Genomic DNA, 143,601 nt, shown 5'->3' on the forward strand with positions numbered 1-143,601 from the left:
AAAGTGGCCCCTCTAGTGACTAAAGCTAGACCTTGAATATGTATGCTTATATTGTAATAGCTTATGTAATTATGTAATAATTGCTTATATAATTATATGATCAAACATAATCAGAATAGGATATTGTATATTTCACAATTTTATGAACATAAATTGGAAAAATATACCTGGGTTCATTTAAAATGAGACCATAACAATAGTCCACTGGCTACATTAAATTTACTTTATAGCCATACAATAGTCCTGCCGAAGGATTTAAAGTTACAAGATATTTAGTCACGAGAAAAATACAAAATCTTTGAAGACGCTTAAATTAAATTTTCTTCTTTTAATTACATTGTCTACTTTGTATTTAAATTAAAATTACACTGTCGAAAAAGTAATTGCATTACCGATAACTAAATACTTCTTAAAAGCCGTTTTAACATTGACCACATGTTCAATACAAACATTTATAAATTTCAACAAAATAAATATTATGTCTAACATAAGTCTTTAACACAAACGTGCTTACACTTTATCAGACTTATTATAGATACTGTAAAAAGTATCTACTGTATATCAAGCAATTACATACAACTATTTAAAATAGCCTACTTAAAAACGAAGAGAAATAACTTTTTAATAAAAAAAGATTTATGTTTACACTAATATCTCACAGTAGGTTTCTGTAGGTTGCGTCAACACACTTAACATATCCACCCCAAATCACACGTTTCGTTTGCTATTTTTTTTAGCTATTTAAAAGAGGGCATTTTATAGTATATTGGTTTTATACACATATAAATACTATAACCTAACCCTAAGAAAAAAATAAAAATATGTAGGGCCTACTATTACTGAAGATCTCTTTATAAATATTTACGTTCATGCACGCACGTATATCGTTTGTTTGAAATTAATATAAAAGCTATGTATTTATTGTACGTTATTATATAAAATATATCTGTAATTTCTATCTTATAAGAATATTTAAAATGTTCTGTTGGAACTGAGTTTTCAACTACATATCCCATGAGCCTGCACGGAACTTGTTGTTGAGAGCAGGCGCGTGTCATTGTGGTAAGTGTGTGAATTTGTCTTTCCGCGTAAGTTGTTGGTATTTCTATTTGCTCTTTTTTGACGTTAATACATTTAACGTCAGTTTCAACGATTTATAATCGTGTCGTTTGTTAGCGGCTCAAAACTGACACACAGCAAAACTGCGCGTTCCTGGACTATATTAGCATGTATGTTAGCGGCTAAAAGTAGCATTTGCTGCAGTGGTTGTTTCATTGCATTGGTACCTTAAAAATCGTGTGAATGTATGTGAAACTAAACTATGCTGTTGGGTAATTCATATATCAGTACATTGGTTGGATCTGACTGTCAATGTTATTTTAGTTCATAAACTCAACATCATCATCTGTTAACTGGTAACGTCAGGCGGGTGATGTAAGGATGCTGCGCAGAAAACCCACGCGCCTCGAGCTGAAACTGGATGACACGGAGGAGTTCGAAAGTGTAAAGAAAGAACTAGAGGTACATACACTTATATCACTATTAACTTTTGTATTTTTGTTGTTATGTTCAAAACTATATATTAATATGTAAAACAACTGCATATACGAATGTTTAAAGAATTGATGGTTTAACATTGGATAAACATCCCTGTTAAAAAAAAACTACATAATATGCTGGTTTGGAATGTTTTGATGCTGGTTTGTGCTGGTTTAAGCTGGTCAAACCAGCAATAAAACATACCTAACTCAGCATATGCTGTTTTTATCAACAGGGATGTCATATTGGAGCTATGTTTTACTGAAAATTGAATAACAATCATACAAAGGATAATTGGTTTAACAAAAACGTGGTTACTATAATAAATCCCTAGATCAATTTTAATCATCTTGTGTTTAATCGACATGTTTTTTCTGTGTTAATTCAGAGTCGGAAGAAACAAAGAGAAGAGGTAGATGTAGTCGGTGTAGCAACATCAAGCGAGATGAGTGGAGCATCAGGTGCAGTCACGGACGGGAAAACCAGAGAGCAGATGATCCACGAACGAATTGGATACAAACCACATCCGAAGCCCAACACATTACCATCACTTTTTGGGAACCTTCAGTTTTGACAATTAAAAATTTAAAAACGGACACTAAGAAAATGTGATCTTCATTGCCCGAAACGGGCCAAAATCACAGGCATTGTTGTTTTGCTATCTGTGTTAAGGTTGTTTGTGACAAACATCTTCCACAAAGGACTATTTTTCTACCTGGTTAATAAAGTAAATATGGGAAATCTTTTTACATTACTTTACAACTCTACAAAGACAATTTACAGTGTATTCCAGTCATACGTTAGGTCTATATTTTTATATGCATGTTCCCATAACATTTGAACTGCTAACGCAATATTCTACTAGATGTTGAAACAAATGAGTTTGACCAAGCAAGTTCTGCTTCCAATCATACAATATTTATTTCTCTTTTACTCTAAATGATTGTTTTTTGAAACATCTACAGACATGACAGAACTGTAAACAGTCTAGAAAATGTTAACACTGCATTACAGGGCGTACATGTTTTTCCACAATAGAGAAAATTATGATCCGCAACTCCAGTACTACAGAGTGTAACTGGCAATTTGTACAAACACATGATGTGGATGTTCTAAGATAATACAACTCTATTTTAACTAAAACTAAACAACTGTAGGAAATTATAAACATCTACAAAGAAAGAAATTAACCGGCTTTCTTAAAATATGTGACCCTGGACAACAAAACCAGTCTTATTTTTACATCATCTGAAAATTAAGCTTACAATTGATAAATGGGTTAGGATAAGAAGATTGCTGGCGGATATACAACCGTTTAAAGCTGTAATATGAGGGTACAAAGAATCAAAATATTGAGAAAATTGCTATTGAAGTTGTTAATCTGAGGCACTGTAGCAGGGCATCCACTCATAAGGGTAGGAAATTGACAAAATATCTTCATGGAAAATGATCTTTACTTAATATCTTAATGATTTTGGGCATAAAAGAAAAATATTATTTTGACCCGTACAAAATTACTAAAAATGTTCCCTTGCTACTTAAGACTGGTTTTGTGATCCAGGGTCACATACTGTATTAGTTTCTTAGTGTAGTTATTTAGTTTCTTTCACATCAAGAAAGCATTTGGTTCTAGCCATTTGTTTTAACAAACAATTAATACACTCCTTATGCAAATGAACACTTAAAATGGAGATAACTGGTCCCCGGATGCAAAACGCACACCCCTTTAACTGAAGGAGCACAAATTACATGAAAAACATCCACATAATGAGATCTGGGAACTGACTGAATAGAGACCATGATGTTTTTATTAGCTCATGGTTTGCTTTAGATCACAACAATTATGTCATTTAAAAGATAAAAAAGGATTTACATACACAGCCGAAAAACACATAGATAAGTACAATGTGTAGTTTAAGTAGTAGCGTGTTTCAAATATAAATTATAAAAGAAATCTAACGGAGGACACTGGCATCAGATATAATTTATTTTTTAAACCGACCCCCCTATATTTACTTAAAAGCACTCCAAAAGGGAGCAAGGTTCAACTTACTCTGTAAACTCAAGAGTCCCACAACAGATCAGAAGATCTCACTATCTCTCAGCAAATATGACAATGATTTCAATTCAGCATTCATATCTAAACAAAGGACCTTGATTATTATGGACATTTTAATAATTTCCAGCAGCTGTGATGCTCATATAAAGAAACTCTTGGTTAAGAATTATAATCCATTCACAACCTCATGACACTTTTTTCTGGGTTTACCAGACTCAGGTTGGCATTTAGAATCTACAGTCGCCCTTTTATGTGTGTGTGTGTGTGTGTGTGTATGTGTGTGTTCCTTCATTTAAGGCAAAGGGTTCAGTAAGGCCCAAAAGCACCTTCATGAACTTGTGAATGGCAGATGTGAACACACTCAACAGGGTGATCCGAAGTGACCTTTCATTCAGATAGTGTACTATGACCGTGGAGGTAGACTGTTAGGCTGTGTACACGTATCTAAAGGTCATGGATGACAACAAACTGTAGATCAAGTTGGAGTCGACATGACCGAGATGAGGGCAACTAGGTTGACATATGAGCCTTTTTACTAAGTATATCAAAATAGAGCCAAACTTTAAAATAAACTGAAAATAAGCAGATATTTCTTATTCAGAGTTGTGTGTTTGAATTAAATAGTGGGTTTTCTTAAAGGTTTTATACATCGGTGATCATCTGTGGGGTTGTTGAGAGATTAATGACAGTGTTCTGTAATGTCCACCACTACTGCCTTCTTCCAGCTGAACAGGAAGTAGCCGAAACCTGCGCCCGCTGCCACGGCGATGCACAGGTAACCATTGTAGGTCATGAACACCAGCATGAGGAAGTAACTGACTACAACTTGGATGATGTGCAGAACCGTCTGGAGTAAATGTGAAAGACTTAGCATTCGCTGGCTAGATGACAAACAAGGGAACAGATTCAAACGTATTACAGGATTGTAATCAGCACATCAACACTATGGAGAAAATGCAGATAATGCTTATTGCCTCACTGCTTGAGGTCGACATTGTGACAATGATTATAGATATATTCTACTGTATGATTCAATCATTAGATGATTGAGGATGTTTCAGTTTATTCATAGACGTTATTGCCTAAACATAAAAAATAAAAACTATTAAAGATCATATTTAAAGATCGTTGATAACCACACAACTTTTGATTCCAATTGATTTCTATTGTATGAAAACAAAATTCTTAAAATATTTTCTCCTATGCACAGACGAAAGAGTCATAAACAGGTTTAAAATGACATAAGGGTGAACAAAGATCACATGATGATTTGATTTTTGGGTGCACTATCGCTTTAAAGGGTCAGTTTACCCAAAAATTCTAATTATTTTATCATGCACTCATCCTCGGGGATAAAAGTATAAAATCGAGAAAGATATTTAGAAGAATGCTTGTAACCAAACCGTTCTCGGCCACCATTGAATACCATAGTAGGAAAAATGACAATGGTAGTCAATAGTGCCCTAGAACTGTTTGCTGTCCTACATTCTTCAAAATATCGTTGTTTGTGTTAAGCAGAACAAAGAAATCTATATTGATTTGGAACCACTTGATTTTTGGGTGAACTATCCCTTTAATGTCCTGGCTTGGGCATTTAATTGGACCTTGATTCCTGAAGAACATGCAAACTGTATTCACTGACCCAACTGTTTTGTGGGTCTCCATGAGTACGGTGCCATCAGATCCAGGGATGGGCATGGAGTTGTAACGCACGTTCACCTGATTTCTTCTCAAGAGGATCTCACGGCTGATTTTAAGCCCCTCGTAGAACATAGCCAGCAAGAAAACGCCAATGCAGGCACCTACCATCTCTGAGGACAAAGAATGAAAGGAGGTCAAACAACAGTCTAAACAACTTTGTTCCCCAAATACTAACCTACATGTGCCAGCTTGATTAAACAAGCTTCAAGGTCTCGCATAACTTGGAAAACCTGTAAACCGGAAATCTTGCTCTTTACAGTAATTGGGTATCTTATTACAGTAAACAAATGTTTTAGAAAAGAACATATCCTGACAACTGTTGTCATTGGTTGCTAGTGGAAGTTCCTACTCGAATCAGGTGGCCGATCTCATTCATCGTCTTAACTAGTAACCACTCTTGTTGACAGTCATTTTCATAAAGTCAAACTGGTTTCTATCTGCATATGTCAGCAATTTATACATATGTAACTGAGTGATCTTACCTCCTGGTGTGTTGATAAGTAATCCAGCGAACAGCAGCTCAACATTTTTGTAGCCAAAAAAGAAGGTCATTTGCTGCATAAAATAATATCATTTTAGTTTTGTTGGACCGTGCTTTACACTTGCTTTAGAGAGTCAAAGAGTACACAATGCTTCATCACCAAGGTGGCTTTTTACCTAGTGGTGAATGTTTTAATACTGACACACAAGATGATCTCAAGGCTTACCATCATCATAACATGATTTCCACCGCCTGAGCCGGGATGCGTCACATGGTCCCCATGAGGGTCTGTGATTGGAGGTGACATGGTTGCGTCCAAATGTTGACTGTGATGTTCATGCGACATATCTGTCATACTGCTATGGGTGCTCTGGAGGGATTGCAGCAAAAATGAAAATAAGTTGTTAGAAAGCTACGTGCGAGTTAAAAACATTCTTCAAAATATCTTCTTTTGTGTTTTGATGAAGAAAGAAAGTCATGCAGGTTTCAAATGACATGAGGATGGGGTTTTGGGGGGAACAATCTCTTGAACATACATCTGAATTAAAAGATACAGAGAAGAACACGATGAAATTAAACTCCAAGGTAACTTTCAAATATATATTTGTGTCACGGCCTTGACATTATTTGTTTCCTGGAAACAATACTATGAACTTGTACTATGAACTCATGATTTCTAGCTGAGGTTACACAATGATTACCACAGACATGTCCTCATAAACTAGATGAATACTGGTTGTCATGAAAAAGTATTACTCCCCTTTACTCCCAATTCAGGTTTAAAGTGTAAAACTGATTTGAACTATCATCCTTAATGTCACTGAATGAAAAAAAATCTAACCAAGTGGCCTTGAGAACAAGAGACAATTCTTTACAACTAACTCATCTTTCTTAGTAGTTTATTAAATGATTACTTTATGTTCAACCAACTAAACTCATTTTAGTGCATTTATTATATCAGTTCTCCTCAAGTTCATGCAGATGTACTAACTTCGTAATCACTAACATATATTGGTTACTTAGTTTATAAACCAACCAGAATCCAAATGCATAGTCGAAATGTGAATGATATGTATTGTTTTGCTATCTTTAAGGGTGGTTCACCTATAAATCAAATTTCTGTCATTATTTATTCACCCTCACGTCATTCAAAACCTGTATATCGGTGCGGTTCTTCTGAATTATCTGAATTATTATCTGAATTATTATCTGAATTCTGAATTATCTCCGTATTTCCTGATTTTTTTTCATAAATCATTATCATTATTAGTCAACCTTTTTGTTTGATACTGGGTTCTGCAAATATATAACCAATTAAAAGTAATAAAAAGTGTGTCTCAACATTGACAACACAGTATGAAATAGGGCTGGGCAAAAAAAAAATGTATGCGGTCAATTCGTTATCGATTCTCAAAAGCCGCAAATCGATTTTTTTTCTTTCAAATTTTAACAAGCACATTAACATGAGTGTAATTGCTACTACTTTCCATTAGATGTTACTTTTCTCCGACAACGGGTGGATGTTGTCAAATTTTACATCACCTTCACATAAAAGGCATCAGTTCACATGATTGCAGCCTCTTTTTACAGCTAATTTTGAAAAATTTAGTTGTTTACTGTATCTTAAAGGTTTTTCTCTGTCTTTGGTGTGTTATAAGTTACACATGCACGTATTAGATTAAGTGTCGGAACAAAAGATGCATTCTATCCAAGGGGCAATCTTCCAGTCTCTATCGTGAAACCAACAGGGAAGTGACTAAAACTCCATTCATCGACTGACAGCTAGAGGCTGGCTACAAAACAGAGCAAAATGTTAAAATGGCCAATTTTACAGCACAAAAAAGACATGTTTACAGCCTGGTACAAACAATTATTGATATATATATATATATATATACAGTATATATATATATATATATATAGGTAATTTTGCACTTCATGACAACTGCGAGGGGGGTGAATTTTTTTATACCTCATCCGTTTAGATTATATTAAACCTTACAATTCTGCAAATTAGGTGCATGGCCACTTGAGTGACAAGTGGTTTCAGCAACCAGGTGCCTCAGCTCCGACCGTGTCCCGCCTCTTTGCCCATTTTCAATTATCCGGGAGTGACGAGCTGCTAAGATGTCGACAGCCGGCTCCTCCTACTTTAGGCTTCGTTTTTACTCTTCACAGACCTTCGGGTGACGTCACGGACTATACAGTCTATGATTTAATCTCAAAGCAAATGCTCACACAGACCTGCCCCGTGTAACCACACCCACACAAATCTACATCAGTTCGTGGTATGATTTGACTAAGACCGCCCAAATGTATATGCAAGTAAGGTGGGCATACCTGTCAGTACAATTGCTTCGGAACCTGATGTTCAAAATATGGTAAGAGGCGTTACATTTCCATCATAGGCTTGCTGTTTTCGACCAATCACTACGCACTGGATAACTGGCCAATCATAGCACATCTCGCTTTTCAGAGCAATGAGTTTTGTAAAAATTCTGTGCGTTTCAGAGAGGTGTGGCAAAGAGGAGATACAACATGTATGGTATGTGGAAAATACATCAGAATCGACACCCAGCCCTAGTATGTAATCACTTAAAAAGTAAAATGTTTTTCCATTTCCTGAAAAACAGCCTATTTGGAAATCCAAGGTTTCAGAAGGACACAAATAAGATGTTTTGAGAAATGGTTTTGTGTAAAATGCGATGTTGTTTACTTACAACTAGGGGTGCACGATAAATAAACGGCCATACCGTAATACAATTTAGGCCGATAAATTATGGTCAATAAATGATGAATAATTTTCTCTGGTTAAACCACTTCAACTGCACGCTACTGACAGTTCAAATCTAATACAGTACTGTCGTCATGATTATTCACTTACTGCTATTAGCAAAACATTGTTAATGAAGGTACAGACTAGTGTGTAGATAGTTATAAATGTGTTAACTATAGGAACAAAAGCCTTTTTTAAAGCCGATTACTGTCTGAATGCTTTCTCTCTTGACACCTTAGAAATGCTGCTATTAAGAAAACTTTTCTGGGTTGCTCTGGAAGAAAATCTTTAATTAGTTTTAGAGTTAAAGAATCTTTAACTAGCGAAAAGTAGGCTTGGTACATGATTTTCAGGGATAAAAAGAGAACTAATGGCAACTTTGTTTTTTGTCTTTTGTTTCGGTCTCAGAAAATGTTATATTAATATTTAGCTACTGTATATCGGCCAATATATTGATTATTGGCTTCTTCCAGTATTAAATAATTATCGGTTATCGGCCCAAAATTGACATATCGGTGCATACCTAGTTTCAAAAGTTCTGAAGAAGAAAATCATATGGGTTTGGAATGACACAAGGGTGAGTAAATGATGAAAAAATTTTTTTGGGGTTAACTATAACTTTTAACATAAAGAGCAGGTATTAATGCTTTAATCCAATAACAGCCATATATTTATTTGTGGTGTAATCTTTTGGGGCCAGTTTTAATGAGACATGAACCAAAGTCCCAAACATTGTGATCTGATGTTCTTAAAAATCTATCAAATTTAAAAAGGACCAAAATGAGACCTTCTCTAACTGAATGCCCTGACCACCCCAGGCTGTTCACTTAAAGAACACTGTCCGGCTAATTGAATAAATAACCCCATAAAACAATTATTTCCTTCATTTAAGAGGCAAATCTGTTTTCCTAAAGGTACGGAACAGCCTTAGGGTCGAAGTAGCATTGGTAATGGCTCTATATAACACAGAGAAAGTAATGATTAGAGTCCAGACACACATAATGAAGGTGCAATGATGATGAATTTGCAACTGTACTAAGCAATGGTGAACAAGTTGTGTTTGACAAACACAATAAAATATTGGGGCAGATCTTTTTGACAGAATAAAATATTCTCTCATATTCAGATTCATAACATCAAACTAGGTCAACTGAGCACTTCAAACTGAGAGCAAATGTCTACTCATGTCCACCACATACCGTAGTCTACACAATGTGTTCACTGTTGTAACAAAGTAAAACATCACGTGACTGTTCAACAACAGATATTAAACTAATCACCTCACAAGAGAAGCACATGTTGCATCGGATGTCCTATATGGCATATATTAAAATGTACAGTTTTCAAGTCTATATCTAATGGGCAGGTTTAGGACTTTCAAATCTTGATTATTAATAGTCTTTTATAGAAGATTTTATATTATTTTTACTACAGGGTATAGTTTACCAGATAAACATTTAATACAGGTTGTATATGTATATAAATATATGTGACTTTTGATGTTACCGCTTAGACAAAACACAGAAACGTGCCACAGTTTACCACTTTATTATTTGAATGTATTTGAATGGAATTATCTCCTATAGCTCAATTAGTATAGAGTATTCAAAGGTCAGGGCTTCAATCCTCAAGGAGCACAATGATTTAAAAAAAAAAGTCATAAAAAAGTTTTTGAATTCTCATAATCATTAGGTACAACCATAGTACCATTTTTTTTAGGAGATTACCTTTACATGAAGCTTGGTTAGCTAAATTCTACGTTTTATTCAATCTACAATTAAACAATTTGGTACAAACAACTGGACTTTGCATTCTAAGAACAATAAACTAAAAGAGAAACCAAAATTTCTCAGAAAAAATCGGTTCCAACTCACCCTTACAAAAGCTGTCACTTCTTTCGGTTGGTTTCTTTCCTAAAGGAAGTTGCTTTCTGAATGGTGACCAAACAACATGCATGTAATTCCTCTCCGTTCTATCGTACTATATTTACCATTCAGGTTAAATCAGAGCGTAATCTAAACAGACAGGAACAGCAGTGTTGGGGAAATAAAACGCGTGGATGGTTGCTCAGAAATGGCTTCTCATGTGACCTGTAGCCTGACATTTATTTCCCTCTCCTGCCATTAATCCAATCACATGGCTTTAGCCCCACCCACTAGAAAACTTACTGCCTAAAGAAATGTCCTTTATATTTGCTCACTATACACTATGAATGGAAATATAAACGTTATTATTCACTCTTAAAAATCAAAGTGCTTAAAAGATTCTTAATAGAGATGCCATAGACAAACCATTTTTGGGTTCCACAAAAAAACATGCAGTCAAAGGTTCTTAACAGAAACACCTCTTCTTACTTTTCATAATCTGAAGAAACCTTTGTTCACCACAAAGAACCTTTTTCTGAAACAGAAAACTTCTTTAAAGAGTTTTCTTCTCTTTTTTTCTATAATCTTACATTATGTAGCTATGATGTCATTAAAACAATGAAACATCACAAATGGTAGTACAGAAATTATAACCAAATCTGATTTTATAACCTTGAGAAAAGAATTTTTGGTTAGAAAATATTGTATAGTTGTATGACTATTGGCTAAAATATAGTTTTCAGCTAAAAATTACTAAAAACGTTATTTAATTATAAGAGTTAATTAAACCAATGTTGAATAATTTATAATAATATATCGGTTAAATAACAATAATATTTTTTATATAATTTAAATAAATATAAAAGAAAATGGACTTGAAACTAAATTGCTTTGGAAATCTGTTCACATAAAAAACCTTTATGTATCTACATATATGGGTGTCTGATATCTGCTCTGCTGTATAATAACTTTATGACTGCGTATTCAGCATTTAAAAGTTCAGACAGACATGGAGTGCATGACACAACTGGTAGTATGGAAATTATAACCAAATCTAATTTTTTAACCTTGAGAAAAATAAATCTAGTTAGAATTTTTACAGTTCTACAAAACTTCTATGCATATTGGCTAGAATATGGTTTTGAGATGAAAATGACATAAATTATTATTAAATATTAAAAGTTGATTAAGCCAATATGTATAATAATATAAATTGTTTAAATAATGATATATTTTTTTATAAATATAAAAGACAATGGTTAAATTGATTGCATATCTATTCACATTGAACACCTTTACGTATTTTCATATATGGGTGACTTTTATCTGTTCTGCTGTATAATGGCTTTACGACTGTGTTTCAGCATTAAACCATTCAGACAGACACGGAGTGCACGTATGATACAAAGTTTAAATTGTTTAGGATTTCGTAAATTATTACTGATTATTATGATGTTCAGACTATGATCAGTTGGTCATAAAACAGGAATATAAGCAAAAGAACATCAGCAAGGTTACGTGCGGTTTTGTGAGCCACGTTCAACAGAACTAGTGGTGTGATCTGACTTTAGTCAAGTCGAGATGAAGTACAAAGTGCAGCTCTTCAAGAAAATGTCATCCAAAATTTCACAACAGCAAACAACTAACCAACTTTTTTTTGTCCACATAACAATTATTCAGCCTCATGTCTGGAAGCTACTAAACCGTGAATGTTCGAACATTATAGCAATTATGGCTTTTTTGGTTAAGAACAAACAAAACTAAAAAATAACAAGTCCATAAAAAGATTTGAGTTGGAAGCGGTCTCCATTCTCCGATTCACTTAGGAAGGCTAAGGCTAAAATGATTTGTTAGCTGAGCTGTTAGGTCAGACTTTTCAGCAAATGTCAGTTTGACGTCAATGCACTGACATAACTTTAACACAATTTTGTGCTTCATACAGAGATGCTGACATAGAGGAAAACGTTACGAATTGCAGCTGTAACTAAATCTACACATTTTAAGAAAAAGAGTGGCTGTTATGCAATGTGGTGTTGCTATGAGAACGCTGATTTTGGGTATGTTTCTTTGTAATGCTAGTAGGGTGTACAGAGTGGTTGCTAAAGGCTAACTTTAATGTCTATTATACTCTAACTTCCAGACATGGTGGCTCATGTACCTTCTTTAAATCTGTTGGGTTGTTATGGGATTACAGTCGGTGTAATCTCACACCAAATGGATATCAAAAACAACTTTCCATGAAAAACATTTCCAAGAGTAAGCCTCTTACCCAAAGGATAAGCAATAATTATAGTTGTTCCTAACAACTGAAGCATTTGAACTGGTTTGAACCATTATTTAGATTTTTGTAGAAGTATTACTAAAAGCCATCACTCAATGGCAGAGTGAAATGAAACTTTAAGGAACAGCTTTAAATGGGTTGTGCAACATTGTTTCATACGTTTTGACTTCTTTACAATGTAAACGAGTTTTCATGCTTGTCAAAAAACGAGTTGGATGTATGAAATACTATTTCTGCGTTCGATACACTCCCCCAAGGTTTCGGAAAGTTTTTTTCGAACATGAAATTCCCTTACGTAACAACTTTTCTTAGTCCCTTATTGGACAATTCTCCCCAAAAACGCACGCCGACGTGTCAATCACTGAGAGCGGGAGAAAGAGCACGCCCACACGTCAACTAGGGAGAGTTGGAGAAAGAGTACGCCCATCAATGTGCTCCTTCGTTCAACTGTGTTTTTTTGTTCACTGCATTGTGGTGATGAATGTTGGTTATATAAACGGTGGATATAACACTGGATTTGCAGATTGTTTCAAGAAGATGGTCATGAGCCGCAAGTGGTAAGTTAACCTGACATTCTACCAGAAACGTACACTTACTGTGACAGGGCCTGACACTTTTGCTTGTCGACATCGAAAAACATACAAAAACAAGCTTAAATTCCTACAATTCAATGACAGAAATCATCCTTGATCAGTGTCAGCTTCACCTATAATTATAGAATTTCCTCTTGAGTCAAACCAAAGGCATATTGCACATATTTTATGATGAGTTTTATGTTATCGTGGTAGGACTGATCAAACATGGGGACAGTTGTAGAATAGTATTTATTTTTAGAATGTATGTATAATTTCACGTTTTTAATTAATTTTTAATGAATGATAACAACTTAAACTTGCTGAAGATTTATTTTTATAGGATATCCGATTCCAAACTCAAAAGTGTTTTTAATAAAGAAAAACATCTCTGAAAACCTCATGAATGATATTCCTTTAAAGAACAACTCACAGAAATAATCAAACATCAGGCAGTTTTAGACATTTCTTGGATGAAATACTTTTTGGATTAAATATTCAAAGTAACAGTTCAAGGACAGACAATGCAGATGTGTTTTGTTGGCAATTGCAAAGTAAGTGCATAAGGTTACCCACATGAAATTATTGTGAATCAACAGTAATGCAGAGATAATGCGATGATGTGTTTTGTGCTCGTGCTTTAGTTACGCCCCCTGCACACCTTCAGCAGGTCTTCTGTTTTCGGAAATAATAGTACAGCTGTATCTGTCTTTTATAAATGTGATGAAACTAAAGACTCTTTGAAGACACAAAGTATGTAATAATACTCCATAGGTACTCAAGATTAATATGAGATTGGCAGAAATGTGTGTTACATCCGCTTCAAGAACTTACAGTATATATGGCTGAAAAGGTATGCCGCAGCAAGGATAACCAAAGTACTACTAGTAGGGTAAACGTCTAGACAATACAACTAAAAACATGACCTCTTGCAACTCGGTTGATGTCTGTTTTTCTAGTACAGCAACACATCCCCTAATAAACACTACACTGAATGAGAACACATGTGAGAAGTATCCTGGTTGTCTGACCACATAATTATGCATCTCAATATTTTACTATCCAACACAAGCAAGGATAATAGATGCCTTCCTGGAGGACTGGATGAATATTTGAATATAAAGTTAAAGGATAAGTGTAATGTTGAAGCAATATTGTACAATTAAAAAAGTACAATTTTGTGTTATTTCAAACTTGTATGACTTTCTCCTATTAAGATTTTCTAACTATATAGAACTATTGACCTTTTTTGCTAGTTCTGTTTTGTTTTTTCTTTTGGCCTGACCCTTTCCTGAAACTTTACTTTGATCCACGTATGGTTTAAATATGTTTATTAAACATCTTGTGTGAGCAGAAGACAGAAAACGCATTGAGAATGACACGATGAACTCTGAGCTTCAAGATTAAATGATCAATGGTACAGATAAGATGAGTTCATCTTAATTTCTCAGCACAGTTATCTTCACCTGTATCACTAGCCTGAACCCCTATTTTGACAAAATAATAGTTTCAGAAGTCGATTTTTGAGACCGGTGATATCAATCATCTGCTGTTCATCACAAAAACATGTTAATAATCATTACCCTTTGTCGTTTGAAATGACCAAAAAGATCTGAAGATTTTAGTTAATGAACTGTACAATGTCTGCTCAGAGGTCAAAGCAGAAAAAAATACATTTAAAAGTAGTAAATCTGCTTTCGGGATGTTTAAACTCTTACCCTGACAGCATGCGTAAAGTATGTCCTCGGGGTTTGCTTGCTTTCTTTAATTATAATTGCAGAACATCCGTTTCAGGAAAAGAGTATCAATTGAGTCTGATCTTTGCGCTGCTTCTACTGACCAGCAGAGAAAAGCTACAACGACGTGACGTAACGATTGTGAAGTGAAGTCATCGTCAACACAAAAGGCAAACACACAAAAAGTCCACAATAAAAGTCTCTCCAACTCTGACTGACCGGATTAACTGTGCTGTTTAAACAAGATATAAACAGAAAATGTGTTATGCCATGTTTCAATCATAGTCATTTCAAAATAAATAAGACACGCAGTCACTTTAATATTTTTTTTATATGAAAGAGAACTTAAAATAATCAAATAATCTGTTCATCCGCATTTTACAAATGTTTCATAACCCGCAAGCAAGATAGACAATTGCATGTTTTAAGGCGTGATGGAAGATCGTTCGTTCTGTTAAATTCCGGTTTCTCTCGCTGTGGTAAAGAATATAGATTCTGATTTTAATATCACAAAATACAATCGATTGACGAAACTACTATTTTGAAGAAGATTCCAGTTTCCGGCGCTTTTTGTGGCTTCTTTCACATCACGTGATATGACGCAATTAAAGCTTCCTTTGCCACATGGCATTCAGACGAATTTTTATTTTTAATCTTTAATCTTTTGGTGACGTTTAATGTTTTACAAAAATATATATATTTGAAACATATTTAGAACTATGTAATTTGTTTATTGCTGTATACATTCAGGCAGTCTTTCTGTAATGATGCACTTTAACTATACTGGATTAAGTAATATTTAAAAAAATAGTTCAAGATTAAATGTATTAACTTTTTTTAAATCTAAATCACTGTTTAGCAACGTTAGTTTACGTTTTTCGAAAACTTTTCAGAAAAAGGATTTTTAATTGCAAGGGCCAGAGGAGCTAACTTGCGACATCTAGCGTTGCTCGTCGCTGCAGTCATGCACTTATTCACTTATTTACTTTATTGCTGACAGCTTATGAGAAAGACTACACAGCAAACTATAGTTGGATCTAAAATATATAAAGAGTGGAAAATATCTACAGTAAGTGCACTTTATTGAGCGCTGCTAAATTAAAATAAACAGTGCAATTGAATCATTTATACACCAAGACTTTTATTACATTTTCACAGCAGGTTTAAATGCAGGAATGTCGTCTACATATACAGAACAAGAACGCATGAAGAAATTGAAGCCATTTACTATGTTGTGATGTCAATTATAGGCTGTCACAAAAGAGCCACTGGGGGGGATTCAATATATGCATCAATAAGATAAAACCATAACATCTGATTTCTCATAAATTAACTACACAGCATCAAGATACAGGCACTCACACAACATTTAAAGGTATCATTCACGACAAAAAAGTTACTCACTTTGATAAACTGGACAACACTACTGTTTACTGAGAGAACAGAGACAAAGACTTGTAGTGGATCAACCAACGATATATACGCAAACAATAATGAAATATTACTTAATTTTGTATGTAGAATACCAAGACAAGGATTCCTCAAACTAGCTTGCATTAAATGATATCAACTGCATTTTATACCATTAAACCGGAATTACATTTCAATGTATATATTTGGACACTGTAGGAAATGTGAGTTGATTTTTGTTGTTAACCAGATTTGGATTAGATTATCATTTTTAAGCAGCGGGGAGTGTAACATATGATATGTCCATGGGCAGTCTTTGTCTCAGTGCTGTGTGGGTCTTTAGGAATTGTAATGGATGTGATGGTCGGACAGGGGTGTTTATCCAGCAACACGGTAATTGGCGTGGATCTCTGGCTTAATGTCGCAAACCATCTTCAGCAGGTTGGCAAGCACAGCCTCCCTGTTTTGTTGATAACTCTTCTGGATGTGGCTCATCTTATCCACAGTCTCCTTATCCACCTCTACAGCAGAGTTTCCATGGGATCCCAGTGCCTAAAGGAAAATGCCAGAAAACATAAGATTTAAGGCATAACATTTTACCTCTTCTCCAAAAGATGCTTAGAAACAGATACTACTGCTAGGATGCTTAAAAGTGGATACCATTGCTAATGTATGTCTACATTACACAAATTTGACTTTTGTACGGGTTTTGTGAATGAACTTCCGAAGGTTTATGAGATTGTGATAAAATCTTCAAACTTGAAGCATGTGCACCATAGCAAAGGCAAAATCCACCAGAAGAAAACTCACCGCAGCCTCCTTAGTCTTAAACTCTTTCTCTCGCTGCAGACGGTACTGTTCAATCTCAGCCTGTGCCTCCTCTTTAGCCTGCTTCAGACGTCGATTCTTCCCTATTTAATAAGAAAGAAAATGAACCACACAATGTTTATAGTATACATGATATACAGCACAGATAAGCACTCTGCCAAGGAAAATTCTGTCTTGCATACAGGAAATGAAAGCTGGACACTCTAATGTGTCTTTTTAAAAAAGGAACTAAATGAATGTATCATGAGTCAATGTCACGGTGACTTTTAGCAAAAGAGGTATTTAAAGTATTACAAAATTTGTACATAAAGAATAATAAACAAACACATTTGACAACGTTGAATCTCTTTCTTGATGTTATTGTCATATATGAAAACAAACAATTATTAGTTATTAAAATAGCATTATTTTAAACAATATTTATCATCAGTCCTTTTAATGCATTCAGTAAGCCTTGCTAGCAAGATAATATAACAAAAACAAATCGCCATAAATATGTGCATTCAACGACAACAGAAAACATATTATCGGAAAATGTAACAAGCTAATACAATAATTCATTTGGAAAAGACACATATCGCCAGCAGAATGGTTTAAAGCTTGATGTTTTCCAGATAGCCTGCTAACGTTAGCTGAGTCTGTACGTTAACGGAGACAAGCATCACGATAACTTACTTTTACGAGCTTCAGCGACCTTTTCCGCGGCTCGTTTCTCGGCCTGCAATAACTGTTGGATACCCTGAGACTGGCTCGCCATGATCTACCAAGATCTGTTTTAAATTACAGTGGATGATGCTGTTTCGATGCCTGTATCTCCCGCAGTGGAGAAGGTCGACTGATCGTCAGCTGACCGAGCAGTGACGAAACTGCTGATGACAATCACGTGACTGCACGAGACCAACGCTCACACCACGGATAGAGGGCGTGCCAGTAACAAAAATCTGTCATCATTTCTGTCATATTTTTATTCATTTGAATACAACAACTGTACATAAATAAAGACTTTAACATACCATACCATCTTACAGGGGTTAACCCTCCATCGAACCAGTATTTAAGATATATTTTGTTGCCAGTCAAGTATGTAATTTGACATATAACAACAATTAACATATGTGACCGTGGATCACATAACCAGTCTTAAATTGCACGGGAACATTTTTAGTAAAAGACAAAAATACATTGTATGGGTCAAAATGATCGATTTTTCTTTTATGCCAATAATCATTATGAAATTAAGTAGAGATCGTGTTCCATGAAGATATTTTGTACATTTTCTACCTTAAATATATAAAACCTTTATTTGTATGTGGATGGCCTGCCACAGAGCCCCTGATTAACAACTTCAATGGCAATTGTCTCAATATTTATATTTTTTGCACGCTCATATTGCTGAGTTTTTAACGATTGTATCTCAGCCAGATATTGTCCTATTCTAACAACTCATACAGAAATCTTATTTATTCATCTTTCAGACTACGTAAAAATCTTAATTTCGAAAAATTGACCCATAACACTGGTTTTGTTGTCGAGGGTCACATATTATACCAAAATGTAAGTTACTCAGTCATCCTGAAGTTTTTTGTTCGCGTTATGAAAGTTGTTATCAGTAAGGAATTATAAGGGATAAGCGCGCGCCCTAGCGTCCAGCCACGCCTGTTGCGCTCGCGAAACATCATCATCTCGTGGCCGTTGTGTATATTTTGATGATAGACAACTGCTGACAGCTGACTCTCCATTTAATCTGAACACGCCGAGGCTGAATATCACGGTGCGTCCATCTCTGTCTTAAACCAAAGCGGTGTGCAAGTGGTGTTTTAACGTTAAGTCCCTTCAGCAGAGATTGAAGAATAGAGCTCTTCCCGACAGACTTGTTTTATCTCTCAACCCATAATAAACACCGGTCTAACATATAAACATTGAATTATAGGCGACGCCATGGTATTCGTTCTTGACCAAACACACACACACGTCGCACACACAGACAGTTGGAGGGTCGTGCGGTGCGCGTCATAAGCCTGTGGCAGCAGTGTAGCTGAGCGGAAACCCCTCCCGAATCCCAACTCAACTCCTCCAGCCCCAGTCAAAGAAAGAGGAATACCGAAGAATCAGGAAACACGGATAAATACCACAATACTCCATTACAGTAAGTGCACAAGGTCTTCCATTTTATAGGCTGTTATATTTATTCGGGAAATCACGCGACGTGTAACGTTAGCGTATGTCTTGGCCGTGTCCATATTTATTCCAGTTTTTTGCTGTTTTTACAAAGGAAAAGGCCCGGCAGCATTAGCAGGGCAGCGCTAGCAGCAGCTAACGTTCTACCAACACAGGAAAGCCAATGTACATGTTCGGTGGGCTTTTAAAATCCGTTTAGCAGTTTTTCGACTGTCCGTAAAAGGGTATTCGAGGTGGTCATGGATGTCAGTGTTTGAGGTTTTCCTAAAAGCAAAGAAAGAGTCGCCTGTTAGTTTCCTAAACTTTTGACAACAGCGGTGTGTGCTTAACCAGAGAAACTGCTGTTCCCTCACCTTGAATTGCTAAGAAATATTCGTGTATTACGTTTTTTTCAGACAATATTTTGCAGAGATGAGGAATACTATGAATTTTGAGTATTTTATGTGCACAAAGAAACGAGTTGTCATACATATTGCTTCCCACCTAACTTACACGAGGAAAAGTTAATACCACAAATAAACAATTCCGTTTTTTCTTTTCGTATGTATATGCACTTCATCAATGTTGTTAAGCAAACTTATTTAAAAATACTCGAATACAGTGATATATCGGAGAGAAATAATATTATCATACTGAATTATTAACATTCATGTTTGTGGCATTGTATTTTTACACTCATTTACTTAAAGAAGACAGTGGTGGTGCCATAATGCATGTCTAAAAGACAAGACATTAAACTGTATGAATGTCATGGGATTAACATATCAAACAATGTCATTTTATAGAGATGAATGATATAATTCATCCCACATTCCGTTTTAAATTACTATGAAGTCAGTTCCCTCAAGTTCACACAGGTGCTTAAGAAGAGGAACCACTAAACTACCAATTTTGTTTCACTTATGTTTCATAACCATCACACCTTTTTCATTTCAAGATATTCTAAATATGAAAACTTTACTGGATATTTCTTAAAATGCATTTTCATTTATGCATTTTTGCATGACTCTTAAAGGAACAGTTCACCTTTAAAATGAACATTCTGTTATCATTTACTCACCCTGTTGTCATTTTAAACCTGTGTTTTAGTCTTTCTTCTGCAAAACACAAAAGTTGGTCACTAAAAACTCGTTCCCATCGTTTGGACACAAAAAGTAAAGGGGACCATTGGTTTACTGTTACCAACATTTTACAAAATAACTTATTTGTTGTTCTGCAGAATCAATTCATAATGTGTAAATAATGAAATCATTTCCGTTTTGAATGTGGACTGTTCTTTTTAATCAGAAGTCCCTATATATTTTTGTTGCCACTAAAAATACGCATTAAATGTGGTGTTTTTTTTAATTGAATAATTTTGCGTTGATTCCCAATTTATACTGGCACATTTTGTACTGAGTTTTGGATTTTATCTGTCAAATTGTATAAAAGGTCTGTCAGAACCACTGGGCTAAGATACAAGCGAGTAGGGATGGGTATTGTTAAGATTTTATCGTTATCGATACAGACATCGATACTACTTATCGATACCGGTGTTAAAAACTATGTAATAACTTGTTCTCAAATAAAGGACTTATTTTGACGGGTTGGCGCAAAGGGGTGTTTGACGGAAGCTTCCTCATTGTGAAACTTGAACGCTGAAAGCTCCACAAGCGCAACCATGCCACTCTTTCACTCATAAACACGCAAAGCAAGCAGATTACAAATACATAGCGGAAATCATATGGCCTAGATATCACACATACGTCGAGCAAACTTCGGCCATTCAGACTTCATTCATAGATGGAAATGACAGGCAGCAGCATCTAATTTGCCATTTAACGCCCGAATACACAGAGATAACACAACGCAAGTATGGATAACATTATTGTTTGTCATGAAGCTTATCGATACTCTGGTATGGACACAACTATGTACCGGTTCAAAAAAGTACCGGTTCTCGGTAGCCATCCCTACCAGCGAGTATCCCATATTGTAAAGCAGAAATTGAGCAACAATCCTTATGTCTTTTGGATTAGAATAGCATACAGTCTGTCTCTTAAAACACTATTACATTAAGCAAATAAACCATCAACAAAGCACACAGTGACGGTGGTCACAAGCATCTGACTCTGTGTACATGTTTTATTTGGTGTCCCATTCCTTAGAAGCCTGTGTAAGACGCGCATTCCTCAGCCAGTGTGTTCAGAAGTGCTATTCAAGCTGTTGTGCCCCCACAGAGCTGTTCTGTAACACACAGCAAATCCTTGTTGAGTTAAACTCCCACTGAAATGGGCCTGGCCAACCTAATTGTGTCGGATTATACAGCAGCATGCTCTAGTGATCAGATGTTTATGGCTCTGATATCTCATCTAGGGTGACCTGGATTTTTTCCTTGTAGCTGTCATAGAGAAAATAGTCATGTACTTTGAGAAGCCACCAACAATTTCTGAAAGTTGTATATGTTTTTCCTATGAAAATGAAATTGTGTTCATTAAAATGTCATTGAGAGGATTTTAATTTTTGACTTTTTGATTGTTTCCACCTTTGAATGATTGACAGCCAAGAAGCGCCCATGTATTCACATCAGACATAGCTAAAACATTATGGGTGTGTATAAATATCAACAGGTTCGAGGTAGGTGGTTTCGTTTAAGTAATAGTTGCATTAATACGTACCACAATCTTCATGTAATGATCTGGTAAGGAGTGGCATGGGAGATTTTTGTGGTTTGTTACATGATCTACGTCAACCATCACACCAGAAATTACAGACACTTTCTTTCTCCTTACTGCCACGCAAAGATTTCAAGGTACAGAACTTAACCAATATTCGTCAGCACACCAAATCTTGTGAACTGCATCTATCACTGTTGCTTTACCAGAGTTTTCTCTGCACAGTAAATGATCACAGGAAACCACATGTGGCCAGTTCTCCCATGAACTGAAGTCAATGGTTTATTGAGCTTTCTAACGAAACCTCCCCACCACCTTTTGCAGTTTGTAGTTAGCGTATTCAATCGAACCGTGAACAATCAGGATTGTATATCTATCCAATGCAAGGTTTGACATCCTCAATATTCTTGCTCACTTTTAAACTTTGTACTTCCAGTGTGTTCTAAAAGTTGTTTGGTTGTTCTAAAGCTAATTTTATTTACGTCAATGCCATTGAATCAAGTACCTGATGTAATGAGGGGTTGCGAGTTGTGTCTTTTTTAGTTGAACACAATAGTTCAACTCCTGTAACACCACTGCTGGTGAGGAAAATGGATAACAGAGTTGCCTTCCTGTAAGCTACTTAATGAATCAGTGGTCCAGTTCCTTTTGGTGAAACGAGAAGAGCAGAAGGCATGTACCCAAGATAAATAGGTTTTTAGGGGCTTTGGGAAGTATTAAACTTAACTACTAATCTCTGTAACCTCCTGTTAAGTCTAGACTACAAACCATTCAAACCAGTTCACCATTTTTGGATAAAGAAATCATTTTGAGTTATTTGATATAGTTGTAATTTTAACATAACAAAACTAATTGTTAATGCATTGGTGTCGGATTTTACTCCCAAGGTAGAAACGGAAGTTTTTGCTTGGTTGGTCAGCAGAAAGAAACTGTGGGTGTCAAAAATGCAATTACACCGGTGTTGAAAATGTGTTGCATATCTTTCTTTATATCCGGTTGAAGACTATTTGAAGATGACCTGATATTTCAAGTGCGAGTTGGAGTCGTGCTTCTTAAACTAATGGTAAATTTCTCAGGTGGTTTTAGCGGCTGATCACACAGGAAGTCTGTTTTCACTTGACTTGCACTTCTATTTAAACAGCGTTCTTTGTCTTTTAACCTGTCGCCGTTTAAAGGTCTCTAATTTATGGGATATTCCTCAGTTTTGCTCGAGTGTTCCGGTTGGGTGAGGTTATTAAGTGGAATGTAAACCTGCTGGTAACAAGGTAAGAATGTGTTGTGGTTAATTCAGGACAGGGGCTTTGTGGGGTAAAAACATGCTATGCCTAAGTTTCTCATGGATGCTTGTTGTCTTCCACAGACTGTTTTTTTTCTTGGCAAATAATTGTTTTCTACTTAAATTAGTAGTCCATACTTTTACACTGGTTGAGGACAATTTTTTCTAACCCTGGATTAACACCTTAAATTGGTCATATATGTGTCAAAAACGAAAAAGGGTTCAAGCATAAAAACGATAAGTGTAATATTGCTTTAAAATGTTGTTGTTCAAAAAAAAGAAAACGTCTTCTTGTTTACATTTATATGCATTTGGCAGATGCTTTTATCCAACGCGACTTACATTGCATTTTCCTATACATTTGTTTCTAAGTATGTGCAATCCCCTCGGATGGAACCCACTACCTTGTGTTGTTAATGCAATGCTCTTACCACTGAGCTGCAGGAAAGCTTTTGTTTAATGCTATTGCATTTTTGTTTGATTTACAGAAGACGGCCACTAAAATATCATTCAGTGTAACAATCTTGTTAGGCATATTTACAACAAAAATCTATTTATGACAATTTCTTTTGTTTGCCTCTATCTAGTTATGCTGATTTGCCAATTCGATTTTTTTAAACATTTAAAGCACAGTAAATTGTAATAGGCTGTCTTATTCTTTTATACATTTTAAGATGTACGAGGCAGAATAAGCATGTTGTTTGAATTTGTTCATGAATATTGAAGTAGACATTTTACTTGCATTGAATATGCTTTTTATCGACTTAAAATCACTTTTGTAAATTATATTTTTTCTCCCTCTGCAGTTTTGAATCACTGCAACTAACTTTTCTCTCCCACCAGCAGTAACAATGCAGACCTGAGTGATACTCCCCATTGAGTAAGAGAGAGAGAGACCGCGTGCATTGCAAGTAAGATGGGGTTCGGTCGGGACTTGCGGAACTCACATGAGGGTCTGATGAAGCTGCAGGACTGGGAGCTGAAGCTACTGGAGACGGTTAAGCGCTTTATGACCCTGCGGGTAAAGAGCGATAAGGAATATGCCTCGCTCCTGCTCAACATCAGCCAGCAGGTGGACAAACATGACAACTCCTCTCAAATCCACTATGTCAGCAGTGTCTCCAAGGTACCATTTTTCGGTCCTTTCCTTTTTTAAATATTATGGTATATCAAAATAATTCTCTATCATAATGTAAAACAAAATATTATCATGCAGTCACATAAGTTTGAGTCAGGTTTGTGATTCTCACCACTTCAGTGCCTTTTCTGATCTCTTTAAACATGCATATCTTGACATATGTGTGTATGGGTTTATTATCAGTCGTGGACTCACATGGTGCAGCAGACAGAGCACTTAAGCAAGATCATGAAGTCCCATGCGGAGGAACTCAACTCAGGACCACTGCATCGCCTCACCATGATGATCAAAGACAAGCAGCAGGTGAAGAAGAGTTACCAAAGCCTCCATCAGCAGATAGAGTCTGAGATGAACAAGGTGAGTAAGGTGGTCATGATGGAGATCAGCTTAACCCATTGGTGCATTTCTCTGGCTTAAGATCCGTCTTCTGCAGGTGACCAAAAGTGATCTGGAAAAGTTGAAATACACCTACAGGCAGTTAACAAAGGACGCTGTTTTCGCACGAGAGAAATACAAAGAGGCTGTGGTTAAAGGTATGGAGTTGTTTTTATTAAAGGCGACATCATACGAAAGCCCCACTTTTTCTGTGATTAAGTGATATAATTGGGTCACAGCTTACAAGTTATGCTTTCACGTTGTGTGTATAACGTTATATGCGCTTAAATACACATTATTCCGCTGAGATCTTCAGGTGCGCAATCCGTGGATTTTAGGCAAGCATACACGCACAACGTGAGCGCTGTTTGCTGTGACGGATTTTTTTTGTCTCCAGACGAATGATTTGAGACTCAAGACGAAACTAACCGCAGAGGAATTGTGGAAATATAATTTATCTAAACCATTGCCATGGCAGTAGACTACATGGGTGTTGTTTGTTGACATGCTGGACGGAAGGGGGGTGGGGTTCGCTGTAACTCATTATCATTTAAAGAGACATACACCAAAACGGGTTTCTGTGAGCAGAGCTGTTTTTGACGAGACAAGAAGGGTTTTGTTTACACAGCCATTGAGGGTTTTTAAACAAAATATGTTCCAGACATTTCATGAAGACCCAAATAAATCATACCAACTTGTTGAAAGTGCTGATCTGAGGATACCTTTAAGACAGTATTTTAACGGTCAAAAATTTGTATTTGACCATTTCGTTTGATGTCTATTCTGGGTTTGTTATACATAAATACATTATAGCATTAAACAATGATTATAAATTGCACACGTTCACTTGTACAGCCACAAATCAATTCTAACCCTACCAACCGATTATTCATTAGTCCACGAATAATAGATTTTATCACTAAATCTTTTTGAGGAATTTTGAAAAACTGTTTATGATTATATGTATTGCTCTCTAAATATTGAAAATCGATGTTTAGCAAACCTCTATGGTGGTTGAACTCTGATTAAAAGCTTTCATATTGCAACATTACAAATGTGAAACTCTGTAAAACCTGTAGAGAATCCTTAGAGCGCTGTGACCAAAGAACAAAGATTCACCGAATAAAGCATGCGTTTCATTTCAGCCAACTGCTTTTCTTTGCCCTCCAGGAAAAGAGACAGACAAAGCCCGCGAGCGTTACGACAAAGCCACCATGAAGCTACATAATCTGCACAACCAGTACGTGCTGGCGGTGAGGAGCGCGCAGCTACATCAGGAGCATCACCACGAGACCGCCCTGCCACTGCTGCTGGACTCCCTGCAGAAGATGCAGGAGGAGATGATCAGTGCACTGTGAGTGCAGGAACTTCAGAGAGCATTCTAGGATATTTCTTATGTTCTGCCTGTGATATTCATGTGCCATGTAATCTTTACTTATTTTAAGCATTCTTTCATGAAACTACCTGCTAGTTCTCTATTGACAGTAAACACATTTCTCAGTTGTTTATTCAACTCTCCAGCAGAAGGTTCACTGCTTGGCGCTGTAGCTAGTGTAGGTCAGAGGATTAACAGAGAACAGAAGTCTGCGTTTTTGTCTTAAACAGTTTTTTAATCACAGTGTTTTCTGTAATCTGAATTGGAGGTCAATCTACGTAAAGGAAACAATAGCAAGAGCCTTATGGGATTGCTACCACAGATTCATATACAGTATGACCATTCACTGCAGGTCAAACAAGCAGTGTGGGACAGACAATTGTTATATTTAGGGTCACTGACCAAGATATCAGTTAGTAGTCTGTTCATTTAAGAAGGTTTTTATCAGTTTTACACTTGAATGTGGGTGGTACTGCTTATAACACACCAACATTGTGTTTCAAAAGTGTTTTTAGCCCATCCCCTCTTAAGGTCTATTGATCTCATGATGTATGTGTTTGGAATATTATTCCAGTAAGTGGATTCTGGAGGAGTACAGTGACATCACCAGCCTGTTAACAGACGAAATCGTAAAGGTTCACAAGGAAATCCACACCTCCATTGACCAAATCGATCCACTGTCAGAGTATGACAACTTTATTGAACTTAATAGGTATGTAAAATTCTCTTGTTTTAAAAGATAGTTTTAAATGTTTTCAAAATTGATACGTAGGTAATTTTAACTTACTTTTGTTCAGATCACCAGAAACCAAAGAACCAAATGTAGAATTTGACGTAACGCTGTTAGAGGAAACGGAGAATCTTCAAGCACATGAAATTCTGTGGAATAATTTGACAGCAGAGAGTTTACAAGCAATGTGAGTAAAACAGATTATATATTAGCTAGCTCAAATAAAGATTTGCATCAATGTTTAAACCTTATATTGTGTTACTGTGTAACTGATTATAAAGGGATATTTTAGAGGCAAAAAAGATTTCCCCATGTTTGCTCACCCTCAAGGCATCCTAACTGAGTATGACTTTCAGCTGCAAGTGAACCAGAGGCTTGTTTTCCCGGAAAATGACGGTGAAAAAGGAGACGGAATCCTATTAGAACAAAATGAAAAATGGGAAAAGGGGAGAACTGAAGATAGACATTAACGTTAATAACGATGTCAATATGGATATTGCTCTTAAACAAACGCATCGATTCGCTTCAGAAGACCTTTGTTAAGACCGCAGAGCCATGTCGAGCAGTTCTTTGATCAATGGATGAACATTTTAGAGCTTCAAAAAATTTCCTCCCATTCTACAGCTTGGAAGACAAACGATACGTGGTATTATAACTCCGACTGCGTTATTCTAAAAGAAGAATGTCATTGTCAGGATGCCTCGAGGGTCAGTAAAACATGGGGAAATTTAGTTTTGCCTCTAAAATAAGTCTTTACCACAGTACCTATATTTAGCTGTCAGCAGAGCACTTTTTACACTAGGTTCGGACACATCTCCGTGTACTGCATCATTGCAATTATCATGAAGTCATCAAAACTCATTTGGGAGATACTGTTATTATATAAAAACTAAACAATAATCAATCAAAAGTGTCTTGTTTAAAGTGCCATTTTACTTTTACTGTCTGGTTAGGCTACATTTACTGCTTTAATAAAAAGGCCTCATTGTGGCAGATTATGATGGCAGTGAGAACAGAATAACACCTTTACACTTAACAGTTCATCAGAAATGCCCAAGCTGGTATATTTAAAACCAGGAAATTTGTATTTGTTAAAAACTTTCAGGTATTTATCAAGCATGAGGTTCTAGATCAAAGGTCTTTACGATCATAAGAAGCAGGTCCATTGATGATTCCTGTTGAATGCTGAAGGCTTAATCTGACGATTCTAGTTCTGACAGATCTCTGTTCATGCTGAAGTGTAATTATTAATGTAACTATATTAAGTGAAGATGCTTGTTGTGATCTCGGGACAGGCTGAAATCCACCTCCGAGGACCTGCTCCTAACCCAGCAAAGTCTACGCAGCAAAGAGGACCTCATGCTGGACCTGGAGGCCAAAATAGAGGAATCTGCCAAAACCTATGACAAGAAATCAGAGTAAGTGAGGGTAACTGTGATAAAATCATTCAACACCGGTGCTCATACCAGGCCTAAACAATGTCTTTTAGTTTTGTCTTAAAAGATCCACAGGGTAATAAGTTCATTTGTGACCCTGGACCACAAAACCAGTCATGAGGGTCATTTTTTTATTCAGATTTACTGAAAGCTGAATAAATAAGTTTTAATTTGATGTATGTTTTGATAATACTATATTTGATCAAGATACAACTATTAAAACTCTGAGGGTGCAGAAAAATCTAAATATTGAGAAATCACCTTTGAAGTCGCCCTTCAGTGGGGTTGTAGCTGGTTGTTGCTAAGAAGAAACTGGTTTGTTTCAACGCTCTCTATTGGCTTACTGCTGTAATGATGTTGGTGGGAGTAGATGAACCTGAATACGTATATTCTAAGCTTTACAGATACCAAATTTGAGTGGCTAATTCTCAAAGAGCAGGAAGCAGTGAGTGTATTTTGACATCTCACAAAAATCTAGTTTTGATATATTTTCGTTAGAAAATTTACAAAATATCTTTATGGAACATAATCTTAATTTAATAACATAATGATTTTTGGCATAAATATTTTTTTTTGATTTTGACCCATACAATGTATTTTTGGCTATAGATACGATTATACCCGTACTACTTATGACTGTTTTTTTGGTCCAGGCTCACATTTATATGATTTTTTATTTATGTTGATTTGTATTGAGTGGTGCAGAAACACAAAGCAGGAGAACTCTAGACATAAAGTTAAAATGTTATTAAGGGATATTGTAAGGAACAACACTACATAGAGTTTGTATTCTACAGTTTCTAAGCAACATCACTACTTAATAAAGCATATTATAATATAATGCGTGAGTATTAAACTCGATTTTGGTTCAGTTTTATTGTTTTCACCTAACATTGTATAATGTAAATCAGCTGCACGCAAACCACAAAGTCGTTAGATTTCCATTTTTGGTCGTTGTGAACTGAAAGTGAATGCAGAAGTGAAGCGTGGAGAACAGCTCAAGTGTTTCTATAGAGATGTTGAGCAGACTGAGTCTCTGTGAAGATAAAAGGGCCCAGACTGATTCACTGAACTGTAATGTTTCACCGGCTGGATGGAGATTGTCCGGCTTTACCACATTCTTTAAGGTCTACCGGGTAATCCCGACAAGCGATGCTGAAATAATCTTCCACTAGTCACAGATGAACTACAGTGCTCAACTCCACACCTGAACTCATCTGTTTGTCGGATTAATACTTGCTTGTTCATCTTGCAACAAGTACCATTTAAATCAGATGTCCTAATTTACAGCAATGTTTTGTTTATGCTACATGCTTTACATTTAATATTGACCAGGACTTCCTGGTGGAAGAGAGATTGTGTCTCAATGGGACCTTTCTGGTTAAATATATATATTTTTTGGTTGAGAGAAATCAGCCTACAAACTTAAGTTCCTTCTGCATTAACATTAACATTAAAAGTTAAAAGTATTTTACTGAATCCGAATTCACACGTTTGTTATATTACATTAAATTATTTTCATTCAATGTAACAATTAAATGTGTTAGCCTTGATCCTATTAAATAAAGGCTTTTTACTGTTTTTACCACATTTTAGTAAGATTTACTCTTGTTTCGAGTAAACTTTTTAAAAAGAGATTAATCCATGACGTGATCTCATCTCCGTCTCTCTGTGTTTTCAGTGTGGTGTTGTTACTCAGTCAGAAACAATCACTGGAGGAGTTAAGACAGACGGTCCAGCTGCTGCGCTGCTCGGAGGCCAAACTCACGGGGCAGAGAGATTTGCTGGAAAAGAAGATGCAGGAAAACGAGGGCAAAGAACCTCCACCAGTGGTCAATTACGAGGAGGACGCTCGCTCCGTCAACTCAATGGTAAAGTGTTTTATGTTTTTTAATTCATCCTCCAGTTACCTAAAGGTCTCTTCCGTGGATCGGACAGAAATGTGCAAAACGAGTCATCAGTATATTTGGACTGTTTCCATGAAAGAGAGATGCTTGATTTTCTAGGGTGTTTTTTATTTTCAGTATTCCAATTTGGACGTCACAAGTTGTTTTTCACCCCACAGACTATGTTTAGATTTGAATGTAGTTCTGTATGTTCATCCACCATCCCATGTAATCCATCAGTGCTGTAGATTAAGAATACTGTGGCACAGAGATTTAATGAGAATGTTGATGGTTTATCCCCTCAGAAACACATGGAAACTAGATCATCATGTGTTCTGTGATTTGATTTATGTTGTGTAACATGTATTGGTTGCTGTGATTTGACATGCTGCTGGTGTTAAAGGAGGCTGAAGAGGGCAGTGTGTTCTTACTTATCACGGTTTCTTCACACCAGCACATTTGTGTGCAGTATGTAAATAGGAATAGATCAACCAGTGATGCACATCCTCAGGTCCTGGAATCTTATTGGACGAATGTAGCAACTCATAATGTAACAACTCCACATAATGTAAAAACTGCACATAATGTAAATAATTATAAATGTAAGTATTACATTATTACTATGATGAAATGCTCCTAATGTAAACATTTTTATGTAACATAATACAATCTTGAGCTCATAATGTAATAATGGTTTTATAATGGAAGAACAATTTTTCTCATAATGTAAGGGGTTATTACTGTATATGAGAAATTTATCACATTATGAAGACACTGTGGCAGCTTATAATGTAATCACAGTTCATACGGTTCATACCAGCACATCATTTAAAACAATATTTACAATATAATAATAATTTTCTATATAATAAACAAATGTTACATCGCAACCATGCTTTTGGATTCATGCTGTTGAAGACCGTACATTTAAAGCTTTGTATTCTCTATTGCTGGTTGGTCACAAATTTCCACAAACTAAATAAAACTTTAGTTTCTGTTCCGAAATCTTCACAGTCTCACCCTTTAATTTCGCTGGTTTCTTTTATTGTTTTCGCATTTCTTACTGTGGTATGCGGATGGAAAAGAAAAGATTTCGTGGCCATGAATGAAAAATTCATTCCTCATTTTTTCTTCGTTCCTCATTTTATGAATTAATAAATTACTAAATCGTAGTAACAAGTTGTGGGAATGAATTATCTCCTGCTCGTGTCCCACAGCTCTGTCAAAGCGCAGCGCACTGTTTGAAAAATTATGTGGGAAATTATAATTAATCATGGCTTAGTTACTAAATTTCTATTACTTTCCATTTTGAATAACATGGTTCTGTTTCTGTTTTAATGTTCTTTTAAAGTTTGTATCCTACTAAAAGCTTCTTAAATTCATCAAATTAAAATTGCTTAATCAACCATTGGTGGCTTTAATTGATGACATCTTTTATCAACAATTAATCCATCATTGATTAATGGTTGACATCCCTAATATAGACACGTTCTCTTTCTGAGCTAAACATCGTTGCTCACAAGTTTTTCTTTGGCTGTTATACTGACGATTGCCCTGATTGAAACACAATCAGGCATTATTCCTGTGCCTTTAAATTAAGTTGTACTTTATTTTTCAACATATCATGTGATGTAGCTCCAGGTTATAACTTCTAATAAAGTGAAGAAATGTTCATTTCTTAACGCGATAACTCGATCTATCCCAAAGTAGACTTTGGAAACTTATTTGTTTTTTATACACATTTGTTCATAAAAATGCAATTCAAGGACGTAGAGTTTAGTAGGTGCACAACTGAATTGTTCCTAGCAATAATTTTGATCAAACATTTAAAATATCTTGACATTTAACCAGGCTCGGTGCCACAAGGGGGCAAAAGGGTGCATTGCACCCTCAGATCTGATTTGTGCCCCATCAGATTCTCTTTAGTATTATGGCAGTTAAAAAAGAAAAAAAAGCCTTTACAAAAAATGGGAGAAAAACTCAGTTCATTTGACTAATAGGATGTAGGTACTCAGGTAACAGGATGATGGTATGCACCTATGTTTGCCAATAATAAAGTTGAGATGAGTAATAGCACCAAAATATGAATGGACAGGTTAGGGTAAATGGGTTGTAGGCTACTATTGGCTGGTTATCCCTCTGTACTGTATGCGTGCATCCCCTGAGTCCCAGATTCTAGCTCCATTCAGTTATTTGTAATTCGTTGTCATTAACATTTGTTTAAATCATATGCAACATGTGTATTCAATATTGATAGAAAGTGTTGGATAATAGCAAAGATTGCATAAAAACGTGTTATTTTATTGCTACCCTGAGTGCAATTTTTTTTGCTGAATATACTCGCTACATACTATTATTATTATTACATGAATATTTAATTCTGGTGCATCTAGTAGTTTGTTTAAAAAGCCTATTACTGATATGATGATGTGACACTTTTATAATGTAAAACAATTCTCATGATTTAATAATTATAATTACATTATGAGGTCAAGATTTTATTACAATTTGAGAAAATAATTACATCATGAGCATTTCATTACAGTAATAATGTAATAATTATTACATTATGTGCAATTTTAACATTATGTGGAGTTATTAAGTTATGAGTTGCAACAGACGAAGCATTTCAAGAGAGCAGATCCAACTCAAAAACAGCACTGGATGTTTTAATGTTGTTATTATGTCCTACTGTCATTTCTTAAATGAATAAGTTCAAGTGTTGCTAAAGTTCAGTTATCATTTTCTGCTAATTTTAGTGCCAATCATTGCATTCAAAAACTTTTCATTTTTCAGGATAAAAGCAAAGACAGGATATCAAAGTTTGATACTCTCAGACACTCCATCGCTGGAATCATCCGCTCACCGAAGTCTGTACTGGGCTCCTCATCCGTGAGTTTAACAGATGCCTCAACATCTCTTCATTTCTGTATTCTGACTTTCTGATTTCTCCTGATATTGTTTTCTCCTCCTCAGTTTTTTGACGTGATCCCCACCAGTGAGAAACCGCTGGGCGAGCAGGAGTGGTATCACGGTGCCATTCCCAGGACGGAGGCTCAGGAGTTGCTGAAGCAGCAGGGAGACTTCCTGGTGCGCGAGAGCCACGGCAAACCAGGAGAATACGTGCTGTCGGTGTTCTCAGATGGACAGCGCAGACATTTCATCATTCAGTTTGCTGATGTGAGTGTATGATGGAGAGATTGGTTCATTCAGAATAATATAGACGTCAATTTCAATTTGTTTTTTAAAGCTCTTTTTAGATGTTAATTTATATTATGCCTACTCACGACACATACTACTAAAATTATAATTATTAAAACTTGTGGGACTGGGTTTAAAAATATAATAGTTTTGCTTGCATTGTTCATATTTTAAATTAGCTTTTATTTTTGTATATATTTTAAATGTTAATTTGAGTTTAATTATTAGCCATTTTTAAAGCAATTTGTTTTGTCATTTTATTGTCTACTTTTTAATTTGCTATATAATATATAATTAATTTACTTATTTGGTGAGTTTGTTTTTTGTTATTTAGTTTCAATTTAGTTTAGTTTTCAAATTATATTTGAGCCGGTATTTTACATGTTTGGATTCAAACAAAATCTTACTTCATGCTGTTTTGGGGTGAAATAAAATCATATATAAGATAACGAAATAACAGAATTTCATTCTTTTATATATTTCATTCATATAAAAAAAAAAGTTTTATGTTTGTCACTGTCTGTGTCCACAGAACCAGTACAGATTTGAAGGCACTGGCTTCCCCACCATCCCACAGCTCATAGATCATCACTACACAACCAAACAAGTCATAACCAAGAAATCTGGCGTTGTGCTTTTGAACCCTGTCGTAAAGGTAACACATTCATTTTAGCAATTTATTTGTCATTCTTCATACATTTGATATTTTTTGAATAAGCCTATGAATACAGAGCCGTAAAGTTCCTTATTACAGAGAGGTTCAGACTGAGTGTAGATTGCTCATTTTGACTGACGGATGCGACTGCATTAAACATGAAATTGAATGCTGTGCAGTGCAGTTGGCAAAGCAACCTGTCTTAAAGTCCCGTGCGGTGCAGTTTGATGTATGTGGCTGGGCAAAAAAGATGTGCCGCTTTAGATGTCAGTTTAGACCCTTTCCTTGAGGGTGGTCCGCACTGTCTGGATTCCCCGTGGAGCGTGCGTGCCAGTGTGGATCCGTCAGGTCGGATGATTGCCTGCCGCGCCGATGGCTTTTTGATGACGGGGTAAAAAGCACACGGGCCTGTCTGATATCATAATAGCGCTGATGTTTCTGCTGCAGCTTGCAAGATGAAGACTAGAAACACCATCAGAGACCAGTTAAAGTTATAGCAAACCTATTTGAAAAGCAGTTAGTTCAGATGTGGAGATGTGTTTGACATGTTTAGTGTTGGAATTCATTCAGTGTGTTGAATGTATTGCGCTACTGTGCCAGTTAATGACTACAGTGCCAGTCACTTGTCTTCATGATATTTAGCATAATGCTTCTATAATCGAGCCATTATGAGTGTAATATTTAATGTGTATTTTCATTGGAAATGTCGTGAATGTATTGAGTGTTCTTCATTCCTCTAAAATCCTCCCTAACCCACCCCAAAACATAACAGATTCTGGGATGAAAGCAGATTGTATGAAAACGTACGAATTAGCCACGAATCGCTTAAACATAAAATAATTGTGATCGTGCTGCCTTAAGCTTTCATTTGGTATCCCGACAAGGACCGCAGGACCTGTAGAGGACCTGACAGCGTAAATTCTGTAAAGGCGATATCTCTAGATTCATTGAAACGGTTCAGAGGGAATGAGCTAATGGACTGAGCTCTCGCTTTCAGAGGTCTTCAATAGATTTGACTGTATATCTCCATCCATCCATCACAGAATGAAGTTATAATTGCATCATTATCATTTAGCAGACCATTAGCATGCTGACCGACCCACACAGCGCTTAGCAGCTCTTTCTGTGTTTGTCTCCGCACGAGTCATTAGTTCATTAATGAACACGTGTCTGAATGCTAATTCGCTTTTGTTTGTTTGTTCGCGCAGGATAAGAAATGGATCCTCAATCACGAAGATGTCATTCTTGGAGAGCTCCTTGGCAAAGTAAGCCCTTTGTGCTCATGTTCAGGAATGTTTATGGGAAACATCAGCTATAGGTGATGGTATTAGACGGTAAAACTGCCTTTATAACATGATAATGCACATAATGTACCTTGGTGTTTTTTTTGCTTCTCTTAAATAAATTTGGACCTCATTACAAAATTGTTAATACCAAGTTGGTAGAAAGGGGCACATTTTAAAAATGGCACTTTTTGGTTTATACTGTGTCCATGAAAGCATATTGACACAACGAATGACGTTTTAGGGAAACTTTGGTGAGGTTTTCAAAGGAACATTGCGAGATAAAACCCCAGTGGCAGTAAAAACCTGTAAGGAAGATCTACCACAAGACCTCAAGATAAAGTTCCTCTCAGAAGCCAGGTGAGCCACTGTTCATTTGTAACTTTAAAGGGAAAGTTCAGCCAAAAAGGAAAGAAATGAACAGCCCTCCAGTTGTTCTAAACTTTATTCAGTTTTTGGTTCTTCTGAACAGAAAGTAAGACGTTTGGAAGAATGCTTGTAACAAACTGTTCTGTCTCACCATTGACTTCCATAACATAGAAAAAAAACTGCTTTGGTAGTCAATAGTGCCCCAGAACAGTTTAGTTACAAACATTCTTCCAACTATCTTCTTTCGTGTACAACAGAACAAAGATGTATTCAAGTTTGGAACAACTCAAAGGTGTCTTAACAATGACAGATTTTTCATTTTTGGGTGATTTATCCCTTTAAAACTCAAACATCAAGGAATAAGGATGCGCCTATTCACGTTGGCTTAAAAATAGAGATAAAAGAATGCAACAGCCAAGCCTATATTCATACATGGTTCCATCATTTCTAGGATCCTGAAGCAGTATGATCACCCCAACATTGTGAAGTTAATAGGCGTCTGTACCCAACGGCAGCCCATTTACATAGTAATGGAACTCGTACCAGGTCAGTAAACCGGATCCGGTGTCAGTCATTAGCCATTGAATGAACTTCCTCATTAAAAGTTGTCATCTACTTTGTTTTAGATGTCAGCGTCTGTTTTAATGTATGGCACGTTCGAAGCTCATACATCATGCTGTTTTGTAAACAGGTGGGGACTTTTTATCATTCTTGCGAAAGAAGAAGGAGGATCTCAAGACGAAACAGCTGGTGAAATTCGCATTGGATGCCGCTGGAGGAATGGCATACCTGGAGCTCAAGAACTGCATACACAGGTAAGAACTGTAGACACGATACGTAGGTGGGGGCATGAGAAGGATTCCCATCTTGTGCGGTCCTTTGCCAATCCTGCTGTCCACGTTGCATTGGATTCAGGATTTATATTAAAGTGACACAAAAAATAAAATTCTGTGATCATTTACTCACCCTCTTGTCATTTCGAACCTTTATGACTTCATTCTTCAGCAGTACACAAAAGAAGATATTTTGAAAAATGTTGGTAACAGCACAGCACTGGCTCCCATTCGCTTCTATTGCATGGACACAAAACCAATGCAAGTGAATGGGGGCCGGTTAACAACATTCTTCAAAATATCTTATTTTGTGTTCTGCAGAGGAAATAAAGTCATACAGGTTTGAAATGACAGGAGGATGATTAAATGATGACAGAAGTTTTTGGTGAACTGTTACTTCAAAGGTAAATAGCAAGTCTCATTGGTTCTAGAAGCATCACCAGCATTCCAACCGTTGTTGTTCAGGTGTGAAATGTGCTTTAGTGCATTGAGTCCAGTGTCGGCCTGATGAGAGGACTGAATAGAGTCTCAGCTCAGAAATGAGCATTCACCTCTCACAGCACCCGCCTCTCACAGTACCCCGCTAAAAATGTTTTACTAACAGACATGATGATGTTAAGGATTTGAACACCTTTCTGTCAGATCAGCTCTCTCTTCCACTATCCCCCACTGTCTTTTCCCATCTCGTGTCAGCAAGGCAAGTTTTAGGATGTGACCGCGTGGCATGGTTCTGTGGTTCAGGATGTAAACTCAGCAAGAATGCCATTGAATGACACACGCTGCGTCTGAAATCGCCTGCTTCCATACTGTATTGCAGGGGTATTCAATTAAAGTTCAAAGCGGTACGGTCTTATTATTTTCTTCCAAATGGAGGACCGGACAATATGTTTTTTGAAAATAAAAAAATATTAAATCAATTTTGCCCAGTTGGATATACTGTATAAAAGATCTTTCAATGATCAGGCCATTTATTTTATATTTTGATATATGTATGTATAGGCTCTGTGGCTTTAGAGGAATGCCCTCTTAATAGAAGTCTGATAATTCATATTTGTAAATAAAAAATCTACTGACAACATGCAAACAGCAAATGTAATGTAACAATTAAAATGCTATATAACAATTAAAATCATAAAACAGAAAACAAAGTTTCTAACTAAATTAGACTTTACATGACATTTTCACCTATTCACTTTCATACCAGAACTACTTCTATCTTAAAATAATTTCTTAATTTTTCAAACCCAGCAAATGTCCTTCATAAAATCATCCTACAGAATATTCTGTGAAAAAATAACAATGTCTTCAATATTGACTGAATAATACCAAAATCTTAGTGAAATGAATGCTTGAAATGATTCTTTGATGCTTGTTGTCTAATAATCAATTTGTTTATGAGTCTTTAGCCTGGGTTGTCATAGGGTCACAAATGTTTACATGCTGACCAATAATGCCAATGCTTAATGTAGATAAAAACGTTCTGGTTAATAAAATACCTGGTTGAAAGGTTGGAGACATATAGCAAACAGTAAACAGACTAAGAGATACAAATGCTTTAATATTTGCTGCATTTTGCTTACTGTTGTGTGTCAATTTATCTGCCTTTCGTGTCCGCACTAGTGTTGTTCAAAATAAACACGTGTTTGCTGCTCTTCATGTGACGCTTTTTTGATGGGAGGGAAGTGCGCGTGGAGCGGAAAGGGTTAAAATGAAGCGTGTTTGGTGCTAAATAAAGATATTAGAAGATTTTGCGGCAAAATATCAATATGTGATTCTCCGTTGTGAAGGCCCACGGTTCAATTTAAACAACCGAAATAGTAAAAAAGTTTTAAATGGTTTATTAGGCTATGCCTCATGGTCCGGATGGAAAGAAGCAAAGGTCTGCCCATTGAGGATGACTGCTATATAGTATGCGAAAATTATAATGAGTCAGGAATAGAATGTCAAAACCTCAGTATGTAAAAAAAAGTTTGCGAGAAATACCCGAATGGTCTGCTACTTTCAAAGAGATTTGTGTGTGTGGATCGGATGCACACGTATCTGTCCCATGATGCCACGGGAGCTCAACAACTGTCAAATTTCAAAAGTAAATAAAAAATACATCTGAAGGCGGACGTCCGTTTTTATGTACGTGCTAATAAATGAATTTCTCGTGACTAAATTATGTTTTATCAATGCTCATGTGTAGATTGTTGTTAATATGTCAAAGGTCAAGGATCATATGGGTCACATGACCATAAAACATGGCGGACGCAGTATGTCCGAAAGAATGTACTGTTTTAAAGCAAAAAATGAAAATTCTGTCAACATTTACTCACCTTCAAGTGGTCCCAAATGTGTATATATTTATATCTTTTCTGATTAACAAAGATAAAGATATGCCAAACAATATTATTTAATTTAATTATTTTTAATATATGCAAGTTTGTGTGTGTGTTTATAAATACAAAATGAATATGCACAGGACAGATATACATATGCATATATAATGTAAACACAGACTTTTATTCTGGATTAATAGCAAATAATCGTTTGACAGCCCTACTATTGATAGTACTGGGAACAAGCATGCAGAAAAGGTGACTGTACATCGTCATGTTTACACAAAATGATTCTCCTATTCTTAATATTCACAAAATAATAATTGTCCTGATACTTTTCTTGTGCTGGTCTGGATTGACCAAAGGGAAGTCATTGAGAGTGGCTTAGATTTGACAGTTGTTTTTGTGTGATTATGCTACATTTTTGCACCTTACAGAGATCTGGCTGCTCGGAACTGCCTCGTAGGAGAAAACAACGTGCTAAAGATCAGTGATTTTGGGATGTCCCGGCAGGAGGACGACGGCATCTATTCCTCATCCGGCTTGAAACAGATCCCGATCAAGTGGACTGCACCAGAAGCATTGAATTATGGTAAAAAACGATTCATTTTGGTGTTGTAACCTGTACCAAATTGTGAAGACAATAAAACGCATGAAATAGTTTTGTATGTGTGTCAGCATCAGAACAATTTTAGAACCACGTCTTGGTTGGTTGAGCTATCAAGGTATTGTTAGATTTTTTTTTAATTTAATGGGTTTTTTTTCCAGGGAGATACAGCTCAGAGAGTGATGTGTGGAGCTATGGGATCCTCCTATGGGAAACCTTTAGTCTAGGAGTGTGTCCTTACCCGGGCATGACCAACCAGCAGGCTCGAGAACAGGTGGAGAAAGGTAAAGCCTGTGTACCACAAAGTTTCAGAACAACCGATCAGAAATATCTAGAAATAAACATTATGGGGGGGGGGGGGTACACACAAACATAAAAGTTTCCCTTTAGTCTGTATTCTACCTATCCATAGTCCATGTCGCTTAAAAACACTTCTGTATGTTTTAGGTTACAGAATGTCCTGCCCGCAAAAATGCCCAGACGAGGTGTACAAAATCATGCAGAGGTGTTGGGAGTACAAGCCCGAAAACCGCCCCAAATTTGCAGACATTCAGAAAGAACTGGCGTCTATCAAGAAAAAATAGCCTTTAATAAAGACGATGGGTCGAGAGGCCAAACCTGCGCTTCACATCCAGGTGATCTGTAACCTACAGAGAGAAACACAGCAAACGTTTCACCCTCTAAATCACATGCTATTATTGTACTAAAGAGTACTCTGCATCACATTATCACTGTGTGAACTGCCTATGCACCAGCTGTTTTGAGCCATTAGCATGGAGAGAGGACTCCGATGTCAATATTATGCAGAATTCCCATGATTTTTGTCTTGTAAATAGCCACAGAGCAACAGTTAAGCTATGGAAGAATGCCATCGTCCAGGATGGGATGTCAGGATGCCATTGAGTATTTCCACTTAAGTAAATCAAGTTGGGTGAAAGCTAAAATATATATTTTATGTCCTAAACCTGTTGATGGTTTGGGCTGTTTTATAGTGATTTTTTCTGGAGTGATAGGACCTCTTTGGAAGCAAATATGTTGTTTGTAAATGAGATCACGTACATAAGAAGACTATGGCGTTTAATTTCAGCACTCATCAAGCAATAAGACCAAATGGATGGGTGTACCAAAGTGCAATTTATGACAAAAACATTACACTGCAGTCAGGTGGCCTTAGCTTATAAACCAAACTGTTTCGCCAGCCTGCTTGCTCGTGTGTTGTTTTAAGGACCATTTGAATGACGCTAACACAGCATCACACATACAGTTTACAAGCTTTCCCATTTATTTGAAATCTATACAGTTCAACATTTCACCTCTTCCTGATTCACACTTTAAAAGAAATCATCTCTCATCATTTACTGACCTTCATATTGCTCCAAACCCGTATGATTTTTTTCTTGCACAGAACACAAAAGATGTTTCGCAGAATGTTCAAGATGTTTTTTTTTTAATAAACGGGACTGATGCTCCAAAAAGGATGCCATGTGGCATATGAGACATCACCTTAAGCTCGGTCCAAAACTGACTCTTGGATTCTCTTAATGGAAAGCACGTTGGGTAACCAGCAACCAAAGCCAGTCACATGCACATTTGTATCTATGCGATGGTCTTAGATTCATGTTCTTGTGCTGTGTTACTGCTCTTATCAGGTTGCAAACAACCCTTGTTGATGTATTTACCTGCGTAAGTATTACAAGGTTGAAAACGATTTGTTTTGTATTAGGACTTTTTGTAACTTTCTTTGGCCATTTTCGAAGGGTGCCATTGGTTTTTCTCACTCATGAGCATCTCACCAGCATACTGCAGACTTTCCTCCGATTCACATAATTTTGTCGTTCCGTTTGCATGATAAAATGGAATAGTGGTTTCTTCAAGGTTTTCTCTTTAATAAGCATTCCTTTTTGTATTTTGTAAATACTTTTTGTAGATTCAGTAATGTAATAAGTTTGTAGGTGTTTTTTTGTTTTATTCACTGCAGGAATTAATGATATTAGATTGTGGACGTCTTTCAGGAATACGTCTCATCTTTGTTTTTGACGACTTTTACAGTAGCGATGAAGACCCAGATCAACACTCCTCTAATATTTGCACATTTGGATGATGTAAAGAGGGTCCTATAGGATCAACTGCGTTACTCTGAGTCTGCAAGATTTTTCTTTTCTGCTCCAAAGATGTTGCCATTACTCTATTGTAGCCAAAAGTGGTGGCAGGTCATACAGAAAGCTACTGTTTAGTGCAGTTTTGGCTCGTATATTCGCATTATAGATCTTCCGAGTGGGTTAAGATAAAAGTTATTGGTATATAGTTTGGTTTTTTGGGTGAAACTGAGCTTGCATCAATTAAACTACTGGCGAGTGAGCTCTTAGGATTTTCCGCCTTTTAACATCATAGCAACTATCCCTATAGTGTGTTGTTTGTTTCTTTTTTATTTATTTGAAATACTGTAATATTATTCTAGCATTTTAATCCTTTTTGTACCATTTACCATAACTCCTACTGTTAGTGTATTAAAGCAAACGCCAGTATTTGTCTCGTATATTGAAAGGTGTGTTATTGAGAGCCAAGATTTATGTTTCTCTTGTCTGACTTGCACATAGATCGTTCCATCAGAAAAAAATATATTGTATTGCTAGAACGACAGTAAATACTTCCTAAATTACGCTTTTGTGTAAATTATAAGTAAATTGCCATTAATATTCACATCTTGCCATCTTCCCAAACTCCGCTCTGTTCCGGACTATTTATTTCTGTGATAAAAGTTATATATTAATTGCACTTTTGGCCTTTTTATGCTTAAAAATACCCCCTTATATTAAACAGCGTAGTACTGTTGTAATGTTCATCTTGAATTGGTTAAAGTCATATTGAACAAGAGTAAAAAAGCAACACTGGAATTTCGATTGTCAAACTAATGCGTATAGTGATTAGTTTCACTCCATCCACCTAAAGAAGAAATATGGAAAATAAATGGTTGCCATTTAGATTTGATGTTTGATCCTTTGTCCATGTCATTTTTTGCATCTGTGTCTGTTCTATCGTAGCACATCTCTGATGGACATTCAGCTATAACAATGTCGGCTCATTGTTTATATTGTACACTTGCAATAAAGTTTTTTGAGTCTTTTAAGTTGTATCTTGAAATCAATGAAATACGATTAATTATTATCTGGGCAGTTTTATGTAAAGGGTACAAAATAGGACCTGGGATATTTGTTAGTCAATTTCCTAGGAGGTGAAAGGAGAAAACGTTGTTTGTCTATTCAAATAATTGTTTTCTGCTTTGTATCGTAACCAAACTTTGGAACATGTTTAAATATAGTTTAAAGCTGACTTGTGATTTCAGTTTGGTAATAAACATAAATATAAGCATGACATTTTTTTAAAATATATTTTAAGATTTCTCCCATATATTTTTAGGAATCAATTGAGGAATCTTATTTAAGCCCTACTTTAAACCAAAAAAAATATTAAAAAGGGGCTAGACTGGATTGGGGACTAATGTTGATTTCAATATTAAAATCGATAATAGATTAAAAAAGTGTTTGTTTAAAATTTGGGAATGGGTATGCATTATAAATACAGTTAACAATAACCAGTGTAAAAGTGGAAGAAAACTGAATAGATCACCTGGAAAATGTACTATTGCCATCCAATAGGCAACTTTATCCTTTAGGGAGATAGTATTTCCATAATGCTTTAGAAATCGTCTAAATGACTTAATATTTGTTATACGTGTCATTTCAACAGGGTTTCATACAACTCATATAAATTGCAATTAATTGAATAATCATGAAATTAATGGGATTTCATGCTGTTATTACTTTGTTGGATAATACTTTGTTTTTGAGCCCATACTGTTAAAAGTTGCATCCTACCAGTTTGCGCCCTATTCATGTTATTTCCGTACTTTATCTTTGATGCTTTATCCAATGAAATCTGCTAAAAGATTTATACATACAAATTATAAAGTGTTATAGTGTCCATACTGTGTTTCATAAACTCCTTTGTATTTTTCATTAAATAATCCGTCAGCGTGTGCATCAGAAAGTAATCTGTGTGGGTTACAGCTCCCCTCAACCACACATCTGTGCCTTTCCATGTGTATTATTCTAGGGTGATCTAGTCTTTTCTCCACAGATATCAGCTGCAGCCTCTAAATAACATGACATTGAATACATGCCAATTGCCTTTGCATTAAATGGCACAAAGCCATCTTATATTTATAGTCCTCTGCCATCCTATTTTCCACTTTTCCGACTGTCAGCCACACTAGCATGGTCCTTTAGAAATGATATTGCTCCCGAATGTGCTTTAGTGAGAACTACCTATTCAGCGCTCGTCATTTTGATGATTTATACAGCTGTGAAGCACATTGAAATACAACGCACAGCCATGATCATTCATATTCAAGATATGTTTGCTTACATCTCCAAAAATATGAAACATCAATGGAGAGAGTTTACCTGGGGAACTTCTTTGTCAGAGCATTCCTTTCACGAACAGTTGAACTAAGACAGACAGATGTTTATTTACACCAAGCGTGAGCTTTTATTGAGTAATTGTGTGTGGGTATTATTTGACATGAACTGTGAAACGTTAAACAGGTTATTATGTTAAGACGATGCACAAAAACAAATTCGAAATGAAACATTAATAAATATGTTTCCTATGAATATATACGTATTCATATTTTCTCAGAAAATAACTTTTAGTTGGGCCGCATCCGGGCCGTAAAGTCACTAGGTTATACAGAATCTGTAATATTTTGAATCGGTCACTCGATAAGATATCGGTTGGAAATATCTTTGTGATTATTTTATTATGGAGTATTTCTCTGTGGAATAATTTGATTGACGGGTGCAGGGGGTTCAGCACGTTCCTCCAGATGCATTGTGACTGGATGGCGGTGTTTCGTGCTCAGAGTTTAAAGATGTAGGTTCGGTCACCGCTGGGGTCAGAACGTGACGACACACTGGACACGTACCAGACTGTACAACAAAATACACCAATATTACCATAATTAAGGAGGAACATCATTTATTTCATTAGAACGTATATAAATACATAGAAATTGTCATATTTACCTTTCTGAGCCATAGAGTGATGCAGAGTTTATGGAACATGTGGCGGCACGGCAGGTGGGTCGCGATCTCATCGTTGACGTATTCACAGCAGCAGATGGCACAGCACTGCTCCTGCTCTGTAAAACCGAAGAGAGCGCGCGTGTGCGCACGAATGCCAATGTAAGTAGAAGACAACCTGCGGGCTCTTCATCATATTCTACAACCAACCAGATCAAACCAAATATTCCTAGGTCTCGATTCGGTCACGCACGCATCAAAGTATTCATTCCAGTCATTAGAGGTCAAATTGAGGCCATTTTATGTATTCCATGGCAGATTTATCATCCCAAACACACTTATGCCATAAAGCTGAAGTAGAACATTAGAGCACCAGCATGCAGTCGTTCATTTCGTATATGCGACATATTTCTCATCTGGTTGTCATATACAGAAAAGCCTTGTGTACAATTTTCCTCACAATCTCATCGCTTTATAAAGAATAATGACAAATTGTCATTTGAAAATCGTGTGTCAGCAGCACGCCTCATATGTTCAGATATTTATGCAATTTCCAATCTACAAAACTGCTTTACAGCAGGAGCAATAAGAATTATTCGTGCAATTATTACAGTCTGCAATGTAATATCTATGACACTTAGAAGCATGTATAGAATCGCATCCATAATAAAAGTTTGTGTTTACATAATATACATGTTAGGGTGTACTGTGCAAATTAATTTTGTATTTATAAACCCGTACACATGCATGTGTACATTTAAGATCAACATCAAATCTAAAATTCTACATTTAAATTATATCCAAATTAGGGCCATCAAACGATTAATCGAATCCAGAATAAAAGTCTTGTGTTTACATAATCTATGTCTATGTACTCTGAATATTCATTTACTATTTGTAAGCACATACATGTACACAACATGTATATATTTAGAAAATGTTTACATGTATGTACTTATATTTGCCAAAAAAGTATGTAAATGTTTATTAATATATATATATTTTTTTAATAAATAAGTATTTATCATGTCATTATGTTAACCCAAACTTTTATTCTGGATGCGATTAATCGTGATTAATCGTTTGACAGCCCTTAAATAAATACATACATGCTACCATTTTCTAAATATATACGTATGTGTACGATTTTATAAATACAAAAATGATGCACAGTACACACACATATGTGTAAACACATACTTTTATTCTGGATGTGATGAATCGCGATGAATTGTTTAAGAGCTCTATTAATGACAAAAATATTGAGTTTCATAGAGTTGGTACCAGTGTTGTCAGCATGGATGGTGATTTGGGGTAGGCAGTCGATGATCTGCTCAGTGGCGGGGGGCTGGGCTTGCTCCACATCTATAGCTAAAGACTCCAGATGAGCCAGTGCTGCCTGCAACCCAACAAATACATTAGCATATTTCATTTCCCCTGGATAAAGATAGAAGCCAGTTAATTTCTACCGTCTTCTCACATTGGTGGCAATCAATGCAACTTTCACAACATCCAAGATCAAATGAATCCCATTTCTGTAAAGCGGAATTAATCTAATTCTCTCTATGTGGTCTAAAAAGATAAAAAAAGCCAATTAAGTAAGCCTTTCTACAATGGAGGTTGAAGCCGAGCTGTTTATACAGGCAGTGTTAAAACATTCTTCATCATACATTCAATGACGTCCAATAAGGAAATGAAATCAGAAAGGGTTACATCTTAATTTGGACATTTATTCATCCTCGGACCTCATTTTTATTAAACAAGTTGCTTTTCGTTCAAAATATTCTTCGTGAATAAAGATTCTTGGTGACCTCCAGACTTAATTTAGTAAGAGTACACAATCATTCTAACAGCACTAAAATAGACTCCCTCTGGTTTGGTAAGACTTAAGAAGAACAGAAGTCTCTCACCTCCATAGCCTGAGCGAGACGCTCCTCTAATGCCATGTATGTGAGGAGCTGAGAATGATCGACGTAGGAGATTGCCTGAGCCATCCCGAAACCATCACCAAATTCATCTAGAAACCTGAACAAGCAAATGAAAGAGACGATTATTTTTCCTCACACGACCCGTTCACAACAAAAACAACTATAAAAACATTTCATTTCGTATCATTCTAAATGTCCTCACCACAACTATAACACAGAGAAATATTATTTTTCAAAGTGATTTTTTTCTAGATAAAAGCAAATCCAGAGCTGTTTGAATTTATCTGTATTTTTTTTGGTGTGGATGCGTATAAAGGTCTTATTATAGTCATATTTATCATCCTTGATGCGTGTTTATAATTATGTTTCTTCTGTTAAAGAAAGAAGAAAGATTACAGTTTTGGACACACACTGGATACATAGTTTGAAAACACACTTGTCTGGTGAATCTCACGAAAACAAGTTTTACCCTAAAAAAAACAATTATTTATAAAAAAAAATATTCTATTTTACATAAATGTGAAATTGGACCATAAAACCAGTTATAAGGTTGTTGTTTTTTTAATTGAGATTTATACATCACCTGACATCTGAATAAAAACCCTTTCAATTTTGGTTTGTTATGATAGGACAATATTTGGCAGTGATACAACTACTTAAAACAACTACTTAGGATAAGAGATAATCAAAATATTGAGTATATACTGCAGCCAGCAGTTTATGACCTATACTGCTGGCTGCAGTATAGGTCATAAACCCCGCCCTCTTCATGTTAATGAATGGGCATCACGCCAGACTAAAGAAATTCCAATTACACCTCAAATAAGTTTGGCCAAAGATGGTTTCTGTCATTTTATTTAGTTCTTATCACTCTGGTGTGTATTCAAGTGTTCATTTTTCTAATGAGTTTTGTTTTAGTTAGTTATAATATGTTGTAAAAATGGGCATGGTAACATGATTTCTTTGTTTATGATTGACTCATTGGGGAATGTGGGCGGGACCTTGATACAGCGGCTCCATATTGCCCTCAATACTGCGCAGACTCTGCTCTAAATGACATTATCGGCGCAATGTCAGCAGTCATAACTCCGTCATTTTGGCTCATTTTACTACAATGAAAGTGAATAAGATCATGTCGTCCATCATTTTTACAGTCTATCGGTAGGAAGTGTCCAAAATATCTTCATGGAACATGATATTTGCTTAATATCCTCATGATTTAAGAAAAATCGATAATTTACCCGTGCTACTTATGACTGGTTTTGTGGTCCAGGGTCACAAATGTAATGAAGCCTTTTTAGATCCATTATGATTCTTTGACTATGTACAGATATATATTATTCATTCATTATCTGATATTGTTCAAAAGATTGTTAACCTCCACTCCGTGTCCAGATCTTCGCTTACGCTGGAATCATCTTCCAGGTTATTGTTGCCGTCCAGGATAAAGAGTCCAGGGTGAACAAAGTGACTGACACCATCTGCTTCTTCGTCGCTACTGGTCCCCGAGTCTTCATTATACATGAGCCAGGGGATCTCACCCTCCTCCAGAGGGGTCTGCTCCCTGACACACACAAACACAAAAGTTAATACATAGTTTTCGGGAATGCCAAGTTCACCATTTATTTCTATATATCAATGCACTGACATTGAAAGGGTTTCATTAAAGTTAAATACTGTCTGTAATAAGAAGAACAGCACAGATGTATGGGTATAATATACACACATTGGGCCTCATTCATGAAACATTCGTAAATATATGAGTCTAATAAATGTTAGAACATTTTAATTCATTACTTTTGGTATTGATGATTATTTTCATCCATCGACAGCCTTGGTCGTTTTACACATACACAACTAAAATTATAGTTGTTCAGGAACCATTCTGGTTACCCATCAGTTGTTCATTTTAATTTAAAACATACAAATTGCAAACATTTATATAAGCTGACATCATATTTTTATAAGTCATCCTTATTGAGCTAAATCTCCATATACTGCAATCTTATCTATTGTGATATCAATTTTTTCACCAAGAATAGAGTTCATAAGAGTATGTGTGCTTACTCCAGAGCGAGGCTGAGAGAAGGCACTTCCTCCTGACTGCTGTAACTGCTGCCAGGCAGCTCATCCATACTGGGCAGAGTCTCCCAGCTTTCCTCACTGCTGCACCTGTCCTTCTCCAGCCCAGAGTCAGACGTCCATGAGGCCGACCACTCGCCCTCGCTGCATTCGGAGCTGCTGCTGGGAACACACACACATTCACACACGTGAGCCCACAAAATAGACGTCTAACTAATCTTCTTAGCTGAAGAGCATTAGCATGCCAAGAGTGGCGTTGGCACACCGATCACTTCCTGCTGGTGGTATACTTCATCAAGCATTCTACACACACATAACTATTTTTAATACACAACTGGTAAAAAAATTCAGGTGACTTGACCTCAATGTCTCCTTTGATCTAATTCACATTTTGGATGAACTAAGTCATAAAAAAACTAATTTACTTCGGCATGCACATTAAATATAATGCATATAATACATACTGTACCTTCTTTCGCCCTTTACAGACGGATCCTCCAGACCTTCACAGATGTTGTCATCATTCCCACCCACTGCAGAGTTGCTCCAATCCTCTGGTTTCTTTTGTAAAGAGTTGAGGTCACTCAAGGCCATGGGTGGAAAATCAAAGAGGAAGTCACTTTCAAGGTTTGTTTGTCCGAGGAAACCCGGAGGTGCAGAGCCGCACTTGTTTCTGACAGTCGAGTCTGTCAAATGACTCGCTTCCTTTTTGTCTGAATGTTTCCTCCTTTCGAGGTGGGTCTCGCTGGTCTGTTTGCGGATCTTTGGCCTCACGACCAACAGTTCTTCAGGGTTCACATTTCCTGTGCTTTGACAGGAAGCAGAACCAGCACCAGGTGTAACCCCGTGAGCTTGGTCTTCACAGACCAGCAATTGGTCGATGTTTTCTTTGACAGTTCTTTGCGGTTCATCACAATAAAGTTCTGTTGGTGCCGCTTGAGCTAAACATTCTGTATCTTTATTTTTGAATGTAAATACATTGGAATGCAAATCATCGAGAGAATCGGCATTGTCCTCCAGATTGTCGATCACACGGTTGAGTCTCTCATGACTGGCGTGAGATGGATTTGAACCCGAGTCCTCCTCTTCAGCACCACTACTGTCAGGCTCGTAGGCGTCTATGTTGATGTAGCTCAGAACCTCAGGTCTCTTAGGCTTTTCTTTTGTAACAGGCCAAACTCTTTCTTGTTCATTTGTTTCTTTGTTAGAGTGATTATGTGGAACAACCTGGTCGCTCTTTGGTCTCTTGGAATGGTTTGAGGGGGGTTTCGTGACTCTCCATAATGAAGACAGTTTCCTGCGGCCATCCTGATTTGATGGAGCGTTTAATTCAGAACGGACTGAATTCGAGGACGCCATTGGAATAATGTTCTGAAGCACTGAAGAAACACTGCTCTTTGAGTCTAGAGGGGGAAATGCTGTGATTATTACTGGCTCTCTACGGATATAAAGAAGAAAATGCACCTCAGGATGATCCTTTTAATTAAATATATTTTGTTCAAAATTAAAATACATTTAGCATAAAGCAAAAACAGACATTTTTGTTATTTTCATGTGAACTGGGAGACCCCAATTACTCATTATAGTAATAAGGGGGGGAAAATCATAATTTAGAAAAATGTAACAGAGCCGATTTTAACCATTTATAATGCAATGTTTAGTTAAGTAGGTAAGTTATGTTAAGTAATAAATATGCATTTCTTGCAGGGCTGCACATTGATAAGTCTATATATATATATATATATAAATAAGGATAGTGGCAAATTAAAAATAAATTAAAAACTAATTAGCATTTGGGGTGAAAATAATTAATAAATAGATTTATGTTGTAAATATGCATGACAAGATTGTCACACTTAATAAAATTTGGGTGGTCGCCTGTGTGATGTATTTTTTGTCATTTTTTTTTTACAACAACAACTTAAAGCAGTATAACATTTCTTAATTTTATGCTTCAACCCTTTTTAGTCTTTGACTCGTATATATCCTTGTGCAGCCCTAATTTCTTGGTCCTAGTAACATGGAGAAAGAGTGAACATTGTTCATTTATGTATGCTATAGTATCAACATTGATACAATATAAAGCAGGCTGAAAATCTGCTAACTCAATATACACTTTAACTAAAACAAAATCCTAATTCTATTAATATAATGGGGAAAAAACACACATCAACAATTTAAAGGGGGCTTATTTTTTCCATTTATCATGGTAGTACCATTGGAGGTTATTTTCCGAGTGTTGAGTAAATGAGTCTCGAATACAGTAACAACAGAAGGATCTCAGCAGGACGAAACGCATCAAAATGACATTGACGTTAGTTTCATTCATTCTAGGCAAAGCTGTTTAAACAAAACAAGAATGATTAGTTTGAATTTTGAATAATGAATGATTCTTCAAACACTTAAAAGCCTTCTGTCTTCACCTTCTATAGGTGACAAATGCACCATTTTTTTTGCAAAAAAACAAACAAACCTGATCTATGGGTGTCACAATATACTAGTGCTATGCTTCGGTTCATGTCACGGTTTTGTTGTCACGATTCAGTTTGGTTTGCTGTGTTAATGAACACTAGATTCACCTTTAGTTTAATAACTTCATCCATTGGATTCATTTTTCACTTTATAAGAAAGTAACTACGAATATGTAGAAAAAAAATACAGCTCTTATTAGTATTGTGACATAGATAAAGAAGTCATCCTCAACAATGGGCCAGGGCAGCGGGATGCTGGTACACCATGAGAGTATTGCGCGGTATGTTTACTGTGGTACTGGGTTTGTTGATTCAGTGTGAATTTATTTCTTTGAATTTAAACACCACAAGCATAACTCAGCTCTACTAAACCCTTACTGCACATTACAAAGCTGTTTATTCACCATAAGAACTGGTACAATGTCAGAATAAATGGTTACAGTTTGAGAGCTTTAAGTTGACCACATCTTAACATTTTCGTCAGGTTCTATTACCTATCAGTACATACCCATTGCTTGGTCCTTATGACCACTGTTCATCTCCATGCTCTGGCTGTCCGCTGTGGATGTGGGTCTTTGCTTCTCTGTAATAGGTCGAAAGCTGACGTAAGCGTGTCTCCGGCCGTATCTCCTGCCTGAGATGGTTTGATATCCTCCAGCTGTTTTAGGCCAAGCAGGCTTCCCTGCTTCTTGACCCATTCCTGTGGGAGACAGAGGCTGGAATTCAAGGCAAATGTTGTGAAAAATAAAACGTCTTTCATCGTTTCTTCATTTGACCCTCATGGTCTTTCAAACCTGTCTGACTTTCTTTCTTCTGAGGAACACAAAAGAACAACAATGGCCCCCGTTGACTTGCATTGATGGTCATAAAAACGCTAAGACATTTCTCAAAAGATCTACTTTTGCATAACACAGATCATACAGCTATTGCAGAAGATGAGGGTGACTACATGATGACAGAATTAGATAGATAAAGCGTTTAGCTTGACTTGTGTTCATATATGAAATGTTTTGCTATCCCATAACAGAACTGCTTTCAAGTATATGCAGCAAACGCATCACGTCTGTCAACAATCCCCAATGAAGCCCGTTTGACATACAGATCCTTTGTCACGTGAGCTGAAACAAGGCCACGACATACAATAAACATCTTGTCGGGGTGATCGGTCTCTAAAGAAACACACACACTTTGAGGTTTGAGATCAAATGGATCATTTTAGTCGACTACGGGCCCCGTTGCAAGTTCAACGCAGCTAACGGGCTAATTTACGTTTGTCACAAAGCACCGTACATTCTACGACGTGTATTACAGCGCACGTTCGTGCATTCACGCCTGCATTTTCACCGCAGAAACCTCACAAATTGATTTACCTTTTTTAATGAGCTGTGTGTTGAAAGACAGTTCCTTGTTCCTGGATGCGTCTCGTGTCACAACTTACACCGCGGACGTCACCACGAAACTTAAGAGTCATGTGACACGGATCCTCCAATCAGAACGAGATCTGCGAGGCATAGACAAGCCAAATGCAACGTCACGTGTGCAATTTAAAGCCCACCTGGAAGACAGAAGGGAAAAAGGACAGGATTGCAAAACACATACACCAGCGTTATGAGTTTGAGTCGCATTTATTGAAACAATCTGTTATTTTATGGAAGGAATTTATTTTCAATTAAACAGCTGCTAGGTACGTCATTAAACATTAAGTAGGTGCAGGCCAGGAATGGCTTATTTATTCTACAGAATATACAACACTGCCAAGAACCTGGAAACGGGCAATTCCATAAAAATGTCAATCATACCATGAAAAAATCTAGTTTTAACCAAAGGTTTTTGCTTTACTTACAGCACAGATATCAACATTTGGTGGTTCAAATAACCATGTGAGGTCTCTTTTCAAGTTTTGTTTTATTTTCAGTGCATGGTTTCCTGTAGTGATGTAATTGCCATATTAAGTATTGTTGAAGCATATTTCTCATAAATGGATGCATGAAAATGTAAATAAAGTAACTATTTTATGAATCCCTTCTCCCTTTGTTGGGAATAATTGCTTCATGTCTATGCATTCGAATCCACAGAAATCCTACAAAGTTCGTCGTCTCCCAAAAACCCTGTCTTTTTTTGTCACACCCAAATGTTTATTTCCCTTTTAAAACAGGAACCGAAAACAGACATTTTCTTGATGTTTAAACTCTATCAACAAGGTTTCGGTAAAATATAAACAAAAGGTTCAGTGTTATTCAGTAATTGATCTTCTTTATTCTGCAGAACACAAAAAGAACATATTTTGAAAAAGGTTGGTAGCTTGAACAAACAACATCGGCCCCATTGACTATCATTGAATGGACAACAAGACATTTCTCAAAATATCTTTTTTTGTGTTCCACATAAAAAGAGCCACATGTTTTGAATGATATAAGGGTGAAGAAATGATGACAGAATTTGAGCTATTTGCAGGTGTCATGCTTAAGGACCATTTTTAAATGTAATTTATAGAGATATTACAGATGAATCCTACCAATATGCTTTGGCATTTGTATATATTACAATGGAGGGTCGCTGTTAGAAATGCCTACAACAAACATAATCCACTCTCACAAATTGCTTTGTTTATTTATAAATGAATGTACTGTTTTAAATATGTTTCTTAAAGAGCAACACTGTTAAAATGTTACAGACAGATCATATGCACCTATTGCTGAATGTAATTTTAATGTTGCCATTTAGTTTATTTGAGCCGTTTGACTTGAACGCAGTAATAAGGGAAGTGATGGTGTCTATAAATAGACTGTATGGTACGCACGGGCTCACCTGTGCTTGCATGTCGATCTTACGTTAGGCGGCGCAGCTCCACACACACACTTTATCATTCTGTATCGCAGCGAGCGCAGAAAGGGGGCAGGGTCGACGCTTTTCCCCTGCCTGTTAGACCATCACGATTTGCTGAATCACACAAACTCTTCCGCATCGTCAAAACTTTAGAGGTACTTGATCGCGGTCGCGTTCAGTCAACGGCAGACAAAGCGAAGCTCCGTGAAGAGGGAGAAGGTGTATCCTTCCGATAACTCTTCATGGCGAAAAGTAGCACTTCCTCGTGTATTCTGGAGCTCACTTTTTCACTTTTGACTTCTGTTCACCTACGGGACCGCGGTTCGCTCGGCTTGTGACCATTACCAGGATTTAAAAGTTTCACGTGAATTGACCTTCGGTAACACTCGTGTGAGAATGAAGCTCAGCAGACAGTTCACAATTTTGGGCAGCGGCATATTCTGTGTTGTGGTATTTTCTCTATACCTGATGTTGGATCACATAGACCATAGCAAAAACCCAAACGGAGAGAGGCATCAAAACGTAAGTGTTATAACCGTAAATACGGTTTTATCTCACTGATACATTTGAACATAAAAAGCGAGACTCAGTGGTGACAGTTATGGGTTGATCGATAGCGTCATCGAAGAGTTCGTCTGTTAATATTAACTTTGTAGTATTGGTTTGGTAGGTACAAGTTTGTTACAGTAGTTCTGCTTTCAAAAGACATTACTGAACTGATAAAATACTGGATGCGATAACAGCAGTGTTATTTCAAAGCTTGCACTTCCTGTTTGTCAAGTGGGAATCATTTTACGAATTAGGATACTTTGTAAAATCTTTCAAAGCAAATGAAACTAGACGGAGGCGATGACGTTTGCAAGAGTTCAGCAGCGGACATTGAACTTTCAAAGGTCGTTTCCTCGCAGTTAAAGGATGTGTTTTGAGCTCCCTAAACAGCACTTGGACACAGTAAACATATTTCCAGATCAAGTGCTTTGCGTATTATGCGCAAGAAAACGCGTTTGAAATAAAAGTATCTTGCGTTGTAATACTGCGTGTGAAAACGTCCGTTCAGTTGACAGTTCTCGCTGTCATTGACTCGACGGTACTCGTATGTCCCTATTAAAGTGATAGTTCACCTAAATCATCATTTGCTCATCCTCATGTCATTTCATATCTTTATAAAATACTTTGTTCTGATGAAAACAGAGATAGATAGTTGGAAGAATGAAGCAATTTTCAATTCTGTGACATCATTGACTGCCATGGTAGGAAAAATGTAATAGTAGTCAGGTACACAAGACAAGTTTGTGTTCATAAACTCTTCAAAATATCTCAGTTTGTTTTAAACAGAATAACAAATATATATATATATATATATCCTACTATGGTAGTGGATTATGTCACGGAACTGGAAATTGCTAACAATTATACAAATATATTTCTTTGTGTTAAACAGAACAAATACTTTTATATAGGTGTAGAGTAAATGATGACAGAACTTTTTGAGTGAAATTCTGCCATAATTTTCTCACCTTTGAATTGTTTCAAATCTGTATACATGTCTTTGTTCTGATAAACACAGGGACAGATATTTGAAAGAATGTTTGTGCCAAACAGTTCTTGGCCACCATTGACTATAGGCAAAATTACGATGATAGTCCAAATTGCTCTGGAATGGTTTGCTGTCCTACATTCTTCAAAATATCTTCTTTTATGTTCAACCTAACAATGCAATTTTTCATACTATGTTCCTAATGCTCAAATTGGATCACAATCAACTTCATTGATTCTCAAATGATTGGTGAAACGAAATAAATATCGGTCGCTAAACTGAAATAAAATTAATAAGTAAATCATTTGTAAAAATTGTTAGTAATTATTATAGTAATTAAAAACAGATGGCATGATGATGATCATCATTTGTATTACCATAGTTTTATATCATGGTTAATATGGTAACTGTTGTGGGACCATGTTAAATTAGGTGTTGCTGTGGTTTGACTGTAAATTATAGTATAAACCAAGGTTCAATTTTGTAAGGGTTTTTGTCAAATCTTAATATATCTTGCCTCGAATGATGGTCATTGTGAACCTGTTAAGATGTCAGTTTATTTTGTGACAAGCTGTTAACATACAGAAGCAGGTTATTCATAATTCACTTTGGTGCATTTTATTTACTTTTGATCAGGAATTACTTTTTTCTTGTCAGAATGTACCAGCCTGTAAGTATCTTTACCTACCATGTTGGTGTCGCTTTGACTCGTGACATATGCAAAAAACGATTTGCCTGGATGCCGCTAAACAAGTACAATTTACCATGAAGGACATTTTTGGTAACTAAAGCGCTAACCCTTGAAACTCGTTTACCGTATACTGTTTTTTTTATCTTAAATGATGCTGTGTCTACATTTCACTATCTTATCAATAGCTTTGTCTGAAAATTGTGAAAGACAGGTTAAAGTTCTTTATGTCTCACTGTTTCTCTCTATTTTGTAGGGCCAGCTTGGTATTCTGCAGGACAAAATAGACCACTTAGAAAGACTGCTTGCAGAGAACAATGAGATCATTGCCAACATCAGGGACTCTGTGATTAACCTGAGGGAAACTGTGAAAGATGGGAAGGTGTTTCCTGAAAGAAACATCAGTCAGGGGATCTTAGAACTGCTTCCCCCTGCTCCTGTGCTGCTCCCCATTCACTCAGAGGACTGCCAGTTTGCAGCGCGGACCTACTCCAGGGCAGCTGATGGAGTACAGGTAGAAAAAGAAATATATAAAGCGTTAATAAAAAAGGCAGAATGATAATTTTTGTTTGTGTTGTCTAGGGCTGTGTGTTGGCAAGTGCCTCCCAAAACGATACACATCCCGATAGATGGGTCACGATACAATATATTGCTATGTATTTCGATACTATACACATTTGCGATATATTGCAATACTTTAAATAGAAAATGTAAAAATTTGAGTTAGAAATACAACATGCTGTGCACCACCTGGGGTTTTCTGTAAGGATAAGTGTAAAAACATCCATTGCCTCTGCAGAGTGGCCATGATGTGCGATGCAAGGACTTTTAGTTCAGAGGTTTGGGTTCCCAAACTGTGGAATGCTACCCTCAAGTGGGTAGCACAGGGGAATAAGATGGGTCACTTGGCTGTTGTGGTGCATTACAGTTGAAACAATTAACGTGGGCAGTATAAAACCCCTGGTTCATTCTTGCTGTAAATGTGCTGGTGTCACATCCACGAAAGCACAATAAATATATTTGTCTTTTAGGATTCAATTTTTTACTTAACACATTACTCCATGATAGTATTCATTTCCTTAATGAGAATAATTACGAAAAATATTCGTCAATATTTGACTGATTTTCCATTTGGTCTTGTGTCTACCTATTTAACAATATAAACCTTCTTTATGGTTTCATTGTTTTAATACACTATACATACTTATTGAATATGAGCTTACAATCTAATAAAATGATTTCTTTTTGTGTCTTTAGATGCTGGATGTTCATGATTTGCTTAACTTTGATAACCCTGATGGAGGAGTATGGAAACAAGGCTTTGATATTTCTTATCAGGAACATGAATGGGATAATGAGTCGCTTCAGGTCTTTGTCGTGCCTCATTCTCACAATGACCCCGGTGAGTCAAAACATTGATCATGTCATTGTCGTTTTATTATCAAGTGAAAATAGACTTGTTTAACTACTGTTAAGATGTGACAGAGTTTTCAAGCTTTAATGAACAAATGTGTTGGATGTTTCATCAGCTTAGATCAGTTTCAGACATTTTGCAATAAAACTGTAAAACATTACTGTATACCACTAATGATAATGTGAATCACCATTGCAAATAATTAGGATTACCAAAAAAAGCATTACGTTTATGAGAAGTATGTCGAAAATTGCACTGAATTGTCATTAAAAGGTAGAAAAAGGTTTTTATAGCGTAATGCCAGGGAGAGTTTAAATGTTTTCAGACATTATTTTACAATTGCTGTTTTAAATAACAAGGCCAAACCTGCCTGTGAGATATTTCATAAATCCTCGTAAAAATATTGAAGTTCTCTGTCAAGGGGGTGAGCATAGCAGATGTTAGAGCTTTATGAAAGGAATCCTTATATAATTGACATATGTTGCATTAACGCAGCATGCTGTCAAAACTCAATTGAAAACATACACCTACAATATAAACTAAGCAGCTGTTATTTACATTGTACGTTTAAACTTTATTTAGACTTTCATATAATACTTTTGTATTTTGGTTTTGAACATTTAGTTGACACAAAATTGAAAGAATACAGCTTTTTCGGTGACATGAAAATGTATTTTAGGCAATCCACAAACAGACGAACTGAAGTTCTACAGTATATAATATTTAATGTAATTCTTACATTAAATCCTGTTTTCAAAAACACACACATGGTTGATTTATGTGAGGAAATAAAAGCTTTGCATAAAAGTATTTTTTTTATACTTGTGCGTTTTCCTTTAAAAACACATAACAGTTGCTTTGTTACGCCTGGCGTTTGCACTACTCCGGAGTTTGCGACCCCTGAAAAATAACTCGCTCAGTTCTGCGATGTCATCAGGCGATCGGTTTGCGTTGCGTAGAATGAAATCAAACAAGCCTCATGACATGGATTAATGTTACCTCATTTAACGTTATCCACATCCTCATCATGTTCATTTTGTGCTGGGATACTTACTTTGGCATTTTTCAACAATTTTCATTATGGGTAAAAATTTTGAAAGCAATTTTGACGTGATTTGCTTTAAAAAGGTCCCTGCTAAGAATAGCTCAACTTGAAAAGTGTTAGGATCACTTGATGCCTTCACGCTTACATACTGTGTAACTTGATTTTAGTGGGGAAACCAGTTCTTCTGACCAGTCCATGAAAATCCCCTTCGATGAATGGGGATACACTTCCTGTTAGACATGATATGTAACGACTGTTTCTCACAGCCCTATACATATAGTGTGTCGTGGGTTTGTAGGTTGAGTTATGTAAAGTAAAAACACAGTGGCACTGTCAAAACATGGCTGTTTGTTGTTTGAGCGGTCTGGCACGTCAGCTTCCTCCTTAACCAATGGTGGGATTGCCTGTTTGTCTGAAAAATGAATTTGCATATTTGTGCTTTGAAGTTTTTAGAATGGTTGCTTTATTATTTATGAGTAAAAGTTTATATTTATGAGTGATGCGCCGAAATGAAAATTGTGGGCCAAAATCAATACAGAAATATTACAGTAGAATGCCCTTGACCGAAAACCGATACCGAAAATTACTTTGAAAAAGTTATTAATTACACACACTAAAACCACAAAAAAATAAGGAGAACATATTTTAAAACAATACAAAATAAAAAAAAATCCTTGGTCATTGCAACACAATCAAATATAACATTTTTTTACAAATCCTCTAAACATTGTTGTTTAAGAATTATTCTGGAATTATTAAATGCGTAACAGTAGTAAAGTTATAGTCAAACTCCACAGCTCTTGCTTATACAAGAAATGTATATATTGTGCACAATCATTTTAATGATAACAACATGCACAGTGGGGCAGAGAGTCTGTTCATGTGAACAGGCTTAAAATGAGCTTCAGTGAGATCAGCACCTGTCGGATGACGGTTCACGTGAGCTACATCATCACTTACTGTGTACCGTTCCGCTGATCATTTACATATGAAGAGCTTGTTGAGTTTAAAGTTGAGCTTTAAAACACACAGGATTCGTGTTGCGTGATCTCCGCAGTCGCGCATCACACAAAACTTGTGTGTCATTTTCTGTCCGCTGGTTTTGAGCTGTTCTTGTTATATTTATTAGTCTCAGCCTTTATTATGGCGCGCTTACATGGTCGTCCTTTGATAACAGCTGGAATGAGAGAGAGCGCGAGGACAGAAGAGAGAGGTGCAGGCGCCAGATATAACGGCATATTTTTTTTTGAAATTTCGTTGCATCACTGCTATCTTTATTCGTAAACCTTTTTAGTACACAGTCGTACCACATGCTTCAAAAAAGTATAAATCCATATAACATCAGCTGTTAGGTCAGTTACAGACTTACTCTGTTCTGCAACAGAAAGTGTGCAGTAGGTTTAAAAATGTATCCCAGTCTATTCAAGATGTGAAAGGAATAAAGAAAATACACCATTCATCTTTAAATATTTACTTCTGTTGGTTTGAAGCATTAGTTGGAATTTGAGACTTTTATTGTTAGTTGATATGGAAAACCCCTTTGGGTTTAGTGTTGTTTCTCAACTAGTAAAACTGTAAAGTGATTACAGTGCTGCCAGGGGAGGTCTTACATTATTTCCCAAACCTTTTTGTTGACTCAGTGGAGATGCACTAATATGTTTTGGTAGTTGACTCAACTGTGTGTTATTCATTTGGGAAACAATTCCACTATTATAAAGAGTTGCAAACTAAACACCAGATATTACACCAGTCATCACCGTTGAGTAATTGTGGTGTGAGATCAATTAAAAGATAAATTGAGATTAATTAAAGTTTTAAAGATTAATTTGACATTAATCTTGTCATCTGTGCAGACAGGCTATTGAGTGTAATAGTTAAAACATAACAGGTTTTTTATCTGTTTGTATGTCCAACCATCACATTTCAAATTAATTTGTTACTGCATTTGGTGCGGTGCAAAATCATAGGACCACGGTGAAAATCGACAATCTTAAAAAAAATGTAAAAATAAGTATTTTCACTTGTTGCAATTTCTGGCAAATGAAGTTTGTGGTTTTTGGTTCAGGTTGGCTGAAGACATTTGACGACTACTATAAAGACCAGACGCAACACATCCTCAACAACATGGTGGTTAAGTTACACGAGAACAGTCAGATGAAAATGATCTGGTCTGAGATTTCCTACTTTTCAAAATGGTGGGAAAACATCGATGAACAGAAACGTGATGCTTTGAAGAGGTGAGGCTTTCCGTCTGGGTGTGGACGGTATCTTATGTTCACCAAAATCTTATGTTACAGAATGGGTAGTTCATATCACATTATCTATGTATTTCAAAGTATAGTTATTTTCGTGCTAAACTCATCCCAAAATGGCTTTTATTTTACTAATCCCATAATAATGCCTGTGTTTGATCGATCCAGTTTATAAAAGGGTTTAATTCATAATAAAAAAATACTTTGTCATTTGTTTTTATATGCATTTGATGTTTGATGAATGCAAGCCAAGAGCTAATATTAGAACGGAGCCAAATAATAGCTCACATTCAGCCAAATATAAGTTTATAAAAGACTTTATAAAAGACTCACTAATATTTTATAACAGAAAGTTCTGTCTCTAATTTTTGATTGGATGAGACACATTAGAAAAACCAAACTCTGTGTCATACTTCTTAAAGGGTCAGTTCACCCAAAAAGGAAAGTTCTATTATCATTCACTCACCCCCTAGTTTGTGTCTGAACACAGAAGGAGATATTTAGAAGAATGTTTGTAACCAAACAGTTTTGGGGCACTATTGACTTCTGTAAGGAAAAAAATACAATGGTAGTCAATGGTGCCCAGAACAGTTTAGTTTCCCAAATTCTTAAAAATATCTTCTTTTGTATTGAACAGAACAGAGAAATGTATACAGTTTTAGAACAACTTAAGGATGAGTAAACGGTGACAGAATTGTCATTTGGGGTGAACAATCCCTTTAATTTCTGGCACTTCAAGTTGTTTAGGAGAGACATCCAACTACATGTTTTCTCCTTCGTTCATATTCTTCAACACTTTCATATATAAATAACATAAAGCTGTCCTGCCCACTGATAGATGCACAGAGACCACTCAAGTTAGATCAACATTTCTGCATGTATTGTGGCACTTTCAGTCCAACTTGCTTCAATTGCAAATCTGCCAACATTGTGTCGTTTGTTGTTTTAACCAGTTTGTCCCGTTTTTAAATGTTCGGCAGAAATAAATTGGTTTGGAGTGGTCTCTTAATTGTTTTTCCAGGTGTATATCTGTTGTGTTATAACAGAACAATATAACAGAATCTTTAGTGCTTGATACATTTCTACTGTCGCACTACCGAACCAGATATCATGAATCTTCATGTGTTTATATAATGGATTCAATAATGGCACCAATCACACTCAGACCTAATGTAGGAGGGACTCAGAGAACAAAGGACTCTACTGTGCTTTTGTTCCCATTTTAATGAGGCTTAAGGTTTTGTTTTACTTTATTGCCTAGTTCTCAGGTGACAGTTTATGAAATAATCTGAAAAAACAATCAGCAACATGCAGTCCAGACTGTACAAAAGTACCCTTTTAATAGTTAACGAGGCCAAGAAATGTACTTTTAGTACAACAGTGTTTTATAATAGTCACTTCTTGTACGTTTTAGAAAAGTAATCAAAAAGATGATTAGATAAATGACCTATTTATGTAATCCATTAAATTGCAGCTCATTGATGTTATCATAAAAAGATGAAAATGTGTCATATTGATGATACGCATTAGATACGATCACAAGGTCAAGACTCATTGGAGATGGCTTGATGGCTTGTAAATGTAGTATAAATATGCAGAATTGGCAGTATTCATGAGAAGTTATGCCAGCATAGCCTTGGGAAAGACACAAATCCAATGTGGAAATGCAATAAACATTTCTGCTCTGGGTTAGAATTCAAATTAGAGCATCTTTCAAATGGGCTAAGGTGAAGGCTGAAGCCAAATGAAATATCCCACACCAATATTTATTCACTATTGATTGGATACGTATTGGAAGTGTGAAGCAACCAGGTTCTATTCTTTGTGAACATTCACCCCTCCGTTAAGTTCCAAGATGGCCTTGACAGACTCGAAATCAGGATTTTTGGCAGGCACGAGCAGGTTTTATTTCATTTTATATCCGCCAAATCAAGGTCTGCCATAATGCCACATGCACTTTTATCTTCAGAATAAATCAACTCGCCTGTGCCCTTAAAGTCTGTTCGCGGCGTTACGGAAAATAGGAACTGCAGATTAGTCTATAAATTCTATCGATGCTGGGATACATTTTTTTTTTAATGTCGAGCGTCGGGAACGAGATTTGATTTTCCTTCCTTGAATGTTTATGTTAATTGAATATCATATGTCAACATGTTTTCTAAAAGGTATAAGCTTGACTCAAACTGATTTCGTGTTCTACAGGATGTACACGTTTAGCCACGAGCTGAGAATATAGATGGCACAATTTCCAAATTTTGTTCTTCGTTTGGGGCCAAAGCAAAGCTCGAAAAGGCGGAGCAGTTTAGTTGACATATCACAAATTCTATAGCTTTTTGCTTACCTTATCACCTCATCAGCACAAGTTTACATGTTGTAGGATTTCAAAAAGAGTGGGGAACGGATCTTGAGGTTAATGAAGGGTGTTAAGAACCCAAACAAAAACTCTCCAGTTAGCTCATCTTCTTGGTCAGTAAAGCACCACGACTGGAACGAGAGTTTCATAATAATTCTTAGACAGAAAAATAAAGATGAATTTTCCTGTCAACAACATGCTGAGCTTGTGTTCTTTGTTTTGCTGGCGTCTCTGTGTTATTAACGGCCTCCAGAGGGTCGCGCAATACGATTCGGCCGCTGAAATATGCGGCATTACGAAGAAAAGCTGCTGACTGGCAATCAGGGCTGAAGAATTCTCCTCCTAATAAGAGATGCTATTACCCAGGGTGTCCGCTGTCTGTTGAAGAAAATAATTGTGGCACGGCTCAATAAATCTGAAAAAAGTAGTTACTTTAAAGCTTTAAATCTGGGGAAAGTGCTTTTAAAATCCTGAAAAAAGTTGTCGATAAAAAATGCAGAAAAGCCTCGAGGCTTCTCTTATCTTGGACAACAGAAAATCAAACTAGACACTTGCACTTTTTTAAGTAAAAGTTACTTTTCTTATAGGGCATGGTTCATGTACAACAAAAAAATTAAACAAAAGATTGTTTCTTATTTAAAAAAGACTAATTTCCTCCTGACATCTCGATATAGTACATGCTATTGGTTAATGGAGTTTCATATATCTTTTAAGGTTTAAAACGCCTAGTTTTCTGACATTTTCAAAGTTCTTGTTATTTTACTTTTGGTTACTTTTGGCTTTGGTTAGCCTTTCTTTGCACTGTAAACGTATTTGCACAAGCACAGAAAACTATTTGCAAGGTATGGAATCTTAAGCACAGCAAATGGAAAGCAAGACACAAACTGATTATCATGAAAATGACACAGAACAAAGTAGACATATTTTTGTATATGTTTGTTAACAGCGTCCCACAGAGATGCCTTTACTCATTTGTTATAAAGATCCTTGGGAATTAACAAAACCTGCACCGAATTTGAAATTATTATCACAGATTTATCGACATCTTTTTCTAAACAAGACTAACAGCTGAGACTATTATTTTGGGAAGATATGGACCCAAATTCGTGCCAAAAGTGTTAAAAAAAGTTCATTTGAATATGATAAATAGAAACCTAAATAATATTGCTCTCAAATTAGTCTTTTGGTATAACTTAAATTGAACTTCGTTCCATGAACGCAACCTTAAAATAGGGCCAGTCAATTTGTCAGAAAATGTCTTTTGAATGTGTAAATCTGTAACTTGAAAATTAGTTTTTCAACAGAAAATGCAACTTTTATTTTAAACTGAAAATAAAATCAATCATGGCACAAATAGAGGAGGGTTTTTTTTCCAGATTGAATTTTTTCTAGATTCAAAATACTGTAGGCCATTATTGACTCCATTTAAAGACAGCTCGCATTTTTTCTATTTCATTTTTCTGTTTCTGTTCATACTTCTGTTTTACAAAGAATATTTTTGATTGTTTTTATTAGTTTTAGTTTACAACAATACCCTGTTCTCACAATCTGACCAATTCCTGTCCTTACTGTAAAAAACAATGAGTTGTGAATGCAGTTTTGTTTCTTTCTGATGCAGACTGATCGAGAACGGTCAGTTGGAGGTTGCTACAGGAGGCTGGGTGATGCCTGATGAAGCCAACACTCACTACTTTGCTTTGATAGATCAGCTAGTTGAAGGCCACCAGTGGCTGGAAAACAATTTGGGTATGTATATAGACAGCCTTGATTGATTTACCTGATATCTCCCCGCAAATAGAACCACGTTTATCCAACTTCCTGTATCCCTCGTAACTCCAGAGAGACAGTTTTTTTGTCTGAAGGGTTATATCTCGAGTAATATCTAGTTTAGCATCTATAAAAAGTGAAATTTCACCTAAAATCCTGTTTTCATTTACTCACACATAATTGTCTTTTGAAACCTGCAAGACTTTCTGCCTATCTGGCAACACACACAAAAAAAGGAGTTTATTAGAATGTCAAAGAAGCTATTTACCATATAATAACAGTAGATGGGGACCAGATACTTTATTGTATGGAAAAGAGCAGGGTGGACATTTTAATAAACAAGTTTTTGTGTTTCACACAAGAAAGCAAGTCATACGAGCTTGGAAAGAAATAAGTGTGAGCCAACATTTATATTCATGAGCGTACTATCCCTTTAAATTCGGAATAAACCACAGCTCAAGTCGTGAGTTGTGAAAGCCCTAACTGAATTTTAACGGAGATACTACAAGGAATTCTGGCTCCTTAACATTTTACGATACAGAAATTGACTCAAATGCCTTTGGGAGACTTTTGTTGTGTGTTTATAAGTAGTATATTAAAATATGGAGCAAAGCCCTGGCTTTCATTTCCACACATCCACTCTACCATCTGCTCTCCTGATCTATTAGCTGTCAGTGGACGGATTCTCAAACATAGATTGATTGAAAAGTCGCAGACTACAGCGAGTCTTAGGCTTCCAAATAAGATTTCACTGAGTGGAGGATGCCGTATGACATTATGACTGTATTACCTTGAGGAGAACTGCGGAGCGAAGGGTTACCCATGGACAGGTGGGCAGAAATATAAACGCAAGCATCTTTAAGGTGTCTCTGTCCAGGGTATCTAGTTTAATTCTAATGCTCAATCAAATCCCTACTGAATCCTTGCCCGTTTTTTCTATACCACACCCAAAAATGTGATCATACTGGAAATCAGCCCTAACTGGACTTAACTTGGAGGTAGGGTTGCATCAGCTGTTTGTGAGTTCTTTCTTAAGGAACCCATGAAATGGTTTGATGTATTCTTTTATTGTGAAAGATAGGAAGTCATTCATATTTCGGTTCTTTTCTCCAAAGCGTTAAATGTGGATAACCTCAAAGTTTACAAACCTAGAATAACAGTAAGCAAAGACTTAAAAAAATGTTTTGGAAGTCTTTAAGTGGGGATGTGATGTTTACTCTAGGCTTAGAGACTACTTATAAGATTGTAACTAATTCGGTAGCGCCATTTGTTTAGAATGTAATACCCATTTAAAATACCTTTCTGTAATATGTGCAGTCACTTGTAATAACATCAGTCTTTTTACAATCATAAGCCTTCAGATTTGTAAGAGGAAGTTGCATTAAAGTTGCGTTTTCATTTAAACGTGGTAAAGTGTATGATGTTAGAATGAAAGGGGGAGTTTACCCAAAAAAGGAAAATTCTCTTCGCCCAAAAGGTGTTCCAAACTTGTTTTCCAAACACAAAGATGATATTTTGAAGAATATGGGGAACAAATCACTTAGTCAGGCAGCAGTGCCATGGAACTGTTTGGTTACAAACATTTGTCCAAATATCTTTATTTGTGTTAAGCAGAACAACAACATTTAAACAGGCTTGGAACAACTTGAGGGAGAGTAAAGATGACCGAATTTTCATTTTTGGATGAACTGTACATTTTATTCTCATTGATCTTCATTCAATGCTGATGTAAATTAGCAACATAATTCAATAACAGTAGTTTGTAGTTCCCATTTAGGGAACAACCTGATACAGTTTTAACTTAGGGTTCCAGATGTTCCATGTTGTTTGACAAAAGACATTTGCAGCCAATGGCTGCCAACAAATATTGAATAATTAATTCATATTTGAATATAATCCTAAAATCTGTTTTCCCGCTCTTTACCTTTTCTGTTTAGGAGTGAAACCCAAGACGGGCTGGGCTGTGGATCCGTTCGGTCACAGTCCTACCCAGGCATACCTGCTCAAACAAGCCGGCCTGTCTAACATGCTGATCCAGAGAGTGCACTACTCAGTGAAGAAACACTTTTCTTCTCAGAAGACACTAGAGTTTTTCTGGAGACAGAATTGGGGTGAGCCAGTCATTCATCTTTAATCTACAGTGTCTTTCCATATAACTCTGAACTTGTAAATATTTTGTATTGGTTTTAGTGGTGGGCCGTTAACGGCGTTAACGGCGTTAACGCAGCGAGACTCTTATCGTGCGATAAAAAAAATGTCGCCGTTAATCTATTCTCAAAGTTGGGTTGGGAGCTGGGTCTATACTACGCAAGATATGATGACTTTCACCTTGATTCGCGCAGCAAGTAGGTCTATTGGCTCTTTGCATTAACATATAAATCACTCGCGCTTGACACGCCATTCGCGTTTGGTCTGAACACAACATAACGTTACTGTGTAATTACCACATCAAACGTGACGTGCTAACATGGATGCAGCTATGAAGCCGCCGGGTTTGCTTCAGGGAATATTAATTTTTAAGAAGCTTCCCAATAGAAACAAACATCGACAAGACTAAGGTTGTTTGCACCTTGTGCAATGCGCAATTGGTTTAAAAAAAACACTTTCTCTCAACAGGTAGTGGTCTAGCTTTAGTTGAAACCAGTAACTTTGTATTGAGATCTAATGTATTATGGCTCCTGTATGACATATCGCTTGTTGCTCCCTTACTCTTTGTAAGTCGCTTTGGATAAAAGCGTCTGCTAAATGACTTAATGTAAATGTACTGTAGGAGCTCTTCCAGTCTCAAGAACCACCTAAACGCAAATCATCCCTTAGCTAATGCGGAAGTAAACACAAGTTCATCTTATTGAACATAATTTAATTTTCATCACCAATTATCATAGTAGAACAGCTTTCTCAAGCAGTTTGTGATGCATTTTGGAAACAGGAGATGAGCCCCTGGTCTAATGCGCCACCTGGCTTGAGAAACGCGTTCTCAAAGACTTACTTTTAGTCATTATTTGGGTAGCACACATAATCTGAATGCCTTCGGCAGAATTCAAATGAGCCATTTTAATCTAGATTAATCTAGATTAATCTTGGAATGAATCTAGATTAATCTAGATTAAAAAAATTAATCTATGCCCACCACTAATTAGTGTACACATCGCAAATTAAAGGTCATACTTTGCAACAACGGCTTATAGTACTAATGCAACATGAGACCGTGGCAAAAGCAGTATTTGTGTCCTCAACCTCTATTGTTCACCACCATAATACTATTATATAACCTATAATATTACATAAAGTGTGTAAGATGTTAATTGCAATGAATTTCACTCTTTCTTCAAGGTCACTTGAGAACTTCTGCGTTCGAGTTAGAAAATCGTAATTGTGATGTGAGGCGTTTAGGTTCAGAAATTTTGTTGGACAATATATTTCCTACTTTTTCACCTCTTAGCAGAAGCCTTTTAGTACTACTACAACAAAAATTGTAAATTGACTCTGTGTATAAGAGATCTATGGTGCTGTTATAGCACCTCATTATTCAGCTAAAGGGTACTAAGCGGTGTTTTCTGGCAATCTTTGTACCCGTTTCATTGCAATAGGCCCAAACCTGTACTGTCAGCATTAACTTCCCAATTCAAACGAAATTAAGACCAACATCTGTTTACTTTGGCTCACTGACAAAACATCAACACGGATGTCAATTTGGGACATCCCGTGTGCCTAACCGCTGATGGGTTATGAGTCAGTAGCTTTGTGCTGGGAACTGACAGAGGCTGTGTCCGAAATTGTATACTTCCATACTATATAGTAGGCAAAGGGCAGTAGCCGAAGAGATAGTATGTCTGAAAACGTCAGTACTCATAAAACATTAGACGAGAAATATCAGGTTGGGGGTATATTTCACGCGAGATTGAGACGTGCTAACCTAGTCTGTAGTAGGAGAAAACAGTATGTGAACAGATGTCCGAATCACGAGTATTTATAAAAGAGTAGGTAAGAAATTCCTGGACTTGTTACGACCAGATTCAGAAGCACACCGCCTCCGAAACTTCGGATAATTCTCTATCCCATGACCCCACGGGACAGAATACCGTTCACAGCCCCCAAAACAGTCACAGCCGACTTTCATTAAAGCATATAGTAACATTAAAATTGATTTTGTTTAGTTGTAAAATTGACAATTTCAAACGTCTTTACATAAACGAATAAACACAATAATCACCCCTATAAATCTACGTCAGTTCTTTCGTGGTATGATTTGACTAAGACCACCCAAATGCAGATGTAAGTATGGTGGGCGTACCGTTAAGTACAATTGCTTTGGAACCTGATGTTCTAAATATGGTAAGAGGCGTTATTTCCGTCACATGCTTGCAATATTCGACCAAATCGCTCTTCAGATCGTTGAGCCATGTAAATAAGTTGCTCGTTTCATCTTACGCCACATGATCACGTCAATATGGCAGACAACATCCGGATTGCGTTTATACTAAACCCATCCAGGTAAAGCAATGCGTACCCTTTTAGCCCCTGTTAAGTAAGTACTAAGTGAAATCAAGCACCTACTCAGTGAGTTTGTGATTTCGGTCGCAGCCAGTAACTTCTACGACCTTCTTTCTTCTGTGGAACCCAGAAGAAGATATTTCTAGAAATGCGTTTATGCCGATATGGTTGAAGACAATGGGGGGCCAGTGTTGTTTGGTTACCAACATTCTTCAAAATATCTTTTTTGTGTTCTGCAGAAGAAAGAACTTGGTAGCACTTTATTTTACAATCCTGTTTCCCATGTACATAGTGCGTACTTATTCCAGTAAATATAATAACTGGGTAATAACTAGGTACTAACCCTGAAAATACCCTTAAAGCTAAACCTATACCATGGAGTTAGCTTATACTACCCAGTACTTCATGGGGAAGTACACTATAGGTACACGTAGTGTAAAATAAAGTGAAACCTAGAACCTAATACAACTTTTGGATTGACATGAGGGTGAGTAAATGGGTTAAATGGGCGAGGACATGACCTCGACATAGAACATTTAATAGTAACTATATTTTATTATGGAAGGTTATGGATGTAACAATTCTGTTATGGATGTGACAATTGAATTGACTTGCCTGACTGTGTGCTTTAAAAACACAAGTAAAAATGCTTTAAAAACTTGAGATTGCACTTGGGTATTTAAACCACCAAATACTGACATCTGACCTATCAGTATATGTTTGTCATCTTAAGGTTGCCATTTGCATGGAAATGTAACATTGTGTTGGCATTTATATGCATAGTCTCGTATGATCATAAAGACACGATTGCAAGGCAGCATATGGCATCAGAAGACCTGAAATGTAGCAAGTAATCCATCATAGTAAATGATGACAAAATAGTTTTGGCTGAAATATCTCTGCTCTCAGAACTGAGTGCTCTGCATCTGAAGGGTTTCGCACGTTTGATTGGAAATCTCTATAGAAGCCAGTTTTGATCACACAAGCTGGTCTGTGCCGCTCATTGATTGAATCCATCTTTTATTTAGCGATTACGTTGATTAAACCCTGGGTGCTACATTTCAGCCACACAATTTAGAAATGGAGGTCGATGAGAGATAAATCCAATTTTTTATGCACCATCTGGAGCTGCTGGCCCCGAAGCAGTTGTAACGGATTCAACTGCGATCGCACGTGCGCGTTTAGCAGAAGCTCTTTTCCATTCCAGATATTCATCTCCACAACTGGAGGTCGTTCAGCACTGACTGATAACTGCACAAAACTGAGCTTTTGACAAGGTCTGTAATGACCTGCCCCAAGAAAAACGCTTGGAGCTCAGTAGCATCATGCGATATTGTTGGTCCGCGATGCTATTTCTTGTACTGTTGATTTGCAGTTGATTACATTTCTTATTCATGGAAACATCCTGCTCGGAGTCCAACATTTTCCTCTGCCTGCCTGAGTTTATCAAACTCCTCGACATGGCCAGAGGCTCAGGAAGTTGTTATCGCGCAGGAAGTTAGAGGGGAAATTAGAGCCAAATTAAGGATGGCGCACCGGTCCATCACGCACCCTGGGCTCTGACCTCAGTTTCTATCAGATACGGCTTAACAGTCGCTGTGAGGTAATATCTGTATATAGTTGCACGTTGACAGTATTTGAGTAGTTGCAAATACCACTGACGTGTACAAAGAGGAAATGTGCAGCAGACTTTTTTTGTAGACTTAAAGGGACGGTTCACCCAAAATTCCAAATTCGAAACAACAAGAACTGTAAACTGTATGACTCGCCCTCTGTGGAACAGAAGATATTTTGAGAAAAGTCTCAATGTCTGTGCGTTCATACAATGGAAGTCAAAGAGGGCCAATGATGTTTGGTTGCCAACATTCTTCAAAATATCTTCTTTTATGTTCTGGCGGAGAAAGAATACAACTTTACAATGAATAAAAGGTGAATAAGACAGAACCAATTTTCATTTTGGCGTTAACCATCCCTTTAAGTAACAATTAAAGGTGTAGTTCACTTCAAAATTTGCCTCCATTTCCTATGCATTGTCATTTTTATTCCTGCTATGGAAAGTGAATGGGGCACATTTTGAAGTGAACTACTCCTTTAATGCTATTGCATTGTGTTAAACCAAATGGCTTTTATTTGAAGCACAATTGCAAAATGTGAACCAAGATTTTCTAATAGCAGGAAACAAAGCAGGAGTCCTGGGAAACGTCCACCCACAAACCATTGTTTCCTGTTGTCTGACAGCATCTGTTCTGGAAACAATCTTTTGCCCTGGACCAAGTGTTAAAACACTGGCAAAATGGACTCGTAACTTAGATTTCGGACCGTAGACGCTACTGAACAAATATGATTATCATTCCTTTGGCTGCAAAAGCGTACACTCCGTGCCAAGTTGAATTAACTTCCAGCTCTATGTAATTCCATATATCACCATTTACCAGACAGCCAGACTGCTTCGTGCTTCACATCTGCTCTCTTGTCTAAAGAAAAATCCTGCATTATTTATTCGTGTGGCTTTTATGAAGGTCACTCTGGCGTGCACGCCGTGCTGAATGGGTAATTGAATATTTTTTATGGCAAATAAAATGGGATTTGATTTTGACGCTGCTGGGTAATTTCATGATTTGCTGCCTTGAAACCGGATGGTTTTGCTGTGATAGAAAACGGCTTGCGTTTCTTCACAAGATTGGAAATGGGAATTAAGGGTAAACAACGTAAGCCTTGTCTTGCAGCTGCAAATTAAAATGGCAAAATATGTTGTCTAAGAAGATGACGTTATAAACTGTGGAGAAACGTGTCGGCTACTTGATCTTAAAGTCATCCTATTTTGTTGTCATAATCTCACGTTGTTTCGGAGCAAATCGAATGTTAAACATTTTCTACAAAGACAAACAATCTTACACATGCTCAAATTTGTTACATTTGCATTCCCTACAGATCAGGATGCAACGTCAGACATTTTGTGTCACATGATGCCATTCTACAGCTACGATGTTCCCCATACGTGCGGGCCTGACCCGAAGATCTGCTGCCAGTTTGACTTCAAGCGGCTGCCAGGAGGAAGAGTCAGCTGTCCGTGGAGAATTCCACCTCAAGCCATCACAGATAATAATGTACAAGAGAGGTACAGATGTACATTCCTGCTACTGACACTAAAGACAACATGTTTGAGTGGGACCACATACAATTATTTTAAAATTCAAAGCACTGCATGGGTGGAATTGGCTTTTAATTATTCATGCAGTCAATTCCTTCAAATCTGATCAGTTTTACGTTTTTTTCACTAAGTTTACTCTTCTTTGTGTAGAGCTATGACACTTCTGGACCAATACAGAAAGAAATCAAAGCTGTATCGGACTAAGGTGCTGCTGGTTCCGCTTGGAGATGACTTCCGTTACACTGAAGCTGTGGAATGGGACCAACAATATGGGAACTACCAAAAACTCTTTGACTACATGAATTCTCACCCTGAGCTCCACGTCAAGGTCTGGTATGATTGGAATAGGTTAAATCTTGTTTAAATATTCGATTTAAAAGAACCGCTTAAACATTTTACATTTATCATTATTTACTCGCTGCACGGTCCTAGCATGTATGTGTTTATTTCATGCAACAAACAAGATGATATATTGCAGCGTGTCCTGGGGCTCATTACTTTAAAACCGCAGCTGGGACTATTAATTTCAGTTTATTAAAAAAATTTGACGGTTCCTACATTTTTCAAAGATGTAGATACATTACACATATCGCTTTGGACAAAAATTAGAGACCACTTTTATTTCTCCTTTTTTTTCTGAATTGACTATTTATACGATTTATATATGAGTTTAGGTAAGTAAATTTAAGTACATTTTTGTTTAATTGTGTAAAGTATCCATATTTCAAATAAAAACATTATTTATTTTTGCATTTATTTGTGGAAAATAAAAACAGGAGAAATATGCTGTGTTTTTTAGAACTCAAATACTACAAAGAAAACAAGTTCATATTCATGTTTAAGCAGTACAACAGTAATATATCTACATATATTTAGGGGAAAAAATGTTTTACGTGACTACCTCGATTTTTATCACAGTTTTCATGCGTCTTGTCAGTTTGCTGTTGGATGATTTTGTTGAAATGGACTGGAATGGCCACAATACATCTAGAAATGCTGATTAAATTCACATTAGTAATGGTCTCTTCGTTTTATCCACGAATATAAATATATGTAGTTTTGAACACAGCAAGACCATGAACATTTATTTGTTCTGAAATTGTAAGGCCGTTGTTTATATAATATTTTTTGCTCAGCAAAGTATGAGAACCATATGGTTTGGAACATCATGAGTTTCAGGAAATGGACAACATTGACTTAGTTTTTTTTTAAAACAGTCCCTAACCTAACTTTGATTTGGTTCATTCGCAGGCCCAATTTGGCACCATTTCAGATTATTTTAATGCCTTGCGTAAAAACACTGGCTTGGATACAGCTGGCACGAGAGTCGGCACGCCTGCCCTACCCGTAGTAAGTGGAGACTTTTTCACTTACGCTGACCGTGATGACCACTACTGGAGCGGCTACTTCACATCACGACCCTTCTATAAACGTCTGGACCGCATGCTGGAATCATACATCAGGTAATGTCAAGAGCGCATGCGTTTATCTCCTCAATGATTATCATTATATGACTAATGGATGCCTTCGTTAACAGACATTATTGTCTTAAACACTGTATGCTTCTGCCTAACACACAAAGCAGAAGATCATATGACTTGTTTGTATTGTCATAATGAGGCCAGTGATGAGGTCACAGCGAATTAAAGGGATAGTTCACCCATAAATTATTCTTCGTTTATCATTTACTCGCCCTCCTATCATTCAAAACCTCTATGACTTTCTTCTCCAGAACACGAAGAAGATATTTTGAAGAATGTTGGTAACTGGCTCTCATTGACCTCAATTGCATGAACGATGAAGAAGTTATATACAGCTTTTAAATGAATTGAAGGTCAATAATAGATTTCTGTGAGGGACAATTACAAAAGATTATCACTAACATATGTCATTTGAAAGAAAAAGTTCTTGCAACTTTTTAAATGTTATGTGCAGCTCTCATTTATTTGCTGGGTTCTGGATAATGAGAAGTTGTGATGGTGTTACGTATTGATTTTCTACAATGTGCTTCTGCACAGACTGCAACTAAAGGCATAAACGCTGTTGGATATCTGACTTGTTCTTTTCTTAATTGCATATAAACGTCAAATCACCGCTTTCAACTCGCTCATAATGATGAAAGTTGTCTATAAAGAGCACAATATTGAACTCCTTCACCCTTAAACCCTTTTATCACTAACAGGTTTTATGAAAATGTGCCCAGGCGGTGATGGATATTTTTGTACACGTCCCATGATTTCCATGCTGTTCTTTTATTGTTGTATATGGTATATGGCACACTACTTTGTTTGAAACATTACGTCATGTAATCGTTTGTTAATATCTATGCGTGTACGTCAGTGAGTGGACGTCAGAACATTGTTCAGTGTAGGAACGTGATAGGGATGTGAATTTTCAGGATGCATTGTACACCCTCACCTTGTTCTCTTAAAGGTGGCCGTACACAACATGCGAATAGATCGTATACACCTTCAGCCAACGCATACAGAGAACTCTCTTTAACACCGTATTTGCATTTTGATGGGTATCTTAATGTTGGCGTTCATCAGTATGCAGCCCTTAAACGTTTCACCGTTCTACACCGTGACTTCTTTCACGCTGCAAATAGAACTTTTGTTAAGCTCTGCTCAATTACACACATTCACAAATGTGCAAATGTATTCCGAGACACAAACACGCACGCATTAGATTAGCGATATTGCGTCCGAGGTCATTCAGTGTTTAATTAATTATGAAAGCCAGTGTTCACAACTGAACGGATGGGAGACGTTTGTTTTATGTGAGGTATGTAGGTCACACGTACTGTGCGTTTTTTTTGTCTTAATACTGTGCGCTGCTTGCAGAGCTTCCTGTGAACGAGAGACAGAAACGTTTTTTTGATCTGCTGGCTTTAACATCGGATTTGAAAGGGCTGTATGGAAACCAAACCAATTTAAACAGCTAGTCACTTTGAAATGTCGTTCCAGTTTGGCGATGTACTCACTCAGGAGATTTGTTTGTAAAGCTGACAAAGAAGTGTCAATAAAACCTTTCACACAGCTGAATGTTTAAGGTCCTATTTCAACCCAATAAGATAAAATACAAAATATTTTTATAATGAAATGAGCTATGTTTTATGAATCATTAAGATTGTATTGTACATTTTTTCATTGTTGACCTCATCCAAAAATTCTTAAGATGGTAAAATTAGAAAATTTAATTACTTTCAATAAGTGTTAGATTGTGTCATTTTTGCTTTTCTAAAAAACTTTAACTTAATTATTCAATATTATCATTAATATTTGACAAGTGTGTGACATTAAGGCCTACCACGTGAAATATAAATATATAATAATATTAATATATAAACCACAAACGTATAATATAAATATATATAATAATAAATTATTCCAGGTGTGTTATTATTTTTCTTGTTTTTTTGTATTTAATATCATTATAACATAAATGTATTTCACTTGGTAGTCCTTAATGTCACACATTAATGTAAAATATTAATGATAATATTTAATAGATTCATAATATTTAATAATTTAATAAAAATACTATATTAAAATACAGCAGCAACTACCATAATAGTTATTTATTATTTTTGTTATAATTATACATTTACTGAATATTATCCTTAGTTTCACATACTAATCTCGAATTGTAAGCCCTTTAACAGGTTAATTCAAGCAAGGGTTGCGGATCCATTTTGAGCTTTGAAATAAAGATCAAAACAAAGAAACTCATAACCAACATGGCAAATTGAGAAATAGAAACATATCAAAAGATCAAACAGGACAAGAACCAGATTAACCCAATAAAACGAATAACCAAGAACAAATGTATACATGGGATAACAAGCGGGCAAAAATTATTTACGCTGAACCAATACTCAAAGAAACGACAAAGAACTACAAAATGACATGGTGAGACAGGAAAACAAAGTAAAAGTCCACACAACACAGGAAAATCATCAACATATCAAAACAAAATATTTATTTCACAGTCCATCAGCATGGTTTGAGAGAACATCTCTTGATGTTTGTTTGCAGGGCAGCTGAGATCCTCTACTCTTTGACCATGGCCAACATTCAGAAGTATGACAAACCCACCAATTACCCTGCCGGTGATAACTACAAATTACTGACGGAAGCCAGACGCAACCTGGGTCTCTTTCAGCACCATGATGCCATCACAGGCACCGGCAAAGACTGGGTGGTTGTGGACTATGGAACCAGGTACAGCAAATTACTTGAAACAATCTATATAGTTAGTAAATTACCCTTTCTGTTGTTTAAATGTAACCCTGGACAACAAACCCTGTCTTAAGTAGCACGGGAACATTTTTAGTAATCGGCTAAAATACTTTGTGGGGTAAAAATTACAGATTTTTATTTATGCCCAAAATCATTACGACATTTAGAAAGATCATGTTCCATGAAGATATTTTATAAATTTACTACCATAAATGTATAAACGCTTTCTTTTTGTGAGTGGATGGACTGCTACAGTGCCTCAGATTAACAAATTCAAAGGTGACTTTATTAATATATAGCTTCTTTGCACCCTCAGATTCCAGCTTTGTAAACAGTTGTTGTTCCGCCAGATATTGTCCTATTCTAACAAACCATATGTCAATAGAAAGCTTATTTTTTTTCAGATAATGTAAAAATCAAAATTGACCCTTAAGGCTGGTTTCGTTGTCCAGGGTCTCAAATTTCCATCTTTTGTATTACCAGCCCAGAACAAAAGTTAAATATTAAACAATGCAACCCACATCCTCACTTTTTACGTACGTACGTTGTCTTTGGATAATGTAAAAAACAAATGATTTTTGCCACAGATTTTCAATAGAATAAATTCAATTTTTTGTTTATAAACAGGTTTAGGGCCACCAAACCATTCCAAAAATTTGTGTTAAACTGCTAGTAAAGTCATTAGTTCATCTGTAAATGTTGATAATGCTTTAACAAGGATTCAAGTCAGGCCTTGTAAAAGTTTTTCTGTTTATAGATGATAGTGATTTATTCAACGTCATAACTGTTTCTATATTTTTTAAAAGGTTGTTTCACTCCATTATGAATGTGAAGCGAATCATTGTGAGCTCAGCCCATTGGTTGGTGATCAAGGACAAACAAACATATAGCCATGATCCATCAAATCCCTTTCTTCAAATGGTGAGTGTTCTACACTGTATATCCACAAAGTGCTGATATTAGACCTAAATCTGGTGGTTCACATCTGAACAGATCCAATATTTTCTTACTCACCATTATAGGATGATGCTCAACCAGCTCAAGATGCCTTGCTTAGGAAAACCGTTCTTAAGATTCACGATAGGCCAAGGTAACTTTTTGTTTCTTTAAAGCTGTTTTGTTTGTTTTGTTTCAACATCACCTGTCACTGTTTTTGAGAATGGCTTCCTGGGGCCGGATTCACGAAACTCTTTTCACACCGTGTCTACCCTGGACACAACCGGCGTGATGCGACACGAAAATAGACATTGGAAACCCATTCGAAACCATTTCAATTTTTAATTGTGTCAACACTGGATGTGGCGGGGTCTCCGGTGTAGACACGGTGTTAAGACATAATATAAGATTGTTCTTAAGATAAATTATAGGAAGTTTGTAAGAATGTTCGTAAGTGCAATTCTCAAAAACTTCATCAAACGTTCACAAATATTCTTAATTTTTTTTTAAATCTAAATTTTTGTATTAAAAATAAAAATGATATTCTTTGTCGATGATTACACTCGCTTGCTCATGTGGTAACTGTATATGTTTATCCAGCCTGTATATAAAACCATGTGATGTGTTAAACGGCAATTACAATCGCAAGTTCGATAAAATGTTTGCAAGTGTTAAAATATTATACTTTTTGTAATTCCTTTTGTGTGTTACTATGCCATAATTCTTGTGACCCTCTGCGTTTCAAGTCACTTTGTCGCAGAATAAATGTAAAAAGCACTGAAAAGCAATAATAAAAGCTGAAATTAGAGAGCTAGACCTCATCATTATTATATCAATACAAATATTCCTTAATGGCAAGTGAACGTAAAAAATTCAAACCTTTTTAGAATTAAGACAACCGAGAGGCTGTCTTAATTTTAAGATGATATTTACAACAGCTTTTATATCGAGAATTTGGATTCTGCCTTATTATTTTCCTAGGATCAATCTTGAGAATTTTTTTTATACATAATATTCCTAACTTTTTCCATAAGAGTTGTAACTAGGGAGTTTTAAGGTCCTACTTTGGTTTATGGAGTGTCCAACAACAAGTTTATCTACATTCAAGGTGTAAAAACACTATTATTTCACTCTCAAATGATTCGTTCCGCGAATTTCCCTAATCCCCTCCTTTCCGCAAGCCTAGTCTGATGTGATTGGTCAGATGGTCTAGTCTGCTGTGATTGGTCTACCATGAATGAGGCTCACCAACTACAGTGTTTGGGGGAGAAGAGTGAAGTTTTCGCGGGCAGTCCTAGCAAAACGTAGTCAGGGACTAACCAGAGTCAACCCCCTTTTTCCAAGCCAATAACTTTATTCATTCACCTTCGGAACACAGCAACATTACACACTGCATGACATTAATTTTCATGATCTCATGTTATCTACTCTTTAAATTAGAATTTAAGAAAACATTTGGCAATTAAGAAGAAATTTCTTCTTAAGAGTGTTTCGTGCATTCGGCCCCTGGTGCTTATGCTAGTAGATTAACTAATAAAAGTGTTTTTATTTGTGGCTGCCAGGTTGGTTGTGGTTTATAACCCCACAGAACAGGCCAGGACATCTATGGTTACGCTGCATGTGAACACCCTTCATGTACGTGTACTTGATTCTCTTGGTGTTGTAGTTCCCGCTCAGGTCAGTGCACTATGGAACGATGCCACCAATGCTGCTACTGATGCATTCCAGGTGAGATATTGAAATATTGCATTGATGCACACTTATTGTTTACATCATCAGTGGTGGAAAATCAACAGATCTGACCATGAAAATATATCTATTAGTATATTTGTATTTAATTATTCAATTAGTATTCCTATAATACTACCCAATGTATTACTTCTTGAAAATACGTGTCGTAAAAACTAGGTGTTTTGTTTTTGTTTATGGTAATTGAATAAAAAATGAACAAAAAAAACGAATTTTAGTTGCCTGTCACCTTTTTGCATGACCTTGACATCTTCAAATGTATTGTTTTCTGCAGTTGTCATTTGTAGCTCATGCAGCTCCGCTGGGTCTTAGTGTGTACCATCTGACTGAAGGAATGGAGCAGAGGACTGAAGCTTCCAAATACACGTTTCCTCAGGAAGGCAGGGACATTTCAGTCAGCGGATTGGAGCATTTCAGACAGTCCTACCACCAGTATGCCTCTTCTGTTCGAATAGAAAATTCTCACCTGGAACTGTCCATCTCCACGGTCACTGGTCTTTTAGAGGTTAGAGCGTGTATTGCCACTATTAGGGTATTGTGGGGTAATCATTAATGAATGACTCTCTAACAACCAGAACATGTCTGTAAAATACAGAGAGTGAAGCTGAAGGAAGGTGGCTTAGAGCACCAGGTCAAGGTGGAGTTTGTGTGGTACGGCACCACCAACAAAAAAGACAAAAGTGGAGCTTACCTGTTTCTGCCTGACGGAGATGCAACGGTAAGATGTTGTAAATGAATCCAGGTGTGTAGATCTGTGCATTTTAGTTGCCTTGTTATCACTAGCACTCTCACGCAGCTCATACATGCAAAAAATGAATGTAATCAATAGTACATTTCTGTGACTACATAACTGTGTAACTCGGCTGGCAATGAACAGGTCTTACAAACTGTGCCCTGCCCACCTATGGCGTCTTCTTCATGACTGGCAAACGATAGAATACACGATTCAATGCGGCAGCGGCCTGAAATCATTCAAACTGATTGGTGAACCAATTCAGACCCTTCTAACATTAGTTGAATCAATTCTTTGAAAATAATTGACTTAAAAGAGTGATTCGTTTGCAAAAAGGACTCCATTCCTGAAATGCACTACATTTTGTTTAACGTGTTCAAATGAAGTAACCTTAGTAACCTCTCATCATTTACTTAGTCTCAAGTTGTTAAAATCTGTCAGATTTTTTTTGTTCTGATGAACATACACAACTAACACAACTAGGGATATCTGGGTGAAATATATGGAAAAAGGTTAAAAAGGCATTTAGCGTCTAGTCAGTGAAATCTAGCGCCAACTACGAATTGCAACCAACCGCTCACTCTCCCCTCCCGTTCGAAACACTACGACGGCTGACAGAACATGGCGAATTAAATGGAAGGGGACCCGCGGTCTATGTAGATAGAAATAGCTCATTCTTAGGTAATAAAAACATAACGCTTTATTTTGAAAGCTGTTTTTAAACCTCTGAAGACATAGTTATGTATATTATATTGGATTTCTGTCAATAGATCCTCCAAAAAATTACACACTGACTGGACCTTTAAGTAACCAGCTGAATACCTTTAATGGCGAATCTCCAGGGTTGCCAGGTCCAAGAAATATTTCCAGCCCCATGACCTCTCAAAACCTGCCTAAAAGGAATGAAAACTTGCTCAATTCAAAGTTTACAACTGCCAAATGATGTTTATATTGCTATAATTACTTATCTGAATGGTTTCCTAGGTATGGTATATATTTTTTTGTTCGGTTGAACACAAAAGTCTTTTGGGGGTCACCTTTTACCACCATTTTGTTCTGCTATGGTAGTCAGTGATGCCAAATAATTTTCAGTAGCTAACATTCTACCAAATATCTTTGTGTTCAACCGAACAAAGAAATGTTCAGAACAACTATAGGGTGAGTTATTCATAGCAGAAATTTTGCTTTAAAGAAGATCCCATGTGTGCTCGAGGCAACGTACGGAAATGGACGAGAAACGTGTTTTCTCTTCGTTAGACATGCAACTTGCTTAAGAAATAAGCATGGTTAAATTTATTGCATAATGTATAATGTGTGCAAGCATCTCAATGTTTACGTTTTTCTAGACATCCAGATAATGCGCTACTCAAACGTGATATTTGGCAGCCGGAAGACTCAACTGTTGTACACTCATAACTGATTTCTTTCATTTTGCAACGTGACATGCACCTGATGAAACATTGGAAAAACATTATCTGGATGCATTGTCTAATACCAACACTATATTTTTCTCGGTTGTTCCCCACACTTTTGAGAATGGGTCCGGTCCTCGGGTTGCCAGGTATTCATTCGGAGTATGAATACACATTAAGAAACTCAATTAATTAAAATGTATCTTTAGAAATTAAGCAAAGTTTTTGGCGGCCGCAGTACATTATGAAAGTAGCCCTAGGACCCGCAACCCGCGGCTTCATAATTTGTCCTGCAACGGCATTTTCAGAATAGCCCAATTGTGAGGGAAAACCGCAACACTGTTCATCTCAAACAATTTATTGAAACAAAAGCTAACCACAGTGGTGTGTATACCACAACAAAAAATGTCTACTTATTGCCTTTCTGGGATGCAGGGTTACAACAAATCAGACCTGTGCTGCTCATCCATAGGCACAATGACTGGATTAAAGATTACAGTGCATTTTAGCTGAATTTTGACATTTCACTTGAAAGTCGAATATCCCTAACTTTTTGTGAGTATAGTTTATTTGGAACAATGCCAAACCAAACCGTTGTTGTGCTTTGTAAAAAGTGCTTGCGTTCTGTTTTTCGAAGATTGTAGGAAAGCAAACGGTTCTGGGGCACTTTGACTACCAATTTTCCTTGCTATGGTAGTCAATGACAGCTGATTGGTTTCAAGCATTGTTCCAAATATTGTTCTCTGTGCTCATCAGAAAAAAGAAATCTATACAGATTTGTAACGACTCCAGGGTGAATAAATACTTTTTATTTTGGTGTGAACTGTCCCTTTAAGAAAATGTAATGGAGTTAATGTAATACGTTACTCCCCAGCTCTGATTATTATTGGATAATTCATGCGGAGGTCAACCTTACCATGAAATACTCACAATTGCCCCAGTTGCTCTCAATCGGGCCTGAACTCCTGCATAGTCAAATATTTTTCTGATGTCTGGACTATCATTAAGGGTTCAGGTAAAGAAATAAATGGTTCAATATTGGTAAAAATGACATTCTCTGATCATTTAAATTTCAATATATACATATTTCAAATAAATGAATAGCCATTTACAGTACATGATTGAGCTGTCAAAAATGTTGAAGCAGAACAGCAGAGCCGAGTGGCAGAACATTCACTTTAACTCACAAGTTCAAAGTGTGTCACTCCCTGATGCTCACTGACTACACTTACGAATGTATAACAGATGTTGGGTCAATGCTCATAACTTTGTGATATCCACTAGAAAACCTATGAAACCTCATACGAGGCAGACTCGCTCTTTCATCATAACATTAGGCAGTTTTGTCATGGAATCTATTTCTTTCTCTTTCTTTGCTAGCGATGCTCTGAGGGGATTTCGTTGAGCGTGATTGGATTTACATTGATTTTCTCTCCCTCTCTCGCACAGATTTACTCTTCCTCTCAGCCGACTATGATTCGAGTCACCAAAGGGCCAGTTTTTTCTGAAGTCACCACTACTTTTCCACACATCACACACACACTCAGACTCTACAACATTCAAGGTAAGAACGGAGGGTTGAGCAATAGGCACCTTTTACTTCTTTATGTATATTCAGCTGGTTACTGGCTGCTGGTATGACCAATCGATTCTTAAAGACACCATGTAAGATTCACCCGTCCCCTAATCAGACACTTCTTGAAGGCCTTCGTGTGGGATTCATTATGGTGTTTGAAAACCTTGACAGACAGCGCAACAGAACAAAACAAAACAGATTGCAGACAATCTGGAGGCATATTTTTAACCAGTCCCCCTGCCTGTTTAACACAGCAGTATGTTACGTATGTATGTGCTTGCTAAAGTAAGAAGAGGGATTCAACAGAATATTGAATTAATCAAATTAGATTGAATTAAAACGCGATTCATACGCAGCTGAAGGAAGAAAAGATTCAAAAGACGCATAGGGCCCTATCGTACACACAGTGTTTTTGCTAGTTTCAACCCGACGCGGTTTTCATTTTTCCGTCCTGCAACACGTTGTTTGAGGAGTGTTTAAAGTTGCCCTTAAAAACAATACCTGGAACGGAACAGTCCAATCAGGAACTCCATTCAATTTGGTCACACCGCAACCTAGAGGGAGACAGACTAAAGAGAGAGAAACAGAGAACCACTGGGCAAATTCAATGAACACATAACAGCCATATACCAAATTTAAACCTAGTCTAAAGTCAATGGCGCAATATGTTGTAGGTTATTTTAAGAGTGCGTTAGTAAATGCGCAAATAGGCGTGTGGAAAACGCCCATACATTCTGTTTATTACACACAGAGGGATGCGCAGCAGCACACAAACGTGACAAATATTAAAGCTAACGGATTACAATGTAAAAGATTATTATTGTGTACATAAAAATAAAAAAAATTGGCCGGTCCAGTAGATGGTCTGCTCACGCGTTTTCCCAATCTTTCCCATGAAAAAAGCGAATCCGCCATGGCGCGAATGCAACTGGCTCTTTAAGGGAATGAAAGATGAGGCCCTGATTGGTTTACTGCATGTTGTGCCCAAAACACACCCATTACACATTAAGAGAATAGGGGCAACCCATTTAGACCATTTATACCAGTCCTTAAACAAGCAAAAGTGGTTTCGGAAACACCCTAGGTGCACTTGCGCCCTGCACTTTAGACCATGCGCTTAGATCGTTCAAATAGAGCCCATAGACTCTTGGATCAGCAATCATTACAAATAACAATCAGCCTTTGTGGGACGGGGATATCAGATAGAATCCTGAAGTTCAAATGACATCCGGGCAGGACAATGGCTTGTGAGTTCTTCAGTGTAAGAGGGTATAACTGTGTCGATGAAGAGTATGACTGAGCATCATCTGATAAATTGGCCTTTCAAACACTTTTGTACAATAATTCGAAAAAGTTGGTGTCACATAATATGAAGTTCAACTCCAAGATGGCGTTTTATACTTGGCTGGTGTTCTTCTGTTATGATGAGCTTTATATTGATTTGCTGCCTGAATGAAGCTGTAAAATATGTGATGGGTAATCGGTGGGAAATGTCAGAGATGTTTTCAAATTAATAACTTCCCTTCTGTTTACACACGGGGAATGTGACAGGCCCACAAATGAGATTCTTGAGGGTTTACCAGTGGCTAATTGTGACATCTTCTGCTGTCATCGAGGTGTTTAGAGTTCTGAACCCCTGACGGAACGCCCACAGACCGCTCACTGTCCGTCTGAGGATATTGCCCACAGAAATTAAAGGGATAGTTTTCTATTCTTATTTCTACGCTCATTTTCTATTCTAATTCTGTTATCATTTGCTCATCCGCCCCCACGTGTCATTTCAAACCTGTATGACTTTCCTCCTTCTGCAGAACACGAAAGTTTCTATTATTGGTTAATGTAAATGTTGGTTATCAAACAACGGCGGCACCCATTGACTTGCATTGGTTTTGTGTCCATACAATAGAAGTGAATGGGTACTGGATTTTTTTTACATATCAGTCAGACAAGCACGTCCTGACTGAACAGCTGGTTTTATAGAAGGTTGAAAATGGCCCAGACCTTTGTGCTGAACATTTGTTTCTCCTGTTTGTTTTGCTTAAAGACGCAGTGGAGGAATGACAGTATTATAACCCCAAGAAACTTCCTTTCGGTTGACCCCCGGTGTAAAACCCTCAGCATTTTTCATTTTCAAGGATGATTTTTCGCATCGTTTCTATATGATTTGTATCTTTTAAAGAACAGAGGGAGTTTTATTTGAAGTTTTTATTCAAGCAATTTAAGGAATGAATCTTTGTTACAAAAGAAAAGCTCTAATGGAAAGTTAAAAGTAGAGCTATCTAAGGAAGTAAATGTAGATAAGCTAAATGAAAACAACGTTCATGTCTTTATCAAGAGCACCAGGGGGTAGAACGGTCTGTTTGTGACCCTTTCTGGGTTGGTTTGATAATGTGCATTAACGTTTTTTTGAAAGAATCACACAAAGGATTTCGGGGCTTTTAGCATGTTGCTAGCTGGTCGATTACCCTAGATATGGATAGGAGTATTTTTCAACAATTTTATCGTTTACTAAGCAGAAATTACACACCTGACAAACTACTACCACAAATAATGCCTACGGTAACCATTCCTCTATGTTCTCGCTCAGTACGTTGGAAATGTTTAAACCGGTCATTTTCTATTAAACAACCTTGTGTTCCTGGTTGTTGGTTAATGGTTTCCTTCATTTAATGACAGGAATTAGGACGACTTGTTCACAAAGGGTAATTATTCTAATACATTTTGTGTCTGAATAACCTTTCAGATTCTTTCACTGTAATTGGTCAATGTGAATTGCTCACATCCTCACGAGGTTTCCTTCACAGAATGCCATTGAGAATAAAAAACCCAAACAACTTCCTAAAGTAACAATGAAAAACAAATGAGGCACTGTTGGAAAACGTACAGTTTGGCAGTTTGTATGTGATTATGCACGCTTAATACCAAACAGTAAATGAGCTGCTGTTTTGTGAATTATCAGCCTAATGTTTATTATTTGTCTATGAGGACGTCTTTATAAGTGTCAACTCAGGACTTGGAGGAAACAGATGTTTAGAATTCTCTTCCTGTTCTTGCTCTTTCAGCATGTTTTTACCCTCTCCGTTTCCCTTCTCGTAGGTGTGGAGGGCCAGTCTGTGGAGATCTGTAACACTGTAGATATAAGGGGCGAAACCAACCGTGAAATTGCAATGAGGATAACATCAGATCTGAACAGCAAGGATCGATTCTTTACTGACCTCAATGGATACCAGGTAGAGGCTCAATATGTTTCTCCTCTTTAACGGTTACACACATTAAAGGACTCATTAAATGACCACTTTCAACAAGTTGGTGTGATTTATTAGGGTCTTCATGAAATGCCTGGAACATATTTTGCTTAAAAACACTCAATGGCGGTGTAAACAAAACCCTTCTTGTCTCGTCAAAAACAGCTCTGCTAATAGCTACCCATTTTAGTGAATGTCTCTTTAAATGATAATGAGTTACAGCGAACCCCACCCCCCTTCCGTCCAACGTGTCAACACAACACACGTGTAGTACTGCCATGCCAATGGTTTAGTTATAGTTTGTTTCCTGAACTCCTTTGCGGTTAGTATCGTTTTAAACGTCTCAAATCATTTTACACATATTACTTAGTGCGTGAAAACCCATCCACGTTTTTTAGATTTGTGCCCATGTTTAATTATATTTGCAATTTTTATGCGTGATGAGGTTTAACGTCCCTGACAATGACTGTAGTCGCTTTTAGCAACTTGTTAACAACTGCTCATTTTAATACGCGTGAAAGCTTAAAAAATTACGAGCGGGTTATTACGTGTTTTATATCGTATAATAAAACATGACAATTTTTAGTGGTTTTGTTAACTTTAGACTTTTTCAGGCATTTAGCCAAAACCTTTTCCATATAATCTACTGGGGGGTGATACCGGAACTTGGTACCAGGTATTGCATACAAAAAAATTACTTATCATAACTTTTGACTCTATGCCGCCATCTCTGTTTGAAACATAGCATTGCAGTTGACTAATTTGTTTGAAACTTTACTCATATAAAGATAACTGACGGCCGGTGATGTACTTGCTTAATATTTTTTTATTTTAATCCAAAAACATCATGTCTTAACGTTTTAATTCTATGATACAGGATTTTTCTCGCCATTAATTGCTTATTGCAGGCAATTTTTCCGTACTACTCATGCCCACATAAAGCAAAACAAATTGCTGCGGTCTGTTTAATATTAATTTGATAGATATGAGTATCTGGGCTAATTCTGGTTACTGACATATAATATTAGCAAAGAAGTCAGTTTATTTAAAGTGATTGTTTTGACAGTCTTGTCTGAGATTGGTTGATAGCACTCATAAGCCTAGTTGTTGTTTTTTGGAAAGCATAATGTAAATGTCAGTCTGTCATTTTTTTTTTCTTGACAAATAATTAATTATGGAAAGATTAGAGTGTGTTCTGCAGGGCTGACTAAAACAAATAAATGTCAATTCATATCATTAACTTTCACTTTTCTCTGACATGTTGTTATGTTAATGTAGCATTTCATTAGCCGGTAATGTCTTGCTGGCCTTAACCAGGATTAAGTGCTTTTCTTCGATCCAAACTAATTAAGTGACTTCACAAAACGAATGCCTCATGAATAAAAACTGTGGAATATCTGCGCCTTAAAACACACACACACACCCAAAGAAGCTCAATATTTTGCAGTGTTTTCACCTCACATGTGTCTCCACACTGTCATCAGGGCACCGAATGGGGGTATTTTAGTGGTTTTCCACCCCGCAGTGCTAAACATGCCTCGGGCTGTTTTTACAGGTGCAGCCGAGGAAAACCATGGCTAAGCTCCCCCTGCAGGCAAACTTCTTCCCCATGTCCAGCATGGTCTACCTGGAGGACTCCAGCTCCAGACTCTCTCTGCTCACCGCACAGTCACTGGGAGCGGCCAGCCTCAAGAGCGGTCAGAATTTGCATTCACATTCAACTTTTCTTTAAAGACGCCATGAAATCAAAATTCAGTTTGTGTGGCTTTTAGCCACATGTGATTTGGCTTTGATGCTATGTATGGGGCGGGGTCTACAAGTCTGAGACCACGTTGATCTGGATTCAGATGTAAATTAACACTAGAAAATAGGTTTAGGGAATTGAAAATGTGCAAAAATTTGAAGCTGTCACACTATTTCAAGGTCAACAATATAAACAAATGTAAGCAAATATGCGGCTGCATGTCAGTCTCTTAGGACAAAAGGTAATTTGTTGAAACGCGTGCAGTCCTCTGTATACCCAGGGCATTGGAGAGAATGGGCGTTGTAACTGTGTTTCCACGTTTTCTTTAGGAAAGTAAAAAAAAATGACTTACCTTAACTTTTTGCCATAAAGTATGATGAAAGGCATGAAATACATTAAAGATACCTGTTTGGCAACACTCTGGCTAGCACTCAGCATAACAGGTTGAAGAAGTCACCGCTGGTTCTTTGGAACACTTTCCCAAATTAAGATTAAGATTAATGATTAAGGAAATCGAAATCTAATTTTGATGCTCATTACCTCTGAAGAAGGTTTCAGACAAATGGGTCACAAATGCTAGACAAAATATATGTGTCTGTAGATATATCTGTGTTTGGTAGTGTAGTTCAGTCTAACGGGTGACATTAATACGTTAGCTCTGTGTCGTAAAGGGGTCATATGACACCGCTAAAACGAATATTATCGTTTGTTTTAGATGTAATGCAATGTGTATACAGGATTTAATGTTCAAAAACGCAGTATTTTCCACACACACGTGCATGTTTCTATATCCACTATGTGGATTTTTTCTAAAGCTCATCGCTATGAAAAGCGAGGTGTGTTATGATTGGCCAGTTAACCAGTGCGTAGGGATTGGTCGAATACTGCAAGCGTGGGACGGAAATGTAACGCCTCTTACCATTTTTGGAACATCAGGTTCAAAGGCAATTGTACTGATAGGTACGCCCACCTTACATGCGTAAACATTTGGCCGGTCTTAGTCAAATCATTCTACGAACTGATGTAGATTTGTGGGGGTGTGGTTACACGAGGCGTTTCAGGCAGGTCTGGGTGAGCATTCGCTTTTAGATAGAATGCAACTTTTGTTACGAAACTTTCATTTTTGCAATGTTACGTGTCTACTACATGCACGGGCATCTTATAACACATCAAAGACACAGAAAAACATGCCAAGTATTCGTGCCATATGACCCCTTTAATATAGAAATCAATTGATGTAAAAACTAGTTTCAGGCATGTCCATGTAAAATAGCGATTTGGGAAAGTGTATTCGATATGCTTCTGAAACTCCTGGATGTTTATTTCACAGGTCAGCTGGAGGTGATTATGGACCGCAGGCTGAATCAGGATGATAATCGAGGTTTAGGTCAGGGAGTGCTGGACAATAAGATCACTGCCAACTCCTTCCGCCTACTGCTGGAGAAGAGAAGCTCTGAGGAGGAGGTGAGCAGGATGGAGAAGTGATTAAACTACAGGAAAATTCAACACTTTAAAAAACAATCTAGGACTTTTGTGTTAATAGACAAATAAACTAATTGGTTGGGTTCTTTCAGTAGTGTGCAATGTAAGTGTAGTGCGCGGTATTTTAGCACCGAAACTGCATCCTGTTCAATAATCACCCAAAATACAAAATTTTAACTGCAAAAAGGCCTCCTTTCTATGTGGATTAACATGCATAGAAGATCCTATAAGGAATTACCTTTAGCTGTCTGCGCTATTTTTCAGATAACTGGCTAAAACATATCGACAGTTTAACTTTAACTCGCTTAAGAACATTTGCTTTCATCTTCTGGTTTGATGAAAGAAAACGGATCGATTCACGTTCCCCAGTAAAGCGTCTCGCGCAGAATGCAAGTCCACATTGCACAGCTAGACATATTTTCATCCGTGTGCTACTTCTATAAAGAACAGTGTGTGACTAGAAAGGAAAATGAGCTCAGTGTGCACCGCTGGTATCTAATACCCATTCTATGTCTGTCTTAGGCAAAGAAAGAGGAGACCGTGCCATACAGCTATCCATCTCTGCTGAGCCACATGTCTTCTATGTTTCTCAACCATCCTCTCATCTCCATGGCATCCAGTCTCGACTTGGTCGATGTGCCCTTGACCGTCTACAACCCTCTGAGCACCTCATTTCCCTGTGACGTTCATCTGGTTAACTTGCGTACAATCCAGTCGAAGGTATATTTCTCGGTCAAATAAAGAAAGAGGAAGCAGAAAGCTCATAATTAGGAAGCAGAGAACTGCTGGTTCAGTTCCTAGTAGCGCCATCCAGTATATTGACATTTTAATTGATGTTCCAGGGTCTGTTTTCCCCAAGCTGAGCAGTCATTTTTTTATACATGCTTAAACTGGGATTATAGGAGAGAGTTGTTCTCGCTGCTATAGATTGTAGGAGTATAGACCACTTTGCAAGATGTAAAAAGAAGCACATCTGGTTTCAGTTGTTATCTATTAATTTTTAAATGAAATCTTAAAGATATTTGTTTAACATTTTAAATTCTGTAGGTGGAGTTCTAGATCGCGCTGTAAAATAAGACATATTTGAGAACCCTCTGTCTGAACGCCCCCTAAAAGTGTATAACGGTATACTGTCATTTCACAATACCTGAGAGTTTTTCTGTTGTGTGTCTTTGAATATCCACCCAAGGACGCCAATTAGCAAATGGCAAAGAAACGCTTTTCTAAAACATAAATTACATTGAAGACATTTTTTGCACGATAAAAATGTGATGAATTTCGGTGGCGAGCGCTTTATGGTGTGTGCCGATTCATTTACTGTTCCTGTTAATGTAGGGCTCCAGGTTTCATTGAGGTGAGAGAGATTCGGCTGGGCTTGAGATGTCTGTTTAACTATATTCTCCTGTTTTACAGTTGATCATGAAATATGGGTGTATCTCACGAAAACTGTGGGTTTAAATGATTTTGGTGGTGGACATTTTTATTCACTTAAAAAATAACAGGTGTGTTCTTACAGTATTGTTCTAAAAAGTGTCTAAATTGTATTAATGCATAATATAATTTCTCATTCTTTATATATTTTACTTTGTGGTAACTCTACGATTTTTCATGAGATTCACCCATATAATTCCAATTGATAAGATCCAGATTTATGTGACCACACTATCAGAATAGCAACAGTCAAAAGTGACGTTTGAAAGTGTTGTGGAGGAGAGTATTGCTCCGTGATGGGAAACCTCACTGTGCGGAGCTGGGCTGCAGCTGATGGGTGAAAGGCAGCGCTCTATAATTGGCCCAGTGTGTGAGTGTCGAGAAGAAACAGTGTTGTGTTTATGTGGCCTTAGGCTCTGTCTCATTTCTCTCACAGGAGGAAGGGGGAGGTCCATCCGAGCAGGCTGCTTTGATACTGCACAGAAAAGGCTTTGACTGCGGCTTCTCCAATCGGAACACTGGCCTACTGTGTGCCTCCACACGTGGCAAGGTAAAGCAGGTCACGCGACGGCCCACACAGACACGCACGGCAACATTACACTTGGGCCTTTTCACTACGACTTTGTTTTGGAAAAACTTTGAGGCTATATTTAGACATTAGGCGTTTACGAACCATTCGATTTCAACATGAATTTTTATCACAGGGTTAACTTACATGGTGGAAAGAGAGAATTTACCAGGAGGCGAATTGTTCTCTTTAATATCGTCAATGTTCTTCCGAATAATGTTTTCCAGGAAATGGAAAAACACTGTACTTTTTAAATAATGTAATTCAGTGTCGTTATAGTTAAAAAGAAGTTTGTAATTCTTTGTATGGGTTAGGCATATGCAAAATCCAGTGACAAATCATTATTATTAGTCACCCTTTATGTTTATGACAAAATAGGGTTTCAGAAGGACAGCAGTGATATGCAGAATCAATGATATATTGTTGTCATTTCTATACAAACTTTCCACGCAAATTGCTCCAATAATTTTTTGTTTGCCGTTTCTTTTTTGGACAATTGTGTAAGCCAAATAATAATGCAACAATAATGCCCAACGTTACCAGTAACAGTGTCTGTGAATTTATCTTTAACATGTAAATGTACATAAAAGAGTACAAGCTATTCACTTTACGAATTAAATTCCTTATGGATGTTTCTAATATTTGTCCCAAAAAGTAAAAAAATTCTACATTTATGTTTATTCATGATGTTTTAAGTTTATCCTCCATATTATAGGTTTTATTTTTGACAAAAAGAATATCACCTTTGGTCAAATAATGTGATATATCAGAGGCAATAAACAAATACTAACTAAAAGTGAATAGCACCTTTTTTTTTTAAATCTGATATTTCAGAGGTAATAAATAAATATTAACCATTTGTATTTGCTGGCCGTGTTGCCTTTAAATGGGCTAAAGTAAAGATTTGTAAAGTATTTTACCGGAGGCTGTATTGATTAAAAAAACAAACAGTCGCTGGGAAACAACAACATGAACACCATAGAAGGGTTAAGGTATTTACAGCCTGTTGAATTACATGCCGAAACAAACTCCAATAAACCTTTCAGAGTGATGTTGTTTACAGATGAAATATCAAATTCCAAAGCCGTTACTGTAGCTCGTGTTTGAACATGCTGTCGTGTAGGATACGCTCTAATCAACATATTGTTTTGATGTGTGTAGATTCATTTCGAGAAGCTCCTGACAGACCTGAAGGTGAAAAGCATTATTCCCGCCTCGCTGTCTTTGATGCACACGCACAATAGCGAAGGAGACCCACAGGAGATCCACCTTAAACCTATGGAAATCAGGACTTACCGCCTGCAGCTCAGCTGAGCCACATTCTCTTTTGACTCTCCTCGCACAAGAGCCTCTAGGAGTTGTTGCCTTCAGACTAGATGAATGATCGTCAACAAAATCCTGAAGCTTCACAACAAAGTGCAATATCAAATGTTCACGAATCGCCAACCAGCTCTCTCAGGTTATCTGAAAATAACAGACCGTGAAAATCGTTATGAGATGACATCTTTTGCACTGGGAATGTATGAATCGCAGAGTTTCTTCCTTCTGTTACTTGAGTAAGAAAAAGGCTCGGCTTGTTCGATCAAATAGTAACATTTTCATTCCTGTATGAAAGGTGTTTTAAACAACTCGGTTTTAAGATTGATAGGAGTCTTGCCTTGATTTTTATTTCATTTCTTTGCCATTCCAAAGTTTTTACTCAGAATCGTGCCTTAGTCTCACAGGGTGGTGACTGTCATAATGGATGCGGTATAATAAGAAACGCTTTTGTTTTCAAACAGAAAAATCCAAACACGTTTTAGTTGTAATTTTCATAAGACCTATAAATATCTATAAAGAAACATTTGTGAAACTTAATTTTTTCAGATCTGTTACGTTTATTTAAGTGTACCTTGAATTACCAATGCAATTGACTGCAAGTTGCATGGATTTATTATAATTTAAATTGGTTGGGCAATTCAACTTTTAATTAAAAAATTAAGAAGATTTTATTTTATTTTAAATTCTATTTCACTGTTACCTATGTGATTTTTGTCTTTGTTTGTTTTACCAATATATGCATTATATATTGATAAGCTTTATACCTATATATATATATATATAGGCAGCCTGAAGGATTGTAAATTGGTTCCATAGAAACATAAATTCACCAAAGCTGGGTGGGTGATCGTGCAACTATGTCGGCTGAAGATTGTGTGCTGAAGTTATATTTAACATTATTGTCCCAGAGATGATAAATTAAATCTTCTCAGGGACTATAATCCAGAGATTATTGGATTATCCAGAGAAGAGATTAAATTCATATTGTAATATATAAAGCCATCCAAAATGTCGTTATTTATTTATTTCGAAAATGAATAAAACTAAGATGTTGAAAACGGTGGGTGCTTAATCAGAAAATAGTTTTTAAACTTCTTTTGATTGTGTTGAAGTTTAAGAGTTCAAATAGTCCTCTAGAAGCTAAATGTGTTATATACATACACAATAAATCTATGCAAATCTACATTTTTGTTTTATGCAATAATGATCTATTTTTTAGCCTGCATTTTTGAAGGATAATTACATATGCGGGATGTAAACCTTAAAAGTTAAGATGTGCAAAAGATTCTGATTTACTTTCCAATGTTCTTAGAACTTATCTTTGATAAAATATATAGGATATGAGTCTGCTGTTGTATGTTTTGTGTCATTCATTTTTTCATTCTGTGATCTTATTTTCAAAGCTAGGCTAATTTTGTTATATTCTGGGTGTCTTTTGTATATTTTTTGTCTTTTAATTGGTCAGTTGGATTGGTCGCCTGACTTGTGGTAATGAAGGATGATTATTGGTTGATTTGCTACTGTGATTTTTAGAATGTGAATTAAATTGAATCTGCATGTTTTTTCTTAATTAAATTTGACTGGTATGTTTAGTTGACTTGTCAGAAGTGATCACTGTATTCCAATTTATCTTTAAAATAAGCTGCTTAATTTACACTTCTTTTAAGACCAAATTAGTCTGTGACTGTATCAGGACTTTCAATTCTTTTCTACCCTGTGAAAACATTTCTTTATTTCTTGAAAAGTGTGGCAACTAAAGAATATGCATCTTTTTACAAGTGTTGCAGTAAAATCTTAGCCAATGAATGTTTGTTGAATCTTTAACTGGAATGTTATGGGGAAAATAAACATTGTTTATAAACTTTTTTTTGACTGATCAATATCCAAGCATAATGGTCAATATATAGTTTTGTGTCCTTTTTGACTTTGTCCATACATTTATGTGCAATATTTTCTTCTTTTCCTCCACATCTGTCTTCTCAATATCTGCCTCTTTTTTAATATATTTTTGCCACAAAAGAGTTAGAATAGAATTAGAATTCTTTGCAACATAATTACAAGACTGCAGTTCTTAATATTGATCTATAATTTGTTGGCGATGCTTGTTTGCTAATCTTTCATCTCTGATTGATTGATGTCAATGCAAAGAAATCCCAAATAGAATAAATCTGTTAGGCTGTATCTATCTATTACTAATGATCATTATGAATTCGAACAAAATCAAATGAATATCATGTTTTTCCATGTTGCACTGGTCCTGGGGGAAGTCAATGCTGAAAAAGAGTTAATGCAACAGATCCTCTGACTTGCCCATCACCGGGGTTGCGTGATCCTCTGATCTTCTCTGCAGTTCCACACACTTTTATGCCGTGGAAGGAAGATAATAACAGGGTGATGCTGCAGATCCTATTGATCATGTAGAGAATGAATTAAGATTCCATGTCTGACTACCTGGAATTCAGAGCAATTTATTGCAGTATTCCACCATATGAATGTTTAAAGGCACACTTCAGTGTTGTGTTTATAGTGAAATTGACTTTCCCTTGAGATGCCTCGTGAACTCATTACCGAATCACATCAATGTTTGCCTCAATATAGCTTTGAATATATGACTTGAGTTCTAATAATTCTCATGCATTATTAAGCTAGATGAGTGAAATCATAGTTTTTCAACACAAATCACCGACTGCTTTCTTTCTTTGTAAATAGACATTGTCTTTAAAGTAGTGGAAGTAGGGGTAAGACATAAATAGTCCTTAACCTTTTTTTATATAGCTTAGAGAAAATTGTTTTTATTTCACAACATGGGAAAATTACAATTATGCGGTGTTGGTAAAAAAGTAATTAATTAAGTTTCTAATTACATATTCAACGGTATAATTAGATTACGTTACAAATTACTCTCTCCAAAAAGTATTTTATTACTTCCTACATCAACCTTGATTAGTTAAAGGATTCAAAGATAGACATTAAATGACTCTTAATTCATTCAAATTAATGATATAAGACTACATTAGTGCTCTTATTAACTGACTAAAGTATAACAAATGTGATAAGAAACCTACATTAATGCATGTGCTTAAAAGGTCCAGTGAAATCTAACGGCAAGGTTGTGAATTGTTTCCGAAAAGGTCACCCCTCCCGTACGAAACACTACAACGGCTGACAGAACATGGCGAATTACATGCAAGGCTAGAAATAGCTCATTTTAAGGTAATAAAAACATAACGCTTCATTGTGAAGGCTCTTTATACACCTCTGAAGATAACGTTACATACATTATTATGCATTTCTGTCAATAGATCCTCCAACAAAAAAACACACATTGGACCTTTAAAGTTAGACTTCGATTTTTAATTACGTCGAAGTAACTAATTCAATGGAAGGTGAGGACGGTGGGTCGCAGGTGAGGACGGTGGGGCGCAGGTGAGGACGTTGGGACGCAGTTGAGGACGGTGGGGCGCAGGTGAGGACGGTGGGGCGCAGGTGAGGACGGTGGGGCGCAGGTGAGGACGGTGGGGCGCAGGTGAGTCGCAGGTGAGGAAGGTGGGTCGCAGGTGAGGAAGGTGGGTCGCAGGTGAGGAAGGTGGGTCGCAGGTGAGGAAGGTGGGTCGCAGGTGAGGAAGGTGGGTCGCAGGTGAGGAAGGTGGGTCGCAGGTGAGGACGGTGGGGCGCAGGTGAGGACGGTGGGGCGCAGGTGAGGACGGTGGGGCGCAGGTGAGGACGGTGGGGCGCAGGTGAGGACGGTGGGGCGCAGGTGAGGACGGTGGGTCGCAGGTGAGTCGCAGGTGAGGAAGGTGGGTCGCAGGTGAGGAAGGTGGGTCGCAGGTGAGGAAGGTGGGTCGCAGGTGAGGAAGGTGGGTCGCAGGTGAGGAAGGTGGGTCGCAGGTGAGGACGGTGGGGCGCAGGTGAGGACGGTGGGGCGCAGGTGAGGAAGGTGGGTCGCAGGTGAGGAAGGTGGGTCGCAGGTGAGGAAGGTGGGTCGCAGGTGAGGAAGGTGGGTCGCAGGTGAGGAAGGTGGGTCGCAGGTGAGGAAGGTGGGTCGCAGGTGAGGAAGGTGGGTCGCAGGTGAGGAAGGTGGGTCGCAGGTGAGGAAGGTGGGTCGCAGGTGAGGAAGGTGGATCGCAGGTGAGGAAGGTGGATCGCAGGTGAGGAAGGTGGGTCGCAGGTGAGGAAGGTGGGGTAAGGTGAGATGAGCATAAGAGACACACGAGAACCTCGCTGGAGAACCTTCATGTAATTCTTTGAGTCTGAACGACTGAATGTGGACGTGAGTCTTTTGTAATGTGGTTGATGAGGTTGATGATGAGGAGCAGGTGGCGGTGATTAAAACTTTGGCCAGCGTGAGTGGGGTGCTGTCGTGGTGTGAGAGCCTGGTGAATCCGTAACAAGAACACTATTATATGACTAAAAATTGGATAAATTGGTTGGGCAGCAATTTCTCATAGTAATATAATCAACTGAAATTATATTGAACTGATTTAAAACTCGTTTCAGTCAGTTCAATGTAAATTAAGTTCAATTGACTTGTAAAGCTAATTTGATTTAACTTAAGGTTTTATGTTTTTTTTTTTTACAGTGTCACTGCATGCATAGTTTCCCCATTTTGTTAAATTATCAGATCATTGTTTAATAGATAATACAATTAAGTATTTAATGTAAATTTTTGTAAATTGTCAAGTGGACATTTTTAGAGGGACCCAAAGAAAATAGACTACGCAAAGACTTGCCCTATAGACTCGGCAAACTAAATGATAGATAATTTATCCAAGTTCAGTTTTAGAGGATTTGTTTGAACCCAGCTCCCCTAAGGTTCGCAAATGTGTCCTAAAAAGATGTGTTTAAATACAATTTATACTTTAACAACCAAGTGGCCCTGGTGTGATCATACTACTCTTTTAGCTAATTGTAACTTTGATTGATATTTTGTTATAATGCAATTAAATGAATACATTTTTGAGCGTGACTTAAAAATATTTCTGTGGCTAAGTTGTTGGAGTGTTGAGAGTATAGAGCAAAGCACCATGAGTTTGATCCTGGGGAATATATACTGATATCTTGAATTGAAGGTAACCCATTTTGGAAGGAATGCCGTATGAACTGTATCTGAATGTTTTGAGGTCCCTGTATTTATGTCACTACAATAATTTAGTAAAGATATTAAAGCTTTATTCCTAATTCCAGTATAGTGGCTGTCCTGATAAACGTCAACCAAAACAGAGGTTCATATGGGCTTCAACATCCTATTGTGATGTAATTTCCTGCATGTAAACTATGGGCAATTCCATGCAAATGTAAACCTTAAGATGAAAAAAAGTTCATACCACAAGCTTTCACCATACTGATCTGGTAAGTGAATTGTCACATACATAATGAAATTGTAGCACCCAAAGTTGAATACATGTTCCTCATAAATGGGTATATGAAAATTAAATATAATAACTATTATATTGTATAAAGAGCCATCCCTAATCTATTTTCTGGGTGCTCTTTTTTTGTCACATGCATAATACATAAATGTTTCCCTCTTTTAAACTATAGAATGCATGTGTCGACTGATATTTTTCTGATGTCTAGACTCTATCAATAGGGGTTTGGTATCATTTAAACAGATGGTTCACTGTATTGGTAATGAATACATTCTCTGAGAATTTATATTTCAAGTTTTGACTGATGTAACATCCATTTTGCTGGACCTGCACAAATAAAAATAAAATAAAAAATAAAATAAAATGAAAATATGAGTACCCCATAAGATCAACAAATTGGACCTTTCTGGTCTTTGGGTCATGTGAAGGGTTAGAAGGCTTCGCAGACACAGCATGTTAGATTTGGCAACCTCTTCAAGAATCATCAATCCTAATCCACCATCTGGCTTGAGAAAACATCTGCAGTGGACCAAAAAAGGAAAAGTTGGCTGGTTAGGCTGATGATTCTTCAGCATCGTTTTACATCACATGAAAACCTTGCAAAATACGTCCAACAGATGCTTTACCCTCCAGTTGTCTTGTTGAAGTTTATCCCTCAGCAACATGAGTTGTTTGATCACTTGAGGGAGTTGAGTGGCTTTGTTTTGCACACAGTGATAGTTGAGAAGGCAGTGCCACAGTATCTGGATAACTTCATGGTCCTGTGCTTGTGCATCGATCTGTCAATCAAACCCATGATGTGAAAGTGCGCTGCGCATTCGATTCAGTGAAGAGTTCATCACTTTCATACCTGTGCTAAATTGTCCTCGGAAGTTTGAGACCACACAGAACCTCCCCACGGCGCACATAAACTGAACAACAAATCACATGTTTAGGAGCTCTTGCAGCGTGCCTCATAGTTCCACAACCCTTTCAACAGAAAGAGCTTAAAATTCAATACATCCTGCGGAGAAGACCGGCTTAGACCAGCATGAATTTCCAGTGATTCAGTGCTGGTCTGGTCCAAGTCTGGCTGATGGATGTAACCTATTTAAAAGCTTGTGGGGAAACCAGCACACTGTTGTTTCACAATCAAAAATCAAAACATTTTTGCATTGAGAAATATAGAACCAGTAATGTATGAGTCAATGCAATATGACTTTTAATCTGTGAAGATTTAATCAAGGAAAGTTTTTTTTTTTTGGATTATTATCAATTAAATAAGTGTAATGTGGAAAATAATATAAGATTAAAATAAAATAAATATGTATGGTATATATAGCATTCAGTATTTAGAAATATTTGGGGGTGTTTCTGCAACTACGAGCACTTTTGACCGTCCAAAATTAAAATAAAATCAACCCCTGTGAATTTTATTTTTATCATCAGAGTCTGAAATTCACATTATAAGGTCAACAAAAGTGCACGGGGTCATTAAGATTTTAATCTGGAACATGTTTATGTTTGTAATTTAATATACAGGAAACCTTGAAAAGGTGCTGCAGTAAAGACATGTTGGGAAATGACATTTTTGCTAATATGGCAGCTAATTGGCAACAAGTAAGGTCTAACATCCCATTAGTTTTGACTCTTAGCATCTTTATAAACATGAATTATACACTAATATTTTTTTAATGTAGTTCAAAGTACAGAATAACTTAACTGTATGGCAAGGACACACAATAAATACTGACAGAGAAAATATGATATTTACATTACATTTTTTGGATCTTGTGAGTGAGGTAGTGAGGTGGCCTAATCTATCAGCAATGTGCTCATGTGGTAATTTCTGCTTCCATAGAAACTAGACTTGTTAGTCTTTAATAAAACTTCATTATAAAAGCCTTTTTTCTTTGTTGCGGTAAGGACTCAAAGGTGTTGGTCAGGCACATTTACTTCATAAAATTATAAAAAATGATCAATTAAATATACAAAAACATGTACGATGCTGTATATTAATATGTATAGTAAACATGTCCATTTGAAATAATGTCATATTGTAATTCAATTACCTTTTTTTTCATATCTTAATATTGTAACCAGAGTTGTGGGACATGAACAAAAAAGGTTTTAGCCTATAAATGCTATATAATTTTACATTAAATCACATTAATCGTTAATTATATATTTTTCAAGGTGTGTGATGACACTGTGAATATATTGATAGAGCGTCATGTGACAAATATTGACTTTAATCTAAAAGTTGGGACTTAAAAGCGCCCGCAGTTGCAGAAACACCCTTACAGGATTTAGGGTCACTCATCAGAGTTAAGCAAATTAGAAATTTTTAAAGTGAACTTGCACAGAGACTTAGTGATGTATGAACTGAACGGGTTGATGGTTCATGACAGAAAAAAAGAGGTCAGTTGAGGTCAGTGATCATCGATTGACATTTGTCTCCATCTTGTGGTAGAAAGAGCAATGGATCAGATAGTCTTATGCAGCTGCAGTTTAAACTACTGGAGGAATTTACAGATAAAAACATCTGCATTGACATCCTATTAATAAAGTCGTTTAAGCGAGGAAGACAGCAGGGTTTTCATATTCTTCTCTCTTAATTGTACTTTTCAATAAAGTCGTATTACCCTAAAGGGGTTTCTGCTAATATGTACATATTGATCAATGTGAGTTTTATTGAAAAGTATCGAGGATTCTTAACGTACACATACCTCCACAGGAACTGCAATTTAAGCAAGCGCCGCTGGTGTAGTGGTATCATGCAAGATTCCCATTCTTGCGACCCGGGTTCGATTCCCGGGCGGCGCATTTTTATTTTTACCCGTCAATGTGTTTCTGCATACATGTTATTATGTGTGATCCTAATAACCACTGACAATCATATAATTAACACAGCGTTCAGCAAAATTACATTTAAACATCTTTAAAGCTTAAATCGTTGTGCGCTCTGTGGTTCGTATGCGCATGCGCAAAGGCATTTCCGGTCCGGTTCCTCCGCCATCTTATGTCGCCTTTCCATTGTTCATAACTGGAGTGAGCCGAGGCGGCATTTCACATTTACTCTCATTGTAACCCGTTTGTTGGAGAAATAAGGAGGCAACGACACTGGAAAGACGGAAACAGCGCGGAACTCGAGATCATCTCAGAATATACACAAACGGATTTTCTCTCAGGGTTCGGTGTCTTAATTAGATCGGGGAAATATGATGGACGACGAGCAGCCCAAGACCCTGTACGTAACGTTCTATATTTCTGTGATAAGCAACGGGACAGATAACTTTACGTTACTTATACTCATTCAATATGGGTACTTTCCATCACATTCTTTGCCAAAAGTATATATTTTGTAGTTAATTTGTGTTAATAAAAACCTAAAGCGTGATGCTAGGGAACTACTTCCACAAAGCAGACGTGTACCTTATGCGCCTGTAACAAAAGCTCTGCGAATTGAAATAAAAGATTCATGTTATGATTTATTTTCGCCAAAGACCATCGTAGATTAATCGTACTCGCTTGATTTCAAAGCATCGCGTATTTGCTTGTGTTAAGTAACGTAACGTTACAGGCTTATTGTGAGAATTGCAGCAGGCCGGAGCAAGGCCGCTCTCGCGCGCACTGCATATAGAGCGAGTGTGTGAAGTTGCCTTGTACTTATTGAAAGCTCATTGTCGATAGACAAAGAGCCAGACGACTTCATTCACTGTCGCATTCACAACGCGTTACTTTTACACGTAAAATGGACACATCGGATTGACACCGCCAGTGTGTGACTATTCAAACATGCGTGACGCTACGTTGTAAAAACAAAGACATCAAAATGGGTAATGTCACTGTTGGTACGTTATATGGACGTGAAGGGGCTTTGTCGCTGGTTAACTCTGTCTGTGCGATCGCTGTTATGTCATCCCTTTGTTTGAAACTTGCTTACGTGATTATAGTACACAATAATACGTATATTATACGTTTTTTTACTTGAATGACCTATGCCATGGGTAGTCTTTCCTAGACAACAAATCCTTTGTAATGTTTGTTTGCTTGCCATAACTCAACTTGATCCCACGTGTACATGCTTGCAATCAATAAGCAAATTATAGGTTTGAATACGTTTTTTTTGTATTCAACAGTTAATTTACTTTGTCATGTGCTCTCTTTTGTAGGTATGTTGGAAACTTGTCACGCGACGTGACAGAAGCTCTTATTGTACAGCTCTTTGGTCAAATTGGCCCCTGCAAGAGCTGTAAAATGATTGTGGATGTGAGTACATTTTTGTTGGCGTTACTGTCCATTACTATTCTTTTTAAAGTATTAGTTCACAAAAAAAAGATGGACAAGATTTTTCTTCCTTTAAAAAGAAAAATGCTTTCGTTTTGATTTAGACTGCAGGTAATGATCCATACTGCTTCGTGGAGTTCTTTGAGCACAGACACGCTGCTTCCTCCCTTGCAGCCATGAATGGACGTAAAATAATGGGTAAGGTAAGCTATCGTATCTACAGGGTGAGTTGGGCTGGGACGGGAGGGTGGGACAGTTAACATATTTCATGTGAAGTGTGTCAAACCATTTTATTTGCATCGCTTTGAACAGTTACTCTGAGGTCAGCATCAGCCTCTTTACTGGATGTTCAATATGAACTGAGGAGGGAGACTTTGATAGTGTTTTGATTTTAATATTTCTAGTCTCTATGCTCCGTTCATATGCATAATATCACGGTTGTGGTTTTGTACGACCTCATCCACCAAATGATTAATCTGAGGCAAGAGAGTCATTTTCAGCAGATGCTGTCAAATAGGCAGGGAATTCAGGATCATTCCACACTAAATATATTTTTTATGGCATATAGAATAAGACCGCATAAACCATTAGTTGCACATTTTTTCATGTTTTTCATAAATGTTCCACATTACCTCCTCAAATGTATAAGTCATTCGTAAAGTATACATTAGAGGCAGTCTTTCTAGCTCTTTACGCCCCATTCAGTTTCAAATATTTTATCCTCAACAGGTAATGAAGGACCATTTGAGGAGTAATACAAGTTGGTAATTTCACTTGTTTTGTAAGTCCCTTATTATTTGGACCCTTTTACTACCAAGATTTTTTTCCTTTTCAAATAAATTCTCAGTAGGGCAGTAAAGTGTGAATTATTAGTGTTGTCAGGTCTCCCTTCTCTCAAATGTACAATCAGACACCCATTGTGTGTAAGGAGTGATGTATTTACAGCTAAGTGGAAAGCAGCAAGTTAAGTGGATCTATGTGTTTTCTAACCTTTGTTTCAATTTTTCTGTCCTGCTTCCGGGTGTTCTTCTGTATAGGAGGTAAAGGTCAACTGGGCTACCTCACCAAGCAGTCAGAAAAAAGACACAAGCAGTAAGTTGCTTTCTATCTTCCATTTTTTCCCCCCATGTAAAACATAACATTGCAAACATCTGTTGGGCAATTAAGTGGGCTTCTTCTTCTGCAATCGATCAAAACTGTTATTTAAGAGCCTCTTAAGATGAGCAATATTCAGTCATTTACAATAGTCACAATGAGTTTTTGGTATTTTTCAGATCACTTTCACGTCTTTGTTGGAGACCTCAGCCCAGAAATCACCACTGATGACATCAGAGCCGCCTTTGCACCTTTTGGGCGGATATCGTAAGTCAAAGAGCGAAAACGAAATACATTTGGTCTAGTTTAGCGAACCTCTGTTTTCAACTCAAACATTTTTTCAGGGATGCTCGTGTTGTAAAAGATATGGCAACAGGCAAATCTAAAGGCTATGGATTTGTCTCGTTCTTTAACAAATGGGTGAGTCCTAATCCCAGTCAAGACATGCAGATTTTAAATGGGCTTTAAAATCCCAAAAGCCTGTCGTAGATCTATGCTGATGGTCTTGTTGTGCTGGTTTTTGGCAGGATGCTGAAAATGCCATTCAACAGATGGGAGGTCAGTGGTTGGGCGGCAGGCAGATCAGGACTAACTGGGCCACAAGAAAACCCCCAGCACCCAAATCCACCTATGAAAGTGAGTTCTTATTCATAGTGTCGAATTTACGCTTGTGCTCCGATGCATGATTGTGTAATCTCGTTGAATTCAAATATGTTGCCTAGACTCAAGAGACTTACTTAAATAAAATATTTTTGTCACCCTGATGAAGGTTACTAAATGAGGACATTTTATTAATAAGATGCATTTTGTCATTTATTTTATTTTAGCAACAAACACCAAGCACTTGTCATTTGATGAGGTAGTGAATCAGTCCAGCCCCAGCAACTGCACAGTTTACTGTGGTGGGGTCAGTACAGGCCTTACAGGTGAGCTTTTTCTTTTACAAAATCTTTTTGACATTCAAATGCAGGCAAATTTGAATGGAAAAGTAACAATAAAATCCTCCTCCCTTTTTGTCTGTTAAAGAACAACTCATGAGACAGACCTTTTCTCCCTTTGGCCAAATAATGGAGGTTCGAGTGTTTCCAGACAAAGGCTACTCATTTGTGAGGTACGCCAATATATTACCATTATCATCGCATTATTCACATCGTGATGGTTACACGAGTAATGGCAGAGGATCATTGTGAAACTCTTTATTTCTGCAGGTTCAGCTCGCATGAAAGTGCAGCTCATGCAATAGTATCTGTTAATGGCACGTCTGTAGAGGGTCACCTGGTGAAATGTTACTGGGGTAAAGAGACCACGGACATGATGAGCCCCATACAGCAGGTCCAGGTACCCCAGGTGAGCAGGAGCATGTTTTCTATTTTCGTCCTGTGTTCTGCTCTGTATAGAAAGGTTAAAAAAATAGTTCACACTAAAAATTGTCTCTTTCAGTGGTAGGAATAAAAATGACTGTGATGGTCAAGTCAATGGGGGACCATTTTTGGATGAACTATTCCTTTAAGAGCATTACATACCTTGACTGTTACTTGTAATAAATGCATATTGAGTGTTTTTAGCAAGTGTATTATTTTGACTTTATTTTATTTGACCTTTATAGCAGAACAAAGTTGGCTTTGCTGCACAGCCGTATGGTCAGTGGGGACAGTGGTACGGCAACGCACAACAGATTAGCCAGTATGTCCCGAACGGCTGGCAGGTACCTACTTACGGCGTGTACGGGCAAGCCTGGAACCAGCAGGGCTTCAAGTAAGCTACCAACATGCATCAGCAACTCTTTGGAACTCTATTTGACATAGTTTTGTCTTCTTTGGAAATTACTTGAATTTCTGCAAAAAAGGGAAATGGAATTTGAAGTATATCGGAAAGGGTTTTATTTTGCATGTACAAAATGTGACCCCGTTTTTTGAAATATGTTGTTTTCTTCACTAAATCATTCCAAATAATGTTAATAACATTTAAAAAAAATATTAACTTAATATCTTTAACATTGGTGTTTCACCACTAAGTGACATTTGCATTGTTTGTAGTCATTTACAGGCCGGGGCTGGGTGGACCGGTGTTGGCGCAGTGAGTAACGGAGGTGTGGTGGAGCCGGCACAGGGAGTCAACGGGACCATGCTAGCCAACCAGTCCAGCATGGGCACTGCAGGATACCACACACACTGATGCGGCAATGGACAACTCCAGTCCTCCACTGCAGCTTCAGCAGGGATTTACACACAACCTCCCCCACTAAGCCTGGTCTGGGGAGGTAGTGTGCCATATTTGACCCTCTCCACCTGTAAACTTGGTCATTTGGGTGGACTATGAGGCTAATCTTGTCATTGTTTGGCCTTGAGTTGGATTAAACGCACCCTGATACACAAACACACATTCGGACACATTTAACACGCACCCACGTAAATCCATAAGTCTTCGGCCTGGTCTCCGACTGACTTAATTGGAATGGACTATGCCATTTTTAAGTCAAAGTACTATAATCGAATAAAATCAACAATAACTGCATCTTTTCCATTTTGCTTTTTTTTTTGGTTTGTTAGAGCGATTTCAGCTGCTGATTTTGTAATATATGATGCTTTGCCTTTTCTTTTTTGGACTTGCCATTTTAAAAGCAACATTGTTTTCTTGAGAGGAGCGATGACACCATTGAGTTGTTTGAAATGTCAACTTTTTTTTTTGTTTGTTTATAAAATTAATAAAATGGATGTCAACTGTTGTATTTTTTAATTAGACATTCAATTTCTCAAACTAAACCAATTGCAGGGATGACTGCCACATTTTTTTAAAAGGCAGATAAATATTGCACAATATTAATACGTTTTCAAAACAAATTTGATGTTACGCAAATTTTAGGTATTTTTAATTGTTTTGCATTCCACTTTTTTTGAGGGCGTATAAGTACAATATACCTTTCTGTATGTAAATAACCAGACAACTGTGTTCAACTGTTGGGACGCTATATAAACTCAGATGTTGATTATGGTTGCTTGCTTGCTTGCTTCTTTTGTAGGTAGGTTGGTGGGTGGGTGGGCAGAGGGGTTTGGGCTTCAACTGAATTATACTTTGACATCACAGCTCTGTTAAACGCTGGTCCATGTGGTTCTTAAAGTTTCTCCAAGGGAATCTCTTGTGGAAGAACTTTCCTCATTGCAATGCAGTGCGAAGATCCAGAACATTTTGCTAGACTTATAATTCTGTGTATAAAATCTAAATATCAACTTTTTAATTATTTAGTATTATGACATGACAGAATGGATCAGAATTTTGCACTGTTGCCCATGGGAGTGTCAATAGTTGAGACTGGTTGTGTTGCCTTATTTTGAGTTGATTTCATACGAGTAAACTGATGAAACATAGGCAGTGCCTATTAATAAGTTGAGAGCTTTTGTTTTGAGGATTTAAAAAAATAATGTTCATCATACTACAATGTGTTCTTGCTTTGACTCATTAAAATGCAGATGCGAAACAGCATTCCTGTCTGTCCTGTTGTGTATGCCCTTCAACTAGATTTGCTTATATTAACATGTGGACTGAGAAGCTCCTTATCATCTCTCAAATCTTTGATGAGAGAATTAATTTGTGCTGTTGGTTCTTGGAGATATCTTGCCCCCACTTTCAATTATATACTGTTTTATTATAACAATTACATTATAAGGAAGTACAATTACACTTAATATTTCATAAATATATAAGCACTTAAATAATTTCAAGTTTCACACATAATTCATTTGTTTCACATGATTATCCTAAAACATCTTAATAGTGCAAAAGAAGAAAAGAAAAACATTGCAGCGAAATCAGAAAATAATTGACCCAAATAATAATGAACAGTATGAGGAAGTCTTCTCAGTCGCTAGTGACTTCAAATCCCAGAATGCATTTGATTAGAGTGCGTGTGTCCAATCAGGAGGCTCGTTACAGTTGCAGCAGAGTGTCTGTATGTAAGAAGCAATGGCGACGGCTACTGAAGATCTGCATTGAATCTGAGCGCTCCAGAGGTTGGCGCGTCTCTCATCATCACACATTTAAATCATTCATTTATGATCATACCGTGAACGCATATTCGAAAGTGATTTTGATGTTCTGTTAAGCTTTTAATGTAGTACTGTAAAATAGCAGCGACATTTAACAAGAGCCAAAAAAACAGCTTTGCAGCTGTAGTCATTAATGTTTTGGCAAGTATTTGAAGATTTGTTTAAAGTACGTTAATTGACAGCTTGCAAATGTGTTTTTTGTCTGTGTTATTTTGGTTCACATGTTTGAATTGCTATAAACTATGCCAAAACTTATTTGTTCTGGTGTTGAGAAGAGAGTTTTGGACAATACACATTTATTTTTTGGTGAATTAATTCAATGATTATATTCATTAGGTATTACACTAACAAAGCGAGTACCCTGGTGCTACCATATTAGTTGGGTCGTATTCGGTACTACCAAGCCAATACCGGGACTATGCTGAATGCCTTTCTCTATACAAATATCATTGTTTTACTTTTCACCCTGTGTTTCATCAATGGTTAATTTGTAAGAAAAGTGATGTAACCATGCATTTCTTTTTTGTGGGCTGAGTACCATTTTTATTTGTATTACCACTTCAAATATCATGGTTAACTAATAGTTACTAGTGTGAGGAAAAAAATGTATTGTTAAATAATTGTACATTTTCGTAAGGACTACCAGCACTTTATTGTGAAAGTAAATACTTTAAATCTTTGTTTAAGGTTTCCTTTTGTTGTTAAAATTCACATGTGTTGCTTTCCATCGTAGTGTATGTCATAACAGACAAATGGACAGCCCTCTGGTAAACTCCGGAGTACCTCTCGCGACTCAGACCATGATTTCTCCTGTCACTCAAACCTCCAGTAACTCTTCTGGGAAACCTCGGGACAAACCGAAGACGCCCGCTTTCCTGTTTAACCTGGGCAAGGCTACCCTAAGAGGCATCCGCAAGTGCCCTCAGTGCGGCGTTTACAACGGCACCCGCGGCCTCAGCTGCAAGAACAAAGCTTGCGGAACCGTCTTGAGGGATGGACTTCATGGGACGGGGCGTTTAAAGAAAGGGGCGTCTGAAGTGGTTCAGGTCGTGATGGACGGTGGAGGAGGAAGAGCCGGGGGTGCTCAGGTGTTCTCGGTACGTCAACGGGGGCGTGGTTCTGAGCAGCGAGGCTTCGTGGAATTAGTCCCCACAGACACAGCCATCACTACGGCTGACGGGACCCTGGTGACCCGTGTCAACCTCGGGCGCTGTTACATGCCCTCGTGCCAGCAGAACGAAAGCGAGTCGTTGGTTGAAAGCGGCCAGAAGGCACCCAAAAGTCCCTGCACCCACGTTAAGCAAGCGATGGAGTGTCAGACTCAAGCCACACCGCTGCCGCTCAAGAGCTCTGTGCTCGAGGCCCTAGCGGCCACGTCCCAGGCTAAAGAGGAGTTGTGGAGGCTGGCGACAGAGACACCTGGACCTCTAGTGCAACGGGTCTCCAAAGGTACCCTGATAGTGAAATGCCAGCCGGAAGATACCCATCCTCTGGGACTGCTGCATCTGACGGTGTGCTTATCTGGAGCTAAAGAGAAGATCGAGGGTTCAGTTCCCTTTCACTGTGCATGTCACGTTCCCACTGGAAAAGGGGCATTAGGGCCGAGGAGTTTGGGTCAGCCAAACCTCAAGGACAAAGACAAACAGCACAGTTTACCTGAACACTGCCTGCACTTCTTCGCTTGCGTCTGTGCCTTTACAAGTGATGAGAAGCTAGCCTTTGAGTTTTCAGCTTTTCTGAACTACAACTTGAATGGTAAGATCGTCTTGAAAGGAGTAGTTCACTTTCAAAATAATTTTATTATGATAATTTTCTCACCCCCATGTCATCCAAGATGTTTATTTTTCTTTAGTCGAAAAGACATGAAGGTTTTTGATGAAAACATTCCAGTATTGTTCTACATATAGTGGACTTCAATGGACTCCAAACGGTTGAAGGTCAAAATTAGATTAGATTAGATTCAACTTTATTGTCATTACACATATACAAGTACAGTGTAACGAAATGTAGTTTAGGTCTAACCAGAAGTGCAATTAGCAAGTGCAGGATATACAGTGTGAATAAATACAGAATACAATATTAGGAAAATACTATACAATGGCCATGTACTACGAAAATATGACAGTCGGTTTGTACTATGAACAATATAAACAGAAGGCTATATACTGTGAACATTAATGTACATGTGGTACAGTTTCAATGCAGCTTCAAAGGCTTTAAACGATACCAGACGACGAATAAGGGTCTTATCTAATGAATCGATCGGTCATTTTCTAAAAAATAAATAATTGTATATGTAACACAATTACGATACGTGTTCTTGACTTCACGTAATTACATATTTTGTGAAGTCATGAACGCGCATTGCACATCATAGGGAGACGAGCATTTGTATTTATAGTTTTTTTTTATGACCGATCGTTTCACTAGATAAGACCCTTATTTATGTCTGGTTTGACCTTCAACCATTCGATGTCAGTTGAACCTGGAACCTTTTCATCAAAAATCTTCATTTCTTTTCGACTCAAGAAACAAATACATAAACATCTTAGATGACATGGGGGGGAGTAAATGTTCATGAAAATTTATTTTGAAAGTCAACTACTCCTTTAAGGTTGTCTGCACCTTGACAGAACCTCTGTTCCTCAATATCTATGCATCAGAGGTGATTGTCAGTATTACTTGTGTGTATGTTCAGGAGTGCAGGATAGGACAGATGCCACAGTGCTCAGTATATCTGAATCAAAGCAGCACATTGAGCCCTCCATCTCTCATCATTCCAAGAGACTCAAACTCATGGAGTCCTCAACTGGTAAGCCTAAAATAACGGCTAAATCCACTTTTATTCTGTATAAGATTTTACATTTATACCTTCATGTCATACAAAACCTGTATATGACTGCTTCTTCTACCAACATTCTTCAAAATATCTTATGTGTTCTGCAGAAGAAAGAAAGTGATACAGGTTTGGAATGACATGAGGTTGAGTTAATGGTGAAAGAAGTTTGATTTTTGTGTGAACGGTCCCTTTAAACATGTTGAGCATTATTTAATAATGCAACCTGCAGGGAGTGAGGAATATGTTGTAAGTGACAGTGTTTGGACTTGTCGATTCTACAGTATGTGGTTCTGCACGGTTCACATCTGTTTTCCTCTTTTATTCTTTGTCTTTTTGGACCTCCCACAGCTTCCTCTGTCTCGTCTCCATCTCCTCTGGCTGTCAGAGACCCTTCTGCACCCACTCTAAACCAACGCAAGCCCACTCACAAAAAGCACTCCAGTTCTGCCGGGCTTAAAAACCCAGGTGCTGACAAATACTTCTCTTTTTCTTTGACTGTATTTCTGCTTTATTCCATCTTCATGCTCTTTCCCTCCCTTAGGTTCTTGGCCTTTCATTTTCTTGTGGCCTTATTACATAAGCACTTTTCTCCGTGTTGTTTTGAGATGTATATGATGATTTCCCCCATTTAAGTTTGAAAATGTAGTAGATGGCTTCAATTAAGTTTTTGGGGTTTTTAATGTCGTTTATGTGGTCTGAAGCAGGAAGCAGCCAACCGGTGGATGAGACTCATGTGTCACTGGGTTTCCAGCAGTGGTTGGTCAGCGTCACTGAGAGGATCCATCAAACGATGCACTTCCAGTTTGATGGTAAGACCATATTAGAGGAAATCTTGATAAGACGGATAAAGGTCAATCAGAAATATATCATTTTTTTTATTTTATAAACTGCATGGTGCAAAAACGTGTTGTGAATTTAAGGCAGGACCTAAGAATGTGTGCAGGTCACACTTAACAATTAAAACAAAAACACATCTTGTCAATGAAGGAACAACTGCGTATTTTCAGGATCATTTTTGTATTGTAACTTTTTGTCAGTTTCCCCCCCCCTTCCCTCATTGTATGTCCCTTTATGACTGAAATAGTGATCCTGTCTAATTCAAATTTACATAAATTAAAGGCACAAATACTACATTATATAAACACACATTACTTTTATAAATATAATAAAATTGATAATGTATCTATTTTTGCATTTGTGTAAGAATTGTATAAATACCTATAGAGATTATGAAGTGGGTGATGTGAAATATGACCTGCACACATTCTTGACTTGCTATGTGAATTTTTTCTAAATTTGTCGAACATTTTAAGCTTTCTGACATCTGTTTACATTTGTCAGATGTAAATATTGAGTTGATGCTGATCAGGATGTTATGTACATGATGTTGATATTGCATGAACAGGAAAGCCAGAGCCACTGGTCTTCCACATCCCGCAAGGTTTCTTTAACGCCCTACAGCACCGTTTGTCACTGGGCTCAAAGAAGAGAAGACTGCCCAACTACACCACCAGTGAGTCAGTGCTTCAATTAAATCTCACCGCTGTCTTTCTGAAACCGAGTGTCCCCATATTTTGTGATTTTTGTTTTATGCCGACTTGCATTGCATTATACATTTACATACATATTTGTATCCAAGTATGTGCAACCCCTGGATCAAAACTACGACTTAGGCATTGCTAGCCACAGAGCCACAGGAAAGCCATAAATCCCATTAATGATTATTATTAGTCATCCTTTATGTTTGTCACTGGGTTTTGCAAATATCTATCCAATAAAAAGTATTCAAAAGTGCTTGTCAACTTTGATAACCCAGTATTTGGTGTTTTTTGCATTTTTTTTTGCATATAAGTGTTTTTTGCATTTCCTGAAAAACATATATGATTAAGACATACAAGGTTTCAAAAGGACAGCGACGATATGAAATAATGGTTATAAATCAAGTGGTTCTTGTTCTGGATCCTGAGCAATGCAGAATTTCAGCCCTGCTGTAAAAGTGTTATATGTTTCAGATTAAAAGTGCCTTGAATATATTTCATCCTATTTTCATCCTTTGGTGTTATATCCGTATCTTTAGCATTTGTGCGCAGTGATGCTTTGCCTCTTGGCTCTTTCTCTAAGTACACCTGGCACATCACCAACTTGCTACATGTGAAACGCATCTTTGATACACCAGAGGTGTGTACTTCTATCCACCTGATTCTTCTTCCTCACCTCTGTCAGTAATATCTATATCTTCTATATCATGGTCACAGTCTCTAAATGATGACATTCTGTTTGATCAGTTACCCCTGGAACTCACTCAGAGTTTTGTGAAGAATAGCGATGGCTCCTATTCACCATACCTGTGTCGGGATAACCCTTCTGATTCTGGATCAGATGCCGGCAGTCAGTTAAGTTCTAACAAGCCTTTGCCCATCAGACCACTGGAGCTCTGCACCTTTCTGAGAGTGGGTGAGTCTGCACATATTTACGTTCACTTAAAATACTTAAAGATTATTACTCATACAAATTAAGGTTTATGAGCCTGTAATATAGAGATTTTGCTTGAGATCTTAGTGAAGAGAAATGCGTCAGTCTGTTGATGTTTGTGGTTTTCAACATGAAAATAATTTGAGTAATGTCTTTTAAATTATTAATAACATTCTGCACGTTAAACCACACAAATATTAAACATTTCTATCAAACAGATGGAAGTCTGAGACATTTATTCACCATCATTTCATGGACATGTCTGTATATGACACTTTTTTCAGTGGAACACAACAGAAGATATTTTGAAAATGAAAAAAGTGCTTTTGTGTCCATACAATGGAAGTCAATGTGGGCCAATGTTGTGTGGTTACCAGCAACATTCTTCAAAATATCTTCTTTTGTGTTCTGTGTAAGAAAAAGGTTGGTTTGAAATGACAAAAGTAAATGAATTTTAAGTCAATTTTGCAATTTACCTTATGGGTATTATCCATATCACACTTCACAATGCTATAAGTGACACACTGTGCTACTATTTCTCAGGTACATGTTCTGCAGAGCACACGGACCCTGTGCCCTTTGTAATCGAGTGGATCCCGGACATCCTTCCCCACTCTCAAGTGGGAGAACTGAGAATCCGGTTCGAGTACGGCCATCAGGTGGGCGGAAAACCTGAAGGCAGCAAGAGCTCTGGGATGGAGAAAACAGTGACAGATACCAGCCCAAACCAGTGAAGATGAATTTTTCCCTAGTTACAACAGAGAATGCTCTCGTTTCAAATTTAATTTCATATAAGCATTTTATGCACTTATTTGATGAGTTTTAATATAAGCAGAGCAGTTGTATTGAAAACTGTAACGAGCTACTCAGGTAAACCTTCATTCTCATTTTTCAGTGTAGTGAAAAAGAAGGTGTATATTGAACTGTTGTTTCTAAGGTTGTTATCCAAATTATTCGGTTAGAATCACTGTTTACATGCGTTCATGTAAATATACAACAAAATAATAATAATGTAATAACACTTCGTATAATGCTGTAAAATAATAATACGTTTCTAATAGTAAGATAATAAGTTTTTGTAACTGTTAAGTTCACCAAATTAACCATGGACATGTTTCTATCCCCTAACAAGCAAATATTTTGTTACAGTACATCTGTTATTTTATCATTTAAAACTTAATTAATATTTAATATAAATAACCAAATATTTTGGTTAAATTTTGCTTGTGCTGTCTTTCAAATAATTGCGTGTTATTTATCTGTTTAACTAAAGCAGTTGTATATTATTCATCTTTAGGTGTGCAAATGTAAACTTTTTATTTTGGATGCTTACTGAATACTACTTAATGTTAAATGTCATGCAACAATGTATTAAACCTGCACAGTGTTTGATATAGTCACAATGTATGCTTAGAATAATATATTATGAAGGTGTTATGACTCGCGATTCACAATAAAAAGGATTATTTCAATGATTTAAATTATGTCCAGTACAAGTACTTCTGAAATGTTATTTTCTTTAAACATGCAAGAAACAAACATTGGCCCCTGGATCACAAAACCAGTCTTAACAGGAAAAAAAAAATAGTAATAGCCAAAAATAAATTGTATGGGTCAAAATGATTAATTTTTTATTTTATGTCAAAAACCATTAGGACATTAAGTGAAGATGATGTTCCATGAAGTTATTTTGAAAAATTCCTAAATATATAAAGACTTAATTTTTCTGGGTCGATACTGCATAAACGCCTACAAACCTCACTCTCTGTCTTTGGGAATTACCCACTCAGTTTGGTATCTATTTGATACTGTTCTTTCCTAACAAATCATATATCAAAAGAAAACGTTTTTATTTAGTTTTCTCGATTTCGAAAAATTGACCTTTAAGACTGGTTTTGCTGTCCAGGGTCACAAATAGGTGTAAATTTAATTTAAATTAATAGTTTGCCTATATAACTATTTACCCAGCTTTCACTGTTTTAAAGTATTTTTACAGCTGCCTCCTGTGACTTTTTAAACTCCAAACTAAACCACTTTTGAACTGTTTACTATTTCCTGATTATATGCACTGCTATCATTATGTATCATATGTGCCTGTGTTGAGTGTAACTACTATATAGGCATTGTTGGTTTACAATTTATGGACGATAAAATATTGAACGTTAAACAAAATATTGTACTAAGAATTGAAGGAGAGCTGATCCCCTAACAAAGCACTTCAAGGAATCATTATTATTACTGAACAGTTTTACTCATTTTTGTTGGTTCTGATATTTTTTAGTTTGACTATTTTACAATATTTAACTAAATGTATACTTCGTATACTTTTAGTTTGTATCTTTCCTATCATTGGAACTAATAAAAGATACAAGATATGGCTAACAAATAATAAGTACAATAACAACCACAATTCATTTATTTTAGTCACACAGGAAGAAAACCAACCTGCTACCATGTGGTTTAGACTAGAATGTCTTTAACCTGACAAAAACTGGGTTAGAGTTTTTAAGAAGTAACACCTCAAACTAAGGAAGAACCATCACAAGAAAGTCCTCTGCATAGTTTCTGAAGAACTTCATGAATTTGACAGGTAAGTGTTCCATGGTATACATAAAACTTCACTATACTTAGCATACCAGAATAAAAGTACTATCAAACAAATAAATAAATAAATAAAATGCCTATGCTAATAGCACAGTCGACCAAACAAACATATGAACATACATAATTGTATGTATGATTAATCTCATAATTTAAATCTCATCCTCTTTTACCTGTCGTTACTGTATACTGTTTTATTATTCTATTTATATTGTATTATATTGTATTGATATATTTCACACAATTTTAAAAGTGCAGTGTGCAGTCAGTACTCAGAACAGACTAAATATTCCACTGCACTGTTGAACCTACACTCCTGTCCACCAGAGGTCGGTAATAACACTACTAACGCTCTGTCCATTACTGTGACACTGACACTACCAGGAAGAAGACGGGAAGAAAATAAACAAAAGACGAGCTCGGTTTAATAAATGTTTTTAACGTTAACTTAAACATTTTAACTACGATTTAGCAGTCTTCGGGTTGATTTATTAATAAGGACCGTGCGATCGGCCATGAATCCCGACCTATCGCTGCGAGTGAGCGTATTCTCCGAGCAAGGAGGAAGGAAATACATGGAGGATATAACAGAGGTGATCGTGGAGCTGGAGCCCAGTGACGACGAGCTGCAAGCGGCCGGACACACCGACTCAAAGCCGGACCAGGAGCCTGATTCGGAACGCGACCCGTCGGACTGCATAAACAAGCCGTTACCCGTCGTGGTAACGTGGAGAAATACTCTGCCGCCTGATGCTAGCGAAGGTACGGAGGAGCCCCAGAATGAACCGGCGGCGCCGAAAAGCAGGAGATCGGTCGGCTTCTTCGCTGTGTTTGACGGGCATGGCGGGCGAGAGGCAGCACTGTTCGCTCGCGATCACTTGTGGGATTTTTTAAAGAAGCAACGAGGGTTTTGGTCCAAGGATTACCGAAAAGCTTGCACCGCAATTCGCAAAGGTTTTATCGCTTGTCATCATGCGATGTGGAAAAAGCTGCGTAAGTAAAGTCAGCAGTATTTTTCCATGCTAACAGTGCGGTTGATTGATTGGGTGCAGTTCCAATATTCGAGGTCCTTTATATTTCTCTACAGTTGTCGCTGTAAGATCTCAAATCCGTCTTCCATTCGTGGTAGGGTTTTAAAATGTTTTCGTACAGATTATTTAGACTTTTTGAAATTGAGCTCTAATCTATTTACTATCCAAGGAAAGGAAATGAAGGAAGAGCTGCAGTGTACATGTGCAAAAAGTATTGACATGCGTGTGTGTGATTTACAGAATCTAGTACAGACAGTAGTTTTGCAAAACGTCTGATAAAAAATCAAACTCCCTCTGAATTGAGGAGAAGAGTAAGTTATTTAGTAAAACACAATGTCAAAGCAGTTATTTTGCCCACAATGAAATCAAATGACAATTGTAGTCTCATGATCCATAAAGAACCACAAAGGCCTGTTTACATAAAGGACCATAACTATAAACAATATATATAAACTCATAAGAAACATTATATTTTAAAAGAATAGCATATTCTTCACCACAACAAGTACTAACAATTTTAACAACAGATAAAAGAATGTTTTTCATTACTTTGAGAGTAATGTTTTGAGTCTTTTTGAGTTTTAGCCTTAAAATCCATAAAAATTTAGTTGTTTAATGCTAAAGGTAATCGTTTAAACTATTTTTGTAATTATCTTCATAGTTTTTTGGTGTGAATGGGCTTTAGATGTTTTTATCTATGCTCCAATCTTACAAACCAAAATTAACTAACGGGAAAAAGTCTTCTCACCTGACTGATCATTTCTGATTTCTATATCTTTTCTACAATATCTAATAATAAAAAAGCATGCTTAGATAAACTAAACTTGGCTCTGTACACTGCAGTAGGTTTTGTGCTTTGTCAGTCGATTTGGATAAAAGCGTGTCCTAAATGACTAAATGTAAATATTAAATGTCACGGACATTTTGACACAAATATTTAAAGCACTTCATCATTAGCAAAGCATTCGGATGAACTGGTTAATATGAGTTTTTGTTTATGTTAACCCTGTTTCTGTTCTTCAGCTGAATGGCCGAAGACGTTAACAGGCCTGCCCAGCACCTCGGGCACTACAGCCAGCGTGGTAGTCATCAGAGGGGACCACATGTTTGTGGCTCATGTTGGGGACTCATCTGTCGTGCTGGGCGTGAGGGAAGATCCCTCCGATAAAGTCATCAAAGCTGTGGAGGTCACACAAGACCACAAGCCAGAGCTCCCGAAAGAAAAGCAGAGAATTGAGGGACTGGGAGGCAGGTGAGAGCCCCTCGCAATGACTCCGGGATAACGTAGATTCATAGATTCTTTAACAAGTGAAAAAACGGTTTTCTGTTCTAAAAGCCCAATTTATTTTCTTTGACTCTATTTTTGTTCATGTAGCGTGGTGAAGAAGTCTGGGGTGAATCGTGTGGTATGGAAGAGACCTCGACTAACTCACAACGGCCCTGTTAGGAGGAGCACCCCGATCGACCAGATCCCCTTCCTCGCTGTGGCCAGAGCTCTTGGTAAACAACAGGACACTTTTTTTTTAAGGTGTCTGGATATGTTAAACTGGTATTTTGAAGCATTTTAAAAATGTTTTTTATCCTGCGAACGGAGCTGTCTGATGTCAGAAAACCATCCTGTTGGGAAACGCTGGAAAACCATTCTGAAACTTATGCAAATGTTTGCAAATTACTGTAAATGTTTTTGTGCAGGTGATCTATGGAGTTACGACTTCTACAGTGGAGAATTTGTGGTGTCTCCAGAGCCTGACATCAGTGTGGTGACCCTTGACCCTAGACGTCATCGTTACATCATCGTTGGCAGTGACGGGCTGTGGAACATGGTGCCTCCACAGGAGGCGGTGACAGTGTGCCAGAGCCACGATGAAGCTGTGGTACGAATAACTTTAGCGAATGTTCACCACCACTTTGTATCAATAGTTGTCCATTTTTTTCACTTGAGCTTTAAGAGTATGTATGTTTTAACTTCCTCCAGGCACATTTCGGGATGTCGGTCGCACGGCGGTTAGGCTGCCATGCATTGATGCGCTGGCGTCAGCGGATGCTCCGTGCAGATAACACCAGCGTCATAGTCATAGCCCTTCCTGAGCCCGGAAAGCCCCACCTACCTATGCACAGAGATGAGGTCATACTCAGCCTGACCGAGGGTCCACACTCCGACCTGGCAACAGGGTCTCGCTCCAACACGCCACTAATCAAGGTAAATGCAAAAAAGAGTCATGTCAGCACTTTTTTTGGATGCATATTGTTTTAAAGCATGGAAAATAGTGCCCCTTGTGAGCAACCCAGAAGAGATAAAGAGAATTCAAAGTTATAGAATAGCAATAAGCAACAGAATAAAGATACAAAGATGTCTTGATGCCGCTTATACAGAAGCATTAGCTGTTTAAATTTAGTAAGTATCTAGATAAAAGAATAGTTCACCCAAAAATGAAACATCTCTCACAATTAAGGCCACATCCACACGAAGCCAGAGCTTTTTTTCTTTTCACACCATCTTCTGTAGAAATATATATATACACGAAACCATAAAACCAATTGAAAACGATGTAGTAGCATGCGAAAATCAGTATGTGGCGCTGTAATTCTGCCACAGAGATACACTACAAACATAGAAGACTTCGAGCATGCACATAGACTTTGCACACTGGGGTGATAACATCATCGTTTCAGAAAATATACGGATCGGCTGTACAAGGGTTGCGGTTTCATGTTTCAGGCTTCCAAAACAGCAGTTTCATGTGGACGAACTTTAATAAATATTGGTACAGCCACTGTCACTTGTCCGACTGGGTCAGTCCTGCATCCTCACAATACATTTTTTTATTTGCAGGTGTTTTAAAGTGATAGTTCAGCCAAAAATGAAAATTCTGTCATGAATTACTCACCCTCAAGTTGTTCCAACCTGTATAAATCACAATTTGTTCTGTTGAACACAAAGAGAGATATGTGGACGACAAAAAAGTCTTAAGGGTCTTTTTTTCTATTGATATATGGGTTGTTAGGATAGGACACTGTCTGGCGGAACAACAATTGTTTTCAAAGCTGGAATCTGAGGATGCAAAAAAAGCAAAAGATTGAGAAAATCGCCTGTGAAGTGGTGAGGCACTCACAAAAATAAAGTTTTAATACATTTACGGTAGGAAATTTATAAAATATCTTCATTGAACATGATCTTAACTTTATATCCTAATGATTTTTGGCGAAAAGATAAATCGGTAATTTTTACCCCTACAATGTATTTTTTGCGATTTCTAAAAATGTTCCCGTGCTATTTAAGACTGGTTTTGTTGTCCAGTCTCACATATTTGGAAAGATGTTTGCCACTGACATTTCTGGGGCATCATTGACTTCCATAGTGGAAAAAATATTGCATATTTTTAAGAATTTAGGAAAACAAACAGTTTCAGACTTTCTACTATGGTAGTCAATGGTGCCCCAGAAATCTCAGTTGATAACATTATTCTAAATATCTCTCTTTATACATGCTTGGAACAATTGAGGTTGAGTAATTCATGACAGAATTTTCATTTTTGGGTGAACTATCCCTTTAAAGCCACTTTAAATATTAAAGCGTATGTTTTAACAGAAAGATAACTAAATTCAGCAATCTTTGCAGTTTAGCAGTTTTATGTGTACAGTGCAACACACATCAATCTGCTTTTCAGAGACCCGCAACAATACTTAATTGAGTTTGCGCATGAACAAACATATTCTCATTAAATTATATCAAAATGCCTGTGTTGGATGAGTATCCTCGTAAACATAGTCTGTTATGTGTTCAGCGAATGTAAACAGTTAAGAAATAAAACATATGTTACACATTATATTGCATTTCTTAAAGTGACAGCGGAATAATAATCTTGCTTTCTGTTTTAAATGTTCATCATAAAACAAATAAAACAAAATGAATTATTGAATAATTAATCTATATTCAGTTTACACAGGGAAAACTGTCAGTAAATTATGAGAGCATTTTTATTTTGGGCTGAATTATTCCCTTCAAAGAAATAAATGCAAAAGACTGCCACTAAATGACACGTTTGAGACTGCTAGTTGAACAGAAAGTAGACATTGCAGACAAAAACAGGAGTTCATGAAAAGCCTGAACTTCAAGAGATGCCCTTACACTGTCCAGACTCAGTCATCAGAACCTTACAGATAAGACCTTTCACAGAGTTCCTCTTTATGTTAGCCACACATTGGCAGCAGGCCCACAAAAAGAGTCCCAACTCTTTATCTTTCACTCTCTTTCTCACAAACACTTTCCCCATTGAGGCCACTATTGTCAGAGCGGTTTCGATGGAAGCCATGTCTGTGCGTTTGTGTGTTTGAAGCAGGGCTCCTCCGGCTGCTCTCGGCTGTTTTGCTTTGCTTTGGGTAGTGGAGCTGGAAAGTGGACAGATGTTTGTGTTTTTAATCCTTTTAAGTGGAGTGGATTTGAGGTTTAGGGAAGCTGCTTTGATCTTTTTTTCCTGTTTGGCCTGCTGGTGCTATTATGATTTTGATAGAGGGGAAATAAAGAACAGGGCAAGGGAATGCTAAAGAGCAGCTTCGCCACGTTTTCTCTATTGTAAAGCTGTGATGAAGTCCAGACGTTGCATTCGGTTTATTTGTATTTTGTCTTTAAGGCATGTCATAGAGTTGTTGTCGTCATTTGTTTGCATTTGAATTCCATGTCTGTTACACTTTTTAACTGAGAAATGAGAAATGTATAATTATTTACTGAGCCTCATGTCATTCCGAATTTTCTTTTTTGCAGCTCTGCGTCTAACAGAATTTCACGCATATGTCATATTGACATGTATATAAAAGTTATATTTGAAATGTGCTTATATGACAATGATTTGAAAGAGATTTTAATTCATTTTAAATGAATTGATTCTAAATAAGTTTTAGCTGAATGCACGCAGATAGCAGAGCAACTGGAAAGACCAAGAGAGTGATGTTTTCTTCTCCCAGAAATAATGTCACGTAAAATTTGGTAAAACATCATTTTAATCGATTTTACAAATTTTAAGCATTATCGTATCACATATTGCATTGCTTAGCAAGTTATTGCATTTTTCTTCAATATCATGCTGCCCCAATTTTCAGTAAATCATTTTTTTCAGTTTTTTCCTTACAAAAAAGCAATGGTTTATATTTATAAGTGGTTTAGACTCGAAATGTCGAGCGTGAGTTGCTTTGACTGCTTTTATTATCTTTTTTTGGTAGTTCATTTTTTTTAGTATTGAAAAGACAAGCATAAATTCTTCAGAAATCTTAACAAACACTTCCTTTTCATAGAAGAAATTCATACAGGTTGAGCAAGGTCAGCAATTCTTGTCAAGAATATACTCGCTTGTTTGTGCATTTGTTGATCAATGTAATGTTGAAATCTCAAGAGAAATTTCCCATTATTTGTGTCTTAAGCCAGTTTACTGACTAAATATTTGAAATAAATCAGCAGTTTAGGAGATGCGATGCTATTTTGAGGAATGGAACGTCTTTTTTTATATTTGCCAAACCCAGAAACAAACAGGAAGGGCGACAAATAGTAACATGAAAATTATAAATATACTCATCATAAAACATGAGGTGTCTGCCCTACAGAAAGTAATATCTGTTCCTCTCTACAGACCCCGGAACCAGACCTCTCCTCAGCTAGCAGTGAAATTTTACCAGCCCTGGAGAGAAGAAACGGTCTGTCAGGAGTTAATCAGGAGTTAGCAGAATCTCCTTCAGATAAAAACATCCCTCACATTGAGCTCTTGGACCGAGCTGCCTTGACTCTGTGCCCCAGTGGAGACAACTGGACACTAGAGTCACCAATACTCTCCCCGGATGTGTTGAGTCCGGTGGGAAAAAGGCCCAGACGCAGCCCTCTCACTCCCAGCAGCTCTCGACGCTCCGTACCCAAACGCAACAGCACCAAGAATCCCAAACGCACACCCAGCGTTCCTATATTGCAGCACCGTAAAGCAACCCTCTGCGTCTGCTGAAGAGATCAACACAAACATGAAGGGGCATATAGGGATCTACATTTTGGTGTTTCTATATTCTGCATGGTCACAATAATAAATAACCGCCTTTGTTTGTGTCTATGTGTTCTGATTGTGCCACTGTTCGAGTTTGTAATCTATGATTTTTTTAGTCCAGACTAGTTTTCTTTTGAACTCTTAAAGGTGTGAATGTGAGAGTTGAGTAAAAAAATAAATCTCCCTTTTAGCTTTCAGAGTTATTTTAAGAGGACAAAAAGGCAACAACTGTGCATCAGTTTTTTAAAGGATATATTTTAATCCAAAATCCCTTTAAATAAAAGAACGGCATCATTCAAGTCCATCTTTTACATTTATGCTTAAGGGATATAGCGATTTTAGGAAAACGACCAAATAGGTGGAGGGACAATGAACTATATTTTTATACTTGTTGTATTTTTAACATTTTCAAGATACCTGGTTTATTGTCTTACCCCATGAGCTTGTGTGTACCTATACCTATATGCCAATTTACATTCCTTGTGTGTTACATATTCAAAATATTATTATTTAGGGTATTTGTTAATTATTGTCATGTTGAAATGTTTTTTTGAGTTGCTCCATTTCGTTTTTAGAGCGCATGTAATTTTACAATGACCAAATTATGGGGCAACTCTCAGATAAGGGGGCTTTTTTACTCTTAAGGAAAGTTGGATGTTCAGTAATTTCCTTCAGAACTGTTTTTATTTTTTGTTGGGAAGTGTTTGTTTGTTGACTATAATGCAATCCAAATTTTCATATGTATTTCGATATTGTAACTTATTTAACATCATTTTATATAAATAATGTAAGTTAGTGTGATGCATAAACATCTTCCAACACCAGTAACAGAGCTAAATATTTGGTTATAAATGGATGGATGTGGAGGCTTTGTACTAGACTGTACAGCACAATTTTAGCAAGATGTTATTGTTCCATGAATAAATGGTATAAAACCTTGTGTAGTATTTTGATATGTAGACACTTTCTATTTGGAATATTAAAAAAGTTGGCAAGGGTTGTTTGGTTACCAACATTATTCAAAATATCTTCTCTTCGGCGGAAGGACATCATACAGGTTTGAAATGACAAGAGAATGAGAAAATGCTGACAAAAAATATTTTGGTATATTTTAAAATCCCTTTAATGTTAGCATCCCTTATAGGCTTCAAATGTCTAATTCCTAACTTTTGCGGAGAGGAAAACAGATAAATGAGAGAAACAGTCACTGCTAAAACTTGTCACTGTGTGATTGTTCTTCTCATACTCTCATTCCCAGTTGAAATGCTTAGAAACTTTCCATTGTAATATCCCAGTGTTCTGAGCAAAAGGGCCGATTACATTTCTGACGGCTTTCACTGTGGTCTTCTGAAATGTGTGGCCAGTCATGATGTGGAACTTCTTTTCTCTTTGGAATAAGATTAAATATCAATGTATTAAAGGCTGACTTGTTCAGGATTTGACATTTTTCCTGGAACTGCAATAAAGAGATGTCATATACAGTTTAGTGTCAAAATATTCAAGTTTGTTACAGATCTTTTTGTGTGTGTGTTTTCTTGGAGAAGAATATTTTGATTATATCCTCTCACATAACATGACCTCAAATAAACAAGCCATAATATTGGTAAAGTCAGAAATGTTATATTAAGTGTATAAATACTTTTAAGGTTTCTTCAGTGAAAGTTTTTATAACGGCACTGCCTTTATTAACCACTAGGTGTCACTCAACACTAGTGAGGAGATCGAATGTCCAAGATGACTGATTATGGATCCCCGAATCGTCGAAGCTGGAAATGATGATATAGCGCTGAACTGACAAGGAGACGTTTAGTCGTCTAGTGTGAGGGTAAGTGTGTGTTTGTATGTGTGTTTAAACAGCTTAACACGTACACTAAATGTTTTTAATAGAAATCATTCATCATAAAGTGTTTCTTTTAAGGCTTAAGTTTTGGGTTCGTATTTAACATCGGAAGATTTGTTGCTAGCCTAGCTTTATAAAACACTAAAAGGCTACGTTTATACTATCCGATTTAGACAGGCAGTTGTTAAAACGAATTAACAAATAATAAACCAAATTCTTAACTATATTATTTAAATAATTTGAGTCATTACAATAAACTCATATTGTGATGAGTCATAAAGAGGAAATGCCCATATTTGGACCATGTTTAGGAATGCAGTGAAAAGTTAACCCCCATCAATCAGTTATAATATTACAAAGACTAACATTGAGACAAAGTGTGTAAATTATAAATGTGTGTCATGAAAAACACAACAGTGCTCTTAATATCTTACTACTGCCCCACATCATCACTAACTCACTCAAACAATTTGAGTGTCTAATGGTGGTTATCAGATTTATGTCAGCTGACCTCATGACAATGGTGCAAAGTGAAGGGATTAACCCAGAAAACAAACCTGCATTGTGAAGCGCTTGTGTCAGAAGCCCATGTTACGTTACATGGCCCCGGGGCGACAGACTGGCCCCACACCTGTCACTTCTGCTATCTCACTCTCTCTCTCTCAGGACTGTTATAATTTGAGACTATAACTGCACATACAATTTGTGATTTATTCATATAGTCTATTCAATGCTTTCTTATTTTATTAGATAATATGTATGAATGGCATATCAGGTACATGTCTTTATGAATGCTTGCTTGATTTATTTACCTTGCCAAGATTTTACAGGCATTATCACAATACAAGTTCGCTCTCAAAGAGAATTAGTACTATATAGCTGTCAGACAGATTTTGACAGATTTATGGCTACAGACTCAGAGAGTTAAATGCTTTATGTAGCACACAGGATGTGCTGTTTTCCGTTAATATTAATATTGATATCAGCTTCCAAAACATCCATTTTTTGTGAGTTGAATGTAAATACAATAAAAACAGACTAAATGACTGTACGAAGAGTTTTTAACCTGTTTTAATAATAAAATATAAGTACAATTAAATATACACATGGCTTCGATATAAATATTCATAGTAAAATAGAAAAAAACACTTTTTATTAAGTCTTTGTTCTTTATCATAATGGAGGTCTCAATGTGGTTGCTACTGATAGTGGAATGTATGAGTCAATCATTTAAGTTATTAAAATGATCAATGACCCGAGCAATTACCAGCTTTGTTTAAGCTTAATTGATGCCACTGTGCCCTTGTGTATCAATATTAATTCATTATTGTGTACGCATTCTGACTTTAAAAGACAGAGAACTTCAAGGGTGGGTATCATTTCTTGCATCAGCTGCTCGCATGATGGTAAATACACAATGAAATGTGATAATGTCTTCTTGTCATGACAGTCATCTTATTTTAATGTACAAGCCAATTTATTTTTTGTCAGGTTCCCTTTTGAAAACTTTGAGTTCATATTAAATTAAATAGTAATGAAATTTTACGTTGACACTGGATCCAAAGAACTTTTTAGGTTCACAGTAGATTTGAAGAGCAAATTAGATTCACACTGATTTTAGAACTAGAAGTTTAAGCTTGCACTGAATTCAAAGAGCTCAACAGTCAGAAGTGAACGGTTGGTCCATAGGGCATAACACCATAAAGGTTAAGCTAAAGAACTGAAAAACTGTACAGTTAAACGTTTTGATAATCTACGATCAGTGTCAATTTTACATAAATCCCATTTCACTCTACTAAAAAAACACAAACCAGTGTTGAAATAGCTAGAAACAGGAATCATAAGAGACGCCGTATGGCCCTGAGCTGAATACTCTATTGACATATTTGTCTTTACCGGCACCCCCATCTAATTCAATAACCTCCCTATGCTGTCGCATCTGCTTTGATGCCCAGTCAATGGGGAATCACATCCAATGTAACTGATACATTAATATAATGCAATCAGCAGCGGGTAGACAAACAGGATCTAAGAGGAGAACTCTGGTACACCTCCTGTGCTCTGACATTTTCAAATGTGATTCATGATAATGGAGCTCATTTAAAGGCATGAATTTGGTTGTCAGCTGGTGGAAATGTTGTTATGACCTGACATGTGTAATGTCGGCTGGAACAAAGAGATCTGGGAGGGGGATGTGGTAAATTATGATTCCTCTAACAGAGGCCAAGCACTGTCTCATACCTAAGGGCATTCATGAATTCTGTTGTCCTCCTGATTTGGTTAAAAACTGTTTAAGGAGGGCTTGAACTTGTTATTGAATTTTACCTCAAAAGGGCACGTGTGGACCATGCAGAAAAGGCACCTGTGAGACAAAGCAATAAACAGAATGGTACACTTTGTTCTTCCACAACACAGACACGAACAAAAAAAGGGCAAAAGTGCACTGTTTGGCATCTGTGTAAGCCCAGGGCAGATACAGTAGATATGAATCTGCCAAACAAGTATTTTGAAAACATATAAAAAAATGTGCACTTTGTTGGTAAAGCAGGATATCACTTGCAGATGAATAAATATGAAATTATACAGAAAAGTGTGTTGCGTTTAAAGAGTGGAGGGTGGAGCTGTCTTTACCAGCTGTGCCAGTTAAAAACCAAGCATTTATTATGACACAAATAGTTCAAACTTGGATGATTTACAATCAAATTCTTAATAAAAGTTCACAAGGGATTGCAAATTCTGTGTTTAATACATCAAGTACCTATTGCTTGGCAGCTACATGATTAAACATTGATTCGTCCAATCAAACTTTAGTTAGTCTAATAAACTAAATAACTTGCCTAAGGAATCTGTTTCGGATGATTTTGAAGTGAACTGGAAAAATTGGTATGTGTGATGTCATGGTGCTATTTCATCATTCCCCCACCCAAAAAAACCTATTAAAGGGAAAGTTCAGCCAAAAATGAAATTTCCGTTATCATTTACTTACCCTCATGTTGTTTGAAACATGTATAAATTTAGTTTTTCTTGCTATTGTAATCTATGAGGACTGTTTGGTTATTAACATTTGTCCAAATAGCTTTGTGTTCAGCAGAAAAAATAAATTTATACCGGTTTGGAACAACTTGAGGGTGGATAAATGATGACAGAATTTAAAGGGATAGTTCACCAAAAAATGAAATTTCTTGATTTACTTCAAGTCTTAATATTTTTTTGTTCCACTGAACACAAAAGAAGATATTCGAAAAACGTTTGTAACCAAAAAGTTTTGGGCCTCCATTTTCTACTATAGTAGGAATCTAAACTGTCATGATAGTCAACGGTGCCCCAGAACTGTTTGGATTCCTGTGTGATTCAAAATATCTTCTTTTGCTTCCGACAGAACAAATAAATATATGGGTAGTTGACAAGTGAATATGCAAATGTGTCCTATGGTGTGACATGGAAAAAAAAGGTGGAGAAATAATATTAAGTAACCATGCACGATATCAGTTCTAGTTACAAATTGCATGAGAGAGGTTTATCTTCATTGTCCAAGTTATTTTTCAGTTTTTTTCTTGTCAAACCATAGGACACGTGCACATTTTGTTTGTCAACTTTCCTTATACAGATTTCAAACAACTTGAGGGTGAGTAAATGATGACAGAATTTTCTTTTTTTAAAGCGACCTGTCCCTTTAAGGCTGTGCTTCACAGGGCTTAAAGGTATAAGAACAACACCTACAATTGTAAAAACTGCACTATACTGATGCAAATCTCTTAACAATATAATCCTAAAAATGCTTTCGGTTTACATCATTACGTTTATGACAATTTTGTTCTTGATGACTAACTAGACTTCCACCCAGATGACCTTCTTCCTCATAAGTTTTCTATATGACTATACGATCACCGATCAAAGCTTTCTTTTGCTAATAACTGCAATTGGCTACTCAGGTCAATACTGAAACCAAACCCTCAACAGACTAAACAAAGAATTCCCCCCGCAGTCCTAAACAGATCACAGACATTGTTGCTTTCAAATTGCTCCCTGCATGGGCCATAACCTCCTTTGTCACAAAAAGATCTGTGCGGCAGGAACCATGTTTATGCTATTAGCCATATCTACATTTTGCTTAATGGATTACTGGTTATTGTGAGCCCTCTGCTGAGTTCGAACACAGGGACTCCCAGATTTATTCCTTATGACAAGGGTTTCCCCCAAAGGGCTTTAAAAGGTCAGGCGGGTCAATGCGTCTGCCAGTTAATCAGTACAGGAGCCATCCACCCGCCGGTGGCTAGCATGCTCTACAATTAGACTGCGTAATTGGTTTAGATGGACACACTTATTTTGTTGACTGGTGCGCTAATTGTCCTCAGGATACTCCGGGAGGAAATCCTCAAGGTTTTTCTTGGAATAAAAGGGCAATGAAGTGATCAGAACTGATTCGGATAAAGAATGTGTGGCCTGATTCCTATTTTACGGCTCTCTCTGGTGCTGTCATGAACTAATGGCTGTCTCTTTCTCAACTCAATAGTCAAAAGACAGACATATTAGCTCGTGTACCTCAATTATGTCTCAACTAGAGTGCCCTTTGTCAGTCAATGTGGGCCCAATCTATTGAATGGATGGTAAAATGTACTACACGTGATGCCAAATTAAAATATTAAGGATCAAGAGCATTAAGGTGGATTTTTACTGAGAGATTGAAATGTGTTCACAGGGCATCTTTCATAAATGTCAGATTGGGGTAAATTGTCACATGTGTTTTAAACGTTGTAATTTATACAATACGTCACTTAAATGTGATGTGACAACATGCCCCCACTAAAGGGGTCAGATGTGTATATTGAAATATATCCTTTTTATAGGTCAATAACCGTGCAATACATGTTCAATTGCTTTTTTTGTGGTTTGAAATAGACTTTCATAAATAACACCAGCCTGAGAAATCTTTGCTGAAGTAAAAGTGTGACAACTTACCCCATTCCACTTGTATGCTTTAGGAGTCACTGACCCAGCTGCTACAAAAGCTAGCTTCAGAGACACGTTGACCTTTCAGTCTCAACAGAGGGAAGGTGAGGTCCACCTTATAATGCAATGCTTTATGTGACCTTAGCATGCTCTTCCGCTGATGTGGCTTATTCATAGAGGCTCCCATATGGTTTCAGTCCACTCCAAAATCCAAGGGCATTGTCATTGATTTACTTTGTGTATTCCCCGGACACCTGATCGGACCCTAACGAACTTCAACAGCTTGTGTGAGACAAGGGCTATTAGGCTTAATGGTTGAGAGCATCAAAGGCACTACACACGCACAGGAGAAAATGAAGTTAAAGGGACGGGGTTGTAGACTTGTAGTCTGTGGCCGCAGCTGTAATTTACGACAATGCCCCTGAGCCTAAGCCCAGTCCGGAGTTTAATGTTTGAGACTTCAAACAAAGAAAGCGTCCAGAGACGCAATGGAAAGAGAGACAGATAGAGAGATAGCGAGGAATGATGGAAAAACTTAATTTTAACTGGCTGCCCAATCGAAAAAAATCTTTTCATTTGGCTTTATTCTTCCGTGACTACACAGCATAAACAGTAGTAGGAAGACAGAAATTATGGGCTTTTGTATGGGGCGTCTTGATCCATAAATCTTTGTGACATGCTGGAAAAACATTGTGTCATCAATCGGGAAACGTGATCACAGTTTGTGTTCATTAGTTTAAATCTATAACATGCTGAATTTTTGGCCCCGTTTCTCTGGTTTGGAAAAAGCCGTATGAATAAAAACAGCCAAAACCTGACTTTAAATAAAAGAAGGGAAATTGGCATCTGGCACACTTTCTCTGATGACACAATAATTGGTTACCAGCATAGTGTTTACAAGGTTGCATATCTTGGGAAGGTGGTGTGCAAGAGTCCCGACTGGCCTACATTAACAAAAAGTTCACAAGAAAATACAAATTCTGTCATTAGTTGTTTTTGCATGGAATGATCTCATTAGTTGCGTCTCATGTCTCATAACTAGTCATTGATATTTCACCACCAATGAGATTGTCACCATATTTTATTTTACCACTAGTATGTGTTTGTTCTGTTTTCAGATTTTTATTACTAAAAAATCTTTTTTTTTAATTGAAAATAAAAATCTAAATACGGTTGCAAAGCAACAACATAAACAAAAGTTTCTGTGCATGCAAGCTTTTGTGCCCCAACTTAACTTTCGGGTACACATACGCAAACAAAAGAGTCCCTGCAGATTCAAGAAATCAAGAAATAACAAGGCAAGGCAAAATGTATTTCTACAGGACGTTTAAAATAGCGCCAGTTAACCAAAATTATTAATATTATTATTACAATAAAACATTGGTTCACAGACAAAAATACACAGAAATACGGAAAATGAAATACACTACACATACATTGATAATAGATTAAAAAGCTAAAGAGAAAAAGTAGGTTTTAAGATGAGATTTAAAATTTCCAATATCCGGAGATATAAGCTGATAGGTCATTCCACAATAGTTCAACAATATATTCTAAAATAATAATATAAAAATAAATTACATTAGCTAGCAAGTTAAACGTATGTCTAGCCAGTATTATTTAGAGTTACCAGCAGAAGAGCGTTACTTGGCATAACTTAAATGTGTTACACGACCCATTCATCAAATTGTTTATTTAATGAAATTAATATACAATAAAATGTTGAAATAAGTATTAATAAAAATCATTTATAATATAAATAGTTCATATATTAAAACCTGCTAAAAGTCCCATTTTGTGTTGAATAAAACAGCATAACAACATAAGGTTTAATAAGTAATGACAGATTTTTCTGGTTTAGGTGAACTATAGCCGCATTGCGAACTTTGCAAGTGGACACTACCTAGACCTGCACGTAAGCAGTCTAAACCAGCCTGTGCCAGCAAGGATATTCCTGCTGGTTTCATCAGTTTTTGTGTTGTTGAAGATGAAAGTTCTGTGGGTGTTGAAGCCACACACCCTCTCTAACTCTGTTCAAGCTCTCAAGGCTGATGTACCACAGAATCGTTACTTTAGTGAGGCACCTTTTGTCTTGTTAAAGTAAATCAGTCATCTGTTAGGGGACATCTTCAGTATCTCAGTTAATGTAGTGTGAGTCTTCGTGGCTGTCTGCAGGGACCGGTGAACTCCATCACGCTGGCGCATGTCAATAGCGTACGGCGCCTGTATTCGTCAAGCCCTGGGACACAGACTGTGTAAATTGCCTGTCATCAATTATTAAAAGAAGCATTTGCCTTCTGATTGATCAGCCCCTAATGCATGTTCTTATAACTGCAGTTAAGGGAGTTTTTTTCTGCTAATCAAAAACGGTCGAAACTGAAAGGTCTGCTCCAGCTTGGCCGCAGATGAGTGTTAAAAGCATGACTGAGAACTGACATTTTGAGAAGCTGGAAAAGCTTGAGAAACTTTTGGGAAGACACAGTGATCTTTGTTTATGCACCTCTTACCATCAGATTATTTGATTGATCAGCTGATAGATTTCGCCTACATACACAAACTGTTGTTTAGTAGTCAGAACGGATATTTTGTGGTGTTTTCAAGTTTCATGTTTTCAAGCTGTGATTTTTATGAAAGGGCATGAATTTAAAAAGTAATGACCCACACAAATAAATTATTTATGATAAAGACTGCAAGATAAAGACTGCAATACTTGACAAACAAATGAGAAAAAAAAAATACACTAACCCTTTCCCTCAACATGAACTATCGCTTATTGCTTCTAAACTCTTTGTAAGTCGCTTTGGATAAAAGCGTCTGCTGAATGTCTAAATGTAAATGTAAATGTATATTAAATGAAAATAAGAAATGTTCATTTTGATGTTCTTTTTATGGTGAAATATTGAACACAAACACTTTAATGGCTGATATTACCCACAACTCATTGCGAGAGGGATGCGAGATTAGACTGAATTAAAAAATTATATGTAGAGTAGAAAAAGTGTTCAAAGGTAACTTAGTATAATCTTAAAATGAACTTGTTATTTCACCATTTTTTATGTGATTATTTTTACCAGCATCATTGCTAGATTCTGTTTACTGGGCCACAAGTGATATCTGATCTATCTTTTGATTTACAATCATTCTGAATGATTCATTAAATTCACTCATGCCAAATCTTTTGATGTTTAATAATACGAATATCGGCAAACACGTTTTAATGGGTGTGCCGCATTGAAGACTTGGAAGTAGGCGCCCACTGATTGGATAGCAGTTTGCATAGTCTTAGTTGTAGGTTTCTGTGAATTTGAATAGGCAGGTACCTTTAGGTTACACATTATCAGGTCATATCAAGCAATCTCTAACAAAGCATTAGTGACGCACAGGACAAATATGTTTTTCTCGGATAAGATTGCTGCGCCATAACTATCGGATCCAATATTGATGGCACAGCACTGCTTTTTCATTTTAGTCTCCGCGCAAATCCAGCATCGACCTGGGCCTTGTTCACAAAGGAATCTGCAGTGAAATGAAGCATCAAACGCTCAATGCATTACCCATATGAGCTGGAACTTCTTTAATAATAAACTGCAACCACGCATTACTAAATTTGGGATCCGAAGGAAGGTTATACAGTCAGTGACTGTGTTGTTCCACAACCAGGCATTGCACAATATTTTGCCATGTTTAACTGCATGTTTATTGTCATGCGTGAACCAGTGGGGGGGGGGTCGTTGATATTCTTATGTGGAGGTCGCTATCATGGATAGGTGCATTCCAGGCGTTCGGTGGGCCTGGTGTCAATAACCAGGGTCGGTGCCAGGACGTTTTTCTTGACAAAAAGCTTGGGTTAAAATTCATGTTTTAATTCATGACACCTTTAATAAATATTAGAGTAAACTCTGGAACAAATACATCTGAGCATCAAAGCAAATACATTTAGTCACGTGCACACTAGTCTTTTAGACTTACAGAAAGACAGAATTTCAAATTGCAAATGAAGTGATCTCTCAAGCTGTTTTATACTGTAGCTTTATTGTATGAGCTCTAAAAAATCTTCCTCTGCTCTCATCCACCAAAACCTGGCCGTTCTCACGCTAAGACAGGAAAAGAAACAGCTGTTTTTTTCTGTTCCTTTAGCGAGACGCCTGCATTGCCTCTACCTACCTCTGTGCGGCTCCATGCCAGCTACATTAAAGTCTCTGTTGCACAGGCTGTGCCAGCACACACAGAACCAAGTCATTCTTGCCAAGAGCTCGCTGGAGTGGCCAGGCCTGCACTTTGTCTTAGAGGTTTAACAGGGATGAAAAAGTTTAGGCTTAGGCAGACCTTCCCAGTGAACATTTCCCAGGATGCATGACTAATTCTACCCATAAGCCCCAAACCTATAACCTGTGTCTTCCTGTTGCTCAGTTGGTAGAGCACGGCACCAGCAACGCCAACATTTTTGGTTTGATTCCAATGAAGATACATGAATGCACTGACACAATTCACTTTGAATGTAAATATAGCCCTGGAACCAGCTGACATTGATCCCGTCTTCAATTGTGGGGTTGTTGAATAGGTAAGGTTTGTCAAAATGTAAGAGACTTTCCTCTAACAACACTGCAAGGCTCTCAGACTGGTTTTTCTCTTTTTTCCATGCCATTGTTCCTGTAAGAGTGAGGTCATTGAGGGCCTGACCCCTGATCGAAAGCAGTGATCCCCTTGTCTCCTGGGTAATAGGATTACCTTGCGCATGTGGGTGGACTCTTATTTCTCTTCAAAGGAGGCAATGGGTTTTCCCAACAGGACAACATTGTCTTTGCCCGCAATACTTAAGAGGCCTTGTTTGTTTCAACGACGACTTACTCTTAATTCTAAAGCAGATGTCTTTGTGCGAACAAGATGCTAGCAGGCTAGTAGGATTTTCACTGTTGCTTTGTTTAGGTTCATTTGAGATGCAGTTTAGAAGTGAATTTACAGGGTTTTAAATGACTTGAGTAATTAAACTTATTAAATAAATCAAGGTTTTACCAAAGGTTTTTACTGTGCTGATGTCAATATTGTTAATATTTGTTGGAATAACCCTTATGTAATACAGATTTCATAAGAAGTTATAAGTAAATAAATATGAATGAATGATTAAATATGAATATGAAATACACACATATTTTCCCTGTTACAATTCCATTTAGCCCTTTCTTACTGAGCTAAACAAGTGAAATCGTGTTTCTGTGAATTTTACTTTATTATTTAAAACAATGCAATCTATTTTGAAGTGAAACGTAATTGGCCACCATGATAATTCATCCCTGTGAAGAGGCTTCTCTTTTTCTCTTTCTCTTTTTGATATCTTTGACGTAAAGCAATATGTTTATATTAAGTAATTGTTTAGGACAAACCTTGCTTGAGCACGGACACGGTCAGTGATCAGTTCATGTGGCAAACAACTATAAAAGCAGCTGTGTCTGAGATTAATGTTTAACAGTTTCAGCCAACAGGTTTCTTGATATTCAAGTTTCCGTTTTAACATTTGGCGTGTTCAAAGCTATACACAGTCACCATGTTGAGAAAAAATTTGATCAAACAAGTAACTGTGTTAAACAAAGTGAACTGTTATTAGAAAATATCAACTGTCTTACACAGTCGTATGGGTTGAAGGACAGAATAGGTGTGTCGTTTGTCCATTCCTCAAATACGACAAACATGAGCGTTTTCTAAAATAGCGCTTCTCCCAGCTGCAGGCAAGACTATCTCCTACCGTCATTATAAAATGTAACGTTACATTTTGGATACATATTTTGCAATCATAGAATGGGTTTTGGATTGATTTTCATTTCAAAATGTCGTGATAACTGTATTTACATTACACATTGTAGTAGAGTAGGCGGGGCGAGACCGTGGTTCGAGTCCGGTGAGTATTTGTGAATGAGCGCCAGCTGTGCGCACACCGGGCTCGAATCACGTAGGAGATAGGGAGCGTATAAAAGGAACGAGCGACCGGACCGTCTAGGAGAGAGGTCCGGGCCCGAAGTGTTTGTATATGTATTTATGTTCTAGTTTTTTTTAATTTATGTTTTGTTCGCCGGCGGTCGGCCGTGAGGGGCCGCCGGCTGTTATTATTTATATTAAACGTTTAAATGTTTGCCGGTTCCCGCCTCCTTCCTTCCATTTTATGGAGATATTCTAAACACATGTACACATATTCAGGCATTTTGAGCAAGTAACACAACACATTTATTTATTAAATAACATAAAACACATGATACAGATACAAAACTGCTAAAATGTTTAAAAATTACGAATTTTCAAAGTGTACCGAGGTCAAACGATGGGGAACAGACGTGAAAGCGATCACCATATGCTGTCTTCCGGTTTCGGCTGTGTTTCCGGCCATTCAAATATGACGCCACGTTACGTCAGCCTTAATTGTGAAATATCATTGGCTTTCGTCTGTCTCGTTGCAGACAGCGTCTGTTTTTGCTCGGAGGACAAGCTTCAACATTCAAAATTAAGTTAATTTTATTTGAACAATTATACAATTTAAGTGTGTTTATGTAATAGTTACAAAAATGTAGCAATTTTTAAAGTATTCGTCACTTAACTGTATTATCTCAATCTTCTTGCTCTAATATTGAGACTTTCCTAATTAAGCACTGCTCCTGTTTATCGCCTATATTCATAAAGAATCTAATGTCAGTGGCATAGTTACAGGAAACCTTTTAGTTTTACTGAAGGGCGTCGACAAGCAATGGAAAATATGCAATATTTTGGTTTCTTTTCTTTTCTGTTGTGTATTGTTTTACTGGTTTTAAGACCATTAACACAACTCTAAGTTTTGAAGCTACGAATTCAGCCATCGGGTTGTAAATTGAAGTTGACATGAATACGGTGCTAAGAGGATGAACCTGAAATCACATACTGTTTGTACCCATGGCCGAGGCTTACCAGAGATTTATGGTGTGTATTGAAAAGGACCGCTCTTGATCCACATGTTGGAACACACCGTAAGCTTGACAAAATGTGGCGTAGACAATGCGCTTCGCAAACACCATCTCCGTGTGGCTTGTGCCCTTGAAGAGGCAGCTCTTAGGTGCACTTAGCTCTGAGTACTGCCTCCTCACACACGGATCTGGACTCCAGACGTGCCACACTGTCTGAGGTGAGAGGCGACAGGGGGGCTGTGAGACCGTGGGTCCATTAAGTGCAGACAGACCTAAGGTTTCTGTACGCTGCCAGAGGGGAGATATCGCACCGGACCGCATCCTCCTCTGAGGGTCTGTGAAGTGCGAGGAGGAAGAGTGCACCTAGGGTGGGATGGCGAGAGATGTGGACCTCTCCAGGTGTCAGGTGCCACATCAGTGTTTGCGCTCATAGTGGTAGTGACAGAGAGATAGTAACAAGCGATAAACAGAGAAACGAAGAGGGAAAAAAGAGACACGTAGTAACAGAGTTGATGGTAACTTAGTTGACATTCTATCATTATTCGATTGAATATACCTAAAATATATTTCAAAAATCCTATTAACTTCTGCTGGTTTTGTTCAGAGATGATTCTAGCTGATTTAAAATCTGGATCAGCGCTTTTTCTCCACAGACAGCATACATATGCCTGCATTATCACTGCAAAAACATGTCTTATCTCTGTCACCATGGCTATGGTGCAACAGATACTGACCCCAGGCTGCATCTCTCTGATGATTGCTTTGATTCATACAGCTCCTGGTTTTCTGTTTCGCTCATCCACTTCCTTCCGTAGAGAGGGAGGCAGGAGACAATGCCTTATTGTGTCCTCAAAGCCGGCCTATTAGCGAGGCTGCTGAAAGCTTCTGCCTCTGTGCAGAGACACTTAATAAGGTACATAATTCAAAAGCTTTTTATGAAATTTCCAAAGCGACTCTATTCTTAAGTTACCTGTTACATGATGGTACGCTGGTGAATGTTTAGGAAAGACAGACAGATTGTTCATGGAGTGTTTTTGAAAAGATATAAACCATGTCACACTCTGCATTATACTTAGCCGTCAGCAGCGTTGAAGTCAGAGTGCTGGTTAAAAAGGTGATGACATTGGTGAAATTGTAAAGGAAAGTTGAACAGGTCATAGTTTATGGGTCAGGGTGCATTGACACAAGCAAGTTTGTTATCTCAGGGGGGCACTGTTGTTCAACCTTTGAACCATCACTGTGCCTTTTATTTGTTAAAGGGATAGTTCACCCAAAAATACAAATTCTGTCACCATTTATTCATATGTGTATATGACTCTTGTGGATCACAAGGGAAGATATTTTGAATGTCTCAGTGGTTTTTTGTCCATATGGAGGAAGTCAAAAGATCTTCTTCTGTGTTGTGCATTAAAAAAAATACGTACAGGTTTGGAATGACATAAGGATGAGTAAATGATGAAGGAATTCACATTTTTAGGTACCTAAAATTTTGCATGAAACTCAAAGCATATAGAAAGATGTTATGGGAAGTTTCATGATTTAATAAAGTAAAAATAAAAAAAGTTATGACGTTAAATATATAAATGTATATAAAACGTAAGCATAAGGCAGCATACCTGCACCAAATACTATGAAATGCTGAAATCTTATTTTTGCTTTTCAAATCCCTTTTTCCTATTTGCATAATATATATATGATGTGCATAAATTGAAAAATAAAAATTCTTATTAAAAAGTTATATTAGAAAACTGCAAAAATTTAAGCATTTTCACTTTTTGCCTCAGACTTTTAGATCCCTCTTGTTACTCTGTGTTTTCTAGATTTATTCAGCTGACTTCAAAGTTAATTATAAATTCATTTATTAAACCAGTCTCGCTGCTGTCACCTGATGTTTCGTGCACAACAGAATTCAGCTGTTGTTACTGAAAGTTTCCTAAACTTTCTCCTGACCCTTAGCTATGTATTAATCTCTCTAAGTGCCCAGCGCAAAGCGGTGAGCTGAGAGCGGCCGAGTGCCGCCAGTCCAGATGCCCCATGGTGAGAGGTCTGCAGGCGGCTAGTTTTAGATAACAGCAGGGGCACTGCCGACTTCAAACGGTTTTAAAGTCCGCTGTCAGGTCTGATCAGAAATAATGAGACGTGTCTGTTATCGCCACAGTTGCTTCTGAGAAATAAAGAGAAACGTTCCAAACAAGCCTATCTGTTTTGAGTTGTGAAATTAAGTATCTTAAACAAAGCGAAGGTGGGTGATACACGTGTGCGAGAACTTGGGTCTTCTGAGGGAAACTGTGAACAGGACAGTGCACCCAAAACTGTTTCTTTTTACTTTCATGACTTCTTACGGCTGCAGAACACAGAATATATTTTGAAGAATGTGGTTAACAACACAAGTCCCCATTGACTTCCATTGTATGGACTCAAATTGAATGTTCAACAGAAGAAAGAGTCATATACAGATTTGAAATGATATGAGCATGAATAAAAATGTCAGAATTTTTTTCTTCTCTTTAAAACAGAGTTTTATGTTACCTAAAGAAAACCCTAAGTAGTACTTGTTTGTGCAAAAGTCACAGCTTATTGATTTATTACCATTTCTAAAGTGTTAAGATAGTTAGATAGATAGATAGATAGATAGAAAATCTCGGGTCCCAACCTTAGTATATAATTGTTAGTCTATAAACACGGCTTGGGTTCCGTCATCAATTTAAGTTATTGGATTTTTTGGGCTACAATCATCCGATCCCTTAGAAAAGTAACTGCTCATCTCTCCCCAACAAGGCGCATGATTAGAGGTATCATATCACAAACAGTTCTGGATCAGTTACACAAGTAAAATACTGCCTTATCAGACTTTGTGTACCCTAGACAAATTTAGCCTTATGTTGTGACAACTGTTTACCAAACCAAGACTCTAGAACATCAAAACAAACGTTTGTTTATAATTCTTTGTAAGCAACAGTGTTACAAAAGGAAACATTTTATGCTTGACCTGATTCAAAAAGCTGAACAAGTAAAAGTGTTTTTTTTCATAATACATTCTTTTGTCTGGCTTATTTATATTTCGATCAAAGACCTTTTAAACGCTACAACCTTTACAGTGACTATCACTGTTGCAGATCTGACTCGAAGTAAACAGCCTTAAAACGTTAATACACAACACCTGATGGTGAAGGGAAGAGTCACCAACGTTTCATTTTGTATTCGCTTAAACACGACCCTGGGAGATCTCAATGGTCTTAGCTACTCGCATGAAGACACAAGAGTATTTTGTCTAAGGCTGCATCCCCGACGGCAGCTTTTCGCAACTTGGCAGCTGATTTGCTATTTGTTGCTTTGTCACTCACTGTCTTCATCCTTTTAACCCAGCCAGGATGTCTCTGTTTATCCGAGATGTTACACACCAGCCTGCATATAAACAAAATGCCTCTAGAACGGTACGAACACCAGCAGTTCATTCATTTCACAAACTGAACTTGTGTTTAGAACTGAGATATAAACACATTGAGACTCTCTTTAATAATAATGAAATGCATGTATATGCTCATTTTAAATGTTTAAGATGGATGTAGATGTGTTTTCTTGCTATGGTATAAATTACTTGCCAAAAAATAAATCTGTTCTACATAACATCCTAGTTTTTGGAGAACTTTGATATAAATTTGAAGTGAAAGTTTTAGTTTTTTAAAGTTAGATCTGGCATTTTCACGTGTTATGATTTGTTGTTATTGTATACAGTTGATCATTTAGTTACTTTTATCCTAGATATTGGTTTGCTATTTTTGTATGATACATGTTTGGTTGTATCATACATTTGTATGTTATATGTTTATGTTTCTTAAAAGGCCCTCAAGTAGCCTATAGTGTATGTTTGTTAATGTTTTTTTTACTGTAGACAGCATATTGTATTTCATAGAAAATTAAATGCCAAAATAAGGGTCGATAGATTCCCATTGTTATATCTGTGATAGTGATATTGGGGCATGTTATTACAAAATATCCTCTCAAAATGTATTTGTTTTTTCCAATAATAACATAGAAATGTTCAATATCAATATCCAAAACCTTTATTAATTTGCCCTAGAAAGTCTCACTGATTTAATATTTAGTGCTTCAATGTTCACAATCATTTTCTAGCACTTCATTCTGGAGACAATGTTTCAGCTGTCTCTTTCTTTAGACACTGTACTCATAGTTGAATTACACATTCAGCGCTGCATGTTGACATTTGGTGCTTGTTTGTGATGTACTGTTGTGTCTGCCCCTCATTCTTTCTACGTTTCGTAACTGCGCTCTGCTGAATGTGAAATATTTCACTCTGCCGCTCTCTTTGTTTAAACTTTCGCATGGCCACCCAGTGCTGCACTGTTTACTGCGGCACCGTGTTTTAACGATAACTGGAAATCGCCGTTCACAAAACGCTCTTTTATCCCACTCGCATCTGTGTGTGTATTCTAAATACTGTCAGGAGACAAGACTCGCACGCACACACACAAAACCCTATGGTCTTCTCTATGTCTGACTCATATTGACAGAAGACATTGTTGTTTAATAGTCTCTCACAGTCTGCCGGTGTCAGTTTTCATGGGGGGAAGAAAAATCGGCAAACAGAAGGAAGTTTATTTCATAAATGAACCCTTTATAATGAGAATGTTGTAACAATCTAAAATATATAATTTCCTCCTACATTCATTTTTGCACATACGGTAGCTTCAATAACGTTACTACAGCACAACAAATTTTTATATATTTTTTTCTGTGAAAGTATACACTTTTGTGTACTCTGTTTATGTTCTTTTATTCGATCTCCTTTAAATTTAAATTGTGTGTTATTTTAAAATGAGTGAATCATTATCATTCTTAAATATTGCTGTCAAAATCAAGCTCATCATAACTATTTATTCCTCGTCTTTAAATGGAATATGACTGTGTTGATTTTTAACGAATCCAGAAAACATAAATCAGAATTGTACACTGTTCCTGTATCTTAAATGGTACAGTAACAATGCCAAGGTCACGTGTTAAATTTCTAAAGCACACAAACTGAGATAAAATGTGAAAACAATTGACATGCGTACATCAAGACTTAATGTAACAGAAATAAAAGAATTAGAAGCAACATTAAAATTTTAAAGAGGTGGTTTACCCAAAAACTAGAATTCTGTCATAATTTACTGGCTAAGGGTGTTGCAAACCTGTATACATTTCTTTGTTCTGTTTTTCACAAAGAAACATAATTGGAAGAATGGTAGATATTTTCCATCCTGGGACATCATCCACTACCATAGTAGAAAAAAATATCGAATATTCGAACACAAAGTAAGATATTCCTAAGAATTTAGGAAAACAAACAGTTCTCGGACACCTTTGACTACCATTACATGTTTCCTGCTATGCTGTGTCCCATCAGTTAAAATTGCTAACATTCTAATTACATAACTAATTTTTACAGGTATGAAATTAGGCTACGTGAGGTTAAGTAATGATGACTGAATTTTCATTTTTGGGTGAACTATCTTTTTAATAAGATAATAAAACTTTTAAAGCAAGTCCCTGGTGAACAAGTGTGTTTTAAGATACGTTTTAAAAGTCTGAGTCAAGAGTTTGTGAAAGAAAATGTACAGCTTAAGACCATCATGAATGAACACTGATTTACAACTCTTTAGCCTTGTTTTTGTTTATATTATCAAGGTTTGGAGGGGTTGTACCACGGAGACGCTTAAAACTAGAAAGATCTTCGGTTTTTAAGCACACAGCCGTTGAGGGGATGTAATTCTGGATCTGGAAAGTGATTTTAGTCGAGTCAGCATTTGTGCTGCTGTTTAATGGAAGCTTGGAACAGAACTCTAATAGGTAAGTCAGTAAACTGCAGAAATATACTTGATGTTTCTATCCATAAAGACTCTAGGAAATGCATTACTGCAATTCAAGCATGGTATTGTGGTAAGAACTGTATGGTAAAGGACTGAGTAAACCACATTTTTTACATAGTAAGAGAGCAAAGTTGCCACATGACAACACCAAAGCGAGAGTTAAATCATATGGTAAAGGCAGAAATTCTTTACAGCTGTGAGCTTTGACACACTATTGCAGGGCACGAAAGCAAACCATAATTGTTTAAAACAAACAGTATTTCCGTACCTGACCAATTAGCATGATAAATAGGAAACTGTGATAAATGGTTAACTGCTGTTTCATTATAGACACTTTGTGTTTTCCGCACTCAAAGGAAAATCTAATCCCTCTAAATTACTGTAACTTTCCCGTCATTGCGCTTTTTCAAACCTTACCACTAAATCAAGTTTGAGGCTCAAACTACATTCTTCTTGTACTGGGATCGACAGTTTTTACTTTCGAATGCCAGATACGTTTGCCTGCCTAAAAGAAAACACTTTAATTCAAGCTGACAGCTTAATGTTTTGAAGCAAATTCAATTCCTTTCTAATACTCCTTATTGGTCATTTTTGAATTGTAAAATATCCAGAATTCCAACTCTAAGGACTTGGATGACAATGAACGTTCGGGTTATGTTACTGCAAGCATAGTAAGTGTCCTCTGATCTTCGCAGCCTGCGAAGCTAAAGTCATTTTTCTTTCCCACAAAATAACCTGAGGCGCCGTGGCTTTAAGACAGAGATTCACTTAGAGATAATGGGAGAGCGATAGCAAGACAGCGGGCTCTGGGGTCATAGGTCAATCTACTGTGTGTCTGAATTCTGGTGTCCTGAGATATTGAAGGGCTTTCCTGTTGTCTGGACAGCTATCGTTAACGCATGCATGTACAAACACATGTACAAACAATTATGTTGGGTCACAGACAGAAATTAAGCTCCCAATAAAGGAAGGCAAAGCAAACAATTCAGAATTGTGTAAGCAGTGCTTGCTTAGGAAAACATCAGTTTTAACATTGGATAGACTTGATATTTACCTCAAACCATGAAGCCTGGAAGGACTCATTTATAAAAGCTGTAATTGTTTTCTTTTGCCCTTATGTCGCCATCTCTGTTTGAAATGTAAAATTGCAGCTTACTTTACATCTTAATATGGGTTTAAGACAAATAA

General features: G+C 37.0%; 9 protein-coding genes, 1 long non-coding RNA gene and 1 other non-coding gene across 17 annotated transcripts in view; 8 read left to right on the forward strand and 3 right to left on the reverse strand.

The window, feature by feature from the left end:
* The first annotated feature begins 913 nt into the window (after nucleotides 1-913).
* On the forward strand, nucleotides 914-2,280 carry cdc26 (cell division cycle 26 homolog). Of its 2 annotated transcripts, none has more exons than XM_056746753.1 (3): nucleotides 914-1,062; nucleotides 1,384-1,521; nucleotides 1,928-2,280. In XM_056746753.1, the coding sequence occupies exons 2-3, from the start codon at nucleotides 1,441-1,443 to the stop codon at nucleotides 2,111-2,113; spliced, it is 267 nt and encodes an 88-aa protein (XP_056602731.1). In that variant the 5' UTR covers nucleotides 914-1,062; nucleotides 1,384-1,440; the 3' UTR covers nucleotides 2,114-2,280. The 2 variants fall into 2 exon arrangements, with proteins under 2 accessions (XP_056602731.1, XP_056602734.1); XM_056746756.1 differs by lacking the exon at nucleotides 914-1,062 and adding an exon at nucleotides 1,096-1,304.
* A 155-nt stretch (nucleotides 2,281-2,435) lies between these two features.
* slc31a1 (solute carrier family 31 member 1) lies at nucleotides 2,436-15,136 on the reverse strand. The gene is made up of 5 exons (XM_056746752.1): nucleotides 14,993-15,136; nucleotides 6,007-6,150; nucleotides 5,782-5,854; nucleotides 5,241-5,409; nucleotides 2,436-4,479 (listed from the first exon to the last, which is right to left on the reverse strand). Exons 2-5 carry the CDS (start codon nucleotides 6,133-6,135, stop codon nucleotides 4,278-4,280), a joined length of 573 nt encoding a protein of 190 aa, XP_056602730.1. The 5' UTR covers nucleotides 6,136-6,150; nucleotides 14,993-15,136; the 3' UTR covers nucleotides 2,436-4,277.
* A 995-nt stretch (nucleotides 15,137-16,131) lies between these two features.
* Nucleotides 16,132-18,112, reverse strand: atp6v1g1 (ATPase H+ transporting V1 subunit G1). The gene is made up of 3 exons (XM_056746333.1): nucleotides 17,924-18,112; nucleotides 17,231-17,331; nucleotides 16,132-16,972 (listed from the first exon to the last, which is right to left on the reverse strand). Exons 1-3 carry the CDS (start codon nucleotides 18,003-18,005, stop codon nucleotides 16,799-16,801), a joined length of 357 nt encoding a protein of 118 aa, XP_056602311.1. The 5' UTR covers nucleotides 18,006-18,112; the 3' UTR covers nucleotides 16,132-16,798.
* An 811-nt stretch (nucleotides 18,113-18,923) lies between these two features.
* On the forward strand, nucleotides 18,924-42,692 carry fer (fer (fps/fes related) tyrosine kinase). 2 transcript variants are annotated; one of them, XM_056746342.1, is made up of 20 exons: nucleotides 18,965-19,019; nucleotides 19,179-19,394; nucleotides 24,200-24,482; nucleotides 24,678-24,851; nucleotides 24,928-25,027; nucleotides 26,040-26,223; nucleotides 26,819-26,956; nucleotides 27,042-27,161; nucleotides 28,270-28,392; nucleotides 30,092-30,281; nucleotides 33,093-33,188; nucleotides 33,273-33,476; nucleotides 34,030-34,152; nucleotides 35,361-35,417; nucleotides 35,680-35,795; nucleotides 36,256-36,350; nucleotides 36,496-36,619; nucleotides 39,396-39,550; nucleotides 39,727-39,849; nucleotides 40,013-42,692. In XM_056746342.1, exons 3-20 carry the CDS (start codon nucleotides 24,273-24,275, stop codon nucleotides 40,147-40,149), a joined length of 2,469 nt encoding a protein of 822 aa, XP_056602320.1. In that variant the 5' UTR covers nucleotides 18,965-19,019; nucleotides 19,179-19,394; nucleotides 24,200-24,272; the 3' UTR covers nucleotides 40,150-42,692. The 2 variants fall into 2 exon arrangements, with proteins under 2 accessions (XP_056602321.1, XP_056602320.1); XM_056746343.1 differs by having other exon boundaries at nucleotides 18,924-19,394; nucleotides 24,203-24,482.
* A 1,403-nt stretch (nucleotides 42,693-44,095) lies between these two features.
* Nucleotides 44,096-54,062, reverse strand: pja2 (praja ring finger ubiquitin ligase 2). 2 transcript variants are annotated; one of them, XM_056745205.1, is made up of 10 exons: nucleotides 53,936-54,062; nucleotides 52,498-52,682; nucleotides 51,636-51,827; nucleotides 49,126-50,059; nucleotides 48,642-48,815; nucleotides 47,953-48,138; nucleotides 46,557-46,671; nucleotides 45,931-46,045; nucleotides 44,650-44,765; nucleotides 44,096-44,553 (listed from the first exon to the last, which is right to left on the reverse strand). In XM_056745205.1, the coding sequence occupies exons 3-10, from the start codon at nucleotides 51,823-51,825 to the stop codon at nucleotides 44,434-44,436; spliced, it is 1,950 nt and encodes a 649-aa protein (XP_056601183.1). In that variant the 5' UTR covers nucleotides 51,826-51,827; nucleotides 52,498-52,682; nucleotides 53,936-54,062; the 3' UTR covers nucleotides 44,096-44,433. The 2 variants fall into 2 exon arrangements, with proteins under 2 accessions (XP_056601183.1, XP_056601182.1); XM_056745204.1 differs by having other exon boundaries at nucleotides 48,642-48,818.
* A 22-nt stretch (nucleotides 54,063-54,084) lies between these two features.
* man2a1 (mannosidase, alpha, class 2A, member 1) lies at nucleotides 54,085-94,956 on the forward strand. Its single transcript, XM_056745203.1, has 22 exons — nucleotides 54,085-54,475; nucleotides 56,435-56,692; nucleotides 57,436-57,580; nucleotides 60,703-60,874; nucleotides 64,861-64,988; nucleotides 66,947-67,120; nucleotides 72,435-72,621; nucleotides 72,805-72,982; nucleotides 73,906-74,117; nucleotides 76,692-76,877; nucleotides 77,702-77,816; nucleotides 77,918-77,985; nucleotides 79,394-79,559; nucleotides 79,855-80,085; nucleotides 80,176-80,298; nucleotides 83,175-83,289; nucleotides 86,398-86,531; nucleotides 88,102-88,243; nucleotides 89,621-89,754; nucleotides 90,295-90,492; nucleotides 91,640-91,753; nucleotides 92,933-94,956. Exons 1-22 carry the CDS (start codon nucleotides 54,350-54,352, stop codon nucleotides 93,083-93,085), a joined length of 3,459 nt encoding a protein of 1,152 aa, XP_056601181.1. The 5' UTR covers nucleotides 54,085-54,349; the 3' UTR covers nucleotides 93,086-94,956.
* Nucleotides 94,957-101,194: 6,238 nt separating this feature from the next.
* Nucleotides 101,195-101,265, forward strand: trnag-ccc (transfer RNA glycine (anticodon CCC)). Its single transcript has one exon. It is a non-coding gene; the product is annotated as a tRNA-Gly (tRNA).
* Nucleotides 101,266-101,457: 192 nt separating this feature from the next.
* On the forward strand, nucleotides 101,458-107,304 carry tia1 (TIA1 cytotoxic granule-associated RNA binding protein). Its single transcript, XM_056745943.1, has 12 exons — nucleotides 101,458-101,689; nucleotides 102,615-102,711; nucleotides 102,834-102,932; nucleotides 103,767-103,821; nucleotides 104,004-104,091; nucleotides 104,169-104,244; nucleotides 104,352-104,460; nucleotides 104,652-104,750; nucleotides 104,851-104,935; nucleotides 105,033-105,171; nucleotides 105,431-105,579; nucleotides 105,861-107,304. The coding sequence occupies exons 1-12, from the start codon at nucleotides 101,661-101,663 to the stop codon at nucleotides 105,997-105,999; spliced, it is 1,164 nt and encodes a 387-aa protein (XP_056601921.1). The 5' UTR covers nucleotides 101,458-101,660; the 3' UTR covers nucleotides 106,000-107,304.
* A 459-nt stretch (nucleotides 107,305-107,763) lies between these two features.
* c4h2orf42 (chromosome 4 C2orf42 homolog) lies at nucleotides 107,764-114,653 on the forward strand. 4 transcript variants are annotated; one of them, XM_056745939.1, is made up of 9 exons: nucleotides 107,764-107,831; nucleotides 108,601-109,622; nucleotides 110,566-110,679; nucleotides 111,055-111,171; nucleotides 111,408-111,515; nucleotides 112,112-112,219; nucleotides 112,784-112,884; nucleotides 112,992-113,160; nucleotides 113,722-114,653. In XM_056745939.1, the coding sequence occupies exons 2-9, from the start codon at nucleotides 108,620-108,622 to the stop codon at nucleotides 113,910-113,912; spliced, it is 1,911 nt and encodes a 636-aa protein (XP_056601917.1). In that variant the 5' UTR covers nucleotides 107,764-107,831; nucleotides 108,601-108,619; the 3' UTR covers nucleotides 113,913-114,653. The 4 variants fall into 4 exon arrangements, with proteins under 4 accessions (XP_056601917.1, XP_056601918.1, XP_056601919.1 ...); XM_056745940.1 differs by having other exon boundaries at nucleotides 111,411-111,515; XM_056745941.1 differs by lacking the exon at nucleotides 111,055-111,171.
* A 1,485-nt stretch (nucleotides 114,654-116,138) lies between these two features.
* ppm1db (protein phosphatase, Mg2+/Mn2+ dependent, 1Db) lies at nucleotides 116,139-123,827 on the forward strand. Its single transcript, XM_056747203.1, has 6 exons — nucleotides 116,139-116,772; nucleotides 117,834-118,062; nucleotides 118,186-118,310; nucleotides 118,503-118,684; nucleotides 118,786-119,010; nucleotides 122,432-123,827. The coding sequence occupies exons 1-6, from the start codon at nucleotides 116,295-116,297 to the stop codon at nucleotides 122,792-122,794; spliced, it is 1,602 nt and encodes a 533-aa protein (XP_056603181.1). The 5' UTR covers nucleotides 116,139-116,294; the 3' UTR covers nucleotides 122,795-123,827.
* Nucleotides 123,828-124,552: 725 nt separating this feature from the next.
* The window catches only part of LOC130419782 (uncharacterized), a 32,521-nt gene continuing 13,472 nt past the window's right edge, over nucleotides 124,553-143,601 (forward strand). The window contains exons 1-2 of the long non-coding RNA XR_008906543.1: nucleotides 124,553-124,655; nucleotides 142,232-142,393. This is a non-coding gene — a long non-coding RNA (uncharacterized LOC130419782). The remainder of the gene's footprint in view (nucleotides 124,656-142,231; nucleotides 142,394-143,601) is intronic.

This window comes from Triplophysa dalaica, chromosome 4 (genome assembly GCF_015846415.1).
Source record: "Triplophysa dalaica isolate WHDGS20190420 chromosome 4, ASM1584641v1, whole genome shotgun sequence".
NCBI lineage: Eukaryota > Metazoa > Chordata > Actinopteri > Cypriniformes > Nemacheilidae > Triplophysa > Triplophysa dalaica.

Excerpts from the sequence above, each read along its gene's own strand:
- pja2 (XM_056745204.1), bottom strand. The coding sequence starts at position 51,825 with ATGGGTCAAGAAGCAGGGAAGCCTGCTTGGCCTAAAACAGCTGGAGGA. Across the intron at positions 48,819-49,125 it reads TCTGTAAAGGGCGAAAGAAG|CAGCAGCTCCGAATGCAGCG; the intron begins GTACAGTATGTA and ends GTGTGTTCCCAG. Across the intron at positions 44,766-45,930 it reads CATCCATGCTGACAACACTG|AGCAGGAGCAGTGCTGTGCC; the intron begins GTACCAACTCTA and ends TCGGTTTTACAG.
- atp6v1g1 (XM_056746333.1), bottom strand. The coding sequence starts at position 18,005 with ATGGCGAGCCAGTCTCAGGGTATCCAACAGTTATTGCAGGCCGAGAAA. Across the intron at positions 17,332-17,923 it reads GGTCGCTGAAGCTCGTAAAA|GGAAGAATCGACGTCTGAAG; the intron begins GTAAGTTATCGT and ends CTTATTAAATAG. Across the intron at positions 16,973-17,230 it reads TTAAGACTAAGGAGGCTGCG|GCACTGGGATCCCATGGAAA; the intron begins GTGAGTTTTCTT and ends ATTTTCCTTTAG.
- ppm1db (XM_056747203.1), top strand. The coding sequence starts at position 116,295 with ATGAATCCCGACCTATCGCTGCGAGTGAGCGTATTCTCCGAGCAAGGA. Across the intron at positions 116,773-117,833 it reads TGCGATGTGGAAAAAGCTGC|CTGAATGGCCGAAGACGTTA; the intron begins GTAAGTAAAGTC and ends TCTGTTCTTCAG. Across the intron at positions 118,063-118,185 it reads ATTGAGGGACTGGGAGGCAG|CGTGGTGAAGAAGTCTGGGG; the intron begins GTGAGAGCCCCT and ends TTGTTCATGTAG.
- c4h2orf42 (XM_056745939.1), top strand. The coding sequence starts at position 108,620 with ATGGACAGCCCTCTGGTAAACTCCGGAGTACCTCTCGCGACTCAGACC. Across the intron at positions 111,172-111,407 it reads TGCCGGGCTTAAAAACCCAG|CAGGAAGCAGCCAACCGGTG; the intron begins GTGCTGACAAAT and ends TGTGGTCTGAAG. Across the intron at positions 113,161-113,721 it reads CTGCACCTTTCTGAGAGTGG|GTACATGTTCTGCAGAGCAC; the intron begins GTGAGTCTGCAC and ends ACTATTTCTCAG.
- fer (XM_056746343.1), top strand. The coding sequence starts at position 24,273 with ATGGGGTTCGGTCGGGACTTGCGGAACTCACATGAGGGTCTGATGAAG. Across the intron at positions 24,483-24,677 it reads ATGTCAGCAGTGTCTCCAAG|TCGTGGACTCACATGGTGCA; the intron begins GTACCATTTTTC and ends GTTTATTATCAG. Across the intron at positions 27,162-28,269 it reads GCAGAGAGTTTACAAGCAAT|GCTGAAATCCACCTCCGAGG; the intron begins GTGAGTAAAACA and ends ATCTCGGGACAG.
- cdc26 (XM_056746753.1), top strand. The coding sequence starts at position 1,441 with ATGCTGCGCAGAAAACCCACGCGCCTCGAGCTGAAACTGGATGACACG. Across the intron at positions 1,522-1,927 it reads GTGTAAAGAAAGAACTAGAG|AGTCGGAAGAAACAAAGAGA; the intron begins GTACATACACTT and ends GTGTTAATTCAG.
- man2a1 (XM_056745203.1), top strand. The coding sequence starts at position 54,350 with ATGAAGCTCAGCAGACAGTTCACAATTTTGGGCAGCGGCATATTCTGT. Across the intron at positions 57,581-60,702 it reads TCATTCTCACAATGACCCCG|GTTGGCTGAAGACATTTGAC; the intron begins GTGAGTCAAAAC and ends TTTTTGGTTCAG. Across the intron at positions 88,244-89,620 it reads AGCGGCCAGCCTCAAGAGCG|GTCAGCTGGAGGTGATTATG; the intron begins GTCAGAATTTGC and ends TTTATTTCACAG.
- slc31a1 (XM_056746752.1), bottom strand. The coding sequence starts at position 6,135 with ATGACAGATATGTCGCATGAACATCACAGTCAACATTTGGACGCAACC. Across the intron at positions 5,410-5,781 it reads ACTTATCAACACACCAGGAG|AGATGGTAGGTGCCTGCATT; the intron begins GTAAGATCACTC and ends CTTTGTCCTCAG. Across the intron at positions 4,480-5,240 it reads GAGACCCACAAAACAGTTGG|CCAGCGAATGCTAAGTCTTT; the intron begins GTCAGTGAATAC and ends TTTGTCATCTAG.
- tia1 (XM_056745943.1), top strand. The coding sequence starts at position 101,661 with ATGATGGACGACGAGCAGCCCAAGACCCT. Across the intron at positions 104,245-104,351 it reads TCTCGTTCTTTAACAAATGG|GATGCTGAAAATGCCATTCA; the intron begins GTGAGTCCTAAT and ends GGTTTTTGGCAG. Across the intron at positions 104,936-105,032 it reads AAAGGCTACTCATTTGTGAG|GTTCAGCTCGCATGAAAGTG; the intron begins GTACGCCAATAT and ends TTATTTCTGCAG.